The sequence below is a fragment of the Leopardus geoffroyi genome, chromosome A2 (genome assembly GCF_018350155.1).
Source record: "Leopardus geoffroyi isolate Oge1 chromosome A2, O.geoffroyi_Oge1_pat1.0, whole genome shotgun sequence".
Lineage (NCBI taxonomy): Eukaryota > Metazoa > Chordata > Mammalia > Carnivora > Felidae > Leopardus > Leopardus geoffroyi.
In genome coordinates, this window is record NC_059331.1 from 128870123 (window position 1) to 129014301 (window position 144179).

At 35.2% G+C, this 144179-nt stretch overlaps 1 long non-coding RNA gene and 1 pseudogene across 1 annotated transcript; one reads left to right on the forward strand and one right to left on the reverse strand.

Annotated features, from left to right (window-relative positions):
* The window catches only part of LOC123607274, a 6433-nt pseudogene extending 6196 nt beyond the window's left edge, over positions 1–237 (reverse strand).
* A 25639-nt stretch (positions 238–25876) lies between these two features.
* Positions 25877–80829, forward strand: LOC123607667. Its single transcript, XR_006716843.1, has 3 exons — positions 25877–25977; positions 74957–75061; positions 80786–80829. It is a non-coding gene; the product is annotated as an uncharacterized LOC123607667 (long non-coding RNA).
* The last annotated feature ends 63350 nt before the right edge of the window (positions 80830–144179 follow it).

Sequence of the window (144179 nt, forward strand, 5' to 3'; positions counted from 1 at the left end):
TAAAAGTAAAATAGGATTAATATGTTCTCAAAGTTATACAGAGTTAATACCTACATCGAAGAATTAGAAACCTAAATTCTAATCTTCAATCTCTTATTAATTAGTTGTGTAACTTTCACCAAGTCACATAACTTTCCTGGTCCTCAGTTTCTTACCTGTAAAGTGATTTTGTAGTGTTAAATGATTTCTTAAGCCTCTTCTAGTTCTGACTTTCTGTACAACCTGGTACTGTTCCATGGTCATAATTTAATGAGACACATTAACTTTTCTGGCCTCTAAGGAACAATTTCCTTAACACTCAAATATAGTGTTTCACCCTAGTTTCTGTCCTATATCTAAGTATGTTTTGCCCAAGGGAAAACAGGCTCAGAGTGCTGTGATGGTGGAGAACAGTTTCTCATTTCCATTGGTTTTATATAAAGGGGAGAAAATGGTGTCATAACTCCAGTGGATTTATTTCCTGCTAACTTTAAAAGCTACGAAATGCTTGAAAATATATCCTCAATGTCACTGATTAGAACGTCCTGTGGAGATAAATTAATTTTCTCTAAATGACATTTGAAAACTTGCTAAGGGCAAAGAACAGGAGAATATGGCTATCCGATGAGTCATTTCATAATTTCAGGATGAAGTTGACTACCTTGTATGATAAGTTTTTGTGGAGCAAACAGGACAAGGTGAGTTTTACCCAGCTATGAGCAAAGTACCTATTACTAATTTAGAAAAGGGAGGGATAACAGTCTGGAAAATTATAGGCACATTTAAATAACTAAATGTGCTATAAAGATATATGCCAAGATTTTGGTGACAAGACTTAGAAGAGTTATGGGTAAATTAATACACAGGGACCAAGTTGGATTTATGAGGCATGAAATAATTACAGACAGTATGAAGAAGAGTTTTATGTTAATGCAAATTGATAGTGATACTGAGACTCTGGTGTTTGCAAATTCTGTTAATATCCTGGAAGTGTGTAATAGAATGGAATAGAAATAGCTAAGCTAATATTAAATCATGTAAGTTTATAAGTCTTGTTTTTTTGAAGAAGATATCATTGTAGCAAAAAAGGTTGTATATTTATGGTGCTAAATACCCAACATAGAAAATGTAGATAATGGAATGCTACCTAATTGGAAAGACATAGGTATATGATTGAGGTAATGGTTCTTTTTTTTTTTTTCTTCTTCTTCTTCTTCTTCTTGTAGACTGGCTACATGTTGAAAGTCATTTTTAAGTAGCTCCTGCTTGTTTTACTCTTTTTCTTATTTTAACTTTTGTGATTAAAGAATGGCTTAAGTCACCAGTATGACACGTTTTAAATAATACATTCTCAGTCATGGGGATTTGAACTAATTTAGGAGTTGCAAATTTAAAATGCTGATGATAGTGTATTCTTACCAAGTCTACAGAATATTTGAGTGAGATGCATGTAATCCTTTTGACTGAAAATATTAACATTTAAAATTTCACAGAACTAAAAACAATGTTTCAAACATGTCCATTACCGGTAGAGTAGTAGTTTAGACACTCAGAAGAACTCTCCTGCAAAACAACTAAATCTTGCATTACAAACACATTGCTGAGTTTCAAGAAATAAAGGAAATCTTCAGGGCCCAAGCAAGCAAAGAACAAAGCTGTAAGTTGAAACCTTACCAGGAAGCAGTGAAGAATAAGTAACGGGAAAGCTGAGTTGGTCCAAGGTATAAATAAATACCCAGGCTAACCCTGTGATTAAATGCTGTTATGAGGATGTATCATAGTGTGCAGGAGCGTAACCAGGAGGGTTAAAGAAGCCCCAAGTAGGTACCAGAACCTGTTGGATAACAGCAGAAGCAAACAAATCCTTTTTTGTTTGAAGTATCATACTTTTAGGGCCTTATGATTCCCACAGAGTAAGGTCAAGAAAAGAAGGGGCGCCTGGGTGGCGCAGTCGGTTAAGCGTCCGACTTCAGCCAGGTCACGATCTCACGGTCCGTGAGTTCGAGCCCCGCGTCGGGCTCTGGGCTGATGGCTCGGAGCCTGGAGCCTGTTTCCGATTCTGTGTCTCCCTCTCTCTCTGCCCCTCCCCTGTTCATGCTCTGTCTCTCTCTGTCCCAAAAATAAATAAACGTTGAAAAAAAATTTTTTTAAAAAAAGAAATGCTTATAATCAGAGACCACAAAACACAAAAGGAAAGAAGACCCAAGGGTAAGTATCAGAGTAAAGAAGAAATACTTCAGATACTTTTTAAAAGTTTTTATTTTTAAAGGGCACTTAAGGGGTGGCTCAATTGAGTGTCTGACTCTTGATTTTGACTCAGGTGATTATCCCAGGGTCATGGGATTGAGCCCCATGTCAGGCTCTGTGGTGAGTGTGGAGTCTGCTTAGGATTCTTTCTCTCTCTTTCTCTCTTTCTCTCTCTCTCTCTCTCTCTTTCTCGGTGCCTGGGTGGCTCAGTCAGTTAAGCGTTCAACTTCAGCTCAGGTCATGATCTCACGGTTCATGGGTTCAAGCCCCACATCGGGCTCTGTGCTGACAGCCCAGAGTCTGGACCCTGCTTTGGATTCTGTGTCTCCCTCTCTCTCTGCCCCTTCGCCTGGTCATTCTCTCTCTCTCTCTCTCTCTCTCTCTCTCTCTCTCTCACACACACACACACACACACACACAAATAAACATTAAAAAAAAAGATTCTCTCCTTTTCTCCATCTACCCCTCTCCCCATTTGTGGTCTCTCTCTGTGTGTCTGTCTTTAAAATAAAAAAAAATTAACGTTTTTTTAAAGTATAATTGATATTCTTAAACAAGGAGAGAAAATGGAATTATATAAAATGCTCAGTTAAAACCACAAAAGGCAGAAAAACTGTGGAAGACAAAAGTAAGAAAATGGGCAAGAAGAAAAAAAAGTAACAAATATGGTATATATCAATCCACCTCTATCAATAATCATTTTAAACATCAATAGTCTATGCACCAATTAAAAACAGAGATAGTCATGCTGATCAAAGAATAGTATCCCAGTATATATTGTCTGTAAGAATCTCAATTTTATTAAAAGGACATCTTTGAATAATAATAGTAAAGGGATGCTGAAAGATATACCACACTAACACTGATCAAAAGAGTGAACATCTATATTAATTTCAGCCAGAACAGACTTCAGAGCAAGGAAAGGTATCAGTGATAAAGAGGGAATTGCATAATTATAAAGAAGTTAGTGCTCCAAGAAGACATGATGATCCTTAATAAATACATGTCTAATAATAGAACATCAAAATATGTGAAACAAAAACTGATAGAACTACATAGGGAAGTAGATGAATCTACTATTGTAATTGAAGACTTCAGTGCTCCTCCATCAGAAGTGGACAGATCCAGCCGCAGAAAATTAGTATGGACATAGTTGAACTCAACAGTGCCATCAGTTACCTGGATATAATTGACATCTATTGAGAATTCATCAAACAACAGCAGAATACACATTCTGTCCATGCTCACATGGGACATTTACCAAGATAGACTATGTTCTGGGCCATAGATCACGCCTTAAAAATTTTAAAGGGCTGAAAGTTCTAAGCTTCTAATCCTAGCTTAGTCTTTTAGTGACTGGCCCTCATTCAGGACTATTGCCTCACCAACCATTGCCTCATAAGAACAAAAGACACTCCTATCACCCAGGAAATTCCAATGGAATTTGTTGTATAATGCCACCTCTACATATATCCATTTTCCAAATGTGTGTATTATTGGTGAGATTTCTAGTCAGTTCCGTTTGTCTGACCTTGTGCTAGTATCATTCTAACTTATCATAGCCATTTAATTGTTAATGAGGTAAGTTCTTATCAATCCCCTACCTGTGCTTCTTCTCAGGAAGTATCCTATATATTCTGGAATCATTTTTTAGGCCTAGTTATTCTCACTCAACAATCTACTTTCAACCACATTGCCATCATCATTTGATATTACATTTGACAATTAACAAATACGTATTTGGCATCTACCATATGCATATACATGAGCTATGTTTGGGGGTGTAGCACTGCACTGTGTTGTTAAGGCTCCTAAACGACAGTAGCTTATGGACTTACTCTGGATTTCATTTGCCATGCTCAAAGCTAGCAAGCAAGCATGTTCTCTTTTAAAAGAATGTGAAATTCAAAGTTGAAGAAAATGTGACCATCCTCCCCCTGATTTTAAGAGATGCAAAATAAAACTAAAGCTAAGGAGTTCACGCCTAAGTATAACTGACTTCCAGCCAATTCCTAATACCTATTTAAAATCCGGCAGGTCTGCACATCTGTATACTTTACTCCACATTGGTGAAAGTCTGGAAAGTTGGTGAAAGTTTGTTAAAGTAAAATTAGAAAATCTAACCTTCAAAGTAAGTAGAGAAGGTGTTTCCTTGATGTGATGCCTGTGCTTGTAAGAAGGAGCTGGTCTTCTAAATATTCACTATTCTGAGTTCATGGCTACATTATAATCATTACAGAAATTAAATATTTAGGTACCAAGATTATCAACTGCTCTAATGCAGCTAGTACTTGCACTATTTGTGATGGTAGGGGGTATTTTAATTAAGAAAAGTCAGACTTCTGAGGATTAAATCATCTGTCACTTACCTTCCAAAATGGCAACTAGCCAACTGAGAACAAACTTCCCTAAATAAAAGGGATAAAAAACATGTCTAGGGAATTCTTCCTTCTGAAGCCAGGAAACAAATGGAAGACCGTGGGGGAGGCAGAGGAACAGCAGAAAGAAGTGACAAACCGGAAAGCTCACATTTTCACTTCACCTATCTCATTCCTGCTGTTTACGCTTAGGATGTGATTTTATGGAGTACTCTGTTCTCAAAGAATTTTACCAATCCAGACAACACTGGACCCAGAGAGAGTGCTGAAACCAGAGGCCACATAAAACTGGAAGAGTGCAGATGGGATGGCAGAAGCTTGTCAAGAGACAGAAGCTTGTTTAAAAAATGTTTTTAGAAGACAGTATGTTACCATATAGCAACAAAAGGTACTAAGTTCCAACTGAGCAAAGTATTGAAGAGCATAAAGTGCTATATAATTCTGTCTGTATTCAAAGCCAGTGAAATGAAGTCAGGGAAGTTATGGGAATTAATTTAAGTTGAAGTGGGGTAAGGCAGCAGTTTATATGATGGCAATTGCTGGTGCCTGTGCTAGAGCAACTTTTTGAAATCTCAAGTTTCTTTCCCATTTGTATGTAGGGATAGGCCCATCAGAAGACCTGGGTCCAAAAGCCCATTGCCTCACCAAACTCTACATATATTGTGGATGCATCATACTTTTCAAAACCCCTGAAGAGGAGAGAACAAAGGAGCAAAGAGAAGCCACTTTAGTACACTTCTGGTTGATAATAAATTTTGCTTTTAATGCTAAGTCTTGTTAGACTTACACAGAATGAATATCTATTAGATTTCTTTTTAAGATCCCTTCTCTAAGCTCCTAAGTATATACAAAAGGTCCTAGATGGAAATTTTTGTTCGACTAGTTCTAAAAAAATGTGGATTTCTTTCCTTTTGTTTTTTTTCCTTTTCTTTCCTTTTCTCTTCCTTCTTCCTCTCCTCCCTTTCCCTCCCCTCTCCTTTCCTCTCCTTCTGTCTTTTTTTTTTTTTTTTTTTTTTTTTTTTTTTTTTGCCTCTTTTATCTATCAGATTTAGAGCACAAGTGAATCACAAAAGGAGGCAAAGAACCCAGATGGGACAAATGATGCCTAGCAATAGGCCACATGTCCACATGTTTGAGTCTGTAATATGTTTTCACTCTCTCTTCTAAATTTTGAATATAATCCCAATTAAAAAATAAAAAAGCTTCACAGCTTGCATACCTGACTCCTCATTCTCTCTTCTATTTATTATTTCTAAATGGCTCATCTTTGAGGTGATTTTAAAGGGGTAGTGTTATAGAACTTACGTTTCCTTATTTATGGAAGAATTAATCAAGTGTGTTTAACATTATAAGTGCCTAGAAAGTCAACTTTGACCACTCTGATTACATTGTTAAGGTAATACTGAATTTCTTATTTAAATACTGTTATTATTTTCCACATGATTGTATCAAATAAAAGCAATTACTATTGCATTTTGACTACATTTATTGCCAAATAAATGAATGCCTTGAATTTTTAAGTCAGGTGCTCTGTTCATTGAACTGTTTACAGAACAGAATGGTAGTTAATGTATATGGCATTTCCCCAAACTAATTCCGTTTGCCACAGAACAATTAAAATATCCAGAACACAGCCTCACTTTTACTAATTCATCTGGTTTCTGTAATAAATTGTGTGTACTAGTGTTGGCTAAATTAATGAAAGTATGTTTTACTTGTGAAAAAATAATTCAGTACCATATGTTCATTATTTATATGATGGGTGTAAATTATTCAAAATGCTTCTCTTTATTATAAATTTTTTTAAAGTTTTCACATATTTCAGATAACTAGTATTTTTTTAAAAAACAGTTGTTCATATAATATTTTAGTGTATAGTTCAATGTATATAGCTGCTTTCATTCAGCCTTGAAAATAAGATTTTTTAAATGAATCACTTATTCTCAGAGAAATTTACGTTGTATACATAACTTCTGAGCTAAAATAATATGCAATTGCCACAAAAAGGCAAATTAATTACAGCATAAAAGGTCATTTTTAAGTTTTCTGACAGTGTAGAACATTAGAAGGACAAAAATCAATGGCACATTGTTCTATGCTGGAAAACATCTTGATTTAATCAAGACACTGTGTAGGCTTTTATGATTCAAAATAATTGTACTTTCTATGAAATCAGACATTCAGATTTGTAAGCTACTGTTTTAATAAGAAATGAATCAAAGATTAGAGAAACATTGCATTTACTTTCTTATTTTCTCTTACAAACAAATGTAACTTTCCAACACAAAGGCATTTCTTTCTATTTACTCTTTAAAGTTATATTTATACAATTGATGTATATTTTCAACATTAATGAAATAGCTCTCAAAATGTATAACCACATAGAAGTATAACAATTGTAAATTCAAGGATAACTTATCCTTGAAATTCAGGTTTTTATCATCTTTCATTGAATGGAAATTTGAAATGGTCTCTCTGGGGAATTATTTTGATTAGTACTCTCATCACCAATTCCCCCCAAATGCCCTTATTTAAAGATGAGTCATTGCCTTATTTCAAATGAGAAAAATACATTTTTTCTCTTTGCTTTTCTTTCTATCCTGAAAGCAAATGAATTTTAGGATTCAAAACATCATTGGCTAAACACTTTAACACTATTAACTGTGTGCTCATAAGTGAAAATCATGAGTAAATTTTGTAAGAGGTAATGTATTTTATACATGTATTATACTGAAAGACTATGGAAACTGGTGCCAATAAACATGAGTTTGAATTCTAATTTTCCCACATTCCAGCATTTTCAGAATAGCAAATCATTCTCTGCATCTTTTTTTTTAATCTGTAAGAAGACATTAATCTGATTTAAAAAATCATATTTTTGTGGGTGCTGGGGAGGCTCAGTCGGCCCTGTGTCGGGCTTTGAGCTGACACTGTGGGGCCTACTTAGGATTCTCTCTACCTCTCTCTCTCTACCCCTCCCCCACTTGTTCCCTGTGTCTCCCAAAATAAATAAATAAACTTAAAAAAATTAAAAACCATATTTTTGTAAGGAACAAGTAAAACTCTTTAGATGAACATATTAATGAACCATAAAATACCATAAATATCTCTGTTATTATGTAAAACCAAAGATAAAGCAGTCCTTGGGAATGTAAAAACAATATGGAGGTTCCTCAGAATATTAAAGATAGAGCTGTGTGATCCAGCAGTTCCACTCCTAGGCATATATCTGAAGGAAGTGAAGTCACTATTGTAAAGAAATGTCAGCAACCCCATTTTCACTGTAGCATTATTTGTAATAGCCAAAGTCTAAAAACAGGTTAACCTAAGTATCTACTGACGGATGGGTAAAAAAAAAAAATACAGTGCACGTGCGCGCGCGTGCATGCGCGCGCGCGTGCACACACACACACACAGGAATATTCTTTAGCCATAAGAAGAAAGATATTCTGCCATTTGCAATGCCATGATTGGATTTAGAAGGCATTATACTAAGTGAAATAAGTCAGAAAGAGTAAGAAAAATACTGTATCTCATTTGCAAGTAGAATCTGAAAAAAAATCCCATATTAGTAGAAACAGAACAGAGCACTGGTTGCTAGAAGTGGGGGACATGGGAGGGAGGCAAGATAAAGAAGGCCTGATTATTTAGACATTGGAAAAATTATTTTACTCTGAGAGCTAAATCATAAAATCAACATAGCGTACATAACTAAGCACAGTCATCAAAAATACAGAATGGCTAACAGACATGATAGGAATTAAAATAATATAATAGAACATTTCAAAAATAAAACATGGTTAAAAGCCAACTTATTCATACAGGGTGTTGGTAGCAAAAGACACTTAGGAAATTCAATTATCAACTCTACAAACTCTCATTTGACTCCAGCTTGATGGCTTACCATGACCTTTAAATTCAATTAGTATTTCATTAAAATTCATTCTACTTTCATTTAATATAGCATGGGAGGCCAGTTTTCTTCTTCAGATCTCCAGGGATTTGGGGAGAAAAGATCTATTTCAAATATTTGTCTACAATTCAGTTCTTACATCAAACTCCATTTTGTCTCCTGCTGAGCTATCATTCTTCTTTATCCCTTTCCCACAGAACCACCCAAATGAGAATGAGTGCATAACAATATAAAATTGTGACCAAGGTTCCAAGGGTGGTATGTGGGTAACATTTGTAGCACAGCACAGAACAATATAGAACTTGAAAGTCATTCAGCAGCCATATCTAATCACTGAGTAATTTCAAAATTCACCTCTCCTTGAAGAGCCTCACCTTTGTAGGTTTCTTATTCCCATTCATTCTGGTTGTCTCTCCCTAAATCAAAAATCTCCCCTCTCACTACAGTGGAGAACAATTCAGTACCCTCCAAATTAACTTCATGTCTTCTTTGCATAGTCAGAGTTTATTAGACTGATTATTAAACAAAGAACCAAGGAGCAGTTGTAGAATATCACACTTAACTGTGTTAGTTTCCTAGCACTGCCTTAACGAGGTACCAAAACTTAAAAGTCATGAGGCTTAAAACAACAGATATGTATTCTCAGTTCTGGAGGCTTGACGCTAAAAACTAAGATGCTGACAAGGTTTATTCCTCCCAAGGAATTTCTGAGGCAGAATTGTCCTTTGCACCTCTCCTGGCTTCTGATGGTTGCTAGCAATCCTTGGTGTTCCTTGGCTATGGATGTATCTATCACTCCAGTCTTTGCCTTAGTCTTCACAGTGGCTTTCTTCTCCGCTGTGTCTGTTTTTAAATTTCCCTCTTATAAGGACCTCAGTCATTGCATTCAAGCCAGCCTTAATCCATTATGACCCCACTTTAACTTGATTGTATCTATAAAGACTCGGTTTCAAAAGAAGGTCATCCTCACAGGTTTGGGAGTTTGGATTTCAATATTTTTTATTGAGAGACGCAATTAAATGCATAACGTGGAGCAAATGGCTTATGTAGGAAACTTAAAACCAGATTTTTCTCTATTGTCAACCAGCCCCAAGATTTGGCATAGCTGTTAGTCTTTAATAAGAAACATCCCACTTTGTTGGGTGCTCAATATTTTTGTGTTTTGTAGGGTGGCAAAATAAGTCACCCAAAAATATGGTATTTTTGTATAAGACTTATTTTGAGCAGAAAGCAGTTGAGAAGAAGCAGATACAAGAAAAAGCTGTCTGCTGTTCCCTATTTGCCTGAAAGCAGGACATAAATTTATAAAGGTGCCCTCTTCTCCTCTCTACCGGGAAGGACAAAAGTTAATCACTGGAGACAACTTAAGACTTTTATCAACTTAGCGACAGCACCAGAGGAATTTACATAATAAACTTTATTAACTAGCCTTGTCTGTCATTAATTTCCCATATATTTGCCTTCCCACAATTTGCCAGCCTTGGAAACCCTTTTTGTTTGTCCTGTCACTTCTCTAAAAACATATTGTTCCTTTGTTAAGATGCTACCTAAGTCCAAGTTCTAACCAAACCTCTGTTACTCACCTTGTGTACTCTTCATGTGTTATATGCGCAATGCATGTTAGTAAATACTTGTTTTTCTTTTGTTAGTCTGTCTTAGGCCCATCTAATTTATAGATCCCCAGCTGGAGAACCTAAGATGGTTAGAGAAAGAGATTTTTCTTCCCCTCTAACTCCTATAAATATATTTTAACTTTCTTATGGGATCAAATAAATTACTTGGGAATAGATTGATCCATTTCAGGTCTGTCTTTCAAGATTTGTTAGGTGGGAACACAGAATGCTCAATTTAGGACTAATTATTCCTCCACAACAGAGGCAAGGCTCTTCTGAGTACTCTACCCAATGCCTGAATCATGAGGTTTTCCAGTTGGCTCAGTGGGAATGGGCACTATTTCCAGTTCTATGTGAATTCCAGCACCTTTGCTTCTAGGCTTCTGGGTGGTTCTTTCCCTGACTTTGGGTAGTTTCCTCACAGACACGTATTGATCAGTGCTGAGAGGGCTCATCTGCAGGTTTGTAGATTTCTCTCTTTGGGCAGCTTTCTTTTCATCAGTGGTCTGCCCTGTGAACTCTACTTACTTTGCTCTACCAGTCTCTCACCTTTATCTTCTCAGATTAGGGGATCTGCTGAGCTCTGGTTGGGTCCTCCCCCACGTACTGCAATCTTGTGTGACTTTACATCCTCCTGTGTGTGAGCATTAGATTGCTTCCAATATCTTGCTGTAAACAGTGCTGCAGTGAATAACCTTGTGCTTATTTTCATATTGTTAGAGGTTAATTTAACAATAAGATTTCTAGAAGTGCAATTACTGAGTGAAAAAGTAAGTGTACATGAAGATTTTTTGTGTATTGCCAAAATATTTCCCTGGAAAGATTGTATTGCTATCCATTCCCATTAGCAACGAACCAGTGTGCCCGTTTCCCTAATCCCCATGAACCAAAAATATTGCCATGTTTTTAAATTGTTGTCAGTCTGATAGTTGAGAAATGGTATTTTAATATCATTTTCAGTATTGTTTCTCTAGTTATCATTGAGTTTGAACATCTTTTCATATGTTTGAGGACCATTTTTACGTCTTTTTTTGGTGAATTTTCTGTTGAAAATTGTGTGTGTATATGTATATTTTAACCTATTAACTACAAGAATTTACTACATTCCAGGTTCAGATAACTCAAAAACAACCTTAGTTTGACATATTTTGGAAAAGTTTTAAATCTTGAAGATTTAAAGAATCTTACAAAGATCCTATAAAGAAAATGAGGTCATAAACACCCATGCTTAATAAAATAAGGTACCATATTTAGTACTTTTGATATTGGCTAAGGCCATGAGTTCTGGGTTTGTGAGATTGAGCCCCACATCAAGTTCTGCTGATACCACAGAGTCTGCTTGGGATTCTCTCTTTTCCTCTCTCTTTGCCCCTCCCTGGATCATGTACACACTCTCGCTCTGTCTCAAAATAAATGACATTTAAAAAAAAAGTTACCATCTCCCATTTATAAATTCTCACTCTTTTGGTTATATATTTTGTTTGGTTTGAATGTGAATTTGATATACTGAGAAGTGAGAGTTCTATCAGCTATCAAAGTTGAGATATTTAGGCAGGGAATCTACAAAAAAGGAATTCAAAGGAAAATACTAAGTTAAAATATCAAATTAAGCATAATTAGTCTATAAATAGCAAGGCTCAATGAGGTCATATATAGCTTATAGATGGCCTTTAATCATCATTTGTTAATTCATTAATTAGTAGGGGACATTCCAGATAGAAAAAAGAAAAGGACTTAGAACCAAGACTTAGTTCTAAGGACTAAGAAACTTCAGAATTCAGAGGTTAGGTAGGGAAAGAGAAGGCCAAATAGAAAAGTAAGAAGTGATGGGCCAGAAAGAGCAATATTATGAGAGAGGAGAATTGTCAGAAAGCTAAGTGGGGAAGGCATTTCTAGAATTGAATCATAAACTATAGAATTCTTCTAAGATGTCAAATAAAACAAAGATATACTATAATACTTCCTAATGAGCATTGATTGCTTCATCTGCCTGCTTTAGGCACCAAAACTTCATGTGCAGTAGTTAGCTAGATCTAACAGTCTAAATTTGAATTTCTAACTAGAAGAGCTTTTCTAACCATTATATAACCTCAAATTACTGCTATAATATGAAAAGGTAAATAGATTGTCTGAAAAATCTTTCTCTACAACATCACTAATCAGACTTCAGAGCAGTAACTTCAGGGCAGTGGGAGATTTAATCTTCCATGAAATGCAGTGCTAAATAAAGAAACCTAGTGACCATTTGCAAATAGAGACATTCATCAAGTATAGATGGGATGAATGTCAGGAAGTTGAGCACTCGTTTGGTACATACACACTATATAATTAAAAAAGAAAATTAACTGCTACTGGAAATGTCATATTTGAGAAATGGTTTTAAAATTCTACAAAGTCAGATCTAGGAGAAGAAACAAAATGTTATTTTAAGTATTTTTAGAATGTATTATATGGAAATTTTTTTGAGAACTTGTATGTGTATGACAGAGAGTATGTTTTCATAGTCATATTTTTATACTGGAGTATTTAATTTATTCATATTCAGAAGTGTTAGATAATATAAGCCTAATGTCTCTGATAGCAATAGAAATTTGAAAGCAAATTTGAAAGAGTAGAGAAATTACTTTATTTGGACAGGTTCTTGATAATTCAGGGAGAATTATGGACTCAGCATTTCCAAAGCCAAGATTGCTCATAAATTATCTTTGTGTGTTTATTTTTTTGTTTATTTAGTACAACAAAACAACAAACCCCACAAACCTATGTTTTGGAGTAAGTTTAAAAAGTTCCATCACTTTTTGTTAATGAACCTACTATCTCTCTGCATAAATTGGCAAAATTTTTTATCAGATTGAATCCTGATTAAAAAAAAATACTGGAGGGGCGCCTGGGTGGCGCAGTCGGTTAAGCGTCTGACTTCAGCCAGGTCACGATCTCGCGGTCCGTGAGTTCGAGCCCCGCGTCAGGCTCTGGGCTGATGGCTCAGAGCCTGGAGCCTGTTTCCGATTCTGTGTCTCCCTCTTCTCTGCCCCTCCCCTGTTCATGCTCTGCCTCTCTCTGTCCCCCAAAAAATAAATAAACGTTGAAAAAAAAATTAAAAAAAAAATACTGGATACCTGGGTGGCTCAGTCGGTTAAGCCTCCCAACTCTTTGTCTCAGCTCAGGTCATAATTTCACAGTTCCTGGGATGAGTCCCACCAGGTCTGTTTCTGCTCTGACAATGTGGAGCCAGCTTGGAATTCTCTCTCTGAGTGCAAGTGCATTCTCTTCCACAAAATAACCTTAAGAAAAATTTTTTAAAAAAGTACTTCCTCTGCAAGAATTGAGCTTCAGTGGGCTAAATTTTTAAGATAGACATTAAAACTCCTTTTTCACTATAGAAAGTATATTAATAAAGAATTCAAATTTCATGTTTAATTATTATCCTAATAGTACAGTCTTGGAACAAATGAGGCCAAGTCTGTTAATAATTTAAAAATAAACTTTTTTAATGTTTATTTTTGAGAGAGAGAGAGGCAGAGTGTGAGCAGGGGAGGGGCAGAGAGAGAGGGAGACACATCATAATTTAAAATATGATTTAGAAAATTGGCGGTATAGTTTAGTTCTTATGGATGGTAAAACTTGAGTGATTATATTTGACCTTTTTAATCAAGTCAAGCTTTCAACTTTGTTTATTTTTTGTTAGTATCATTTTCATTAGTGACCTTTGCACTTGATTTAAGTTTAATTTTCTTCCAGTCTTATAAAACTTAATCGTAGATATGGAAACAAAAAGCTTAGTCAGTATTTTCCAATGTGTTTGCAATTATTTTTATCAATAGCAATAATCTGCAGTCTGTTTGTATGTTATTAGATACTGCCATGTTGTTTTTCAACTTTGTGTGTACTTCTATACATTATCAACAGTTTGTGAGAGTGATCTTTACTTTATATCTTTAACAAAAATTTGCATTGTTAAACTTTATTGTTTTTTTTAGTTTTCTAGGAAATACATACACACACATATTTTTCTATTGAGTTGCACATACTTTTCTTAATTGCTTATAAAAAGTATGTAATTTGGGTAGAAATAGTTTTTCTTTATGTTATACATATTTCTCATATTTGAGGGTCTATTGAGAAGTTCTTAATTTTAGTGTAATCAAATTTTTCAGCTTTTTAAATTATGTATACATTTTGGGGATTTCTTTGAGAGATATTTTACTATTTCTAGATAAATAAGATGTGACTGATTTTTTTTAAGGTTGTATTCTTCACATTTTTTATTTTCAAGAATGTGGAATAGAGTTTTGCATACAAAAAGGGTTATCGTTTAGTGGTTGTTTTCTCAGTTCATTGCATTGGTCAGAGGTTTTGTAATGTATAAAATATCCATTTCAAAACTTTGTGAGGTTAATTTTTTTTTTAATTTTTTTTTTCAACGTTTATTTATTTTTGGGACAGAGAGAGACAGAGCATGAACGGGAGAGGGGCAGAGAGAGAGGGAGACACAGAATCGGAAACAGGCTCCAGGCTCTGAGCCATCAGCCCAGAGCCTGACGCGGGGCTCGAACTCACGGACCGCGAGATCGTGACCTGGCTGAAGTCGGACGCCTAACCGACTGCGCCACCCAGGCACCCCATGTGAGGTTAATTTTTAATGAAGTTTCTATGTGTGTTTATTCTGTAATTATTGACAGTACAATTCTGTGTATGTTCATTAAATGGTGCCATATTGTTAGTAATTTGTAAGTGATGTGTTGAAATAACCCATTGTGATCATGGGTCCATCAATTTCTGTTTTCTACATATTAAGGTAAGATATTTAATTAAATGCATTTAAATTTAGAATTTTAATTTCTTTTCCTAAAATTGTGTTTCTTTGAGAGAGGGAGAGAGTGTGCAAGCAGGTGAGGGGCAAAGGGAGAGGGAGAGAGAGAATCCCAAGGGGACTCCATGCTCAGCACAGAGCCCAACATGGGGCTCAGTCTCATGAACCATGAGTTCATGACCTAAGCCAAAATCAAGTCAAAGAGTCAAACACTTATCCAACTGAGCCAAGTGCCCCAAGAATTTTAATATCTTCTAAGTCAATTAAAACTTTTATGTTTCTGTAGTCACCATTTTTATCTCTGATAATTCTTCTGACCTTAAAATCTCTTTTGTTTTATACTAATGACAGTTTGTCAGCATTTTATAGTTGCCATTTTTCTCTATGTGTTTCCAGACCATCCCTTGCAGTCTTTCTATGTTCTTATGTTTGGAATAATCATCTTATAATCAGAAAAAGTTGCAGTGGATTTTTAATCTAACTAAACAACCTCTGTCTTTCAGTTGAATTATTTTATTAGCATTTAAGATAATTGTGAATATATTTGAATATATTTCTACAGTCTTATTTTATATTTTTTGTCATCTTCCTTTTTTCTGTCTTTTTCTCCTTTCGTACTTACTTTTTCAACAATCATTTTTTTCCCATTTAGGTTTTCTCCTTTGTACTAGACACGAAATTTTTCATTCTATTTATATTCTTAACTAGCTATACTTGAAATCCAACTATGAATTTTATTATTTGTACAGTTAATCAGTGTCTAATTTCCTTCTGAAGAATTCAATGAACTTAGTATGTTTTCATTTTGACCACGTGTGCACACACAAACATCATCCCAGTTTACATGGACTTAATGACCAGCTATTTAGTTCTTTTAAGTTTATTTTTAATTTAAAAATATGTCTAATATATTTACTTAGTATTTCCATAACCAGTAAATAATATATATCTAACCCCATATTAATTTTCCTTTTTCTATACAACGTTCTTCTAAAGATAATTGAGTTTTAAGTTTCATTGTTAGCTCCATTTTTCATGGAAAGAAACCTTTGTGTAACCAGTTTTTACTGGTGTTGAGGACTCTTAGCTGTGATAATACCATAGGTCCTAGCCATGTGTGGTTTTAAAATTTAAATTAGGTAGAGCATGTGACCCTTGATCTCTGGGTTGTGAGTTTGAGCCCCACATGGGGCATAGAGCCTACTTAATAAAAGAAAAAGGGGAAAAAAGTGAATTAAACAAAATTAAACATTTAAATCCTTAACTGTGTTAGGCATAGTTTTTATTATTTATTTATTTTTTAAATTTACATCCAAGGTAGTTAGCATATAGTGCAATAATGAGTCCAGGAATGGATTCCAATGATTCAACACCTACATATAACACTGAGTGCTCATTCCAGCAAGTGTCCTCCTTAATGCCCCTTGCTGATTTAGCCCATGCCTCCACCCACAACCCTCCAGCAACCCTCAGTTTGTTCTCTATATTTAAGAGTATCTTATGTTTTGCCCCCTCCCTATTTTTATATTATTTTTGCTTCCCTTCCCTTATTTTCATCTTTTTTAAATCTTACATTCCACATATGAGTGATGTCATATGATATTTGTCTTTCTCTCACTAATTTCGCTTAGCAAAATACCCTCTAGTGCCATCCACATTGTTGCAAATGGCAAGATTTCATTCTTTTTGATTGCCGAGTAATACTTCATTGTATATATATATATATATATATATATATATACCACATCTTCTTTATCCATGCATCTGTCGACAGACATTTGGGCTTTTTCCATACTTTGGCTATTGTTGATAGCACTGCCATAAACATTGGGGTGCATGTGCCCCTTCAAAACAGCACACCTGTATCCTTTTAGATAAATACCAAGTATGCACTAGCCATATTTTAAGTGCTCAGTAGCCTTATATGGCTAGTGGCTATTGTATTGGTAGCACAGCTATAAAACACTTAAACATGGAAAGTCCTTTTGGATGGCACTGCTGGAAGGCCTGGGTGGGTCTCACTTCTCGTTATTCAAGAATAGCTTCTTTTTTTCCCAAATGGCCCTTTAACTAGAGCTTTGAGAGTTGAGCGTCTTAATTTTCAGTGCTCTAGTTTTCCGATTTGGATATTTGTCCCTTTCTTAGTATTTGCTGTTTTCAATTTGCTACCTCTATCTAAGTAGGTTCTTTGGGATTTCCCCTGATTTTTTACAAACTTAGACATACATCTTAAAAATGCTTATTGTAATTTATTCAGTATCTATGAGTTATCAGAGGGCAGCAAACCACTCTGATACTGGAATAAAAGACAAAATTAGCTTATTTTTATTATTTCTATGTATATTCATACATATTTTCTTTTTCTGTGAACTGTCCACTGTATTGCTCTTTACAAATTATCAATTAATTTCTGAATTTTTTATGGACTTGAAGGAACTCTGAAGGAAACAGCCCCTTTGGTACCAGATGTTTTTTGGTGATGTTGCTTTTTTTCTTGTTTTTGCTTTGTTTCTTTTTGATGTTTGGTTTTGACTCTGTAATAGTATATATTGCCAAAGAGGCTACTTCATTTTAATTTACATAACTTTTTATGGCTTCTCTTGTTTCATATGAAATTTAGGCAGGTCTTTTCCACACTGAAGATATACATTCTTTTTGTACTGTTGCAGTTTATTTTTAATATTTACATCTTGAACCCATCAGGAATTACTTCTCGTGTAACCTTGAGATGGTAGTTTTATATATCCTCAAGATGTATGAATTTTTGCAACACTATTCATTGAACAATGCATTGTTTTAACTGATAATAAAAAAATCGTAGAAGTTATGCAAAAGTCCTATGTGTGTGTGTGTGTGTATGTGTGTGTGTGCGTGCACATGTGTATGGTAATGAAGGTCTAATTTAGGGCTATTTATTTTCTCCTTCCTTATGGTTTGTCTAATATTGCATGAGTAACAGAATAATAGGATTTCCAGAAGTTTACAGTTGTTGATATTCCTTTGTTATTTTTAATGTCTGTGTAGAAACTTTAGAATTCACTTGTTTAAAAAATTACATTGTGGCTTTTATTGGTAACAGATAATGCTTTAAATATTAATTTAGAAAATTTAACATTTTTTTCTTACTGAGCGTTTCTAGCCAGGAACAGCATATTGCCTTTTAATTGATTCAAATTTTATTTTTATGTCCCACAAGAGAGTTTTAAAATTTACTTCATATGAATCTTGAACATTACTTATTAAATATATTTCTGTAGGTTTAATCCTTTCTTGTTTCTATTGTAACTGAAAGTTTTCAAACTGGTTTTGTTTTTGATAGAGGAAGGCAATTTAAATTTCAACCTCTAAGACAATGCCCTTATGTTTAAAAATATTTTCAGCTGATTTACTTAGTTTTCCAGGTACACAATATTGTTTTGGTAAATAATGATGATTTTACTTGTTTCTTACCTTATTTCTCTCTTTTGTCAAGTCATGTACACTCTTATATCAAAAACAGTGTTAGACAAGAGTGGTCGTAGTGTATATCCTTGCACTATTTATAAATTTAACAAGAACACTGATTTGCATGCAAAAATCTATCTCCACATTAAAACTATAAATTCTAGATTTATGTCTAAATACGTGTTTAAACTTACATCTATTATCTGTATTTTCTAATGTCTAATAAATATCCAGGATTTTAAACTCGTTATGTACTATTTAAATCAGATGTGGATGTAAAATTTTAATCAAATACCTTTTTACCATTTAAGAAGTGATGATAAATATTTTACATTTATATTGTTATACAAATTATATTAGTAGATTCCTTCTCTTTTTTTAAGTTTGTGTATTTATTTTGAGAGAAAGTGAGCAGGGAAAGGGCAGAGAGAGTGGAAGAGAGAGAATCCCAAGTAGACTGTGCTGTCAATGCAGAGCCAGATGTGGCACTCCCATCTCACGACTATGAGATCATGGCCTGAACCGAAGTCAAGAGTTGGATGCTTAACCAAGTGAGCAACGCAGGTGCCCAACAATATCAGTAGATTCCTTCAATATTTAAAATTTTCTTTTTAGAAATATTTTTTAACGTGTATTTCTTTTTTAGAGAGAGATAGAATGCTCGTGGGGGAGGGGTGGAGTGAGAGGGAGACACAGAATCCAAAGCAGGCTCCAGGCTCTGAGCTGTCAGCACAGAGCCTGACATGGGGTTCAAACCCATGAACCATGAGATCATGACCTGCGCCAAAGTTGGATGTTTGACTGAGCCACCTAGGTACCCCCTTCAATGTTGAACTATACTTGGGGGAGCCAGGGTGGCTCAGTCGGTTGAGCGTGTGACCTCAGCTCAGGTTATGATCTTGCCCTTCTGGAGTTCAAGCCCCACATTGGGCTCTGTGCTAACAGCTCAGAGCCTGGAGTCTGGTTTGGATTCTGTGTTTCCCTCTCTCTCTCTGCCCCTCCCCCACTCATGCTCTCTCTCTCTCTCTCTCTCTCTCTCTCTCAAAAATAAATAAAAATTTAAAAAAATTAAAAAAATACTGACTTATACCTGAATCCAGTAGACTCTAATTAATAAAATATTGTTCTTATTATTTATATTAATATGCATTAATATATGATTATACTCCTATATTCTGTCTGCTAATACTTAATTTATGATTTGTCCCAGTAGTGAAAATGTATTATTTTCTTTGTCTTTCACTTTTATTTAGATTTGCTAAAGATGCTCTTGAACAGTTTAAATAGTATAAATTTTATGTTGCTTAAATAATTGGTAGAATTCCATGAATTTTCTGAGGAATCTGTAATTAGTGCTTTATCTTGAATGGGTTTATGTGTCAGAGGTGTGGGAGGTGAGAGGTTGTTTGTTGACAAGTTTCTCTATTTCTTCTGTGGTAATCTGTATGTTTCAATTTATGCTATCTTAAGTGAGTTATCTTCTATTATTTTGTCTACATATGCAAATTAATTTTCATTGTTTATTTATAATTCTTTACTGTCATCTTTGAAAATTTACATCTTCTGGGGCGCCTGGGTGGCTCAGTCGGTTAAGCGGCCAACTTCGGCTCAGGTCATGATCTCGCAGTCCGTGAGTTCGAGCCCCACATCAGGCTCTGTGCTGACAGCTCGGGGCCTGGAGCCTGTTTCAGATACTGTGTCTTTTTCTCTCTGACCCTCCCCCATTCATGCTCTGTCTCTCTCTGTCTCAAAAATAAATAAACGTTTAAAAAAATTAAAAAAAAGAATTTACATCTTTGCATCTTTAACCTTTTTTAAAAGATTAAAGATTTATCTGGTTTATTCTTTATTTTAACTATGGATGCATTTCTCAGAAATTAAACTAAATTCAACTTTTTAGTTCAATATGGGCTATTTATTACTTTTTCAATATAGTCTCCCTTCTTTATTGCTCTTTAACTTTTTAGGTTAGATATTTATTGTATTTATTTTTTGCTTAGTAATGTAAATCATTAAACTATTCAATATTTCTCTAAAGACTACTTTACATGTGTTAAATAGACTATTGAATGTAATATTTCCATTAGTGCTCATTTCTAGGCAGTCTGTTTTGGTTTTAAACCAAAAACTATTTGAGAGATTTTTTTTTATACATATTTTAAAGTCTTGACAAGATTAAAAGAGTTCTCTGCTTTCTTTTTTTAGATTTATAATGTTTTGGATATTCAACTAATATATTCTGGTGTCTCATTTCATTCTGATAATAAACCTGAGAAGTAGACATTTTCCATATTTTGAACAATGCAAAGGGATCCTACAGTATTTAAGGAGTAGGATACGTCATGGAAAAATAAGACTGAAATCTAAAATTAAGCCTTGTCCAGATGTTGGGTATTTCTTTTTTCATGTACATATTAAAAGAATTAATGTCTTTATTTATTGAGTAAACTAAAGAATGTGATTAAATGAGACATAGGAGTCTGATGTACCACAAAAGTAGGATCAGTCACCCTTTTGGTGGGATGTGCAGCTTGAAAGCATTAAGCGATGTTAGTGGAAATGGTGGAATTTTGAGACAAGTTCAACAGGGCACCCTGCTGCAGTATTAGATAAAGATTTCAGATTTTCTGGCCCCAAGTCACAATGCCATCTTGCCATAAAACTGTGACACTTGCTAGTTACCATTTTTTAAAGTTTATTTATTAGAGAGAGAGAGAGAGAGAGAGAGAGAGCAAGCAAATGAGGGAGGGTCAAATAAAGAGATAGAGAGAGAAAATCTGAAGCAGGCTCCGTGTTGTTAGCTTAGAGCCCGAAGTAGGATTCGATCCCATGAACCATGAGATCATGACCTGCGCCCAAATCAAGAGTTGGAAGCTTAACTGACTGAGCCACCCAGGTGCCCCACCATTTTGTTTTTTATTTCCCTGGTTAAATGTCTTACAACATGATAGGATGGAATCTGAAAACTGGATACTAAATAATACTTTCACAATATGTTGTCTTAATGATCTACTGCAGATAAGTATCATTTAGGGATTCTCTTATTTACAGGATGAGTAATAAAAGCTCCAAAATTACAAATATAATTTCATTTGTAATGAGGAATCCCATCTCTCTTTTAAGCTTTGGCTATTTCCTTGAGAATGCACAGAAGAACTCTATGATACTTATCTTGCAAATCAAAACCTGAATCTCTAGCAAGCATTTTATAGTACTGTAGCTTAAATGCTGTGACTAGAAGGTTCTGTGGTATCTAATTTACACCTCCCTTTCCCCCAAGAGAAGGTGAAGACCTGAAAGTCAAGCTGTTCTTTTTGACCTAGAATGTAGGGAGAAAATCTAGACCTTCCTGATGGCAATCACCGTCACACAAAACTCTATTGTAATGCCCTGGAAACGTTGCAAATAATTCTGGTTGGGTGATAGGGCTTAGATATACTTGTGCTTCCATAGAACACCTCTAACCTTGGTCATATGTTACAATAAAAATAAGTCTGCTTCAGCAGAATATTCTGGCAATAACAACACAGATTGTCCCAGCAAGAGAAATGTGTTAATGATTTTATTTCATTTAAGTCAATAAGTGGCTTGTCTCTTAAATGACTATTAGCCCAGAACTAAGGTATCCTGCTTATAAAAATTTGGTTGACAAAGCTTGTCAGTGTCTGCAATTCCGTTTATTTTATGTACATATGAGAAAAAATGTAAAAACCCCATTTGAAACAGCATCTGTCCTCCTTTGAAAGCAGAGATCATCCAGTTTTTGTAGTGGATTTGTCTTTTTTAAGGCAGCAAAATTACCCTATTTGTTTTTACCACAACCTATAAATGTCAAATATTCTCAGTGAAAATGATAAACACATAATTTAACTGTCACATATATGCTCATAAAGCAGGAATGTGTTTTTGGTGAAACTTGGAGATGGGGTTTAACTTGGATTACACTATTGTAAAGTTATGAATATATATGGAATATGTATTTATTGATCTTCAAAACAGTATTATTTGTTATTTAATTATTAACATATTTTGGAAATAATCACTTATGCTCACTATTTCCTAGTAAAAGGCTTCTTTATTACTTTGAAATAAGTTACATATGTTTATTTGGGATTATGTTATTGGAAATAGGTCCACAGTCAAGCTTCATATAGTGTATGCCATGACACTGAATGTAAGCAATGACTTAAAATTAGATGTGCTACTTTACAGGGTGTGGAGTTGAGTCAGAGTACAATACTAATAGAAATCTAGTCCATAAAAAAACGCTATTAGAGGCTTGGGGATGATTGTATGGTTATTTATCTATAAACATTGGATTTTTGGAAATAAATGATGAATTTCTACTACTGCCATACATTCCCATATATTCCTATTTTCCAAAGTACTGATAGGTCATATATATTTATTTTTGATGTTAAATAGAGAATATCTGACATATATTAAGAATTTACTGATATTTGTAGACTTATTTCAATCTTTTCCTTTTTCAAAATGGCACACATCTCCTAAAATCCTTATGAATTGCTGACGTTATATGATTTTGTTGAATGGATTGGCTTACTCCTCTATAATAATGTAATCATATGAGGTGGGAAGAGGAAACTAAGTTAAACTAAACTTTGTACTTTTTCTAGTAGAGGAATAATTATAAATCTATAGAAAATCATAGTCATCCTGTCACCAGAGTACTAGCTGTTGTACACACATGAGTAAAACAGGCCATGAATGTAAAGGCACTGCCTACATCATTTTCTTGTTTTAAAACACTTCTTTCCAACCTATTCCCTGCAATTCAGAACCCAGACTAGAAATCAGTTAGTCATCCTTAACACCTCCTTCTCATGCACTCTCTCACATGTAGTCTATTAGCAGTGGTGTTGACTTCACTTCCTAAATATTCAGGACTCCATCATTTCTCCCTGCCACCATTCTACTCCTTGTGCGAGCTGACATCTCAGTTCTCTGCATCTCTTCAGTACAAGTGAAAAGTGCTACTTCCCAGGTCAGTCTGCTTCCACTTGTTCCCTTCTCAATTTATTTTCTATTATGTCCATGTCACTCTCATGTTTTCAACCCTCAGTTGTGATACGAATGTCAAGCTAAAGTCCATGTTAAAGCCTAAGAGCCTGAATGACCTCACCTATATCTAACTCCCCAACCTTAACTGCATCTTGCACTATTCTCTTGTCCTTTCTGTTCTCCCTTCTTACAATAATCCATAGTTACTGTCATGTAATTTTCTACCCAAGGGTCTCTGTATATGTTATCCTCATTGCCTGGAGCATAATTTCTTCCCTTCTCCTCCACTTCCTAACTGAAGAAGGAGTCTGAGACATTTCTCAGGGTCTCAGATCAAGCAATGCAGCCTTCCTTGACAAATATATTCTCTTGCAGTTTTCCTTCCTAGCACGTATGATAATAGCAATTTGGGTAATTATTTGGTTAATACCTATCTCTGTCACTAGACTATAGTTCTGTGAAGGCAAGGTGGTGTTAGTTATTGTTAACACAATAATATTATTATTTTATTATTTTTATTTAGTATAATGCTTGCTACCTTACTGAATATTTGCTGAATGAGGACTGTGAATAATGAGTGACAAAATTCAGTTTAAAAGACTAAAAACAATGAAAGAAAGGTAACTTTGGAGCTGGGATACCTGGGGAAGTAGGTCAACCTAAACAGAGTTTGAAATTGGGTCACATTCTTCTGGTGGCAGGTCCTACTCTAAATAATTATAAACCTAGTCTTACAATAATAATCAAAAATGAGTATCATTAGTTGAATATTTACTATGTTTCAGGAACTGCATTGGGTTCTTTATATAGTGCCTTAAAAGATTTGAGCCACGATTTTAAAAAGCATCTACATAATAAGGAGATGTCAAATGTTCCCAATTTCTGTGACATTTTTGTCTTTAGCAGGCAAAGATATCTGCTGAAAAGACATCAATTTGAATAAGTATGTGAGGATAATGTTTTGAGATGTAAACAGATGGAAGCTTCTTTTTTTGATATTTCCAACTATTCCATATGGCAGAAGGATTAGATTTTTTTTTTTTTTTTTTGATCAGTCAACGTCAGTTTTTTCTATCCGTGAGGTTAAAATTTCTGCCCTGTCTGGGATGAAAGAGAGAGGAGAATGAGAGAAAAGTCTAAAGATTAAAAGCTAATGTGTCTTAGAGTTCCCAGGAGAGAGATGATAGAACCCCTATGGCAACTAGATCAGAAGAAGCCTCATGCCACTGTTGTCTGATGGGGCCAAGAATGCAGCAAGATCCCAGAGTTTACCTTTTCCTGCGTGGTGTGGAAGCAGAAGAAATGTCTGTGTCATCCACGTAGTCCATGTAATGTTTCTGAGTCAGTAGACTCTACTCTCAAGACCTCCTCATCGTTGAGGTGTTGCTAGAATATCTATTCATTTGACCCTTTACCTTGTGCAAAAGAGAGCACATTTGCATTTAGCTTCCTTCTTGGAAATTGGTAAATTATTTTGACTACTTTATGGTTTTGTTTAAATAGAAACCTTATATCCTAGGGGAGGAAGAGAGGAAAGGAGAACGGTATTAGCCAGAGGGATCCAGAGAGATGACAACTTGAAAATCTCGAATGACTAATACTGCTGTTTAGTATCACAGGAATAAAGTGCTTTATATAGACATAAGGAGTCGATGAAACTACATTACTCATAAGGCAAAACACATTTTAAACAAAATTCCATAGGCCAAGAAAGCCAGTTTTCTTAAAAAGAACTAGATTTGCTGTAGCCTCTGGGCAAGACAGGAATTCTTATTGCCTGTGTAAGAGCAAGCACTTCCTACAGTCTTTTGAATTTTATGGGTATTTTCTCAGGTTTCAGAAAAAAAAAAAATATATATATATATATATATTTTAGAACATAGAAATAAAAGCTTCTTTAGAAGTACTTCCTCTTTTTTAGATAATAAATACATGAAGCATGCCTTTTTTTCAGGGATAGAGATTGGTTTGAAAGCCTTAATGCTCGCAAATCACATTATTGTCATTATATATTTTTGGGTGTTTTTTTTCCAAATAGGTCAATTTGTAGGTTCAAAGAGACTTTTCAAAATTTGTATCAGTAAAAGAAGAACATGATATGCTTCAGAAGTACTTTGCTATTTAGTTTTTCTTCTATTTTATCACCACCATCTTTGCTGGTTGCTATGCAATAAAAATTTGATTGCAATATGGAAAATTTAAAGAGTTTTTTTCAATAAGCAAAATCAAAGGTTTCTTTTTTATTATTTTGCTGAATTCTAGTGAGAAACCTATTTTAATATTCAAGATATTCTATTCTAGGATCAAAGGTCGAAATTTTTCTTGGAGTCCATGTAGTTTATATGTGGTTTTCTAAAAGTTATTTATCAATGCAGAATTTGTTCTATAGAGAGCAAAATGCTGTGTACATCGTATCAGAGTATATTTGATTTACCTGTTATTTGAACTATTATATTTTTCTTCTAGCTATAAAAAGAATGCTGACTGTCCAGTAGAAAGGTCAGCAGGCAATGAGGCAGCATGGTACCATTCAAGAAGCACCAGCCTAGGAGACAGAGGACAAGGGACAAGGTACTCCCTGACTGTTTTTAATGATCTTGTCTGTGCTGAATGCCCATTAGTTTTGAGCCAAAGAAAAATAATTATTTCTTTCACATACATAAATGTGTATAATTTTTTGTTTCCCTCTCCCAAATAGGAGAGAAATCTACTCCAAGTTAGCAAGATTAAGAGATTATTGTATGCATATGACCAATCAGCATGAGCATCAACCTACAGCCATTAATTGAGTTTATAATAATTACCAAGAAAGGCAGTGTGGTTTAATTGAGGAAATAACAGGCAAACCTGAGCTGATATTTTAGTTTTAGTACTTATTAGCCATGTAAACTTGATCAAATTCCTTAAATTTCTGGGCCTCATCTACAACATTAGGCTAACAATGTTTACCTTCCTGTGTTGTTATAATGATTAAATAAAATAATTGACATATGCAGTGTATATCACACAAAGTAATTACTCCATAAATGATTATTTTTATACTGGAAAAACTCCGACGTTTCACCATCACCAGTTGTAATGTGTTTCTTCTGATAAGCCTCATATACCTGCCACTTACTTTGTCCTCTTTGGACATTTGGTAAGGATTTGATGGTTCTTCAGCTCTCCACCAAAAAGATCTTTATACAAAGATCACTATACCTTATATCAGGTGGCCCTGCCATTCTGTCCAGCATTTAATTGGTCTGTAACCAGTTGACTGAGCAAACAGCTAGTAGCCTAGGGCTTAATGTAGGATATATCAAGAGCCCAAAGGGGCATTTATCTCCCTTCAGTGGGGAAATTTGAATGTGACATTCGCAGATATGTATCTTCTCTCCTGTTTCCTGTCTCCTGTCTTCTTTCCTGTCAAAATAAACCTGCATTACTCACATTATCTGAAGGTGTCTCTGTTCATTGCGTGCGAACCAAAAAATGATACATAACACAGTTCTCCCTCTCATTTCACCAGTAATATGACACCTAAGTGATACTTTCAGTGGTAAACATTTTTTCTTACTAAAGAACCGGGTATAAAAGACTATCATCCAGTTTATTTCCAAGGAATAGAACTCCATCCACCATTGAGACCCACTCCAGAAGCACAAGAACTAGAATATGCAGGTCAAACTGTTCACTGGTCTCAGTCCTTGATAAAATTACTATTTAAGTGTCTAATGCTTATTTCATTTAGTATCAAAGTAAATGGTAATTGGGGAGAAAGTGATGGATTAGTTTAGTTATGAAGTGTAATAGTTGCAAAATTAAGTACAATGCCACTAAGTAGAAATTTTAGGCATAATTACTTCCAAGGGAGATAAAATTTTCAAATAGCCACTTTGGAAGATTACTAATTCATGTTTATAAATTATATTAAAGATGAAAAGCATTATTTAAATGTTAGGGTATGATCTAATGTGCCTCAAAGAATTTAATTTATGTGCAAAATGACAATTACCAGATTCTAATTAAATAGTAAGAGAGAGTAATGGTCTAATGCTTTGATGATAGGCAGAGTCCTAATCATCTAGATTACTAGAATCTAGTTCTAAGTTTGTTGGTCTTAGGCAATCTCTATTTTTTCTGATGAAACTTAATGAAATTTTTCTTTTCACGGGAATTAAAAAAAAATAGAGAGTGCTTGGAGTTGGTCTGACATTTTAAATATCATTAATTGATTTTGATAGAACTAATCAATTGACTTCTTTAACTCTTAAAAAGTTAATTCTTGTTTTCTTTAGCTCTTAAGGAATAAGATGATGTAGATATATATACATGAATAATTATGATTTTTTTCCTCAGAGTAAAATTACTATAATCATTCATATATATAATTTATATTATATATTCATATGTATATATATAATTTATATTATATATATTCATATGTATGTATGAATATGAAAAATAATTTAAACTGGGATGTAAAAATTTTTGTATATTAAACCATTTCTTAATGATCTATAAAAAACTCTACAATGAATTTCATGTTTCCGTTTAGCTGAGGAATTAATATGATATTTCATAAATCTACCATCTAATAATTATGTGCATCATAGCCTTATTTAAGGGTCAACTTAGAACAAACTAGACCTGTATTTAAACTGAAGTCTTGATATTTTCTTACCCTGCATTCATGCTTATTGATTTTCAGTGTTCGTAGTCATCCAAAGTCTTCATCATTCATTCATCTATTATTCATTCATCAAGCTATTACTGAAACTCTTCTATGTGTTCTGGATGTTCTGCTAAATTTAGAGAACGTAAAGAAAGTTAGAGCTCATCTTCTCCTCTAAAAAATTTCTTCTCCAGGGAATGGGATAAATAAGTAGGTCAAGTACACCAATGCATCAAGTTGTAAAGATAGTATATATACTGGGAGACTAAATCAAATATGTACACAAATTGATGAAAGAACAGAGAAGTCTTCCTGTAGTTTGTTCTCTGAATGGAATATTAAAGTATAAGTAGCTATTAGCCAAGGAAAGCAAGGAAGGGATGTGGTGACCCCATTCCCTGAGATGGAGTTGATTGAACAAAGAAGGGAAGATACAATGTTAATTGTGCATGTCTATATATAGTGTGTGCTAAAAAGGGGACCACTAGGAGGGGAGCTTAGAAAGGAGGCAGGGGCCAGGTAAAGGTAAACCTTGCAGGCTAAGTGAAGGAACATGGATGTAATCAAATAAGTCAGGAGGGGCCAAGGTTTTTCCTGCTTAAGGAACAACTTGTTCCATATTTCTCTGTACAAAAGCATTCAGTACCCTGTATTGTATACCTTTGGCCCTTTGGCTCTCAAGAGAAGAGGATCTGTACAATATGGCTTGCCAGAAAGTATGTATACATCCCAATTAGGGCTCTCTACTTAAAGTTACTTCTCATATTTCCTTAAAGTACATCACAATTGGCTATGTAGTGCTATTAAACACTGTCTCTAGGATAAGTACATTCATACTTATATGTATGTAGTAACAGATTCAATGAGGTAATTAATGGCCAAGTCCAGTAGAATAGAAACTGTGAATTATCTATGTAAAGCAATAACATTTCTGTGTTTAAATAATTAGGCAGTATATAGTACATATAATATAGTATAAATAAATCTCAAGGCAGATTTTCACTGTGTGACTTCCTGACTCACCCTAAGGAATCAGAAAACGGTAGTTAACTTTTAGAATAATTTAACTACACAGGTCCTTTGGGTAAGAGGAAAATTCCAATAGTAATTAGCATCCTCATTATCTAGGATGCCTATACATTAAGTTAGGATATGAAGTTACTGGAAGAACCTAAAAGGAAATGGAAGCTTATTCCAAGTTATGTCTTATCTTCTGAGTTTTCTCACTCTTAATTGGGGAGGCATTGCCTTCTGTACAACATGAAGTTCCAATAAATCTTCAGGTAGAGTGTAAATAATGTATGTTAGCTCCATTTATGGGATAATATAAATGGCTAAATTTGTGTGAAAGTAAAGCAAGAAGCTTCATTGCATGACCTTTCAATTTTTGTCATGTTAAAATAGTCTTCAGGGAATCAATTCATTTCCATATCTGGAAAATGGAGGATATATGTCCCAGTTATTTCTTGTGGCAAGGTAATTTATTGAGATGTAAAATTGTGAGTATGAGGATGGGGCATACTATTTTTTCCAGTGTCCTTGAAGAACGCTTACCCTTCAATTCCAAAAAAAGTGTTTTTTCCTGTCTTATGAGCTCTTTCCAGTGGTAAGCATAGACTGCTACCTATGTTAGGATGACCATATATCGCTTTTTTCCTGGGTTCATATGAGGGCAACAGATGATGCCCATGCTCTGCCCATACCCCCTCAGATTTTTTTTCATGGAAGTGTGTCTTCTGTCCCAACAGTGGGCACTTCTGTCTTTTTGTGGGAAGGCTCCTCACAGATTCCTGTGACCCACTTTGGCAGCACACAGAGAACTGGAAGTATCTGGGAAGTTATTTATATTCATCTAGAGCTGCACTTACTGACTGATGGGTGCAGTGGTTTTAATATTCTAGCTCCCTTGTCCCCTGGCCCTCTTAAGTGTGACCCATACCTTTTCTCTCTCCAGAGATGTCTTAGGTAGGGTTGCCAAATGTAGCAAATAAAAATACAGGATGTCCAGGAAGAAATTGTTTTTACGTATGTCGCATGCAATATTCTGAACGTATGTATGCCAAAAAATTAATTTTTGTTCAACTTGAAATCCAGTGTAACTGGATGTGTTGTACTTGATCTGGGACCCTCACTTTTGTGGGACTTGACTGGAAATGGCATTCTTGCTTGGCTTCTCTCTTAGAGAGTTCTACCTCCGCACTCATCTACCATGTTTCCTTGGGAATATATCCTAAGAAATCACTTTAATACAAATCAGAATCTGCTGGGGAGCCTAATCTAAGACAACCAGCTTTATCTGTTGCCTTGCCATGATTATTAATCCTTTCTCAAAATGTTCTGGTTGGAATGACAAATTTTATGATCACTCAAGCTATTATAAAAACATAACTTACTGGGGACGTTGTACTGTGTTCTCAAGGAATATACAGAGACATGAAGTAGAGACTATGGGGTGGGAAATTGGAAACATCATAGAGAAAAGGCTTTTCAACCACAGGGCTTGATTTAAAGTTTGTGGTTTCCACAACAAGTGGGTATAGTGATTCAGACCCTTGAAATACCCTGGAGAGGTTAGAAGATATATTTGCTTATTTACTGTGACTAAAGGTGTCCTTATCAAAGTTCCCTGTGCCCAAATATATCATAGAAATAGCAGAACAATCAGACCATAGGGGCTATGCACGTTTGGATAATATTCCATATTAGCAAACAAGGACTACTGAAGCCTGAAGTTATGAAACACACCTGGGGCCTTCACATGGCCCTGAGCTGCGTATGCATCAGCCCTAATAATGGTGAAGATTAAATTCTCTATTAACCCCAAGTGATGAAAATAAGTCATATTTAATTTTTTTTAATTTTTACTTTTAAAAATTGAGGATAGTTTTTATTTTTTTAAATGTTTATTTTTATTTTGGGGGGTGCGTGTGTAAGCAGGGGAGGGGTACATCTAAGTTTGTGGCTACAAATTTCTAGCATGACATTTTCTAGAAGTGTATAGTAAAGCTAATAATTACTTACTACCTCTTTAAGTTTTAGTTATAACTTCGTAAGTACTCAAAATGGCCACCCAAAACGTTTTGTGTTTATTTGAATCTAATTTCTAGATTTATATACAAGATCATTTCAATATTAACTTTCAGTGATCTCAAATAATACCCATGAAAGTGAGACAAATATTTCATGAAGAGAATTGTACGGGTTAGCATGTGATGTCATTTGTAGGATTTCAAATTAAATATTACAATTAAATTGCAGTCACCGTGCTATCATGCATTCGTAAATCAAAATATCACATATAAATCTGAAGCTAGCTACTAGATTCACCTTTACTTAATGGATATAGAAGTTGTATGAATGGTATGGTATTAAACATATAAAACCAAAGAGTATATTTTCTATTATTTTAAAAAATGATCTGTGTTAATCAGTTTCTTTGGCTGAATTAGTATGGCATGACCTTAGCTTTGAAATGTACTTAATTTTCTATCGTCAGTACTTTCTCAATGAAGAAATAAAATTTAGAAATTGGAGGACATGATAAATAGCCTTTATTCTAAGGTCAGACGTAAGATACTCAAAGCTAATGGCGAACATCATTCTAAGCCACAGCAAATGAGCCCTACCAAGATAACAAACTGCTGATAATCAGCCTGGAAACCATCTTGAATGTCAGGGATATGCTCTTCATTTGCAGCATTTGATTGTTCATATAAATATTTAATGAAAATATTATTAGACTATTCAGCTGAGTGAAATAAACTGATGGCACAAGAAGCTAGAGACGCTTACTTAATATTCACTAAATGAGATGGCATAATAATTTATTTTGCATATTATAGAAGTCTTTGGAGAGGTTTTGTACTTTTAAACTTTTTAGCACTATTTAAAAGGCATCCTGACTGCCATAATTATGAGTTTTTAATGTATTTTTATGGTTAATGAAAATGTAGCACACATTTTATAGGGAGAAAGAAGACCATCATCCACATAATGGATGATGGAAATAAGGTACCTCTGATTCTGAAGGTTGACTTACCTTTAATATAGCTTCACTGAATCTTACCATAAATGTTAACTTTATACCACATAAAATTACACAGTGGGTTTCTCAAGAGTAGAACTTAAATGATTAAATGGATAAGGTAGAAAGCTTTTTAACTATCATGTGAGCTTTGAATTTTCAGGAAAATTGGAAGTCGCCTGTTCTGAATCATGTATATTTTAGAACACTGTTTTAGCGAGGCAATATGAAGAAATATTTGGCAAAACAAGTTTTAGAAAACTGTTATCAATCAGATCATATATTTACATATAACATTTCTCAAATTCTTTTTAAATGACGCATCTATTAGTTATTTTGAAAAAAAATATTACTTGAGGTTCATGTATATGTACACAGGATAATAAAATGGGTAGAAAAAGAAGACATGTGTTCTAAAAATATGTTCCTTGGAAAGTCAGGAACAAAAAGGTGATACCTACTTTTAAAAAGTTTGTAAAAAAAAAAAGGTAGCACTAGAGAATAAAGTGTATGCGTGTGTACATGAATGTGCTCACATGCTTAGGGTGTTTTCTCTCCAGTTTACCCACAAGTTATAGAAAGAATAAATCCTTTGCATTATTTCTTAAGTGTGAGACATAAAAAGCATTTGCCAAGCTTGCTTTTATTCTTGGTATTTGTAAGGAAACTAAGATAGTGAATACACATAAGCATTAAGAAAAAAATTCCTCAGAATACTGCTGAGTCGGGGTGCCTGGGCAGCTCAGTCAGTTAAGCATCTGACTCTTGATTTCAGCTTAGGACATGATCTCATGGTTCCTGAGATCCAGCCCTGCATTGGACTCTGCGCTGAGCATGGAGTCTGCTTTGGGATTTTATCCCTCCATTTCCCTCTGTCCCTCTGTCACTTGTACCCTCCCTCCCTCAAAAAAAAAAAAAAAAAAAAAAAAAAATACAGCTGAGTCAGCAATAAATGTTAAATAAATGTAACATTTATGTCCCTCAGACTTCAGCAGTTTATAGTATAAACAAGTCATCCAATCTGATGGGTATGAACAGAAATATACAAGCACATTTCAAAGAGCCATCCACAAATAATCAGCATACTGTGTGTATACTTTAGAATATCTTCTAGGACTGTGAAGAGTCAGCAGCAAATCCATTAAATAGAAGTAGTTTAAGAGAACTTGCCTATGAACTTCTCCTCTCCCACAAAGAGTTTATTGAAAAATGCAATTTGGGAAACATAATTCTAGGAAATTGTACCAATTAGCATTTTTGTAAGGTTAATTTTTAGATATAAGAACACCAACAAAATACATCTTTAAGGCAACCTCTTCTCATGCCATAGAGAAAACTATATCTTCTTTTTAAGTTTTTTTTTCAAATTCTAATTAGTTAAAATGAGTGTAATATTAGTTTCAGGTGTACAGTAGAGTGATTATGCACATCCATTAAACACCTGGTGCTCATCACAACACATGCCCTCCTTAATCCCCATCACCTCTTTAACCCATCCCCCACTAACCTCCCTCTGGTAGCCATCAGCTTGTTCTCTGTAGTTAGAGTCTGTTTCTTGGTTTGCATCTACCTTTTAAGAGTAGAGTTTTATAGGGGATTTTTTTGTTGTTTGCTTTTGTTTTACTACCTCTCTTCCTTTTATCTATTTAAAAATTACACTCAACTTTAGATTAATGGCAGCCTAGGAAATTAGACTTAAAGAGAAATTTATTAAAACTAAGCTTGGGGACACTTGGGTGGCTCAGTTGGTTTCATGTCCAACTCTTGATTTTGGCCCAGGTCATGATCGCAGGGTCATGGGATCAAGCCTTGCATCAAGCTCCACACTGAGCATGAGACCTACTTAAGATTCTCTCTCTCTCTCCCCCTCTCTCTTTCTCTTCTCTCTCCCCCTCTGACTCTCTCCCCTGCTCTCGTGCTCTCTCTCTTTTTAAAAACCAAATCAAACCAAACAGACAAAACTAAGCTTGAAGGCATTGCAGAGTTATCAAGGCAGTGAGGAATAATGAAGTCAAGATCTAGGAAAATAAAGAAATCCATTGAGTTGAGCCCCATATTTGGGGTGGCTGCTTTTTTCCAGATAAATTTCAAAAATACAAGCAGACTTTTTGTAACCTCAGAAGACTTGGGGACAAAAATTGGTTTTCAGAGAGCATCATGGAGGGAAGATACTGGTGAATGCCCATACACCCCAAGTAAGGGTGATGTGGAAGATATGGGCACTTAAAGAAATTTCAGTTTTGGACTTCCTCAATCCCAAATTAGATCAAAATGGTTTGGGTTGTTGTGCCCTTGCCCACTTGCTAGTAGCAAGCATAAGTCTTCTTTGTGTGAATATGATATTTTACTAGGCTTGAAATTATTTCTTTATTTTGTGAAATCAAAAGGAACTAGGCACATGAGGAGATGAAATGAGAGAGTAAAAAACAAAAAAAAAAAAAGAAAAAGAAGAGAAAGAAGAGGAAAAAGAAGGAAGAAGAAGAGAAGACAAGGGGAAGGAACAATAGACTCCAAGAAAAAGATCCCAAGGGAATCTGTTTGATGGAGTTCTCGGACACAAACTAATCACAATTATTTAAAAAAAAAAAAGATTTTAATTTTTTAGCAAGCTCTACACCAAGCGTGGGGCTCAAACTTACAACCCTGATATCAAGAGTTGCATGCTCTATCAACTGAGCCAGACAGATGCCCCTCTAATCGATATTCTTAATTCAAAGGAATAAAACACAAAATTATAACTTCAGCAGAGAATATATGAGAGATGTGTATGTGTGCATGTATATACATACATACAGAAAAATACATTAACTTAATTGCAACTATGGAACTGAAAAATAAAACAACTTAAAATTCAGGTCTAAATAGATTAGTGTAACTCCATAGTTGTTATGACTGAAGAGGGGATTAGTAAATTGGAAGAAGGATCAGAAGAACATAGGTAAAGAAAAGCCCAGAAGCAGAAGATGATGGATGGCACAGAAGAGAAAACTATTAACGTGGGGGCAGTAGTTGAGTACTCTATCACATATGCAAATAGAAACACAAAGGAGAGGAAGGAATAGACAAGAAAACGCTGCTTGTAAATGACACAGGAAAAAAAAATGTGTGTGTGTCTAGTAAACCTACCTAATCTTAAGAGTTTAAAGTGATTGAATATAAAATTAATTTCCTCCAACAAATAAAAGTACAGTTCTTATTGGTTTAAGCCTATGGTTAAGAAGGAAAGAACACTCCTATGATAGACAAAGAGAGATCTTTTACTATTATTTTATGAGGGAAGGATACTCTTTAAAACTACACCCAATGGTAACATTATAAGAAAGGTGAAATGGAGGACAACTTTAAGCATAGATTAAAAAATTATAAGCAAAATAAAAGCATATCAGATTCAGTAGTATATAAAAAAGATGATGTATCATGATCAACTTAGGTTTATTCCAGGAATGTACGGTTGGCTTGACCTTCAATAATCAGCCAGTTTTATTATTCATATTAACAAAATAAAAGCACAAATATATAACCACTAAATCAGTATGGAGAAGGTATTTGGTAAAATTAAACATATATTATGACTTAAAAAAAACTTCTAACAAATTATGAATAGAAGAAACATCCTTATTCTGATCATAGATAGGCACAGAAAACATAAAGGAGGTTTTGTGTTCAATAGTGAACTATTGAATGTTTTCTTTCAGAGATTAAGACTAAAACAAAGATTTCCTCTCTTAGTATGTCTAATAAGCATCATGCCTGAAGTCATAGCCAGTACAATAGGCAAGAAAAGAAAAAAAGATTAGAACATGGAAAAGGAAGGGAGAATACACATATACATTATTATAATTAATATGCAAATTGACAAAGGTGTTGGATACAATGTCAAAAGGTAGATATGAAATTATATATATGTATATATGGCCTTTGCAGTAACATTAAAATGTTTCAAATACATTGGAATAAATCCTGTGAAAATCTGCCACAGACAACACTAGAAATATTGTTAGATGGATTTAAAAAGACCTAAATAGGGGCGCCTGGGTGGCGCAGTCGGTTAAGCGTCCGACTTCAGCCAGGTCACGATCTCGCGGTCCGTGAGTTCGAGCCCCGTGTCGGGCTCTGGGCTGATGGCTCGGAGCCTGGAGCCTGTTTCTGATTCTGTGTCTCCCTCTCTCGCTGCCCCTCCCCCGTTCATGCTCTGTCTCTCTCTGTCCCAAAAATAAATAAACGTTGAAAAAAAAATTTTTTTTAAAAATAAAAAGACCTAAATAAACGGAAGCATATACCTGGTCCAAGGATGAAGAGATTTAATAATTTAAAGATATCAGTTCCCCCCCACCCACCCACAAATAGATTTTTATATTCAGTACTATCCCAATAAAAAAACTGGCAGATTTTTATGTGACTATTCGTAAGGTGATACTGATTTAGTAATACAAATGGTATTTCTAAGCCAAGACACTGCTGAAAAAAATAAAAGGTGATAGAACCTGTCCTATCATATAGCAACAATGACTATGAGAGTTGGTATTGGCTAAGATAAACAAGTACATCAGTAGAACAAAACTGACATATCAGAACAGCATTGTGTATCTATAAACCTTCATAGGGTGCAACAGTGACCTATGGGTGAGCAAAGATTGTTTCAACAAATGGGACAGTGTCAATTGGATATCTGTATAGAAAAAAAAGAACTTGACCTTTTTTTTCATGGCATATATAAAGTACCAATTGCTTGTACACTGCAGAATTTGGAAGGCAAAACATGAAATATTTTAGAAAACATGGAAGAACTTTATGACCTTGGGTAGAGAACTATTAATGTTTATTTATTTTGAAAGAGAGACAGCATGTGAGCAGGGGAGGGGCAGACACACACACACACACACAGAATCTGAAGCAGGCTCCAGGCTCCGAGCTGTCAGCACAGAGCCTGATGTGGGGCTCAAATTCACGAACTGGGAGATCATGACCTGAGTGGAAGTCCATGCTCAACTGACTGAGCCAACTAGGCACCCCAAAAGAAGTATTTTTAAACAGGATTCCTAAAAACATTAGCAATAAAAAAGATTATTAACAAATTAGACTACATTAAAATTGTGTTTCAAAAGTAACCATTAAGAGAGAAAACACAGAATGAATGAAAATATTTATAATCCATGTAATCTAGAAAAGACTCCTACCCAGAATATAGAAAAAGTACAAATCAATAGGAGAAAGAGAAAATCCAAAAGAAAATGGGATGAGGGGCGCCTGGGTGGCGCAGTCGGTTAAGCGTCCGACTTCAGCCAGGTCACGATCTCGCGGTCTGCGAGTTCGAGCCCCGCGTCGGGCTCTGGGCTGATGGCTCAGAGCCTGGAGCCTGTTTCCGATTCTGTGTCTCCCTCTCTCTCTGCCCCTCCCCCGTTCATGCTCTGTCTCTCTCTGTCCCAAAAAAATAAATAAACGTTGAAAAAAAAAATTTAAAAAAAAGAAAATGGGATGGAGACTTGAACAGGCACTTCACAAAACAGGATATCCAAATGACTAATACAAATACGAAAAGGTGTGTGACTTTATTAATCATTGTGGGAATGCAAATTAAAACAACTACCTTACTCCACTCACCACTCTCCTGAATGTCTGTAAAGGTTAACAGTACCATTTGCACAAGAGTTTGGTGCAACAGAGTCTCTCATACACTGCTGGTGAAGTAAAATTTAGCATCAACACTTTGGAAAACCATTTGCCATGATCTGGTAGCTTTCTATGATTTTAAAATTCTACTCTATTTCCATGTGGGTGTACATGTGCAGCAAGACTTAACAAATGTTCATAGAAGCATTATTTATAATTGCTAAAAACTGAAAGTAACATAAGTGGTCATCAAGAATGAGATAGGACAAAACATAAGAGACTCTTAAATATGGGCAACAAACTGAGGGTTGCTGAAGGCTTGTGGGAGGGAGGATGGGCTAAATGGTTAAGGGGCATTAAGGAATCTACTCCTGAAATCATTGTTGCACTATATGCTAACTAACTTGTATGTAAACTAAAAAAAATAAAATAATAAAAAAAGATTGAGTTGGGTAAATGATTATGATATAATTATCCAATGAAACCATCTATTGCACTGAAAATCAGCAAACTTCACATACCACATGGATGGAGCGTATAAACATAATGCTGACTAAAATATGCTAGACACAAAATAAAACATTTTGTATTTTGAGATTCAAGGGACCTATTTCAAAGGACAAAACACGTGCATATGTTTCAGATTAAAATGTTTTCCAAAATATATACTTCTCTTAATGTAACATATTTACCTATGAAATTATAAAACCTAGCAAAGTTCACTGCATATAACATATGCTATAGAAAGACTTGCCGACTGGATGAATCCTTAATTGTTTTAGTGAATGATTTCTGTTCTTCTAATTGAACGACCTGCTGTATTAACCAAAATTTATTCTTCCTGAGCACTTTTCCATTTTGGAATAGATGCAGTTAAACTGAAGGATATAGAAGAGGAAAGAATAAAACAAAGAATCTGTTACAAACTTGATGACATTATTGGTCTCTTGAAAGAGTTCATCATGTGCCCGGCTGGCTCACAGTCTTGATTTAGTTAGGGAAGAATAATTGTTTTTCTTAGACTACAATCATTAAATCAGAAAAGAAGAACACTCCAAAATATTATGTAGACACAAGTGCCAGTGCTAGATTTGATTGGATGTGTCTAGAAGATATCATCACAAACACTGATAATGGTTCAGTTCAACTGAACTTTGTCATTAAGCCTGATTCTCCCTCCTAAGGTGGAGAGAGGGATTACAATGATCAACCCAGACTTCTAGTCCAGATCAGTGTTTTATGGCAGTAAGAAATAAAATTTAAGAGACTGCCTTTCTTCATGACTTTAGGGAAGGTGAGTGGAGACGTTGGAAAAGCATTTCAGCCTTTTTCTCTCAAAGTCAAACTTTTTGGCTGGATATTACTCTATAGTGTTTCTCTGTCATACTAACCAGTGTATGGTCAAGGGTAAATCTCCTGGGGTAATGAGTCTATTGTTCTCTTGGTACAGAAAGAATTGAATTGAAAGTACTAAAGAAAATCAATATACTGAAATCCAGGTAAAGAACTCATAATTTGTTCTTCAGAAATGTCAAAGCTAAAACAGGATACTGAAACTTTCCCTTAAGCTTAAAAACAGTAATCCTGTAATATAGAATGTGATCTATGCGGATAAATGAACACATTTATTCCTTAAGAGAAAGCTGAGACTAGCATATAATGCAAATTTAATATTTAAACATCAATTTTGACCAAAAAAAGGGATTTTTTTAGTGAGGGTTCTTGTAATTAACTGTCATTCTGTGGAACTCGCTGATAAAATCCTAAATGTACAATGTCATGTTGTTCTCTATTTCCACTGAGGAAATAAATCTAACCTACAGCAGTATAAACTCAGTCACATATATTGAGGACTGTTTTGATAGCAAAGGTCATTGAATTCAAGAATGGACTATTTGGAAGAGAATTCATGGATTCTGCTACTGTGTAGTTATTGAATAATAAGACACCTGTCTAGCAAGCCTCTTATGCATTTCCAGCAGAAGCCAAAAGGATGAATCAGATACACTTTCAAGGACCTTTGCCATCCTATAATTCTACAAGACTGATGCAATATATTTTAAGAAGCATAATTCAAAGGTCAGAAGGCAGAGTCATATGTAGCATTGTTGTAAATACAAATCACTTCTGCAATATTTACAGATATTGATAAATGGTATATAGTTAGCTTTATCCTTTTTAAAAATTTTTTTATTATTATTATTTTTTTACATTTGAGAGAAAGAGGGAGAGAGGCAGAGAGAGACACAGACAGAATCTGAAGCAGGCTCCAGGCTCTGAGCTGTCAGCACAGAGCTCAATCTGAGTTTGAACCCGCAAGCTATGAGATCATGACCTGAACCGAAGTTGGATGCTTAACTGACTGAGCTACTCAGGTGCCCCAAGCTTTTTCCTTTCTTAACATTTCTCAATCTCTGATGAAGAATGTAAAATTCCCAATACATTGTTATACTCTATTATGTGAAACAATTTCCAGTATAGTAATGAAATAATTTTTGATACATTTTGTTTGGAATCAGAACATTTTTGAAATATCAAGAAATCCCACTTCTTTTGTAGACAATTATAAACCATACATTTTGGTATCCCCAATATTTAAGTTGATTTGTTTAAATGGTTTCCAGATCCTCAAGGTCTTTTTTTAAAAAATGTAATGAAAAGTGAACCGTCTAAAAAGGCTTTTGTGGTTACAATTAAATTAAATCATACTCTCCCATAGGCTTGGTATTATCCTAATTGTTACCCTAACATGGATGTGATTTCATCACCAGTCTTTCTGGTCCTAATTTATTAGCTGTACAATGAAAGAAATATTGAAGTCTGTATTTTGATGCATTATGTCACATTTTCCTTGGTTTTCAAATATCTGTGCTATTTGCCTTAAATTATACTTTTTTATGGCACATGGCATTTCTTTTCTATTTTCTTTGTGAACATCATGAAAAGAATACTAAGAATATGCAACATCAGAATATCAGTGTTTAGAATAAAACGTGAAACTAAGAAGTACTGATAATTTTACTTATGTAATAAACTCAAACTTGTCATTTTCTTTATTAATAAAAGTTTGAAAATCCCTAAATATCAAAAATAGAACATTTAGAACACTCAGGTGATGAGGTATTGATTGCACCAACAAAATCAGGAAGGACATGTTGAATGAAGAAATTCACACAGACAATATTCATTTATAAATGAAAACAGAGTTACCCCACAGTGCTTATTTTTACCTCTCTTATCCATTATGAATTTCACCATTATGTCACTGTATTTAGAGTGGAGGTCTTTTAGCATCATCCTCGCTCATCTTATGTGTCTATCTGTAATTTGAAGTAATTTCCAGTAGATGGCAATATGGGTACCAAATCCAAGAGGCCACTCATTTTATAACAGATATGCCCACTACACTAATGGATATTGTGGAAGATCAAGGAAAGTAGCATGAGTGTAGAACATAATGGAGAATACTATTTATTTTAAAATTAAACATGCGACTGAACTAACAAGAGCAGGTTGATATATAATGAGAGATTGGCAAGCAAGGATTTTAATGACAACAACAAAATACTCTGAAATCTATTTCTATATCAGGCACTACAATAAATTTGAATTTTCTCACTAGAATATATATTGGATCATAGCTGAAGCTTCACTGCATTTTACTGCATCCAATTTTATGGATTTAGGTCTTTCTTGTTGCCTGTTTATCCTGACTTCATACCTTTGATCCAGCCTGACCCTGTGAAACTTGCTGCCTTAGCAAAGAACAGTAACCAGTCACACTTGCATTAGCTGTTTTGGGTCAGCCTTGCTTTATACTCATACCACTACCCTTCTATTTCAGAGATCCTGGCCCAGCTGTATCCGCATTTTTCGTATCCTCTTCCAGTCTTTGGATTTGTACACTGGTTTTCTGTTTTTGGACTTAATACTAGTGTTCTCTTAGGATGCTGGCTGAGTAACATCGCTGTTCTCTCTTAGCTCCATGAGTGGGATACCCAGCTCCAATTCATTCTCTTGACCTGTCATTGGCCCCCTGGCAGGGTCTACTCAAGTCCCCAGATGAGGACTGTGTTCAGTGTTAGCTGCATAAAATATAGTACAACTAACAAATGACGTTTTTTATTTCTGGCAGAATTCTTAGACACTCTAGCTCCATAGGTGGTGGATTGAACACTCATTACATGAGCATACTCAAATGCAAATGTCTCACTGATATTTTGGAGGGCTGGGGAAATCTGCCAATGCATTGCTGTTACCACTTAAACATTTCTGATTTTAAATTCAGGAAAGTACCTGCAGACTAGAGAGCTGAGAAAAGAGATAGCTTTGTTTTTTCCAATGAAGCATTCCATTTTCCAGCTTTAATTAAAACAGATGTCTTATGTGAAGATTCTTTTATTTATGTAGAATGCACTGCTAAAATGTACGCTTTCACCCTCTGAAAAGCCTTCACTGACCAGGAAAATGAGGCCAGGATAACCCAACTTCATTTAAGTCCTTTGAAATTTCAAACATTGCAATTTCAAGTGCTCTTCACAGAGTCTTTCATGCTAAGCTCTATGGGTAGGTCTGCACAGCGCCAAACGAATTGCCAGGAGAGGTGAGAGAATGACAATTGACCAACCCTTGATTTTTATTCCTGAATCTGTCAAGACTACTCATTGGGAAGTGGATTAATGTTCACAGAAGCCTCTCAATATAAGTCTCAGAGGCTACAGGGCTAACACTGTGAATCCTCTTAGAAGGTTTGCAACATTTTTCTCTGAAAGCTCCTAAGGTTATATTTTCAAGGTTGGTGGTGTGTGAAGATTTACTTATTTTGTGAAACCTATTTTAAGGCTTCTTTCCCCTCTCATTATTGACAGATTGATGAGTTATTTATGCTATGAAGCATTCCTCTGCTTATATCCTAAGTAGAGTCTAGGGAAGGGCATCTCCTCTTTTGTTTGTGTTCCTTCTTTTACTAAAAGTCTCATTAGTTTCATTTCTTGTCAGTACTATTTCTTCCCACTCAGGTACCCAAGGTAAGAATTCATTTTCTTCTTTTTGGCTCCTATCATGCTAGGATGCCACCAATTATAATGCAAAAACTTTGAGAAGTAGGTTTCCCTATTATATTTCCTTTTGAAACGTGTAGTGTAGTATTCCACATAAAATGCATATCAGCAATTTTATTTCAGATATTGATTGATTGACCTCTCTTTTCAATATGAAGTGATGCAGCAGCCTTATGAAATGTTAGTGTTCATTTCCCATATTGCTTTTCTGACAGAACATGCATTATACAGGGTATTTCTTGCACTTTAATTGAAAACAGGTGTTATAGATCACCCTTAGAAGATTGTAAGTGCATAAATTCATACATGTTTGGTGAGAATTCTTCTTTGCTGGCTAAAGTTGGATAAAATGATTTCCATTTGTTTGGAGGAGGAAAAGAAAAAAAATCACTGCATGCATCATGATGTATGTTCAATAAAGCAAATATCAAGAACATCCTGTTTTGAATAAATATTTTTAATTGTGGTGTCAGGTATAAAAATTCAAGTTTCAGATTAAAAAAAATATTGTTTACCAAATTGTACTCAAAAAGACTTCCTCTCATAAGCATTTAAAATACCTGCATAAAGTTAAGCATATAATTGTAAATATTATCAACAATGATGCTAATACCCTTGGCAAAACTAATAGGAAGGAAGTTATATATCGCTTGTAGGAAGGCACACAATGACTTAAAGAATTCTCTGGAGATCATTTCTTTCTTTACAAAGGGAATACATGTTCATATGTAAAGTAAAGAAAATTGATGATTCTACTATCCTTGAATAAATCTGAATTGCTGATTTTAAGGTATCAAAGTTATCTTTTTTTTTCTGGGATTTTCACCTCAGGATTGGAAATTATTCAAATTCAAAACTTTATTCAATTTAAGCAGAAATGTAAAACTTCCCTTGATATCTAACAAAGGTGACTGACATTAAACATTAGATATTTTAGATATTCCAAGATAAAATATTCAGGTTTAACTTGAATAATTTAGAAGTTCTCAAACTAACTAGAGATGTGATTTATAGGCAGACCTGTAAAAATATATTTTGCAAGATACATGGTAACACTCTACTTTTTCAACAAACTCAATTCTATAGAATAAGCTTAGAACTGACAAGGAAAATGGCTGAAACTAAGTCCTAATGCTACCTTATTAGACTCCATTTTTACTCATTATATCAAAAAATATTTATTTTGTTTTTAAGACTGTAGTGGATGCTTTTTTCCTCCACTTCATTTTTTTTTTCTTTTTACTTACTTATTTATTTTATTATTTTATTTTTTAGAGAAGAGAGGCAAAACAAGCAGGGAAGAAGGGCAGAGTAGAGAGAGAAATTCCTAAGCAGACTACATGCTCAGTGCAGACCCTGACATGGGTTCAATTCCATGACCCTGGAATCATGACCTGACCTGAAATCAGGAGTCAGACACTGACCCAAATGAGCCACCTAGGCGCCCCTCCTACTCCAGGTTTTTGGACCAGCAAGATGAATGTTCGCAGCTGAAGGCTTAAATGCTTTCACTGGAGAATTTCCTTCAGCTAAATAAAAGGAAAGCTTCGTGGAAGGTTATATATCCCATCCCAAAACTGCCTACCTCCGTTGCCTGGGAGAGCCGTCGGTGGATGACTGACTGAAATGAGGATCACAAACCTGGCCCGCTTTGCCTCCGCAGAGAACATCTTTGTGATTTCGTTTATGTACCAGAGCATCTTGGGGAACCAGGCTGAAGTTAGCCTCTGCTCAAAACTGTATCCTTGCTTGACTTGTTCTTCTTCCCTGTTCCTGTCCTGCTTCCCTCATGCCCCTTCTCCTGAGAGCCCTCCTTTAATATGTCATACCTATTCCCAGAATTCCCAGAAAGTCACTCCTTCTAGGGAATCTGCTTTATGGAAAAGTTCCAAAATAATTAGAATCAGAAAATTAGAAAACTGTGGATGTCTAGATAGAGTCAACATTAAAAACAAAGACACGAAAGATGACAGCTTGAAGTTTTAAGAGTTTTGCATTTTACTTGAAATTGTATTTGAAAAATTAGACCATGATAAGTTATGTAGTAACCTTTAGGGCTACCGATATAAAAAGCCAATAGTGAAAGAATATATAATAGAAAATATTCAAATAACAGCAGCAAGAAAGCATAAATTCATGAACAAAGAATAGATGAGACAAGTAGAAAATAACAGGATGATAGATTAGATTCTAAACATATCAATAATTGCATTAAATGTACATAAATTAATACTGAAATTAAAATGAAAAATTGGATGATAAGGTAAATTCTGGTTCATAAGAATACAAAAATTATAAAAGCATATACCTATAAGATCATAGCCTTAAATGATTCAAGTAAAGATTAACAGAATTAAAAAAAAAGAAATGGAAACTTGATAGAAGAAATGGACAAAAATGTTAATGAGTGTATATGGGCCACAGTTAACAAAGTATGTACTTGATATGCACAGAGTGCTGTGTCCAATAATTTCAGAGTACTCATTCTGTTTTCTTACTGAAATTGAGAATAAGTATAGGCGACCTATTATTGGAAGTTTGAGAAGAGAGGAAGATATGAGATTACTATCTAGAAGAGTAGGCAAATGGTTAGATTAGGGAAACATCAGTTTCTAGGTAGTACTAGGGCCACTTGAATTTATGATATTTTAATCACATGAGCTATAAATTCATTTAATATTAATGTATGAGTTTCTCTGGAAATAGTCAAGAAATGGAGAATTTTTAAAGAATCTAAGATAGCATTATTTGTAAGATGTACCAATTGTATGTGCCACTAAGAAGAAAAAATGTGTGCCAACTAAATTATGCCATGATTCTTTCTGATTCCATGAATATTAAGAGATCTTGATTTAGAGATGTTAAGATATGGGGCAAAATTGCATGCTATTTATGATGAAGTACAGTATGAAGGAATCTAATACGTAAACAGTGTAGAGAGATATACCTGATTTGGGAGTCTGCTAATAAGAAGCAATTCTTAGAAAAGATATATGCCACAGGAAAGAGTCCAATATTATAGTGAGACTGAATTTGTCCAGTAGGAGACTGATCCAGGATGATCAGTTTTGGAGTGGAAGGGATATTTTAAATAGGCAGGCTAATGCACATAAGTTCAGAGTTTGAACTCCAAAGTTTGATTTCTGCCACTTATTATCTATGTGATTCTAAGCAAGCCATCCACCTCTGTGTTTCAGTTTCTCCCTCTGCGAGATTGAGAATATCAAATATTCTCAATATGTGTATCCTCATATATGTGTATATATATATACATACACATATGTATATATATACACACACACACACATGTATTTTAACACAAGTAAATAATTGGTAAAGGGTTTTATGACTGCCTCTCTCTCTCCAGTGCTGAGGTGAGAAAGAGAGCAAAATGTTCTGTTATGTGGTTATTGTAGAAGAAAGGATAAATGGTTAATATCCATCCACACCCATCCCCTCGTTCTTTTGCATGACTTCTTATTTGAATGGTTTCCTCACCATTTACTGATGCAAGACAGAAGACTGAGGACTACTTTTAGCATTTTTTCTCACCCCCCCCACTTTATAGTATCTATTCCAAAGCCCAATATATTTTCCATGAGTTTTGCTGCTCACCTGAAGTTTGACTGTTTCAGTTTTAGATCAAACTGTTACCATAATCCTTCACTCAGGCTTTTCCAAAACCTTCTACCTTGTTTGCTCACAGGTAGTCCTTTTCTTCCCTCCCTCATGACATGACTTCTCTAATCCCATTAATATCTTCCAGTGTTAGCATTGTGTATCGGATAAAATATCTTCAAGATTCTTTTCAATCTGTCGCGAATCTACCATTCAATACTGATAATTAGAGTCTAACGGAGAGAAAAAATAAAACTAAAAATTTTAGTAATTAAGAATTTGAAATAAAAAAATAATTTGAAATCATACTAAATTATCCATTGGTTAGACCAATTCTGTATGATTAAACTGGCAAAAGGAGACCAGTTTCAAATATGCAATAAATTATGTCAGTGATAAGATTATTGACTAGGATTAGTGAAATTATGCCTTGAAATTATCAGGAGCTTCAGGGATGTAGAAGCAGGAAATTAGGGAAAGGATGCAAGGAGGCCTTGGACAGTCAGAAAGTCTCTTGGGTGACCCCTGTCCATGGAAAGCACAGGAAAAGTTTTGGAACAGTTACAATCCAGGCCAGGTGTGTAGGAATACAGCAGTGAATTGATGTAGACTATGTGACAGAGGAAGCAAGTGAGGGTAGAACAAACAGACTCAAGTTCTATTGAGTTTTGAAGCTAGGGATGGGACAGGCTCTGGGCAGCCTGACTCAAACTCTGTTTTGAATGTACAGGTATCTCCTCAATGCCTCACCCCCATTTTGATCCCTATTCTGCCATTTTTAATATGATATGATTATACAGAAATATATTTTGAGGGCTTACATGTTATGTTACCTTTTCTTTATGTTACTGCAGATGATATTCATTAGCTGTTAACTTTCATATGCATCAGAATCACCAGAAAAACTAAAATGTCTGATTGAGTAGAGATGGATTAGGGCCCAAGAATCTCCATTGCTAACCTGGTCACAGGTGCTGCAGAGGCTGGTGTAGGGACCACATTTTTAGAACCACTGAGCTCTATGATCATGGTGGAAGGAGACAGAAAAATCCAAATTCACTGAACTCCCTTTGGGGAGGGTATGCTTTGCATTAAGAACAAATACCTGTTTGGGGGAAGGGGCATAAGACTCCAAAATGAATGCTGAATAAAATGCCTTCTAATCCCCTTCTGCTTTGCTGAGCTTTGGCATAAGTTAAGATATGCATGTCTGTGGAGAAGAACTGGGGCTGAATTTCATCTTCCAGCATTAAAAAGAGAAGAGGGATTAAAAGATCTCAAGAATAAATGGGAGGGAAAGGAGCCAGGAAGACTTTCATACAGAGAGGGGAGGGGGAAAGAAGCAAAAGTAAATCTCTACTAATGGTATTTTAAGGTGGAATTTAGGAAAAGGAAAATGTATAAGGGATTTTTAAGAAATTAGCTCTGGGTATGTAAGCCTGTGAATGATCAGAAATGCTTTGGGGCAGGAGAGCATTTTGCAGAAATAAAAAAAATACTACTGTCTGGACCCAGGAATCAGAGGATGAGTGGGGAGCTGATGACTGGTTAAAGTAGCCTTATAAAAATGGTTAACAATTGTAAAATATAAATCGTGCCTCAAGCTGGAATCATGATGATCTCTTTTCTCTGTTATATTTGAACTGTTGCAATGTATGCACAACTTTTCAAGTGAAGTAAAAACTCCAAAACTGTCAATTGATAGTAGAAAAGTAGAACAAGAAATCTCAAGAGCTTGGGGGCAGGCACATTAGGTAGGAATAAATATTCCTTCAAATGATGAAAAACAAACAAGTTCTAGCTCATTTAATCTCTCATATTTCTAGAGACACATTAAAATCAAGGTCATGATATCTAAGAATATTCCCTGTTGATAGCCATTAATTCCCAGATTTATTCATCTTTACTAAAATAATAAAGTACTGACCTGGCTAGTTAATTAGTCAAGGAAGATGAGAAATATTCTGTAAAAAAACTAAATAGTAAATAAGCCAAAAATATTTTTTCAGAAAAATTTCACCTCCTTTTCCCTAAATTAAAAGTATACACCTTTTTTTTTTTTTCAACGTTTATTTATTTTGGGGACAGAGAGAGACAGAGCATGAACGGGGGAGGGGCAGAGAGAGAGGGAGACACAGAATCGGAAACAGGCTCCAGGCTCTGAGCCATCAGCCCAGAGCCTGACGGGGGGCTCGAACTCACGGACCGCGAGATCGTGACCTGGCTGAAGTCGGACGCTTAACCGACTGCGCCACCCAGGCGCCCCAAAGTATATACCTTTTAAGAAAAATATTGGAGGGGTGCCTGGGTGGCTCGGTTGGGCGTCCGACTTCAGCCAGGTCATGATCTCACAGTTCTTGGGTTCGAGCCCCACATCGGGCTCTGTCCTGACAGTTCAGGACCTGGAGCCTGCTTTGAATTCTGAGTCTCCCTCTCTCTCTGCCCCTTCCCTACTCACACTCTGTCTCTCTCTCTCAAAAATAAATAAACATTAAAATAAATTTTTTTAATTGGAAACATAGAAATTACAAATTATAAAATATCCTATAATACAAGTACAGATATTTGGGGATATTATTTACCTGTACTCATTCTCATACATGTCATATACAAAAACACTTAAAATTCTCCATCTTCAAAACTATGTTCATATATCATTTCATATTTTTACTTTTTACTCTTGTGCTTTTGGTATTTTTTAAAATAAACAGTATATTCTTGCAATTTACTACTTTTATCCAAATCAAATAGAAATTTTCTCCTAATGGGGAGTTTAGTTTTTTTAATATGATAATATGTGGTATGTCTTTTTATGTATTACTTTTCATGCTGTTTTGATTATTTTCATTACATATAGAATTAAATATATATGAATATCTTTATTTTAAATTTATTTTAAATGATTTAATGTTTATGCAATAGGTTTAAAACAATACATGTGATTAGATTTATGCTTTTCCAGATTGTCATAGTCAAAAACAATTTTTTTAATGTTTATTTATTTTTGTGAGAGAGAAAGAGAGAGACAGAGTGTGAGCGGGGGAGGGGTAGAGAGCGAGGGAGACACAGAATCTGAAGCAAGCTCCAGACTCTGAGCTGTCAACACAGACCCCAACGCGGGGCTTGAACCTACAAACTGTGAGATCATGACCTGAGCCGAAGTTGGAGGCTTAACTGAGCCACCAAGTTGCCCCATCAAGAACAGTTTCATTATTTATGACTCCCTCTTAATGTAAAATGAAGAGATTAGCATAATACTCTCTTCCTTTCCAATTTCTCTCAGTGCAATAAGATTTGCATGTATATATATACTTGTATAATTATTATTATTTTTTATGTCATCCTTTAAGCATCAATATTAGTCTTTTCTTTTTGCAATTTTGTTACCGTACCGGTCACTGTTTTTTGTCATCATTCTGTTGCCTGGTGTAGTTTTTCACATATTGGTCCTCAGAAAACATATGTTGAATTAATGAGTAATCTAAACTTAATTTTAAATATATAGAATAGCTGTCACAGAGAGGATGATATGAGATAGAATCAGGACTTCTGCTATACTATGAATCTAACCTCCTCTATTTTAGTTCATATTTTCAATTAAAATACATTGCTGGTACAGGTAACAGATCATTTTTTATTTCATGTTCTGATTTTGCATATCCCAAAATCTCTTTAGATTATCTTTACACATTGATGGGAGCTTATGCAAATATAATGTAAACCAGGATTACATTACTTACCCTAAAAATGGTAGCTTATTTTTTTTTTAAGCATGGGTATTTATGATCTTACTTTCTTTATCATCAAGATTTAAAACTTTTCTATAATATGTCAAACTGAAGTTATTTTTTGAATTGCTTGAACCTATAATTTAGTAAATTCTTGTAGTCAGTAGGTGAGTTTAACATGCACAGAAACACACAAACACATGCAGAGACTATTTTTGAATATTTTTTGTTCTTCTATATTTTTTCTAGTTCATTTTTCAGAAATGTAGTCCATTCATGACAGAATTATATTCTCTCTATATTTACTTCTTATTCTCTGCTTTTGATATCCATCATGTCTTTCATAGCTATTGTATGTTAAGTATATTTTTGGTCTGTTTCCCAAATAGTAGACTTAAATTTGTGTTTGGTTGATTCTGTTCTTTCTTAACTCATGCAAGAATGTTTTCTGCATTCATCTGTAATTTAAAAAAAAAATATTTATTTATTTATTTTTAGAGAGAGAGAGAGAGAGAGAGCACAGGTATGATCAGGGGAAAGTCAGAAAGAGAGAAAGAGAGAGAATCCCAAAACGGTTCTGCACTGTCAGCACAGAGTCTGATGTTGAGGCTCGAACTCTATAACCGTGAGATCGGGACCTGAGCCAAAATCAGGAGTCAGATGATTAACCAACTGAGCTACGCAGTCACCTCATTCATCTGTAATTTTTAAGCATTTGTTGCTAATATATCCTAGTTACCTTTTCATTTAACTTTTAATACTTCATTTCTGTTGGACTGTGTTTTTTTTAATATATCTGGAAACTCAAAATGAATATAGTTTTACCTGTCCTATTGTTTATTATAGTAAATATTTGTATAGGCTTGCTTCGTTTCTGCCTATTTAAAAACAATTTTAATGTTTATTTTTGTGAAGGGGGGGAATAGTGGGGGAGAGGCAGAGAGAGAGCAAGACAGAATCAGAAGCAGACTCCAGGCTCTGAGCTGCCAGCACAGAGCCCAACGTGGGGCTCAAACTCACGAATGTGAGATCATGACCTGAGCCAGTCAGACACCTAACGGACTGAGCCACCCAGCTGCCCCATCTTTCTGCCTATTTTAAGAAGCTGGTCCCAGGCTTTTATGTTATGAAGTATTTTATAGGCCTCAGCATTATTTCTTTTTTCACTTTCCCCTACCCCCAGTTTATGTAGTCTTGAAGCAATAGAGATTTGCTCCGACTGGAGGTTGCTGACAGTGTGTCTATGTTCTGTATTTCCATAGATCATTAGTTCTAAAATTTTAGGTTAAATTATTTAGATCACTCTTGTGTAGGCTTTACTTTATTTTAGGTATTTATATAATACAGCTCTGTGCCATGAGATGAGAATTTTACATTTTTCATTCCTGGTTCCTGTCATAATTTAAAGCAACCTATAGGTCTTTTTTTTTTTTTTTTTTTTTTTTTTTTTTGCATGTAAACAGTGTTCTTTCTAGAATGCACAGCTTTCTGTGTTTATCTTGTTTTTGCTTCACTTTACATGACTTAACTAAGAAAAAAAATGCCTAATCACAGATCCCCTTCTATTTCAGCCTGTGTTGCCTTATGGAGAATTGTCTGACCTAATAATATAGAAGCACTGAGACCGAGAGGTAGAAGTGGTTTTACAGCCACACACAGAGGCTCCCATCAGGAGGAAGGCTGACCGAGGGAACTTCAGTGGCACTGGCACTAAGTCTTTCATGTGGAAGTGAGAAGTGGGTTGGGAGAAAGCTTCCTATTTTATTCTTTTTTAGTTGTTTTGTTATTTCAGAAATTCAGCTACTGGTAGATTTCTTACAGTGTCTAAATCTTATCCATTCATTTATTTAGAAATTCAGTAATCTCAGATAAAAGAATCAGCATGGTCAAATGCCCTGTTGTCCAAGGAATCGTAACACTTCAACACACAGCTAGATAGCTAGCTATGCTGCTGCGGTGCCCAAAGCAAGGAAGAATATGATGCAAAAAGAGTCTGAAGGATATAACAATACAAGGCGTTGTAACAGTTTAGCAGACATAAATATCAGATCTGTTTAAGAAATTTTGTTTTTCTCTTAAGAACAATAGTAAGCCATTAATTCCCAGTGAGTTTCCAATGGGTAACTTATAGTAAAATGCAAATTATTTTCTTTTGTGTATCAAGTTCTGTGTGATAATAGCCTTAGCCTACCTGCCTGGTGCCATGCATGCCATTTCTTCTCTCACCTGCTTTAGTGACACTGCTGTCATTTTTGTTTTTCGAAGGTGCCCAGTTTAAACTCACCTTAGGGGTTTTGTACCAATCGTTCCATCTATTAGGAGTTCTTTTTATGTTGGTTTTCATGTGTCTGATTATTTTTACCATTCATTTAGAGAGCTATTCCCTGACTCCCTACCTCTCTTTTATTTATTTTTTTCATGTTTATTTATTTTTGAGAGAGAGCGAGAGCAAGCATGAGTGGGGGGGGGGGGGTAGGCAGAGAGAGAGGGAGACACAGGCCTGAAGCAGGCTCCAAACTCTGAGCTGTCAGCACAGAGCCCGATGCGGGGCTCAAACCCATAAACTGTGAGATAGTGACCTGAGCCAAAGTCGATGCCTAACTGACTGAACCACCAAGGCACCCCTCCCTACCTCTCTCGTTAGTTATCCTTTCACATTTGTTGCTATTTGATATTTTTTCTTGTTTTCTTTACATGTTTATTATCTATCATTCTTACTAGCTTAAGCTCCATTAGAAGAGACATCTTATTAACTTTACATCTAAAGCATCTAGAAAAGGGGCGCCTGGGTGGGCTCGGTCGGTTGGGCGGCCGACATCGGCTCAGGTCATGATCTCACAGCTCGTGAGTTTGAGCCCCGCGTCGGGCTCTCTGCTGACTGCTCAGAGCCTGGAGCCTGTTTCAGATTCTGTGTCTCCCTCTCTCTCTGCCCCTCCCCTGTTCATGCTTTGTCTCTCTCTGTCTCAAAAATAAATAAACTTTAAAAAAAAATTTTTTTTTAAAATAAAGGATCTAGAGAAAAAAAAAGGACAAACTAAGCCCAAAGGTAGAAGAAGGGAGGAAATAAAGATCAGAAGAGAAATAAATGAGATAAGGACTAAAAGGAAAATAGAAAAGATCAGTGAAACTAAGAGCTGTTTTTTGGAAAAGATAAACAAAATAGACAACCCTTTCACTAGTCTCACCAAGAAAAAAAGAGGGGGGCTAACATAAGCAACATTGGAAATGAAATAAAAGACATTACAACCAATGCCACACACATAGAAAGGATCGTGAGACTACTGTAAAGAATTATATGCCAAAAACTGGGCGATCTACAAGAAGAAGATCAATTCCTGGAAACATACAAACTGCCAAGACTGAATAATGAAGAAATAGAAACCCTGAACAGACCAATTAGTAAGGGCATTACAAATGACTAATAATGAGATTTCATCGGTAGTCAAAAACCTCCCAACAAACAAAAGTCCAGGACCAGGTGACTCCATTGGTGAATTCTACCAAATGATTAAAAAAGAATTGATACCAGTCCTTCTCAGACTCTTTCAAAAACAGGGGGAAACATTTCCAAATCCATTTAATGAGGCCAACATTGCCCTGATACCAAAATCGGGCAAAGACACTACCAGAAAAGATTACAGGCCAACATTCCTGATGAACACAGATGCAAAAATCTTCAACAAAATCTAAGCAAACCAAATTCAGCAGCACATTAAAAGGATAATACACCATGGTCAAGTGGTATTTATTCCAGGGGTTCAAGGATGGGTGAACATCTTCAAACAATGTAGGATACCACATTAAGAAACTAAAAGATAAAATTCATATTATCATCTCAACAGATATAGAAAAATCATTCCACCAAATATAATATGCATTGATGATAAAAAGTCTCAACAAACTGAGGGAAGAGCAGAGGGAACAATACCTCAACATTATAAAGGCCAAATATGACAGACCCAAAGCTAACATCATTCTCAATGGTGAAAGCCAAAAGACTTTCCTCTAAGATCAGGAATTAAAAGATACTCACTCTTACCACTTTTACTCAACAAAGTACTAGAAGTTCTAGCTAGTGTACTAGGCAAGAAAAAGAAATACAAAGCATCCAAACTGGAAAGGAAAAGTAAAACTTTTTTAGTGTTTATTTTTGAGAGAGAGAGAGAGAGAGAGAATGAGTGGGGGAAAGGTAGAGAGAGAGGGAGACACTGAATCTGAAGTGGGCTCCAGGCTCCGTGCTGTCAGCACAGAGCCCAACATGGGGTTCAAACTTACGAACTGTGAGATCATGACCTGAGCCGAAGCTGGACACTTAACCAACTGAGCCACCCAGACACCCTGAAGTAAAACTGTTTCTATTTGCAGATGACATATTATATTTGGGAAATCCTAGCAACTCTACCAAAACGTCTGTTAGAACTAATAAGTTAATTCAGTAAAGTTGGAAGATACAAAATCCATATTAAAAAATCAGTTACATCTCTATACACTAATAAACCATTAGAGAAATTAAGGAAACAATTATATTTGCAATTGCATTAAAAAATTAAGACATCTGTGAATAAGTTTAACCAGTGAGGTAAAAGAGCTGTACATTAAAAACTATAAGACATTGATGAAGAAAATTGAAGATAAATAAATGCAATTCCTATCTAAATTCCAATGACGTTTGTCCAAAAACTAGGAAAAACCTTATAATAATTTGTATGGAACCATAAGAGATCCTGAATAGCCAAATAAATCTTGAAAAAGAATACAGCTGGAGGCATCACACTTTCTGATTTCAAACTGTGTTGCTAATCTGTTGTAACCAGACAGTATTGTATTGGCATAGAAAGTCTCCTACATTGGGGTGCCTGGGTGGTACAGTCATTTAAGCATCCAACTTCGGCTCAGGTCGTGATCTCACAGTCTGTGAGTTCAAGCCCCACATTGGGCTCTGTGCTGGCAGCTCAGAGCCTGGAACCTGCTTTGGATTCTGTGTCTCCCTCTCAATCTGCCCCTCCCCTGCTCACACTCTGTCTCTCTCTCACTCTCTTAAAAATAAAAAAAAAAAAAAAAACATTAAATTTTTTTAAAAGTCTCTGACATCATTAGAACAGAATAGAGAGTCCAGAGATACACTAGTGCATATATGGACATTAATTTGCAAGAAAGGAGCTGAGAATGTGTGATGGGGAAAGGATAGTCTGTTGAATAAAAGGTGTTGGGAAAACAGAATAGGCATATACAAAAGAATGAAAATGGACCCCTATCTTACACCATACAGAAAAATCAACTTGAAATGAATTAAAGATTTAAATATAAAATCTTAAGCCATAAAAGTCTCAGAAGAAAACAGGCAGTAAGCTCTTTGACATTGGTCTTGATGATAATCTTTTGGACTTGACACCAAGGCCAAGATGACAATAAAAATAAACAAGTGGGACTACATCAAACTGAAATGCTTCTGTACAGCAAAGGAAACCATCAAAACAAAAAATGAAAAGGCAGCCCGTGGAATGGAGAAAACATTTTCATATATCTGATAAGGGGTTAATATCCAAAATATATAAAGAGCTCACACAGCTCAATAGCCAAAAAACTCAAACAGTCTGATGAAAATATGGGCAGAGTGTCTGAATAGACATTGTTCTAAAGAAGAAATGTAGATGGCCAATAGGTACATGAAAAGGTAGTCAACATCACCAGTCATTAGGGAAATGCAAATAAAAACCACAATGAGATATCACCTCACACTTGTTAGAATGCTAGTATCAAAAAGTGTTGTCCAGGATGTGGAGGAAAGGGAACCTTTGTGCACTGGTGTAACTATATTGTCATAGCGATTATGGAAAACAATATGGAGGTTCCACAAAATACTAAAAACCAGTACTACTGTGTGATCCGGCAACTCCACTTCTAGGTATTTATCTGTAAGAAATGAAAACACTGACTCAAAAACATATATGTACTCCCATGTTCATTGCGGCATTATTTATAGTAACCAAGAATGAAAACAACCTAAGTGTCCATCAACTGATGGACAAAGAAAATGTGGTATATACATATGATGAAATATTATTTCCATAAAAAGCCAGAGAAAGAAGGAAATCTTGCCCTTTGCAACAACACAGATGAAACTTGAGGGTATTATACTAATTGAAATAAATCAGACGGAACAAGACAAATTACATAAAAATCTCACTTATATGTGGAATCTAAAACAGAACAAAACTCCAAGCTTATAGATACAGAGAAAAGAATGATGGAGGGCGCCTGGGTGGCGCAGTCGGTTAAAAACGTCCGACTTCAGCCAGGTCACGATCTCGCGGTCCGTGAGTTCGAGCCCCGCGTCGGGCTCTGGGCTGATGGCTCAGAGCCTGGAGCCTGTTTCCGATTCTGTGTCTCCCTCTCTCTCTGCCCCTCCCCCGTTCATGCTCTGTCTCTCTCTGTCCCAAAAATAAATAAACGTTGAAAAAAAATTTTTTTTAAAAAATAAAAAAGAAAAGAATGATGGTTGCCAGAGGTAGGGCTTGGGGGTGGGCAAAATGGTTGAAGTTGATCAAAGGGTATAAGTTTTAGTTATGAAATAAATAAGTCCTGGGTATGTAATTAGTAAAGTATGTTGATTGTGGTTAACAATATTGTATTACATATTTGAAAGCTGCTAAGAGAGTATTTCTTAAAATTTCTCATCACAAGAAAAAATTTTAACTGAATAGTGATTAATGTTAACTATTTTTATGGTAGTGAACATTTTGCAATATGTACAATCATTATGCTTTACACCTGAAACTAATGTAATGTGATATGTCAATGATATCTCAATAAAAAAAATTTAAAGGAAGACCAAACCCAAGAATATCACAAAACTGAAATGACTGTCTTAAATTTCCACTGTAAGTGTTGAAATACAAAGGCTTTCAAAATGATGAGTGAAATAGACTAAATAAAATACCTTACCTTGCTAGAGTGAAAAATTGAACATTTCATCATAAACATTTGCTTCTTGGCATAGTAACCATTGTTTTCACCAGAAAATCTCTAGAGAAAAGCTGTCTTACTCTGATGATGTTTGTTGAACTGTAAATTCCTCAGAGGAAGAAATAAATCTTACTCACCTTGATTTATCACATTGTCCAACATTAAGTAAGATCTCTAATATAGGTTTCTTTGAAAAGCATTAAGTTGAATTGAACTGAGAGGTGTTATACAACAGTGAAGTATATATTAAAATTTTATTTTAAATATAGGTTCTTTTTCATGAAAGTCAAATATGTGTGTGTTTGGGGTGGGAAAGGGCTTGAGGCAGTGCTAAGAGGATGTCTTATACAGATTGGCAAACCCTAAAAGGAAGAGACATTGATATATGATTTTGTGGATAAAGGCTTACTGAACACCGGGAACTTGTAGGCCCGAGAGGGGTGAGAGACTGCTTGGGAAACATTGGCATGCAAATCCTGGAGTTTCACTATGTGAATAATGCCATTATGTCTTTGTGTAATAACAAGGTTGACCCTTGGGTGGTGTCTAGAAACTTGGATTTTGGTTGGATTCCCAACCCCTAATGAGAAGAATGATTCACTGTTCCTAAACTATATGTGTAAACTATGTGGTTTATGCTGAACACCTCCTTTCCTCCCAGGAGACTGGAATTTTAATATGTGCTGGGTAGAGGGTACCTATGTGACTGGCTGCCACTGAAAACTGTTTGTCCGTAGTCTCTTATGAGCTTCCCCAATAGACAATATTTTACACAAGTGGTCACACATTTTTGCAGGGGGTATTAAGCATGACCTACATAATTGCTGTGGGACAGGACTCTTGAAATCTTGCACCTGGTTTCCTCTGGGTTTCCCTCCATGTTCCCTTTCTCTTTGTCAGTTTTGTTGTTTATCATTTTGCTGTAATAAATCATAGCTATGAGATGATTTTATATGCTGAGTTCTGTGAGTCTTCCTAGAAAAGCATGAGCCTAGTGTTCATAGCCTTGGGAGCTCCCAACACAAGTGCACAAGAAGTACTTTATGGTTGTTTTACTTCTTATCTGTTTGACTGGTAGTGAAATTGAATGTGTGTTCAAATTTTGGAGATTTCAATATTTTTTTTATTTTCAAATTACCTGTTTATTTTGTTTCCACAGATAGTTGTCCCAAACAGTATTTATTAAATTATCCTTATTTCCCACCATCTTGAAAATCTACTACTGTATATTAAACTGTAAATACATTTGAATTTATTTCAGAACTAAAGTTCATTCATATTGACTTACTTGTCTAGTATTATGCCAATACCACAGTATTTCATTATTGTGCATATTTTTTATATTAGTAGGTAGCTGTCAAGAATTTTGCAAGAATTTGAACGCCTCCTTGATTTTTTACATTTTAATCAATTGTTATTGATTAAACATAACTTAAAAAGTTTATTTTAAAACATTTAGTGGAATAGACCTAATGCTTTTACATTATTATTGATAATGGAGTTGAGGGAGATGAGCATAGTAAATAAAAACATAGGCTATTGAGTTAAATGCCATCACTAACAACACTGCATGTAGAGGAAATACTCGTTTTGTAGAAGGGATGAAGAACATGCTTCCAGTGTAATAAAGAAGCTTATTTACCAATGAAGTCAGGGACAATAATTCATTTGTAATTGATAATAAGTTTTAAATACTGGATAAAGTTGGAAGTACAAAAATTGTGCGTGTAGTGTTGTACACACTCATAAATTACTTAATAAATAGACAAGTTTTTTTTTCTTTGATTATAGCTAAGGTGATTAGAATTTTTTATTGTTTTGCTTTCATAAATCCTATCTAAAATACATTATATGTGATTTTCAAATTTGTTTTTCTTTAAAGGAATAAAAATGAAGGCTATGTGATATAAATTATATGCAGAATCTTTCTAGGTCATTATTTTTTTGTCTTACACTTCTCTCAACCATAACTTAACAGCACATTATTTTTAGCAGTTCTTTTATTGATGCTTTCAAAGCAAATCAAAACATGGTTTAACTAGGAACAACAACAACAAAAAAAACTCCCTGTTTTACACTCGTAGTTAATATAATACAAAATTATATCAGAGAATTATTTTTTTTAATGTTTATTTTTGAGAGAGCACAAGCAGGGGAGGGGCAGAGACAGGGGGACAGAAGATCTGCACTGACATCAGGGAGTCCAGTGTGAGGCTTGAACTCAAGAACTGTGAGATCATGACCTGAGCCGAAGTTGGATGCTCAACTGACTGAGCTACCCAGGTGCCCCACATTAGAGAATTCTAATAACAAGAATATGACATAAGTTTGTTTGAGAACAAATGTAACTGACTTCAGGAAAATGATGAGAGAAGCAACGTTCTGAAGGACTGGCCACAGACATACATCAGTATGTTTCATGGAAAGAATGGGAGCTGTCAGTTAGTCTAGAGATTTGATTTAGTGGAGAATGACTAAAAAAATTCTACCATGTCAGTAAGTGACTTGGACTTTAAAAATTAGAGTTGCTGAAATAAGTAGGACTGATGTTAAATTATGGTCAGATCACTTACTAATAAATTTGAATATTCGAGGAATGAGGAAAATAAGATAAATGGAACATGTGGATAGAAAAAAATATATATAAAAAAGGAATAAAAATAAGAAAAAAGATTTATTCATGCAATTAATGTATACTGAATATATAGCACATGTTTGCAATGGCAGACGTTAGAGGTAATGTGAACAGAGAGACAAGACTTCTGCCTTCACGAAGGTTGTTGGTGAATGGAATGAAAGTGGTAGATAGAAATGAATAAAAATAATAAATTTTCAAATAATATGTTATATTACAGAAATAATATATAAAAAGCATAATATTCAATGCATTAACTTGAAAAGCAATTAATATTTTAGTGTCTTTACACATTCTTATTTATTATTTTAATAGAAAACAAAATGCCCTTGTAAGATTAGCTCATAATTTTATTAATTATCTCTAACAAGCATCAATTTGGTAAACATTATGGAAAAATGACAATGTCTTAGTATATTATATCTTTATGTCATTAATTGTAATCTTCATTAATTTCCAATTTGCAGGTTTTGGATGCTTTTATGAAACTACTCTGATATCTTGGGGTTTTACATTGCTTTACTATATGCAAATGCTGCATGAAGAAAGATATTTTAATATGTTTTTTCTCCAAAGAGATTACATTATACTGGGCTTTTAAAAATATATTAATATCTACTAATCTGTTTGTATTGATAATTTCTGCTATAGCTTTAATTTGTTCAAAAGTAATTTTATTTTATTTTTTATTTTTTTTTTTCAACGTTTATTTATTTTTTTTGGGACAGAGAGAGACAGAGCATGAACGGGGGAGGGGCAGAGAGAGGGAGACACAGAATCGGAAACAGGCTCCAGGCTCTGAGCCATCAGCCCAGAGCCTGACGCGGGGCTCGAACTCACGGACCGCGAGATCGTGACCTGGCTGAAGTCGGACGCTTAACCGACTGCGCCACCCAGGCGCCCCCTCAAAAGTAATTTTAAATGCAGTGATACCTTACTGGATGTTAATAAAAACCCAGAAGGTATTCATATACATGTTTGCAAAGGGGATGAAAATGGCAAAAATTATTTTCACTAGGCAGCTTAAAATTTTAACTTAAACATGTATAAAATATATATACATATATATACATATATATATACATATATACATATATACATATATACATATATATATAATAGTATATAATTGGAAGTGCTTTATATATCTGATCCACTAGTGCTGTGAAATATGTCCCTAGTACATGCTTATCTGTGTAATTGGATAATAAATGTATTGATCACCCTTTATAAGAGAATTGAGTGTTTAAAATATAAAAGTGTCTATAGAGTATTTGCAAAACAAAATCTGTATTTAAAATGAGCACTAATAAAACTGACCCATTGGTTGTTTGGAGTTTCTTTGGGAATCTTTAATTTTTTTTTCACTTGGCCCTTTGTAAATATAAGAAACAACTAGCCAGCAATCTTTTAATTTTTTTAATGTTTATTTTTGATAGACAGGAAAACACAAGCAGGGGAGAAGAAGAAAGGGAGACACAGAATCTGAAGCAGGCTCCAGGCTCTGAGCTGTCAGCACAGCTGACAGACGTGAGATCGTGACCTGAGCCAAAGTTGGACACCAAACTGACTGAGCCACCCAGGCACCCCTAGCCAGCAATCTTTTTTTGTTTTTTAATTTTTTTAATGTTTATTTGTTTTTGAGAGAGAGAGACAGAGCACGAGCGGTGGAGGAACAGAGAGAGAGGGAGACACAGAATCCGAAACAGGCTCCACGCTCTGAGCTGTCAGCACAAAGCCCCACAGGGCGGGGCTCGAACTCACAAACCATGAGATCATGACCTGAGCTGAAGCCAGACGCTCAGCCAACTGAGCCACCCAGGCGCCCTAGCAATCTTTTAAATTGGATTTCCAAATATGTATCATGAGCCCTCTTTATTAAAAAAAAAAAAAAAATTAACTGTAAATGTTAAATTTTGTAGACTAGAGAAAAGATGAATTAATTAACCAGCATTTATTTACTGGGTTAGATTAGCTTGAAATAGACTTTGAAGTATGGCTTATAAATCATTTTGCAACAGAATGAATTAAGCATCTGAATATAAACAGGGTCCATGTAGTACATTATTTAAACAAAGAAAAAAGTGGTGTGCTAACAAAACAAAAACTTCCTCAAGTAGGAAACTATCATGTTTACCTTCTGTTGTTTTTTATGATTTGTTTTTCTCCTTGATTAAAAAAATCTGTGTAAATTACACAGTATTTGATTATACATACTTATAAGACAGCAGATTCAAGAAAATAACAATTAGAAATCTCTTTAATGCTATTTTGTAATCTGAAATCTCTTTCAAGTGGTAACTACTTTTAACAATTTAATACAGGTTTGTAGTATGTTTTGAGACTTTTGTTGGGGAGCTTGGGCAGCTCGGGCAGCTCAGTCAGTTAAGCGTCTGACCCTTGATTTCCATCTGCTCAGGTCATGATCTCACAATTGTGAGATGGAGACCCGTATCAGTCTCTATGCTAAGCATGCAGCCTGCCTAAGATTCTCTCTCTCTCCCTCTGCCCCTCTCCCTGCTCACGCATACGCACTCTCTCTGTCTCTCTAAAAATAAATAAACATTTAAAGAAAGGACTGTTTTGTTGTTGTTATAACTCTATAGGATTTTTCTTTAGGTTAATGAATTTTGTTCAACGTCTGTCCATGGGTAGAACAAAAGTTCTTCAGTATTCATCTTGCTTTCTAAAATGAGCCAAAAAGGAAACCAACATTTAGGGCTAAACACTTTCCCTCAGGGCATACAGATTGAAAAAGTAGACATGAAAAGTTAAAGTGACTCACCCAAGACCATACTTAAAGGAAGTAGAAAATGTTGGATTCAAACCTAGATAATCTGGCTACAGAGCCAGTGTCATTAACCACCATGATTACTGTTTCCATGGAAGAAACTGCATATGCTTTCACTGTTTTCTGCTGAAGGATTCACTTGAGAATATAACTTTATGCTGTACATTTCTGTATCTGTAGTTCTATTTTGATTCTTTTTTTTTTTTTTTAATTTTTTTTTTCAACGTTTATTTATTTTTGGGACAGAGAGAGACAGAGCATGAATGGGGGAGGGACAGAGAGAGAGGGAGACACAGAATCGGAAACAGGCTCCAGGCTCTGAGCCATCAGCCCAGAGCCCGACGCGGGGCTCGAACTCACGGACCGCGAGATCGTGACCTGGCTGAAGTCGGACGCTTAACCGACTGCGCCACCCAGGCGCCCCTTCTATTTTGATTCTAATTACTACATGGTAACCCATGGTACTGAGGTACCATGGTTTATTTAGCAATTCTTTCTTTAATGGACTTTGGGATGATACCTAGTTTCAACCATAAGCCAGGAACCAGTGAATATCATTGCACACACATCTTTGCTTAGAAATGTTGAGAAGTGCCAGTTTAAAAGTTATGAAAACATTAAGTTTTGATCGTTTTTACCAAATGGACCACCAAATATATGCATCAAATGGTACTATTATAATAATGTATGAAAATACCAAATTTCTTATGCATTGTTCAAGATAATTTACTTTTTTTCCCTCTAATCTGATCAGTTAAAAGTTGCATCTCAGATGAAAATTTTTTATTACCCAGTTTACTTGTAAGGTTAAGGATAAATTTTGAGGATTTTTTATATTGGCAATTTGTATTTCTTCTGGATATTGTTTTTTTCTAATTGAAACACTTTCCATTGGTAGTTATTTTTTCCTGATTAGTTTATAGGACTTTCTCATATATTAAGGAGGTTGATTCTGTGTTATACAATGTAAACATTTAATGTAGCTATGTCATTTATGATATCTGTTTATGATGCTTTTGGTTATATAAAACCTTTAAATTTTATGTAGTTACATCCATCATTAGATTAGTTTTCCTAGAAGGCCTGTGTAAACTTAATGTAAACATTTCTAAACTGGAGAACTGCATTCTTTGGAGCATTTCTGGGAAGGCCATTGCTAGGTGGCACTTAGAAGAATTTTGGAAGGGAGGAAGAACTACTTGAAAGTTCCTAAGATTAGAGCTTTAACAAGCCTAATTTGTCAGAATTTCACTGCATTGTTTATTTCACATCTACCGGTGAAAGAGCTCACTTAGGATTCTAATAACAGGCAAGTAGGGAAGAACTGTACAAAATGAAGACAACAGGTTCCTAATGGAGAACTCCTGTATGGGAAAGAATTAAAGAGTGAGGGAACAAAGCAGATAAGTAGTTTTAAAAGTTTGAAAGTTTGAAACTGATTAAAGTATCTACTTGCATTTGTTGCTAAGGCAGCTGAGCCTTTAAGGGCTAAGTGTAAAAATTAATACTCTAAAACATTATTTATGTGCAGGGTGAAGGAAGATGAGGACCACACATACCTCTGATAATACCATCCTGTATTAAGTACTATAAATGTGTGTTTTGGTATCTGTCAGCAGAAGTCTCTGCTCACTGTTCTTTTCAAAATGTACTAAGCTGTTATTGCACCTTTTCACTTCCAGATACATTTTAAGATGGTTTGACAAGTTTTGTAAATGTCCTTTAGGAATTTATAGAGTAGTTGAAGGAGAAATGACATTTTTACAATGGTGAGTTCTCTCTTACAGGAGAATGTTCTCTCTCAGTTCATTGAGGTCTTCTTATATGACTTTTAGGAAAGCTTTATAGCTTTTCTTTTCCATTTAGACATGACAATTCTTTAATTTTTTGTTTGTGTATATGTTTGTGGGTTTTTAATATTTTTTATACTTTTTATATTTCTTTTCATTACATTTTCTTATGATACAAATGGTACATAGGTAAAAAAATGATTTATGTATGTTAATTTTTATGTAATTTGGCTACTTATTTAACTCTTTTATGTATAAAAATAAGGAATTTTCTGATATTTTCACTGTACATAATTGACATGTTTGAAGACAATTACAATTTTTTTATTAAGATAAAATTGGTATATACCATTATATTAGTTTCAGGTGTACAACATAGCTATTTGAATTTTGTATACACCAGAATAAGTCTGGTTACCAACGATTACCATACAGTTGGCCCCCCTTCACCTACTTTTCTCACCACCCAAATCTTTCCCTCAGATAATCACCAATCTGTTCTCTGTATCTATGACTTTTGTTCTGTTTGTTTTGTCTTTTAGATTTCATATATAAGTGAAATCAGTATGGTTTTTGACTTACTTCACTTAGCATATTTTGTAGCCAGTAGCCATATTTCCTTTTTTATGGGTGAGTAATATTCCATTGCATAGTATTTGTATCTGTCTATACCACATCTTTTTTTAATTTAAATTTTAGTTAACATACATTGAAATATTGGTTTCAGTAGTAGAATTAAGTGATTCATCACTTACATACAACACCCAGTGCTCATCATGACAAGTGTTGTTATTAATACCCATCACCCGTCTAGCCCATCTCCCACCCACCTCCCTCCATTAACCCTCAATTTGCCCTCTGTTATTCAGAGTCTCTTGTGGTTTGTTTCCCCTCTTTTCTCTTTTCCCCCTTCCCATATGCTCATACATCTTTTTTTTAATGTTTATATTTATTTTGGGAGAGATAGAGTACAAGTGGGGGAGGGGCAGACAGAGGGGGAGAGAGGGAGAGGGAGATAGAGAGACAGAGACAGAGAGAATCCTAAGCAGACTCCCTACTGTCAGTGCAGAGCCTAACACGGGGCTCAATGTCATGACATATCAGGTCATGACCTGAGCCAGAATCAAGAGTCAATTGCTCAACTGACTGAGCCACCCAGGCACCCCTACGTCTTCTTTTTTTTAAGTTTTTACGTAAACTCCAGTTAGTTAACATACAGTGTAACAGTAGTTTCAGGTATACAATGTAGTGATTCAGCAATTCTATACATTACTCAGTGCTCATCATAACTGTACTCTTAATCCCCTTTTACCTATTTCACCCATCCCCCAACCCACCTCCCCTCTGGTAATCATCAGTTCATTCTCTATAGTTAAGAGTTTGTTTCATGGTTTGTCTCTTTTTTTCTTTTTTTCCCTTTGCTCATTTGTTTCTTAAATTCCACATATGAGTGAAATATGTATACAACATCTCTTTATCCATGTATCCACTTATGGGCACTCAGGTTGTTTCTGTATCTTGGCCATTATAAAGGATGCTGCAGTGAACATAGGGGTTCATGTGTCTTTTCAAACTGTATTTTTAAGTTTTTTTAGGTAAGTAGCCAGAATTAGAATAGCTGGATCATATAGTAGGTCTATTTTTAATTTTTTGAGTAACATCTGTACTGTTATCATAGTGGTTGCACCAGTTTGCATTCCCAGTAGTGTACAGGGGTTTCCAGTAATTGCAGTCTTGAATTCTGCACCCCAGGATTCTATCTTAACTAATAAAGTTATCTTTTAATTCCATATTACTAATTCCAAAATTATATAAAGTATTAAATTATAATTCTTAATGCATAATATTACATTGACATATTTTTTTTATTTTCTCCAATGCTCTTATTTGATTGGTTGAAATGCCTGGTAAGCTGATGCTGGTGGTTAGGGCATGGTTCAGATTCTTTAAACATCCTTTCCATGTTCCTCTTCACAAGGCAGATTGAATGTCCTCATGATATAGTGGTGGCCAGATTCCCCCAGATTAAGTGATTCAAGATTAAGGCAGAAGCCAGGATGGCCCCTTGATCTAGCACTGGAGATCATATACTGCCACTTAATCTACATTCAATTTGTTAGATAAATCTGCCCACCTTTAAGGGGAAATAGATTAGACTCCATCTGTTGGAGAGAAGTGTCAGAAGATCTGTGGGCATATTTTCAAACCAGTAAAATACATCCTACACAGTATGTATACTGTTGCACTCATTTTTTTTATGAATGGTATCATAGTTTATGTATTCTTCTGCTATTTTTTTAAATTCATGTTGTGCGAGCTATCCATACACCTATCCATCTATTCACCCATCCATCTCTTGTTCTAGTATTTTTGCTTACATTTCTACATAAATACACTTTATTAATATATTTTAATATTTAGTACCATGTTGATGAAATTAAATTTAAGAATTTTAGTTTTTGACTGCAAACATTGGGGCTATCAATGCTCATATAGTTCTCTTATGCAAATGTGTGAGACTTCTAATGGGGAATATATCTAGAAGAGACATTTCTGAGTAATTGTTTTATAATTTAATTTTTATAGATGGTCAAATTACCCTCCACAACAGCATATTAGAGGTCTCTTTGCTTTATATTCTTACCACATTTGATATCCCTTATTTTTTTTAATGTTTATTTCTGAGGCAAAGAGAGACAGAGCATGAGCAGGGGAGGAGCAGAGAGAGAGGGAGACACAGAATCCAAAACAGGCTCCAGGCTCTGAGCTGTTAGCACAGAGCCTGACATGGGGCTCATACTCACAAGCCACACTCAATGAGCGAGCCGCGAGATCATGACCTGAGTCAAAGTCAGACGCTCAACCGACTGAGCCACCCTTATTTTTAAAATTTGTCAGTGTTAGTGTGAAAAGTATCTCGCTATAGCTTTGATTTGAACATCTCTGGTTACTAATCTTACTGAACATAGTTCAAATGTTAATTTACCAGTTTGGATGTTCTTTTCTGAAAATGGACTGTTACTTTTTTTTCTTTTGCCCATTTTTTTTTCCTGTGAGTTTCTTACTTTTGTGTTTATTTGAGGATATTATTTCTGCTTTGTTGTATGAACACTTTTTCCTCATAGAATCAAAACTGACACTTTCAGTTCTGAAAACATGAGAACATATATCTCATAATAAAAGAGAAAGAAGCAAGCAAACAAAGAAAAACATTTTTCGCTTATGATTAAACAAAACAAAACAAAGGAAAACAAAATTAGAATCAATCTATCTTGTTCTGGCCCCAAGATAAATTAAACCTTTAACATAGTCCCTAACTTACTGACTCCCTAATAAAACCAAATTTATTGTTCACTTTTGCAGTGTTGTTATTTGAAGATATATCCCAATCTTTCGTGTTTAGGGTAATCATGAAAAAATTTATATTTTGGTTGCCTTTGCATACTACACTGTTGAATACAGTTACAGTTTAATAGATTATAATTTCCTTTAGATATTCTATCTACATAATTATATCATCTATGAATAATCTTTATTTTTCAAAAGTGTTTTATTTTTCATGACATCATGTTTAACATTGAAGTATGATGAGAGTGGATATTGCTGTCTCATTCTCAGTTTTAGGAGAAAAGATTTTTTTTTTTAATTCTTTTTTTCCAACGTTTATTTATTTTTGGGACAGAGAGAGACAGAGCATGAACGGGGGAGGGGCAGAGAGAGAGGGAGACACAGAATCGGAAACAGGCTCCAGGCTCTGAGCCATCAGCCCAGAGCCTGAGGTGGGGCTCGAACTCCTGGACCGCGAGATCGTGACCTGGCTGAAGTTAGACGCTTGACCGACTGCACCACCCAGGCGCCCCTAGGAGAAAAGATTTCAACATCTAACTCTTAAGCATGATTTTGCTGCCTGCTTTTAGAATTGCTATTGTAATTCTAGTTGGCTGAGAAATTTTCATTCACAAGTAATGTGTTTTTTTTTGTATTTGTATATGATCATAGAATTTATTTGTTCTATTAATATTTAAATTATGCTGTCTTATTTCCTTCATCAGTGTCTTATAGTTTTCCTCATATAGGTCTTGTCTGTATTTTGCTATATTTATACTTAAGTGTTTTATTCTTTTGTGGTGCTAATGTAAATGGTATTGCACTTATTCTGCTTTTTAGCAAACTTTAAAAACTTTTGGAAGAGTTTTAGATCCACAGAAAAATTGTAAAGATATTCCAGAAAGTTCCCATATGCTCTACACAATAGTCTCCTCCAGTGTTATTATCCTGTATCAGAATGGTATATGTGAAATAATCAATGAAACATTATTGATACATTATTAGCTAAACAGGTACCGTACTTAGGTTTCTGTAGGCTTTGTCAATTTTTTCTGTTACTGGATATTGTAATACATTTGGTCACCATATCTCTTTAGCCCCCTCTTAGCTGTGACAGTTTTTCAGAATTTTCGTGTTTTTTAAGACCTTTACATATGAAGAGGTACTGGTCAGTTAATTTGTAGAGTGTTCCTCGAGAGGTATTTGCCAGATGTTTTCCCCATAGTTGGACTTCAGTTGTATGTTTTGGGGAGAAAGCCCAGAAAGGAAAATTGCCATTCTCATTGTATCGTATCAATGATGCATACTATCAGTATGGCTTATTACTGATGGTAGTAACCTTGAGGTTGATATAGTGTTTGTTAGGTGTTTCCATTGTGAAGTTACATTCCATTTCCATACTGTTCTGTTTGGAAGGAAGTCACTATGAACAGCCCTTACATAATGAGTGGCAAGTGACCAGCTCCTTCAGAGCAGAGTATTAACAAAAAATTATTTAGAGGTTTTCCACATGGGAAATTTGTCTTTTCACCCACATCTATTTAATCATTCATATCATTGTCAGACACACCTATGTTATACCATAGGCTACAACTCAACCCTGCTTTATTTAATTTTTTTCAAATTGTTCCACCTTTAGCTATTGGTAGATCTTTCAGTTGGCCCCTATGTCCCTTTGACAAATCCTCATCCCATCATTGTGTACATACTGTTTTGGGGTAAGGATGTATATCCATACTTTCTAGGACTTTAATAAGATGCTCCAAGCTCATTTTGTATATTTCCTGCTCCAGTCCTAGAATCAGCCATTTTTCCAACAAGTACTGGTTTTAACTTAGTTTTTAATTTTTTTTAAGTTTTTATTTCGTGAGATAGCACAAATGGGGAAGGGGCAGAGAGAGAGAGAGGGAGAGAGAATCCTAAGCAGATTCCACACCACCAGCATAGAGCCTGATGCGGGGCTCAAGCTCACAAACTGCAAGATCATGACCCGAGCCAAAGCCAGATGCTTAACCAACTGAGCCACTCAGGTGCCCCAGTACTGGTGTCTTTTATTTGAGAATGGCATTAGAAATGAAGATCTATGCAGGGGATGTGCTCTTGCTTCTGATGCCTCTTAGCTGACAGCACAAGCAAATATATGCATGGATACTAACCCCTGAATACTAACACATTCCTATAAATATTTCTATATGTAACTATCTGTATCTGTATTAAGCTAAATCACAAGTTCCTTTTGATGTCTCCAACTCTTAATCTTTTATCACATGTAACATTTCTTTGCTTATCTGTAACTGCTCACTGCAACATTGAGAAACCTGGCTCTCATATATACCATCCATTTGTTTAATTATAATTATAGTATTAACATATGGTGGTTTTAGACTTGTTAACCTATACCCTTAGGAAAACGAATTTATCAACTAGAGTACAATGCTATGCAAAGTTTCATTGTGTTAAGTCTTACAGACTCCACATATTCCAAAGTTACTCAGACTAGCACCTTTTCTTCCCACCCCTTTAGTGAGATGTTTTCATGCATTTATAATACACTTATGTGGTTTTTATATATGTTGTTCATTTCTCTGCCAAAATTCTTCTATCTTGTGTATTTATATCTTGACCACATTAGTCATACTTTTGTTTTTAAACATAATCTGCTTTATGCTTCTCCTATGGTTCTTCTGTTATTTTCTGTTGTTGTTTTTATTGATTTTTATTCAAATTGTGTCTCATTTTATACCTAGTAGTTTTTTTTTGTTTGTTTGTAAGTAAAACTTTGCATGAGAAATGTTTTCAAAATCATTTGAGCTCTTGATAATGCTTTCTCCAGAGAGGACTGACTTTTTCTTCTGGCAGGCAGATGACAAATCTAATTAATACAATCAGCCCTTGAAATGATCACAGCTGGTCTTTACTCTCTGGTTTATTTTCAGTTCAGCTTTAATTATATTTTGTAGCCCTTTAGGTTCCCAAACCTCGGTTATTTACAAGAATTTCCCATCATTGGCAGGTCTTCATTTGCACTCCCCCACCTCAAACGGATGAAGCTATGGAAAGTTCTGCTCTCCATCATAGCTTTTGATAACACTAGTCAACATGATGGAAAAACAGTACCCAATGTCATTTTTACCTTACTCCTAGTTTCTCTAAAATATTGGCTTAAATATTCATCTTTCTTGTTTTTTAATTTGTTTTAATGCTTATTTATTTGTGAGAGAGAGAGAGACAGAGTGTGAGCGGGGGAGGGGTAGAGAGAGAGGGAGACACAGAGTCTGAAGCAGGCTCCAGGCCCTGAGCTGTCAGCACAGAGCCTGACGCAGGGCTTGAACTCACGAGCCATGAGATCATGACCTGAGCCAAAGTCAGACGCTTAACCGACTGAGCCACCCAGGTGCCCCAAATATTCATCTTTCTTAAATAACTCTTAGATGGATTCAATGTGGTGACTTTTAAAAAATAATTTGTTAGTTGTTTTTAGTTGTGTAGCATAAGATTATTACGTATGACTTGTCCCATTACTCCTGGAATAGAAAGCACTTACTGCCCAGTCCTTCCTATATCCTCGCCCACCCCCTGCCAGCCCAGAATCTGTTAAAAGCGAAACAACAGGCCCAAAATGGAATATTTTACTCTAGGCCCCACATCACCAATCCAAGACTTAATTGGTATGGACTCTTATGGAAATGGAATCTTAAACAGTCAATCAGGAATTGCCTGATCAGTACTGGTTAGGTAATCTGCCTAATAGATCCCTGTCATTCCTAAAGGAAAGTAACTTTGCAATAATCAAGCTGTATAAATCGAATGACTTTTATAGGCAGATGGGAGAAGGAATAAGGAAGTTACAGTAAGCAAAAAAGTGGTTATTTGTAATACCCCTTGCCCCATAAAAATGAGAAAATCTGAGATTCAGTAGTTGGTAAATGCCATCAGGGAGAAGTTAGCTTCATTTTTCTCCTTACAGCTCCAGTCTTCCCTAGACTTTGGCCAAAAACCTCTAACTTTCCATTTCTTCAATGCTTAGAAAATGATTTTTTCTTATACCTTTACTGGTAGCCATATTATATTAATGTAAACAAAAATGCTTTTTAAATCTTATCTCTTATTGGGGCGCCTGGGTGGCTCAGTTGGTTGAGCGTCTGACTTCAGCTCAGGTCATAATCTTGTGGTTCGTGAGTTTGAGCCCCACATCAGGCTCTGTGCTGGCAGCTCGGAGCCTGGGGCCTGCTTCAGATTATGTGTCTCTCTCCCTCTCTGCCCCTCCCCTGCTCACACTCTGTCTCTCTCTCAAAAATGAATAAATGTTAAAAAAATAAATAAATCTTATCTCTTATTATATTATTTTCCCCCGTTTCTTCTTACTATGGAAAAAGTTTTAAATTTGACTGCTATTTCACAGTAGCTTTTTTAAAATTATTATTTCAAATCTGTTATTCTCTGATTCCATTTTATTTTTAACTTCTCCAATTGGTTTTTCCTTAGTTAAATGGTTCCTAATAAGGCCTTCTTTAGCAAGTTGTATAGATGCAGTTTCTTCTTGAATATTACTAAGAATAAAATTACAAATATTCTAAAATGTATATTTTTTTTTATTCTGTTTCATAAATAATTTTAGAGAGTTTGTAAAAACATCCATTTTTATTTAGTTGGAGTATGTTTTGTGAGGCTTTAAAATTTTTTTAAGATACTTTTATTCTTTTACAGTTGAAAGTTGAGATAATTTCTAATTGCTTATATTCTGTCCAACTGCCTATTTTAACATGTTCGAATAGTTCAGTCCTAACAATATAGAAACACAGAAACTTGTTGGGAAAAGTAGAAGCCAGTGTTAGGTTGGCTTCTGTGTCAGTGAATTTTGTATTTTGCATTTTATGTGGTAATAAGGGATCAGCATTTCTATCCCTGCCAAATAATAAGCTTGTTCAAGCACTACTACAGAATCTAAATTTAGTGTGTCTGCCTTTGTCTGGTGTGCTTCCCAGAGGTGACTGAGGGGGACATTTATATTGTAGATGCCCCATAATCTGTTTCTGATTCCAGCCTTTATTAATTAGTAGGGTCTCTAAATAAAGCTTTCCCAGGCATCCTCCAATTTATTTACATGTGGTATGTTTCTTCGTATTATCAGGGAGATAGATAGGGTATCTCCTTTCTTCCACCTGGTTATGTCCATGCTCTAAGTTAATCAAAGTTCTTATTTTGTGGATATCACTCTAATGTTCTTTGGAATTTATTAAAATGTAATTTTGATGATAAAGCGTTTTTTGTTTTGTTTTTATTTTTGTTATTTTATTTTGTTTTTAGATGTAGAGCCAATGAAATTAGGTAAGTGTGCTCAAGGGAATTTTCAAGGCTGATCTCTGTTTTTGATGTTAATAGGTTCTAATGAAACTGCTATTTACTATAAATAGGATTATGGAAATGGACTTAGCATGTGTGGTTCATTTTACATATCTGGAGTATAGTATACTGTAGAACAGACAAGTTGTGAGAATAAAGTAGAGTTTGACTTATAGAGCTCTTAGCACAATTCCTGGAACATACTGTGTTTCATCAAATCTAAGAGGACATTGATTTAAAGATTTTTGATTATTTAATTTATAGTGGGAAGAAGAGTAATTACACTATGACTCAATAGTCTGTAATCACTTAGAGATTTCACTTTATACTTACTGCAAGAACTCTTTCAAACATATGTATACACATATAGGGACACCAGGGTGACTCAGTCAGTTAAGCATCATACTCTTGACTTCAGCTTAGGCCATGGTCTCATGGTTCATGAGTTCGAGCGCCATGTCAGGCTCTGTGGTGACAGTGCAGACCCTGCTTGGGATTCTCTGTCTCCCACTCTCTCTGCCCTTCCCTCTCTCTCTGGCTCTCTCTGTCTCTATCTCTCTCTCTCTCTCTCAAAATACATAAATAAACATTAAAAAATAATATATATATACACATATATAAATCACACAGCATTGTTTGCATACATTAAAAGAAAATGCAAGCAAAATAAATAAAGGCATTTCTAAAACTTTTAAACATTGGCTCTTCTTAATATCTTTGCAGTTCAGAATTTCATCTTCTGTTCTACCTACATTGTGATAGAAACATTGCTGAAAAGAGTGTCCAACTATTGGATCAGTGTGTTTGTTTTTCTAGCCAGTGACTTAATTTTTCCAATTTGAGTGCTAGATATAAAATAAAATAGTTTTATCAGAAGTTGTATCAATAGAATTATAAGTCTGGCTAATATTCTTTCTTTAAATTGATTCCTAAGTGATATCTGATTCAACTGTTAAGTAAGCAGATATTCACTCAGGCAGGTATAATTGACTAATGTGTCACAACTGCCAGGTGGCTGAGAGGGAAAGATTTAATAGTCAACCCAAATACGGAGATAGGACAGTTTGGGGAAAATATGCATTATTATTTGAAAACAGAAATCATTTGAAGGACAACAGTATGTGCTTAAGAAAAAAGGTAGGCAGATAGTAGCTGTTTTGTTGTGGAAGTATGGAAAGAGCCCAGATGTCCATCAACAGATGAATGGATAAAGAAGATGTGGTGTATATATATACAATGGAGTATTACTTGGCAATCAAAAAGAATGAAATCTTGCCATTTGCAACAACGTGGATAGAACTCGAGTGTATTATGCTAAGTTAAATTAGTCAGAGAAAGACAAATATCATATGAATTCACTCACAGGAGGAATTTAAGATGCAAAACAGATGAACATAAGGGAAGGGAAGGGAAGCAGAAATAATAACAAAATAATAAAAAAAACAGAGAGGGGGATAAAACATAAGAGACTCTTAAATATAGAGAACAAACTGAGGGTTGCTGGAGGGGTTGTGGGTGGGGACATGGGCTAAAAGGGCAAAGGGCATTAAGGAGGACACTTGTTGGGATGAGCACTGGGTGTTATATGTAGGGGTTGAATCATTGGAATCTACTCCTGAAATCATTATTGCACTATATGCTAACTAACTTGGATGTAAATTTAAAAAAAAAAGTGTTTTCTTGTGGTCTTCTCTCACACTATATACTTGAGACTTTTTATTCTTAAATACCTATTAACAAGGTTGTGTATTGAAAGCCCAGGGCTTTGCACATAGAGTCTTTTAATAGATACTAGGCTCTGTCCTTTGCTCCTGCGCTGCTGATACCCTCCCTGAATGCCTTGACTGCGTGTCACAACCATCCCTAGCCTGTTGTGCCCCAGCTACCATAACCCACTGTCTGGACTCCACCTGCAAATGGATTCTATTTTGATAAGTATGTTGTGAACCATGGAATATGATATGAAAATATTAATAATGTATTTTTTCTTTATTTTTCTAGGAATTTTGCCTTTATTGCTGCAAGATATTGGAAATTCATTCAAGGTTTTGGCTTTTTATGAATCTGAATTTGTGGCACCAGATCTAACTAGAGGATTTAATAAAGGTGAGTATCATGTACAAAAGTTATTTTTCCTATCTGCTTCATGAGCAGTATTACATATTTAGTACTCATTTTACCAAAACTGGGAGACATGTTTCTGTTGGCCCATATGTTTCCTCTACTCTTAATTGTCCAGAATACAATCTGAGCTATTTAAATTAACTTTCAAAGCCCTTGGTAATCTGGCTGTATATTGATTCTCCAACTCTGTCTCCGTATGCTCTCTTCCAAAAACTTCTGCTTAAGTCAGATTGATCTCGTCATGGTCTTTTGAACACACCATGAGCATTTCTGTCTTCCTATCTTTACTGTTCAAACATCCCTCCAGCTAAAATAAATTTTGTTATTTTTTTCCCCATAAGTGTTTCCTTTATTACAACATTCTCTCCTGTTATTGTAAAACTCATATTTTCCTTATTTAATTCATTCAACAAATACTTCTTGAATACTTATTATTACCAGGCAAGTGGATAAGACAAAAAAAGCCTCCCTCATTATAGAACGATAAAGGGTATAGGAATTAATTAAGTAAGAAAAATAATCTTAAAATATATTTTTAGATATTGATCATGATACTAAGGGAAATTAGTTTGATCAAAATAGTTTTCATAGACCTTATCAATAACTATCAATTCCAGTCTATGGCACATTTAGATACTGTGCATTAGATTGTTATTTTATCCATGTGTATATAGCTTGCCTGCATAATTAAAGCATAAAATTAAAAGCCTGAATTCATATCTGCAATAGAATTAGCAGTGCAGAAAGAAACAAGAAAGCAATTCTAACTTTGCTTCTTTTTCCCATAAGATAATTTGCAATTGCCAGGTATGTAAACACATTTAAAGCCTCACAATAACACAGATTATTCTTATTGATAGATTGACTCTTGTGTTCCCCTTACCCTGCTTTTCAGCAGAGAGGTAGGCATTCTTATATTCACTTTGAGGATGGGTAAGAGAATTGACTTGGAGGAGAAGTGAGGCTCATCTCTTGCCAGAGAAGTGACCAACCACTCAGTCTCAGGGAGCAGAAGGGTAGAGGGTAGATTTCTGTGTCTCCAGTATCCTCCAGGGCCAAGGCCCTCACTGCTTGGAAGATTCTTAGCATTGCAACCACAGTCCAGAAGGTCCAGCTAGCCACAGAATCTGATCAGAATATTTAAGCTGAAGTGGCCAAATTCTATCAGGTGGTGACAAACTACTTCTGGCCCCAATAATGATGAAACAGGGAGAACGAACCCTCACATCTATGATGATAAGCACTAAGAAGGTAGTGTAAAATGGTGTTGAATATTAGATTAGAGTGTAGATTGTTTCAGCTCTTATTGTTAAAACCAAAGATGTTGATAACGGCTTTCCATAAGTTTTGTAACTATCTAATGCTCTTGCCATATGCAAAGTATACATTAACTGACAATTCTATAGATGTCAAACTTTTAGAAAAATATTTATATGCCTTTGTAAAACTTTACAATTTCTTCTCCATGCTTATAGAAATAAAAATTTGGCAGTGATTTCAACACATAAGATATTAAAATTTACCTTTTCTCTTGCATTTTTTTTCTTGCCTCCTCAACCCCGGAGTGCTGGTGCCACATGTCTCTTGCATTTCAAATGACATCTGTAAATAACTTTTTATGAAATCTGTAGGAAAGTTTTTATGTCTTTTCCACTTGGCTACTGGCACCTACAGCGTTCCCATCTGAATTTGGAGATCTATAGTATCTAGTTATCTGTCTCCACAGGACATGATATTGGGTTCCCTTGGAATTAGAGATAAGCCATCTCTCCAAATGTGTCCTTCTGATAGTTGAAGAGCCCACACTAGTTTGTCTATACACCTGTGAAAACCTCAAATCTCGCACTCTTTGGAGGTTAATCAGACGTGCCTTTTGGCAAATTACTTTCTTTTTCCTTTCTTATTCATGAGGTCACCATTTCTCTCTTTCTGTTTCTCAAAAGGCATTATATGTTCAACTTCAACAGATGTATTTCTTTCAAAATGCTTTATTGTGAGTTATATACATCTGAGAAAACAGATGTATGAACAAAATAATGCAAACGAAAGTTTATACCAAACCTCACTATTGAGTGCTGAATGGTTCCAATCACCTGGAAAAAATCAAAGGTACTAGCTTTGGTAATTACCAAGAATTGTTAATCACATATCTTATTTTTCTTTTCCTCTCTATTCTGTCTCATGTTCTATTTCTGTCAATTCAGACTTAGGGATTTTGGCTCTGGACGCCAGCCCATTTTTCCCATTGGAAGTTTTTCAGAAATCCTATGGGTAAGAGAGCATCTGGCTTATGATATTTATAAGTGTCTGAGCTCTCTAATATGCCTAGTTACTGTGGAGACTAAGAGCAAATGGGAACCTGAGCTGAAAACAAACCCGGCAGAGGCTGAACTGAAATGCAGGCTTCTGTAGAGAAAGCATACAAAGTTATTCCACGGTCCTTTCCAACTCAAGTTTTGAACCAGTTATGTTCAGTGTTCTTTGTTTGTAAAGACGGCAGTTTAAAAACAATCACAATATTTATCAGTACCGAAGATAGACATCAGATAACCCCATTTGGCTTAGCGTAATGTGCAATGAAAGCTTTGTGATGTTTGAATCCATTCATTCTGTGTGTGATTGTATATATACTTCTTTCCACTCATTACTATTTTAAAATGTTAATTTATTCATTCTGGGTAAATATTACATATTTCTACCTCAGTTTACTCATTACTGTAACAAAATGTACCTCATATATTTTATGCCACATTATTTGTCAGTTAAACTCATTTATCATGGACGAGTTTTCCTAACCTGAAAAATAAAGGCACAAATGAAGCTACCCTGTTTGCCCTGCCCACTTCCTGCTGTACATTTGCCTAAGGCTTTGTTAGTGCTTACCATTTCCTGTTTTATTTTCATTGTTTGAAAGAGATGCTGTGCTTTCCCCTAATACTTGATGTCTAAGGATATCCCCAGCTTTAACAGTACAAAAAAATTTATCTGTGCATCCTCTCTCTTCAAAGGGGTGTTACTCTTTGTTGCAGATGAATCAAATAAAGGGCACTTGGGTGTCGTGGTAGGTTGAGCCTCGGACTTTAGACTTGGCTCAGGTCCTGATCTCAGGGTTGGTGAGTTCAAGCCCCACATCAGTCTCACTGCTGTCAGCCTGTAAGCGCAGAGCCCTCTTCAGATCCTCTGCACCCCTTCTCTGCCCTTCCCCTTCTTGCACTCTCCCAAAAATATAAGTATTTTTTAAAAAATGAAGAAGGAACAATGTATTTAAGTTAAAACTAATTTTCCAACATTTAAATATTCTTTTATACATAAAAAAATATCTGTGATGTCAACAAGTTATGAGTCTTTACACAAATACCTTTATCCTAATTGTAAACTTCTCTTTTTGTAGAAGTGTTTAAAACAATTTTAGTTGCGGAAAACAGGATGTTGCTCAAGACAGGTACTAAAATAGAAAACAGTAGAATTGGAAAGACTTGACATATGAACTCAATTTCTCCATGTCTAAAGTTTGTTCTTTGGGGATGTTCATTGGAGGTGCTGTGATACTGTAGAAAGAATGAAACAGAGATTAAGAATCCTGGGTGCTAATTCTGGCTCCACCATTTAGTAACTGGGTGTATTTTCAAAAAGGAACACTAATTTCTGCCCAACCAGGCTGACAGGGTCCTTGTAAGGATCAAATATGTATGAGAGTACTTTATACACAGAATAGTATCTAAGTCTAATCTATTAATATTTATTGTTGTATTCCTGATTTGCAAAGTAGACTTATTTATAGCAGATATACAATGAATTGTTTTTAATTAAATATTTTTAAATTACAAAATGATGCATGCTCCTTTGAAGAAGAAAAACAATGAAAGAATATGTAAGTACAAAATTGATAACTATCTTATAAACTCCTTTCTTTTTTTAAATTTTTAAAAAATTTTAATGTTGATTTCTTTTGAGAGAGAGACAGTGTGAGTGGGGGAGGGGCAGAGGGAGAGACAGAATCCAAAGCAGGCTCCAGGCTCTGAGCTGTGAGCACAGAGCCTAACTCTGGGCTCAAACCCATGAAAGTGAGATCATGACCTGAGCGGAAGTCGGACGCTCAACCAACTGAGCCACCCAGGCACCCCTATAAACTCCTTTCTTAACTCTCAGATACAACTAAGATTAAAAGCCCAGTATATAACCTTCCACAACTGTTCATACTCAAGTATGCGCATGTGCGTGCGTGTGTGTGTGTGTGTGTGTGTGTGTGCGCGCGCACCTATATATAACTTTTGCTTTTCTATTTGGTAATTATTTTTGTTTTTCCCCATTATTCTTATCCTAATGCATATCCTTAAGTTTCTAAGTTAGTTCTTTCATTCATTTGTTTACTTAAAAGTCTACCAGTTTGTAGAGTTTAAGTGTGATCTCTGCACATGAAAGAAGGAAGAGCTGACATGTTGTTTGAAATCACTTTATGATTTTTACATGATGAATGTAACATAACCTAGCAAATTATTCCTTTATTGATGTACATTAATGTTGTGTCCAAGTTTTGCCACTATAAATAATTCTGAATAACCTTAACTTCTAAAGCAAGTCCTCAATTTCTATTGGAAAGATTCATAAAGGTGGGTCAAAAATATGTATTTTTAACAATAAAAGATAATATCAGATCACTTGCTGATTTCCTATTCATATGAGCCATGAATTTAGAGGGCCACTATTTTTGTTTAGCTAATTTTATAGATCTTAAAAAACACATCATTTTTATTGCATCAATTTTCTTCTTTTTTTTACTACTAATTATGTTGTTTATTTTTATTGTTGTCCAATTTAGAAAAAAATTATTGTTTATTATTGTCCATTTTTAGAAAGTAATAACTGTGGTAACATCAGTAATCTTTTGTTAAATATTATTGTGTGTTTGAAAAATCTTTCAAGCCTTAGTTAATATTATGCACAAAAGCTCAATTCCAACCAAAGAAATTGTCTATATCAGTGCTGTCCAATAGAACTTTCTGCTATGATGGAAAGTTTCTGTATCTGCACTGACCAGTATGGTAGCCATGAACCACATGTGACTCTTGGGCACTTGAAATGGAGCTAATGTGATTGAGGAACTACAGACTTAATTTTATTTCATTTTTAATTCATTTATGTTTAAATTTAAATAGCCACATGTAGATAGTGGCTCTTTCAATGGAGAGGGTAGGCTAAAGTACTTTCACGTGTTTAAAATTGATTCTGCGGGCAGGGAGAGTAAGTGTGATTTTTCAACTTAACAGTTAAAAATATAGTGAAATGGTTATTTTTGTGTGAACAATGTGTACGTGCTACTTAAGAACTGGTGGGAGAGTGACTCAACACCATTAGTCATCTTGATCTATTTTGGCAGGTCAACTCAATCAACTCTTGCAATCAGACTTAGCATTTAGATGCTTATCAGTCAAAAATGGTACGTGGTTCTGCTCTACTGCACTTTAATTGGTCAAGTATGAGGAAATAGCTTTGTAATATTGATTCATGCTTCTGTTTTGTTACTCTTATGTATTAATATGTATTATAAGCTTTGCATTATTAATTTGAGAATATGTATGTTTTTGTGATGGGTTGTAATATAACAATTTTCTTTCCTATTTTTTAGGACAAAATAACATTTTCTTTAATTTTAATTTTTAAATTTTTAATGTTTTTTTTTAAATTTTATTTATTTTTTTATTTTAGAGCAAGAGAGACAGCGCAAGCAGGGAAGAGGGACAGAGGAAGAGAGAGAGTCTTAAGCAGTCTCCACATTCAGCGTGGAGCTGACGCTGGGCTTGATCCCATGACCCTGGGATCATAACCTGAGCTGAAATCAAGAGTTGGACGCTTAATCGACTGAGCCACTCAGGTGACCCGACGTTTTTTCTCACCTGAATTCTGCCTCATGTGACTTTTCAACACTGGAATCTTTAAAAGGTAAGTTTTACAAAAGTAAAGTATTCAACTACTCTTTCTGAATTGTTAATTTCCTACAATCAGCACTTGAAATGAGTTTCTCTCCCCACCCTCCCTTTCTGACTTGATTTCTGACTCACCTAATCATGAGATTTCAAAGTAACTACTTAGAAGGAGGCTTGTTATTGTCTCCTGTTATTTCTTTGCAGAAAGGAAAGTCAAGAAAAGTTCTGTCTTCTGTTACTGGCACAAATCTGGATTTAGTAGAGCCATCCCAATTTCTAAACCCTACCAGTTTAATATGCAAATATCAATGGCTTGAGTAGTAGAGAATGTAATCCTATTATAGTCTCAAATTTATCTGAGTCCTTAGAAATCCTGATTAGCCTTGGTAATCACCTGGCTCCTTTCTTGGATATTATTAATACCTCTGGTGGTTTCACATTTTTCCATGTCAGAAAATATGATTTTGGCTACAGCTGCTTGTGTCAGAGAAGTACCATACATAGAGTTTGAATTTTAATAATAAAATATCTAGACAGATATTTTGTTTCATAGTCACTAATTAAGAATCATATATCCATTTGAAAAGTGAACCCACCCTGAAACCTAATTGTTTGCAATATTTGATCTATTCTATTTCATTTACCATCCAAACCACTCTATAATATAAGCATAAATCTATTCCTGTTTTGACCTCAATTTTGCATATAGATTTTCGTGTTATATGAACTTTCCAAGTGCTCATATCCATTTAATATTTTATATGGTGAACTGGGATCTCGAGTACATATATATACCCAACCAAGATTATACCTCCATGCCATAAAGTATGAAAACTATGAGTTTGGAGGCATACCTCCCTACGGTTGGCTAACATTCTCCCAACTTAGGCTACATTCTTTCATCTGTAAAAATCCACCTAATTTTACTTATTTAATACCAATTGTTACTGTTACAAGCATTAAATAAAATGTATTGCCTGCCAGTGGTTATTGCATTTCTATCAATATACCTAACATTGGATAGCTGCCTATAAATTATACTTTTGTTTGTTTTTCCTTTCTTGTCAATTTTACTCTGCCCCAATGTAGTCATACTATCTATAGTTGATTCATAAAATCATATAAAAAATATGCAGTAAGCCCAAGCGGGGTGGGGGGAGCTTTTCAGATCAAATTTAACTGAATTTGAGTCTCAATTATATCAAAAGCCTACAATATAACAATAGACAGCAAAACCAGAAATGTGAATCTTCTTAAGTAGGAAGTTTAAATAAAACTAAAGTACATCTGATAGTTTGCAAACATTAAATACAAAGGGGAGCTTTAGTGATATTTCAACATGGCTAACTTAGGATGTCTTAAGAATAATATAAATTCCTATGAAATATTTTTTTAAGAAAGCTTAGAAATTCCAAATCAGGAGAATGAGGAAAAGGTACAATTATTAAAAAGCTATTTGAATGTAACATTTTGCTGATAAAGTATTGTGTAAGATTAAGGATAACTGTATACACATTTGCATTCCTCCTGTTGAACATTAGGTATTACTTGCCCTTCTACCTAATGGAGTGTGGCAGCAATGACACTATGCCACGTCTGAGCTTAGCATTTAGCAGGACAGGGGCACCTTCCTCCTAGGTCTCTTGGAGTCCTAGGATGACATGTAATAAGTTCAGCGACTCTGTAAAAAGACACGCATGAAGAGGCTGTGAGGCTACATAGAGAAAGTGACCCAGTTGAGAGCAACTTTCCTACCATCCACCTACCAGTTGAATTCCACGGAACGGCCCCTGTAAATGCCATGCAGAGCAGAAGGATCTCCCGTTTGAGCCTGACTCATGCCTGACCTGCCAAATCATGGATTATAATAATGTGGGGTTTTTTTTAGAACACCAAGTTGTAGGGTAGCTACTTATTCTATAACAGATAACCAAAAAATGTAGGGGTGAGAAAAAGAAGAGCTCCTTGCCAGTTGCAGTTACATACACAACTGTTTCATTGGTTTTACATATATTAACTATGAATATAGTAATCCTGAAATAATTTATCCAAACCTGTTTATTTTAGTAGATTAACTGACCCTTAGTGTTGTTAATGTGTGGATAATCTTTGCAATAATTATTGGTCTTTACTATTTTAATTTATAGAACTAACCTCTTATAAAAATTATGAAATGATGCAGGAAATTCGATATTTAGGGAGGCAGTGTATTGTATTTATAGAAGAAAATACTAAGTTCTCTTTCAAAAAAAACCTGAGATAAGATATTTACTCTTCCACTCATTAACTTGGAGATTTTGATGGAGTCACTGCCTTTGTGGGTCTTAAATTCTTCCTCTGTAAAATTAAATCATTAGATTGCTTATCCTTAGGTAGCTTCCAGCTGTGTTTGAAAAATCTTTAAGTTCCAGGGCACCTGGGTGGCTCAGTTGGTTAGATGTCTGACTCTTGATTTCGGCCAAGGTCACGATCTCACAGTTCATTGGATCAAGCCCCTATGTTGGTCTCTGGCTGACAGCATGATGCCGTCTTGGATTCTCTCTCTCTCTCTCTCTCTCTCTCTCTCTCTCTCTCTCTCTCTCTTTCTCTCTCTCTCTCTCTCTCTCTCTCTCTCTTCTCTCTCCCCTCCCTTGCTCATGCTTGCTCTCTCTCTCTTTCAAAATAAATAAATAAACATAAAAAAAATAAAAATCTCTAAGTCTCTATTCTATCATTGTTTTATATTTTTTAAATGTATTTATTTTGAGAGAAAGTGAGAGATAACAAGTGGGGGAGGGGCAGAGAGAGAGAGAGAGAGAGAGAGAGAATCCCAAGCAGGCTCTGCGCTCGCTCCAGTGCTCAGCCCTCTGCAGGCTCGATCCCATGACCATGAGATCATGACTTGAGCTGAAATCAAGAGTCAGACACTTAACTGACTGAGCCACCCAGGCGCCCCTGTTTTGTATTCTTTCAGGAGATGGTCAATCAGATGCATCCACAAAAGGTGACAAAAGAGGGGTATAAGAAAACAAAGTTTAATATACTCACAGGTTCTAGAGTAACAGAGTCATGAGGGGCCCATGAGGGGAGTGCCAAGGGAGCACGGTCAAACAGGCAGGTGGGGAGCAGAGAGAGAGCACAAGGACCCATGGGAAAATTGGGGTCAGTGTGGAGGACACAAGCAAAAAGCATGAGGGGATATCACTTGAATGACACTAGGTCACAGAGAGGGGAACATAAGAAGGAGAACTTGTGGCAGGGGCCACCTCATCATACTGGGTGCACCTGGTCACCTAGATGGGGTGCTCACAGTATATTTGGGGAGATGTTGAGGCAGTGGGAAAATAAGAAGTTTTAAAACTTACAATACAAGTTATTAGGTTGTGCTATAGTCAACATTTGTGTCCTCCTGAAAGTCATATGTTAAAATCCTGATGCCCAATATGATGGTATTAACAGATGGGGTCTTTGTGAGGTACATGGGTCATAAGGGTGGAGCCCTCATAATTGGGATGTATTTTTATAAAAGAGACTTCACACAGCGCCCTAGCCCCTTCCATCATGTGAGGATGCAAGAAGCCTTCCAGCTGGAAGAGAGCTTTTATCCAACCATGCTAGCTGGCCCGCTGGTCTCAGACCTCCAGCTTCTAGAACTGTGGGAAATAAATCTCTGTTGTTTATAAGCTCCCTAGTCTGGTATTTTTTTATAGCAGCCCAAACAGACTAAGACAGTTTGCAAATATTTTAACATGTCACAGCAGAATTTATGGTACCGAACCTAGGAGGTTTGAGAGCAGATGACTTCCTTCCCCAACACCAAGTAGTACAATATCTTCAATACTCTTGGCTCTCCTAAATATTTCAGCATTCTAAACTAACCCTTGATGATTTCCCAGTGAAAACTACTTTTGTACAGGAAGGAGTTAGTACATACTGCTTGATTCTCGTGTGTTGGCTTGTCAGGTAACACTTGTAGTTTAGAGAATGCTTACTTATATATTATTTATCAAGGAAGCTCTATTTTCTTATGCCTCCTGTGAGCAATTCAGTATATAAATAATTTGTATTTTCCCATTAGCTTGATGCCTCCTTTGCCATTTCCATACTTTGAAGTTACTTGTGATAGGTTTAAATAATAAAATAATACTAGAGATAATTTAAAATATATTGTTAGCTACAGGAGTTTTCTAACTTAATTGGTTTCCCTCAGCATGTGAGTTTTAGGGAGAGAATTATTACTGCATGTGGGTTTTACCTTTAGATTCATGTGGATTGGGTACATTGTGGGTTTCACAGTAGCACTTTCTGTCTTCTTGCCTTCATTTAAGGTGACACTTTGATCAAAGGTGGCAAAGCATGAAATTATGGCCAGCTGTAAAAATGTCACATGCTATTTCAAAATCCTCCTGCAGTTGGGAGAATTTCCTGATTATCTGGACCCGCCATGGGAATTAAAATTCAGTGTGCCTGACATTACAGCATGTTTTAACAAGAGCACAATTATATTCCTACCCTGTTCCAATATAGAGTTGCCTCGTCAGAATTGTTAGACAAGTCCACAGAGGATTGGAACTGTCACCAAGCATCAGCTCACACAGGAGAATAAAATAAAGTCAATGGTTTCTGCCTTTATGAAAATCACTAATTGTATTTTATTTAAAAATATGTGCTCCCATGCCTGGAGCGAGCCCTGAGAATGTAAGAGAATCAATCTATTTTCAAATTTTATGGCAAAATACTTTATATGATAAGAGCAGTTAGCTATTTCTTCCTCTATAAAAAAAAAAAATCTAGGACATATGCAGCAACTGTCACAATCATAAAAAATAAGACATTTTGAAAATATGTCTGTAAAATTACCAGCTTTATTTTTATGGAGAAAGGAAAAATGTCTTTTGTGGGCTTCAATTTTATTGAAAAATATTGATCGAGCACCTACTTCACACAGGCTATTTACTAGGCTCTGGGGTACAAGAAATGCATAAATACATTTTCTACCTTTGTGAAATTCGCAGGCTAGGAGAGGAGACAGAAATTCAAATAAAATTAATTCCTAAGTCAGAAGGAAAAAAAGATGTGAAAATAAATAATTGCAACCTATTGATGATAAGGCTGTCTCATAAGATGGGTTCAAAGACAGTGCTCACGCCCAACAGGAACAGCAGAAAAGTTAAGTCTGCAAAAATTAGTAATCATTTCTAAGAATGTCCTTGTTATAGGAAGGTGAAAGGTATACTATTTACCTGTTTGTAGTAATTTATGAATGTATGTCTTTCATCTAAATTCAAGAATCACTTAAATTCATGAAACTTGTGTGACATTGTCAACAACAATAAAAAGTATTTTTTTTAACTCTAGCTTTAATATTTGGTGTTTGAACCTAAGGCAAATAAAATGTAAGAATTCTCATGTAACCAGTAGACATAAAGTAACAGGAAGGCTAAAGACGAGGAAACAGTGAGTTTTGTTGAGGTGTCTTGACAGTTCCATGGTAGAAAGGTAGAGGTATGTATGCATGAGAGGTATCTGAGCTTCTATTCTACTGTTTCTGTGAGAGCATTTCTGTTTCCATTTATTTCTGTTCAAGTTTCATTCCTCTTTTTTTTCTGCATGATTTTTAATTATCTTTTTTCTTCCACTGAATTTTTTTCTATTTTTTTAAAGTGAACATTAGATTATTCATTTAAGACCTTTCTTCTTTCCCAGAATAAGCATTTAAAACTATGTATTTCCCTCCAAGAACTGAATATCTACACTCATAAATTTTCACATGTTGTGTTTTTTATTTTCATTCAATAAAAATATTTTTTTATTTCCTTTATAGTTTCTTCTTCGATGGCATGTGCTATTTATTGTAAGTATTTGGGAGTTTCCCAACCTTTTGCTCTTCCTTCTAATTCAAAATTTTTAAATACTTTGATCCTTTAAAATTATTGACTTTTGATTTCTGGTCTAGCCTAAGATTTTTTCTGAAAATTCATGCATGCATGAACGGAATGTATATTCTTTTCTTGTATGGTAGAATAGCCTATAAATATGAGTTAGATCAACTAAGCTGTTAGTGTTGGTCAGAGCATGTATAATCTTAGTACTTTTCTACCTAACTTTAAAAACAATCTATTTTTTATAGAGAGGTATTGACAATCTGTACCTATGATTTTTAAGTTGCCTACTTATTCTTTCATTTTGCTTAGAGTTGCTCCATTGTCCATTGTGGCTCAGTTATTAGGTTCATACATGTTAATGGCTTTATATTTTCCTGATATATTAATCTTTTGGTCATCATGAAATGTCCCTCTTTGTCTCTAGCAATATCTTTTGTTTTATAGTATGTTCTGTCTGCTGTTAATATGTTTATTACAACTCTTTTGTAGTTACCTTTTGCACGATGCAACTTTTCCCCATCCTTTTGATATCAATCTATCTGTATTTATGAATCTATAATGTGGATCTGTAGATAGGCTATAATTGAATATCATCCTTGGTTCAGTGTAACAATCTCTATCTTTTGATTAGAGTTTTCATCTATCCACATTTCATCTATCCACAATGGATATCCACAATATCAATATCCATTGATATTACTGACATGATTGCATTAACCTCTGCCATTTTGCTATTTGTTTTATATACGTGTCTTTTTTGTTTTTTTTCTTTCCTAGCTTGTTTTGTGATTATTGCAAATTTTTATCGTACCATTTTAATTCCTCTGTTGTTTTCAACATTTTTCTTTTTCTATTTATTTTCTTAGTGATTATGCTAGAATTAGAATATGAATCTTAAGTTATTGTAATCAATATCAGGTTAATACTTAGTTAATTCTGGACATCAATAGCAACTTTCCGCCAGTATGGTTACATTTTTATTCCTTCTTTGGTACTATTATTTTCTTGTATATTTCATTTATGCATGTAATAAATTCAAAAATATAGTTTTACACTTACTGGCTTTTTCTTTTTTTCTTTTTTTCAATATATGAAGTTTATTGTCAAATTGGTTTCCATACAACACCCAGTGCTCATCCCAAAAGGTGCCCTGCTCAATACCCATCACCCACCCTCCCCTCCCTCCCACCCCCCATGAACCCTCAGTTTGTTCTCAGTTTTTAAGAGTCTCTTATGCTTTGGCTCTCTTCCACTCTAACCTCTTTTTTTTTTTTTTCCTTCCCCTCCCCCATGGGTTTCTGTTAAGTTTCTCAGGATCCACATAAGAGTGAAACCATATGGTATCTGTCTTTCTCTGTATGGCTTATTTCACTTAGCATCACACATTGTTCCATCCACATTGCTACAAAGGGCATATTTCATTCTTTCTCATTGCCACGTAGTACTCCATTGTGTATATTAACCACAATTTCTTTATCCATTCATCAGTTGATGGACATTTAGGCTCTTTCCATAATTTGGCTATTGTTGAGAGTGCTGCTATGAACATTGGGGTACAAGTGACCCTATGCATCTGTACTCCTGTATCTCTTGGGTAAATTCCTAGCAGTGCTATTGCTGGGTCATAGGGTAGGTCTATTTTTAATTTTCTGAGGAACCTCCACACTGTTTTCCAGAGTGGCTGCATCAATTTGCATTCCCACCAACAGTGCAAAAGGGTTCCCGTTTCTCCACATCCTCTCCAGCATCTATAGTCTCCTGATTTGTTCATTTTGGCCACTCTGACTGGCGTGAGGTGATATCTGAGTGTGGTTTTGATTTGTATTTCCCTGATGAGGAGCGACATTGAGCATCTTTTCAAGTGCCTGTTGTCCATCCAGATGTCTTCTTTAGAGAAGTGTCTATTCATGTTTTCTGCCCATTTCTTCACTGGATTATTTGTTTTTCGGGTGTGGAGTTTGGTGAGCTCTTTATAGATTTTGGATACTAGCCCTTTGTCCGATATGTCATTTGCAAATATCTTTTCCCATTCCATTGGTTGCCTTTTAGTTTTGTTGGTTGTTTCCTTTGCTGTGCAGAAGCTTTTTATCGTCATAAGGTCCCAGTAGTTCATTTTTGCTTTTAATTCCCTTGCCTTTGGGGATGTGTCGAGTAAGAGATTGCTATGGCTGAGGTCAGAGAGGTCTTTTCCTGCTTTCTCCTCTAGGGTTTTGATGGTTTCCTGTCTCACATTCAGGTCCTTTATCCATTTTGAGTTTTATTTTTGTGAATGGTATGAGAAAGTGGTCTAGTTTCAACCTTCTGCATGTTGCTGTCCAGTTCTCCCAGCACCATTTGTTAAACAGACTGTCTTTTTTCCATTGGATATTCTTTCCTGCTTTGTCATAGCTTAGTTGGCCATACGTTTGTGGGTCTAGTTCTGGGGTTTCTATTCTATTCCATTGGTCTATGTGTCTGTTTTTGTGCCAATACCATGCTGTCTTGATGATTACAGCCTTGTAGTAGAGGCTAAAGTCTGGGATTGTGATGCCTCCTGCTTTGGTCTTCTTCAAAATTACTTTGGCTATTTGGGGCCTTTTGTGGTTCCATATGAATTTTAGGATTGCTTGCTCTAGTTTCGAGAAGAATGCTAGTGCAATTTGATTGGAATTGCATTGAATGTGTAGATAGCTTTGGGTAGTATTGACATTTTGACAATATTTATTCTTCCAATCCATGAGCAGGGAATGTTTTTCCATTTCTTTATATCTTCTTCAATTTCCTTCATAAGCTTTCTATAGTTTTCAGCATACAGATCTTTTACATCTTTGGTTAGATTTATTCCTAGGTATTTTATGCTTCATGGTGCAATTGTGAATGGGATCAGTTTCTTTATTTGTCTTTCTGTTGTTTTATTATTAGTGTATAAGAATGCAACTTATTTCTGTATATTGATTTTGTATCCTGCAACTTTGCTGAGTTCATGTATCAGTTCTAGCAGACTTCTGGTGGAGTCTATCAGATTTTCCATGTATAATATCATGTCATCTGCAAAAAGTGAAAGCTTAACTTCATCTTTGCCAATTTTGATGCTTACTGGCTTTTTCAATAATATTGTATTTAACTATTTAAGGGAAGAGAGAAAATATATTTGTAGTCATTTATATTTATACACATTTTCATCATTTATATTGCTCTTTAATTTTTTTTTTTTGTAGATTTGAGTTACTGTCTGATGTCATGTACTTTAAAAATGAAACACTTCTTTTAGTATATTTTAAAGCATATCTGTTAGCAATAAATTTACTTAATCTTTGTTGATTTGTGAGTGTTCTATTGTTTTTCTTTTTTGATGGTAGTTTTTTAGGTATACATTCTGGATTGACGGTTTTTTAATTTTTCTTTCAGCGCTTTAAGAAGGCATCTCATAGCTTTCCTGGATTTCATTGTTTCTGATGAGAAGTTACCCATTAATCATACTATTGTTTCCTTGTGCAAGATTAGTCATTTTTCTCTTGCTTCTTTCACAACTTTTAGTCTTTGCCTTTTTTGCAGTTTGATATGTCCATATGTAGATATATCTTCGTCCTGTGTGAAATGTTTTGAGCTTGTTGGCTGTGTAATGTTTGTCATTAAATTTTTGAAGTTTTAGGCCACTATTGTTAAAATAGTTTTCTCTCCTTTACTTCTGGTACTCCTATTACATGTAAGTTGGTATGTTTCATGTTATTCCACTGATTTTTTGAACTCTTTTTCCTTTCTGTCTTCAGATGGGATAAATGAAATTGATCCATCTTTGAATGTGATGATTCTTTCTTCTGCCATCTAAAATATGCTGTTGGGCCAGCCTATTTTTATTTTGGTTATAGTACTTTTCAACTTTAGAATATCCATTTGGTTCCTTTTAAATAGTTTCTGTTTCCTTATTGAGACTCCCTATATATTGTTTATTGACCACATGTATTTCTGTAATCTTTAAACATGGCTTATTTTAATTCATGAATATGTTTGTAATTTCTGCTTGCTTTAAGGTCTTTGTTATTGTCAACATCTGTACCCACTCAGGGATAGTTTTTATGGACTGCTTTGTTTCCTTTTTTTCTTTTCTTTCTTTCTTTATTTTACGAGAGAGAGTGGTGGGCGGGGGGGGGGGGTGCGCAGAGAGAGAAGGAGAGAGAGAATCCCAAGCAAGCTCTGCACTGTCAACACAGAATCTGATGTGGGGCGTGAACTACCTAACCATGAGATCATGACCTGAACTGAAATCAAGAGTCAGACGCTTAATGGACTAAGCCACCCAGATGCCCCATTAACTGCTTTGTTTCTTGAGTGTAGGTCACATGTTCTGTTTCTCTGTTATGTTTCATAGTCTATGGTTGAAAACTGGCATGTTAGATAATATATTGTACCTACTGTGGATTCTGTAGTAGCTGATGTCTCTGCTCAGTTTTTGTTTTTTTTTTTTGTTTATTTTTTTCTCTGGTTTTTTAGCCTGATTTCCTGAGGCTCCTGCATCCACATACCCCAGTGATCAGCCAGTGATGGGTTACAGGTTGTGTGCAAACACTGGGAGCCTATATGATTTCCACCCTCTGCAGATAGATCTGTGTTTATTTAGGGAGCATGTAAAGTTCAGACAGCTTCAAGTCTCCTTTGACATTTGCTTGCCTCTGTGTCCTCTTGGATCACCCCTGCATGTACATGCAGGCTGCCAGTCAGCCAGGGATGAATGCAGTTTGTCTTACTCTTCCAATGCTCTTGCATTCCTTTAGTTTCCTTGTAAAATATATGGTAGGTCTGTTGATAGCCCCAAATGAGACTGTAATCCAAGGATGGCAGAACTGAAAGCTTTCCCCATTCATTTTTATTGAGTTTGCTACTTTGCTGATATGCCTCTCAGCTCGTGCTTTTGCCTTGGCTGCAGGTTATGACAGCACTTCGCAGGCAGTGAAGCCCCTACTTTTCATGGTCAACACCACACTAACCAAGCTGGGGATGGGTATGAAAACAGGGCCAGGCAAAAAAGCCACTGACTCCCATGTATCTTATCCAATATTCTGGCAACTTTTGATGAATAAGACTCTTTCACTTATTGTTTGTCTTTAGTAGTTTCCAGGGCTATTTTTTGCATATTTTGCCCAATTTTATAGGTTTTTTTTGGGGGGGGAGGGAGGGGGAGGATTTTCCAGTCTTTTCATTCTGTCATATACTTTTTTAAAAATGAGCATTGAGTAGAAACTGATATAATTATTTACAATTTACTATAAGGTTACTATGATTAATACAGTATAAATCTAGAATAGACATAATTAGGTCTATAAGTAAAAGTTCATAAAAGAGTCTAAATAAATATGGAGAAATATATGACAATGTGTTGTTTAAAATGATGTGGAAAAGGTAGTTTAATAGTTTTTACTTGGTAGTGGTATAACTGGCTATCCATATGGAAGAAACAAAGGGAAATCATTGTCTACCAATTATTAATTACATCATAAAATAATAAATTTCAGTAAATCTAAGATTTAAATTTTAATAATTTGTAAATAATAATATTAGAAAATTCAGTACATGGGGAGCAACTTGAGATTTTTCTTAAGCAAGACTAGAAGCACAGAGGCGTCAAATGAAAACAAAATGTTTGAGGGAAAAAAAAGAAAACATCATTCATAGAGTAAGAAGCCAAATGATAACTCTAAGGAAAAAAAATTGTAGTAAATAAAGAGACAAAATTTGGCACTAATAAAATGTAGCCAAAGTCATAAAGTTGGTGAGGAAAAATACAATAGAGAAAAGAGGTAAAAGAGATTGTGGTAGACAGTGAGACATTGCCAATGAGATCTCTTTTCAAGAGAGAATCTTCCCCAAGGAGATCCCTTAGGTAACAACCTGTAGCTGAAGATGCCTTCTGGATCTGTCTTTGCTATCTTGCACCTCCTCACAGCCCCCAGCAATGATGAAACAGTGATGTTGTAAGGACTCACCATTTCTGCCCATTACAGGAGCAATATTTGTATCATCCCTCTCCACCAGGCTGGCAGTCTTCCTCAGAGCTGCTCTTCCTAAAAAAAATTCTTCTTCCATCTACTTTCACAGTCTCCCAGGGCTATTTTGGCCTGAAAGCTCCCTCTCTCTTTTATTTATACTCTCTCTCTCTTTTATTTTTCATATGAATAACTCCCAGGAAATCTTATTTCTTTCGAACTTTTCACATTCCCTTCCGCTATTCCTAAAATAAACTTTTAAGAACTTTGAACTTGGGGCGCCTGGGTGGCGCAGTCGGTTAAGCGTCGGACTTCAGCCAGGTCACGATCTCGCGGTCCGTGAGTTCGAGCCCCGCGTCAGGCTCTGGGCTGATGGCTCAGAGCCTGGAGCCTGTTTACGATTCTGTGTCTCCTTCTCTCTCTGCCCCTCCCCCGTTCATGCTCTGTCTCTCTCTGTCACACAAAAAAATAAATAAATAAATAAACGTTAAAAAAAAAAAAAAGAACTTTGAACTTGAAACTCAGAATGATGATCACAAAAAGGGCGCTTCAGAGACTCACCTAATACAGTGAGTTATTATCACAACTAAGTGAGTTTGTCATTGAAAGAGATCTGGGAGAGCAGGTCCTTGTGCAGTCAATAAACTGATCTTATGAATTAAGATTTGGGAGCCATTCTGTAGTTTTGATTAAAAGAACTTCAGTTTCTCTTCCCTAAAAATAAAATAAAATAAAAATCACTCAGTCAGTTACAAAATACAACATATTGATAAACGTGAAAGAAACAAAAGTCACAAAGGGCTGAATATAAAAAATCGTTCCATGAACAAGCCATGTGATTTTTGTTGCATAGTGTTTGCCTGTTTAGTTTCCTCTGCACAGTTACTCCCTATTTTTCTCTTTGTTAGTTATTGCTGAAATGTCCATAATCAGGCACATGTCACTAGATCAGCGGTCACTGTCAAGTACTGTCATACACCTTTACTTATTACACAAGATCACCATTTGTAATTAATTTATTCAATTTGTAATATCCTAACATTTTGCTTTCCTACCAGATTCTAAATTTTATAACAAGAGAGACTGCCTTGAGAGTTCATTGATGTAATTTCATTACCTAATGCAGGAACTTGCACTAGTAGAATCTCTATAATATTTAGTAAATAATGGCATAGATACATACATAGAATTCAAATACCATAACACCTTACATCTTCCATTTCTTACAGTTTCCAAAGCACTTTCAGCACTAAAGCCATTTAAACTTCACAATTACTGTATATAAGATGAGCATACAGGGGCGCCTGGGTGGCGCAGTCGGTTAAGCGTCCGACTTCAGCCAGGTCACCATCTCGCGGTCCGTGAGTTCGAGCCCTGCGTCAGGCTCTGGGCTGATGGCTTAGAGCCTGGAGCCTGTTTCCGATTCTGTGTCTCCCTCTCTCTCTGCCCCTCCCCCGTTCATGCTCTGTCTCTCTCTGTCCCCCCCAAAAAATAAATAAACGTTGAAAAAAAATTTTTAAGATGAGCATACATATTTCCATTTTATAGAGGAGCAAATTGTGCCTCATAAAAACAGGCACAAACTGATGGTAGAAAGGGAGAAAACAGGTTTTGTTAATTAACATCATCCTTAATTCTCTAGCCTGGCTACTCAAAGAATCACACTCAGATTTACAATATTTATGTCATCTGGGATATTAGGAATGCAAAATCCCAGACAGGTTCCCCCCCAAACCCCCTAAATCATAATCAATATTTTAACAAGTTTTCCAGGTGGTATGTGTGCATATTAAGCTTTCAGAAGGATGTTTCAAGACTTTGGGATCCTTTTGATGAGTGAGGTGAAGAATGTAGGGGTGGGGATAGAGTCAAGTTTCTCTGTTTATGTGTGAGAGAGAAGTGACAGGATGAGACAAGAGTTAGGGGAAGTTAGCCATGTAAAGGGAGAACAGACTGGCTTCAAAACAGAAATTTGAAAATTGAAAAGATGTCTAGTTGGGTTTTCTTAATTGAAAATTTCAGTGTCATATGATGTTAGTGTTCTCTCCATCTCAGCTATGCAAACTTCAGTAAAATATGTATTGCTGTTACTTCTGGGGAATACCAAAACTACAGTGAGGGCATTTTTTATTTGATTGGTGTTTGTTGGTCACTCTGTGACCAGGTGCTGTTTTGTCCATTATGTTATTCACAGAGCAGTAGGTTCCTTGAAAAGGAGGTAGAGAGGACAAGTGAAATAATACACATAAAAGTGCTTTAAGCAGTGCAAAGATGCTAAGTAAAAGCACATGAATTATCACAATCATGAAGGAAAGTGCTCATTTGTGTTTTTATGGAATTTTCTCTATAAGAATATAAATAGAAGAATTTAAGTTTGTGGACACTCTCTAATTGAATAGCTATTTTTTCAGTGTCAGCTATTATGGAGTAAGACAAGAACATAAGACCAAACAAAACCACTTAAGACAAAAATAAACTGCAGCAAGATAAGAAATAATTTACTTGTGAGTTTAATAGGTATAGACTGTGTTCTTTGATGCATTTATATATAATATTTTACAGGCAAGGAATCGAGTATTCAATTAGATTCAAAAAGTATTATGAGTCCTACACTATGGCGAGATAAAGATTTGTGTAGGATATAGTGTCTTACCTCAAAAGTCAAAGATCTGGGATGCTGCAGACTCGGTGGGTATTACTCCTTTAAAGAAATTGTTCTGGGATGCTCTTTACTTAGTTTAATGTAAATATCTTTTCTTTTATATATAGGTGATCCACTTCCCAAACACAGATTCTGTTTTGTTTTGTTTTGGTTTGGTTAAGTTTATTTATTTACTTTGAGAAAGAGAGAGAGCACAGGCAGCGGAGGGGGTGAGAGAAGGAGAGACAGAATCCCAAGCAGGGATCCCAAATGGAATCCCAATGTGGGGCTTGAACTTATGAACTGTGAGATTATGACCTGAGCTGAGATCAAGAGTCAGACCCTTAACCGCATGAGCCACCCAGGTGCCCCTCAAATACAGATTCTTGGTGTATTAGTTAAAAGAGTCTTTTATTTTTTTAAAGACAGAATCCCAATAATTAATTTTTTTTTCAACGTTTTATTTATTTTTAGGACAGAGAGAGACAGAGCATGAACGGGGGAGGGCCAGAGAGAGAGGGAGACACAGAATCGGAAACAGGCTCCAGGCTCTGAGCCATCAGCCCAGAGCCTGACGCGGGGCTCGAACTCACGGATCGCGAGATCGTGACCTGGCTGAAGTCGGACGCTTAACCGACTGCGCCACCCAGGCGCCCCCAGAATCCCAATAATTAAAGAAAAAATATTAGTGGCTTATAATTGAAAATTATAAGATCAGAGGTGCTTTTAAGCAAAGCAGGAGCCTGGCATGGAAACAATGCCGTCAAAAGTATATCTCTCCTTTTTTTCCTCTCATTTTTGTTTCTGCTTTCTGTGTTTTCTTTTATTCTCATGCAGGCTTTCACTATGTGGCAGCAATTGTCTAGCATGTTTTTAGTGTCCAGGAGCTTCAGGAGGAGAAACACTTTCTCCTCACATCCTTTCTAGTTCTGAAGTTGATGCTAACCACTCTGCTTGAGTTCTGTGCCCACTCTTGCACCAAGCACAGAATGCAAGTGCATGCATTGTTGTTGGCCCTCTCAAGCCAGGTGGGCTAGAAACTATCTAACTGACAACTCCTGCTGATGGGGGCCAGTACTGTTAGAAAAGCAAACTAGTAATCTCTGGCTCAGGTGGTTAAGTGCTAAGCGTCCAATCTTGATTTCGGCTCATGATCTCACTGGTTCATGGGATCGAGCCCCACATCGGTCTCCACAGTGAGTGTGGAGTCTGCGTGGGATTCTCTCTCTCTCTCCCTCTCCCTTTCCCTTTGTCTCTCTCTCTCTCTCTCTCTCCCTCTCTTCCCACACTTGTTCTCTCTCTCTCTCTCAAAATAAAAAAATAAACATTAAAAAAAATAAATGAATAAATAATAGAAGAAAGGAGAAAGATAATTGACACGTGAAGGGCAGCATTTTCCAGCCCCAAATATACATTTTGGCATAAGGATTACATGTGGCTAATTATTTTCGAAATGCTACAGACATAGGAAAAGCTCTAAAAACCCAGAGTGGAAGTTACCCTTTTGTAAGACACATTTACATTTATAAGGGAAATCTCCATTTGTGTGTCTAACTTTCTGTACTAGGAACAGGATGATGACTACATCTCTAGGAACTCTCATCCTTGGAGAAGGCATGGACTTAAATCTACATCACAACCATAACCTCATTTACTGTGCCTTTCCTGGTAACTTTATGTACCTAGCCCCCCACCCCAACATCTTTTATCTTTATCTGGAAATGGTATTTAAGGAGGTGACTTGGACCATTTTTAAGAGTTGCTTTGTTTTTCTGGGTATCTCCCATGTATAAGGGAGGTATACATGTTATTAAACTTCTGTTTGTTATTCTCTTGTTAATCTGTCTTTAGTTGCAGGGGGTCTCAGCCAAGAACCCAGAGAAGCAGAGAAACAAGTTTTTTTTTTCTCCTCTACATGAACAGGATAACAAGTACTTAGGGGCCATTTCTGTATTTTGGAACACTTTTTATAGTATCCTCTTTTTATTTGGTAAGAGATACAAAATTCTAATTCACCTTGAGATAGCAGTGTCTGTAAATGAACATGCACATGATGTTTTTCTTGAAAAGTAAAACATGCTTTATGAGGAGTGAGTTTGGCACCAAGGTTTCAAAGAATTAGCTCTGGAGAAACTCAAGTTCTGTTCAGCAGAAATTTTGTTCTTGGTTGAGATTAATTTTGTATTTTCCCTTATTGAAAGCAATGGCAGAAAACCAATGAAACCACAAAGTAATCTTAAGCCTTAATAATGTCAAAACCAAGCCCAGTACCTGAATGTCCTCCTTTATCCTTCTCAACGAAAAGTTGCTAAACTGCACTTTGCTGAATTTGAAGTCATCACATGACAGTTTAATCAACTCTTTCCTTTCCTTTGCCAAGAAGCCATCTGGCAGTGTGTCTTTTTCATTGAAAATGTGTCCCTGATCCAATTTTCATTTGTTATCCTGTCAAGAAAGCATTCGTTCCAATGGGGGACCAAATTTGAGCACTGTTCTTTTCTGTAAGCACGAAGGATGAATTTTCATTTTATTTTCAATGAGTAAAGTTTCTTAAGGTTGTGGCATGATTGGCAATTCTCTTTTGCTGCTTTTGTATGTTCTGCTGATGTTGCTTTCTTGTTGCTTTTGTTTTGTCATGAACATTCAAAGCCAAGCTTTTTAATTCTAGTATACTGGCATCCCTTTCTTTCATTATGGTGTGTGAACAACTCAGTTAAGTAGAATCAGCTTCACAGACATAATTCATCCACAAAGAAACAACGACATTAAAGATAAAAGAAACATGTACCTCAGCATAAACTTTCAAGATGAGAATCAGTACTTTGGAAATACTTATTTTAAAAACCAGATAATAAATTTTTTTGCAATGTCTTACTCTCTTTTCTTGCTCCCCTCCAGCTTAATTGAGGTATAATTGACAAATTAGAAGTATATATATTTAAGGTGTACAACAGGACATTTTGACATATGTATACATTGATAAATGACTGCAGCAATCAAGCTAATTAACGTTTAAATCATCTCACATACTTGCCGAGTGTGCATATGTGTGGTGAGAACATTTAAAATCTACTCTCAGCAAATTTCAAGTATACAATACAGAATTGTTAACTGTAGTCATCGTGCTGTACAATAGATCTCCAGAACTTACTCATCTGACAAAATTGGAACTTCGTACCTTATGACTGACATCTTCTCATGTCCCCCAACTCTCAGCACCTGGTAAATACCAATTCTACTCTGTACTTTATGGTTTGACTTTTTTAAACTATACATGTAGGTGAGACCATACAGTATTTGTCTTTCTGTGATTGGCGCTTATTTCATTTAGCTTAATAATCTCAAAGTTCATCAATGTTGTTGCAAATGATATAATTTTATTCTTTTTAAAAGGCAAAATAATATTCCATTATATACAATATGTATGCATATATATATATATATATATATATATATTCCAGAAATAGATACATATTTCTGTAATTCTTTTTGTCCACTCATCTGCAGTGGATACTTGGATCATTCCCATAGCTTGACTTTTTTCAGTAGTGCTGTTGTGAATGTAGGAGTGCAAATATCTCTTTAAGATCCTAATTTCATTTCCTTTGGATATATACTCAGAAGTGGATTTTATAAGATTATGTGCCTTCTCTCAATCCCATAAAGCCAGTCTAGGTGCTGAGAACCTCACATTTAGTTTCCCTTGGTCACTGCCCTGAAGTGTTCAAGGTTATGTATGTGCCTTCCCCAAGTCCAGTAGAGTCGAACAGCTATTTGCAAATGCTTGTGTATAATCTATAGAGATTTGCAAATGCCTTCTGCTGGGGTGTTGACTAGAGCGGGGAGGGGCACACAGAGTACTGGGGGTACCTGTGGGCTACGTGTACAGAGATCTGCAGGTGATACGACCTACTAGGTTCATGGGAAGTCCTCTTGGTAGAGTCCATTTAAGCATTTAGTAAAACCCAAAACTCTGTTGAGTTTTGCACCCCAGCTGCTGTGAGCTGCCACCCCTCTTCCCTGCTCCTAGCTACTCCTAGACTGTTCAACCTGCTGATGTCCTCAGTTTTCTGGGTGGGGCAATAAGGAGGTGAGTCTCTTGGGCAGTGTCCCATATGGCTGGGAAGCTGGGCACTCACTGCACTCTCACTTTCCCTGTGGGACAAATCTCAGGCTGATGGAGTCTCTTCACACCTTTCCCCCTTTCTCTTCTTGGAGGAGAAATGAGGTGTGTAAAGTGAAATTGTTCTCCTTATCCACTTCAGTGCATCTATTCTCAGATATTTTGATTCAACAGAGTGAAAAGGCCTTGTTGCTGGACTCCCCACCTATCAAAATGGTGCTCTCATCAGTGGGTGGTTGTCAAAATCACTGTTTCTGTGAAGAATGAGCGCTGAAAATTTTTGCTGACATCACTCTCCTAATTTCTTTCCTTTACACTGCACTGTCCACAACCATGGCCTAGCTAAAGTTGCTTCCTTTCTTCAGAACAAATTGGAGATCTTTCATGATTATCTTTGATATGACAGGTATCTTTATGATATTCTGAGTTAGGTGATATGAAATAAAGTGAATAAATTCAACAAAATGTATAAAATTCTTGACCACTTGTTTAAGTATAAGAAGATAGGCTACCAGAGAAAAGGGCCAAAGCCATTATAACAAAATACAAAGCAAGAAAGCAGAACATTTCGAATATTATTTTAAAAGTTTGTAGTATGCTGCATGAAAAAAGCTAACACTCACCAAATGTAATTAGCTTGCCTGATTTTTTTTTCTTCTATAGACCCACAGACTTCTTGTTTTTCACAGACAATGGCCTCCTCTGATGAGTAGCCTTTGTTGACCTCTTTGTTTTTCCTTTGTATGTATCTCGGTTGTAACATTTACCCCATAGACTTGCTATTATACACGTTCCTGTGTCCTTATAAGATATGAACTCCCATGGTGTAAAGTCTGTTCCTCACTGTCTCTTTGTGACACTGTCTAGCGTTTTGTGAATAGGATAAGGTATACAATATGTGAATGGAAAGATGAATAAATTAATGGAAGACACTTTCTCAGAAACTTCCAAAGGAAAAAAAAAAAAACCTCTATAGTCATTTATAGGATGAAGAGGAAGAAAGTAATTTAATCCAAAATCTGAGAAAATGTCTACTCTTATGAACAGCCTGTGGGATCTATGGTGTTTGTTAGTAAAGAAGTACAAGTGTCATAAATACAAGCCATCAATTGTGTAAAGAAAAATGTGTAGGAATTTGAGAAATGGCACTCTACATTTGGCTCACTATAGAGAATGAAAATTTAGTAAATAAGATGGACATAACAACAAAATCTGGAATTTAAAATGTTTTGAGCAGTGTTTAACAGTTTTTAGATAAACAAGATACCCTGAAGAGAAGAGGAGACAAACTAAAGACTGAAATTAAAAGAAATATGAGGCTCCATATATAGAACATTAAACTAAGCCTTCAGAAGAAATAGTAGCTAAATCATTTCAAACCCAGAAAAAAAGGAATGTTCACTGATGCTAATGAGTAAGAAAAACCTGTTAGAGGTTTTCGGAGAAAAGACACGTATTTTTGATAAAAATTTGTATATAAATTATAATTGACTTAAAGCTAAGACCAGCAATTTAATTTAGGGGGGAGTAACCCTCAGCTGATTGTAAAGTAATACATTAGGTTTCAACAATTTGATTTCAGAAATCCCTTTAAGAAAAAAAAACTGGAATATGAACAGAAGAAAAGCTAGGTTGGTGGTAGAAGATGTAGAAATTATATAAACAACAGAAAATTTCACATCATTATAACATTTAAGTATCTAATAATTAAAACAAACCAACTAGAAAGCAATATTATGGGGAAGTTATCCTACCATCATTGGAAAAACATTTCTCAGTGAAAGGATAATCATCTTTGTAATTGTAAGGAAGGAATTTCTACCCTGGTGCCATATTTAATTGATGATCTCTTTGATCTCTCTTACTTTTAAGATAGCATTTTGAGTAGGAAGGATTAATGGATCTTTGCAAAATATTTTATTGCTACAAAATATAAAAGAGTCGACACTGTTCACCTGGCCACCCAAGTTAAAACTTGGAAGCCTTCATATCACATCAACCTAACCTCTTTCTAAATATTGTTAGTTTCACCATTTTTTGAAATATGCCCTTTTCTTTTCATCTATTACTCTTATTACTGTAGTAAACTTCTCTTTCTATCTTAGTGATCTCCTTGCCTCTCAGGTCCTCATTCTCCTCACTGTTCAATAATCACTTTTGTAGATAATGTATATATCAGCTCATTTCTTTCATCTACTCAAAAAATATTCAAGTAAAGGCTAAATTTTATTTGGGTTGGTTTTGTATTAAGATGATGATACAACCATACCACCTACAAATAACTAAGTCATATTTTGTCACAGTCATTCTCTTCCTCATAAGTTCCTTAAATGAGATTTATGAAAGAGGAAAAATAGCAAATAACAAGAAGGTACTGCTTTCTGTCCTGGACTTCTGCCTGAGACCCTAGGACAGGAGTCCCTAGATTTGAACTTGTGGTTTGACCAAGATGTCTTTAACATTCCCCTCAGCTTGACTAAACTTTTTTTCTTCCTTTTTTAAGGGGAGAAAGAAAGCATGGGTTGGGGAGAGTGGCAGAGAAAATCCTAAGCAGGCTCCACATTCAGTGCAGAGCCTGATGCACGGCTTGATCCCATGACCCCTCAGGACTTGACCTAAGCCAAAATCCAAGAGTCTGATCATCTGAGCCACCCAGGAGCCCCCACCTGACTAAACTTTAGACGTGTTTCTTCCTTACTATAAGCCACTGACCTCCCTGCTTTGAAGAGCATTTGAAAATTTATAAATGCAAATTTTTTCTCCTCCTGTTTGAAACATATATAAATCTCTTTAAAAACCTCTTTCTAGTTTTAAGACTTAGGGAATTCCAGGAGTGAACCTGGGAGCCATCCCATTGAAATGTAATCATCAAAAAAGATAATGTCCCTATGTGCCAGCCTGTGTGGGAGGGTAGGAGTCTAACTGCAGTGGGCCCTGGCTCCAAATTGTAAAACTACCTCCTATGATGAAAGAGAAAGTTTATTTTCCCTTTGGGTAAGCTCAGTTAGCAAAATTAGAGTCTTAGATGCCCTAAAACCTAAGTCTTAAAAACTGCCCAGCCCCTTCTTTTAAGGGGAGTTCAGTTCAATCTCCTCTGTTTCAATAGTCTTTACTAAAATCTTCCTTCCCTTTTTAACTTTGGTGCAATTTTATACTTTCATAGGCTTTGCCTATGGAGGAAAGAACATTTTTTCTCCTCTAAGGTCAGATTTTCAAATCTTAACATCAGCCATCTGTTGAGCCCCAAACATGGGCATGTTTAATGAATGATAAGGTAGAGGATGAATAAAATGGCAGCCTGCTATTAACCAGTTCTTCCTGGGTCAGTTTGCCATGGGAACAAGGAGTAGAAGAGCATCAGAAGCAACACGGTGGCTGGGCTGGACTGGATAAGGTATGGGTGCCTGAGGGAGCCACAACATATGTCTGCTAAAATACACACCAATAAATGGAGCTTAATCAGTGTCCTGGAATAGGACCTTATCTAATTATTATTACTTCTTATCATTTAAAGCAGAAGCCAAGGCAAGAGAACTAGTTTGGGAATAAGAAAGGTAAATACCTTCAAAAGTTTCCCGTTTGATTGTATAATAAAGTCCAACCTCAGACTGGAAGCTAACTTAAGAGTTTCCATTCCTATGTGGTGCAGTGATGAATTGAGTTGTTTGGTAGATATTTACTTGTCTCTATCTCATTCTTGAGATTTGTGTGCACTCTCCTGCAATGCATGAGCTTGGCCATGTGTCTTTCTCTGGCCAAAAGTGTACGAGCAGATTTGAAGCAAACAAAGGTTTTAAATGTGCCTGCATAGTTTGTCTTGTTCTATTGCACCAATATCATTCCCCATGAAAAGAATATGCCCCAGGTGGCCACTAGTAAATAGAGGATGGGAGAAACATAGAACAGATCCTATTCCAATCCATGGTTTACAGACAGACCCTGATGCTCAGAAGGCTGAAGGAAGTGCCTCCTAGCCCAGCCAAGGCTAGGTCAGCTGAACCTGTGTACAAGACATAGTTTCTTACTTTTTCAGCCACTGAGAATCTGAAATTGTTTCTTACATAGTGAAAATACATGTGGCAGTATACTGTATTATAATTATTATCTGTCTCTGTCTCCTGAATTAAACCATGTAAATTAGAAGGCAAGGACTCTGTCTTTTTCATTTTTACATCTAAAAGCCCAGTCCATAGTAGATATTCAGTTACTGAGTCAAATACACAACTTTGATTTAACTAGCTAGCTACTCTAAAATGTTAATCAGATTATTCCCATCCAGTACATAATTTACTACTTTTTGAAAACATATTATAGATTTTATTTTTTGCAGTATGCCTCAAACATTTTTTAGAAGTGGGTGGAACACAAATTTAAAATTCTAGCTATCTAATTTAAAATCCTTTGAAATTAGGTGAATATTTTAGCTATGAATACTTGCCGCTGTTGAAATCCAAGAAATGCAATGGAAAATGTGTCTCATGGACTTTTACCTTTATTTGTCAATCACTGATTCATCCAGCCATTCAGCAAAGTAACATTTTTTCACTTTCTACTTTTGTGATGCCATTAAAATAAGTAGAACCTGGAATATGGTATGAAACAGTAACAGAGGAAATCAAGAGCCAAGGACAGAATGGATATAAAAACTAAAAACATGAATGAATGTATGCGTAGATTAGTAGTACAAGTTTTCTTTGACACTAATCATGAAACCAACTTATTTGGCATCACTAAACTTAGGTAAGATTTTTTTTTATTGCCACAAAGTTCTTTGGTAAAAATGAGCCAGATAAATCTTAACTACTAGAGATGTTCCAAGTTCCAAGTTTTACAAAGGATTAAAAACAAGAATTCCTAACATGCATGGAGCCCTAATTAACTATTTAGCATTCTTTTTTGTCTGTTTTTTTTCATCACTTACCACTCTATCGCAAATTGCCCATTTCTAATTTGTCTCTCACAAGGATGTGAAGTGAGGATAAGTGTGCTTATCAAAGCACAACATATGTAGGAAGCTGTTACAAAAGTCCAAGTGAGAGAAAGTGAGAGCTAGAAACTGGATAGTAGCTGTGTATCTAAAAGGATAGTAGTATAATTCACATTAATTATTATGGGCTTGCAAACCAAACAAACAGATAACAAACCTCAGGTTTTAATCCTGGGTGACAGATAGACTTTTATGCCATTACCCAAAAGTGGACAATCAGAAAGAGGAGCTAATTTGGAAAGAAAGATATTTTCATACATGTGAGTCAATGATGCACAATATGCTTTTCATTATTCACTTATTATTATTTATCCAGATGGGACTACTTAGTTTAATTACGAATACTGTTTCCTATCAAACTGGCACATGTATAGAGGAATTATGGCATGGATTAGGCTTTAATTTCTTCCTCCCATCCAAACTCCAATTTGGTTTATTAGACTTTAATAATGTGGAGAAGGAAGAGAATGAAGGAGGAGCAAAAGGAGGAGGAGAAGAAGATAAGGAGAAAGAAAGAAAAGAATCCCCCACCCTCCCCATTTTGGTTTTCTGTTTGCCAACCTTTATTTATATACATTATGAATATTCAGTTTAGAAAGTATCACATTTCCTTGTGTTCTTGTTAACTTTTATGTATTTGACTACTTCACAAAACAAGGTCAAAAGAGGTTAATGATTGATCTTTGATGTAATAAAAATTGGAAAATATTTGCTCCGTGTATTGAACTTGTGACATTGCCTCACATGTCACTCTCTTCCATTTTTCAAATCATTCATAAGTGTAATAATGGAAAGCTGTTCTAATTTTTTCTGGCCAGAGACATAACTAGATGCCTATTTTTCCCAATAAAGTGTTTATGTATGCATACTAATTCAGCTATTTGTCATAAGAATGAGAACACCTTAAGGAAAACATTTTTTTTCAGTGGAATTTTAACCTGAACTGAATTTGATGTCAAATCATTACACATACATTGTTTCATACTCCCACATATTTTAGCCCATGAGTTATAAGAAGTCATGATTCCACATCAAGCAATCATTTCTGTATTCAGCAGTTTTTAAGCAGAAGTGTAATACAAGGAAAAAATGGAGAGACAAAAGACTACTGCAAATTGCTATCTACTGAGTCTTGATATTCACTTGTATATATTTTTCTTTACCTATCGGATATAAAAGACATTATGAATTCTATGATCAAGAGAATTCTAGCAACTGTTAGTATTTGAGAAAAGTTTGAAATCTATTCCTGTCTTCCTCAGTTAATGGTTTATCAAAAATACAGATATTTTCTCCTTCTGCTTTGAGAATCTAATACATTTCTCCTTTCTCTTGATGTGTGTTCTCAATACCCATTCAAGAGTCACTGCGTTAATTAGCCATAATTACTGATAGGATTGTATCAGTCCCACAAACATGGTGGTATTAAAACCTTCTGATAATATGTAACCCCATTTACAAATGAACTTAGATAATGTGCCAAATATTATACAACTTAACTATTTACAGGGATATGAAAGAACTCATTGTGGGTAATCCTCAACCTAATATAATTTTGAAATGTTGATGATACTTATGACAAAGTAGAGTGGTAGGTATAATAATCAATCTATTAGAGAGTGATCAACATTCCTTCTACTTCTTCCCTGGGTATTGGTGAATGGGCAGAAATAGTTTTCTTTTTCTTTTTCATCGGCTATGGAGATTACAGAGAAGAAGATGGGACTATCCAGAAGTCATTTTAAAGTACCCAGGGATGCAAGAATTTCTTATGTCAGTGAATCCTAAAATAATATATTCTCTCCTTCCCATAATGCTTATGTCCTTCCAAGGTGAAGCAGAAACTTTTAGACATGCAAGTGAGCAACTGATGTTACACGGTGCCATGGTAGGAATGTGCCCATTTCAGAGAGATATGGTAATCTGAGAAAGACAAGTTTCCTCAAGATGTATTTTAGGGTCAATGGAAATAATACTTTTAATTCAAGTTGTAGGTACAAGAGATAATAGATCAAAACAAACCACTTGTTGGTAATGAGACAAGCATGCCTGATACTACTCATTAGACACTTAATGAAAAATGTGTTAATCAGAAAGGGAGTAGTTATTTGAATATTATAAAAAAAAGAAACAAACACAAAACACAAACTTGTAGTAGCAAACTCTAGTGGTAATATTCAAGAGAGGGTGCTTTACCTGACATAGTTCTCAACTGTTAGTCACCTAACCCAGAGAATCCTGTCTATAAAATGGATATATGATAATGTTGTAGACCAAAGTCATGAAAGGTTGCTTCTTCCATTCAAGGACCACCAGTCAACCTTCAATTCATGATTTGGCTTCCTGTATAAATCTACCTATAGGGAGAAAATGTAAAGATTAAGGGATGAACTGTCCCCTTTATAGTGAATAAGTCAACATTCTGGTTTTTACAAAGAAATCTCATTATCTTGGTTGAAGGTAATTTGTTAAAGGGAACTGGTTTCTGAGGAGATTGGTGCATTCAGTGTCTTTTAACATATAGATTGCAGGGTCTTCAAAGTTGACCATTAGGTCCTATAGCAAAGGGAATTCACTAAGTCAGTAAAGGGCCCCGTGAGGCCTCTTGGGAGTTAACCTCTAGGCCTCAATCCCTGAAGAAATAATATTGTTCAGTGACTGAGAGAAAAATAATTATATGTGTTTTCACCTTTCATGTTTATTCAATTAACTAAGATTTATTGTGTGCCAATTATGTGCCAAATATGTAATTTTGATCCATATTTAAATCCCGTTGAGATACTTTATAATCTGGCCATATTTTACCTACTTTCATTTTTTCATAGCCTGTTGATGTAGCAATTGGTTTTATGTGACTCAGTGAAATTGTCAATACGTTGATGTAGTTTTCTGATTAAAACCTAAAGCTCTGTTGCATTTGATAATGTTAACATCAGTATGCTTTAATTTTTCTTCATATTTCCCATTTACACTTATAGTTAAATCTACTCTTCAATACATTGTTTTGCTTCTCTGTTTGTGATTTATGGTGCTGAAGTCTTTACTGCATTGAAAAAAGAGATAGCATCCATTAAAATATTGTATTTTATGTGGAACAATGGGAATATTAAAAATGGTTGATTTTCATGAGATCTGAAAACTCAAAATTATACTAATCAAAATTATACAACATAATTTTGTGTTGTGATGATAATTACATTATCTCTCAATGTACCATTTGGCCTCTTGCTTTGAAATAGATAACATAGTTAGATATGGAAATAATGAATCTGACTAACTGGTATCTACCAACATATGCTTCTAGTCTTTGATACCCTTTATTGTTTCCGAAATAAGTATTACAGTTTTATGGGATGAGATTTAGTAGTAAAGTAATTCTTCACACTCAGCCTTCTTCAAAACCACTGCACAACTGGTGTTTAAAATTAATAGAATTAAAGTTGTATACTAGAGAGTGAATGGACTCAGATGTAAGAGGCCTTTCTTAATAGCATCCAGCTGTGTGATAAGAAGTACTTCAATTAAAAACAAGTTCAACATTAAACATACAATTACCTCTGTTTTGGATTCCTCAATGATATTAATTTTGTGAAGATGTTCTTACATATTTTCTATAGAATACATTTAAAGTGAGGTGTTTCAAAACCAAGAAATATATTAATTCTTAATCATGGGTGGGTTTATAAAGGGAACGTAGGTAATCAATGAGAAAAGGGAACGTAGGTAATCAATGAGAAACCACTGCTCAGAGTCCAAATATTTAGGTAGCAAACAGCCTGAACAGTGAAAAATTTCAGCCTAATCTTCATTCATTAATCTTATGTATTCTAATAATTATTTAATCTTCATTTATTAATCTTCATGTACAGAAATAAGATCCCTGATGTCTTTGACCCAAATAAAATATATGCAGTTTTCTATGACAACACTCATTTTTATTTTTATAATCCATTAATTTAATGTAATTATATCATAATGAGCTTAGGACTTAGCTAATTCATCATCAAAGCAATTAGTTCATTATGCAAATAAATTGTATGTGTCTACTGAGAGTAACTTCTGTGCTTTCATGATGGCAATTCAAAAATTTACCAACCTTACTACCCAGTCTCTCTGCCCTGTTTCCCTGACAGGCTGCTTAGAATGGAGATTAGAAGCTTTGGCTCTGGAGTTTAGAAAACCAGGGTTTGTATCCTGGTACCATATACCCATTGATTTTTCTGAACATCAGCAAGTGATTTGTCCTCTTCACCCTCAGTTTTCTCCTCTGTTAAATGGAAGCAATGATAGTACTACAACTTACATTGTAACTGCAAAGATGTAATAAGAATCCTGGGCAACATCAGAGAAAGGGGAACCCTCTTACACTGTTTGTGGGAATGCAAACTTGTGTAGCCACTCTGGAAAACAGTATGGAGTTTCATCAAAAAGTTAAAAATAGAACTACCCTACCATTCAGCAATTGCACTACTAGGTATTTATCAAAAGATGCAAAAATACTGATTTGAAGGGATACATGCACCCTGATGTTTATAGCAGCATTACCAACAGTAACAAAATTATGGAAAGAGTCCATCGCCTGATGAATGGATAAAGAAGTAGTGAGATATCTTATCTATCCAGTGTGTGTGTGTGTATGTATGTGTGTATATATATGTGTGTGTGTGTATGTATATATATACATATATGTATATGTATATGTATACGTATGTATATGTATATGTATATGTATATGTATATGAATATTATTCAGCCATGAAAAAGAATGAAATCTTGCCATTTGCAATGATGTGCCTACAGCTAGAGTGTATTATGCTAAGCGAAATAAGTCAGACAAAGACAGATACCATATGATTTCACTAATATGTGGTATTTAAGCAACAAAACAGATGAATATAGGGGAAAAAAGAGAGAGAGAAACAATAAAATAGACTCTTAATTAAAGAGAACAAACCAAGGGTTGTTGGAGGGGGCATGTGCAGGGGAGATGGTGTAAATGGGTGATAGGTATTAAGAAGGGCACTTCTTGTGATGAGCACTGGGTGTTATATGTAAGTGATGAATCACTAAAGTCTACTCTTGACACTAATATTACACTATATGTTAATTAACTAGAATTTAAATAAAAACTTTAAAAGAAAGAATCTTGGGCAACATATTTAGGACAGTGCATTAGCACACATTAGTTTTCTTAAAGCAGACTAATAGGACCTATCATTTATAATTCTCTTCTAAAAACTCTGGGTATTCAATAGACTAAACAAAATGGATAAAACCAACAAGCTAGGATAAGAACAGAATACAGAAAATAAGGAACTTCCTTCCATAAGACATCTGAGAAAAGCTAATGACATAATTGGGCAACTAATTTGACTTTAAGTTTCCTGGTTACTAAAGCAATGTTCTGATAAAAAAAAAAAATTGTGAATGAATTGTTAGTAGTGATCTTAGTCTAGAATAGCATTTATCAAAGTATTTTCTAAATTTATATTGGATTAGTAATCTTGTGTAATCTGGGATAATTGTTGAGATATAATTACATAACACTAACAGATACCACAGATAGCAGTCAGGTTCATGAATCCTTCCATGGGGTCCAAAACATGATATTTTGAAGTTCACATCTGTACTAAAAGTTGGGTCATCAATGTGTTATCATTCTAATTTTTCAAGGTGTAAAATGGAAAGTCTTTTTTTTTTTCTAAAGAATTTGTATATGTTGTAGTTGGACTTTCTATAAAAATAGCAGTTAGGTTTTGTATTGTAAAAACAAAATACAGTGTTGATGTTAATCGTTCTTTCACTTTTTTATTGAGTGGAATCATTTCGGTGATTGTAGCTTTGGGGGGCAGTAGACTTGCTATTTATCACTCACATTCTGGTACTGCATTCAAATCTGTTACTATTAATTTTATATCAAATTTACATTTTTATTGTTTCCAGAGTGCATTTATTTTTGAATATTTATTACTTAAGAAGTTTTGGCACTTCTAAAACAACAGCTTCCTCAGCACAATAAGTTGCTATTTTATTACTAATGATGGATTGCATTTACATACACTAATTCTGTGTGATTACTCTGTAAACTTCTTGGTAATTTTCAGAAGGTTAGGCAGGTGTTTTGGAAATGTTACGTCTCCTCATGGAACTTATCTTCTACCATACCTTTAAGCTTACAGTTTATTCAGTAGTGTTTAGGTTTCTGTTTACTTGAGTCAGTTTAAAACAACTAATTAATCTTTATAAAATTGTATTGGTTTTGGCAAATTACTTTTGATTTGACCTTTGTTTAAAAGCTCTGTTTCATTTAAGACATAGCTGACCATCCTCTTCATCTTACATCTCCACATAGTAAATAGCCATGGATTGATCTGGTCCTAAAAATCTAGAAAATCCACTCAACATCATATGAATGAGTAGGGCATTAAGTGAAAATGATTTTAAAGTAGTTATTGCACTTTATTTTATATATATATATATTTTAGTCTATATATATATTTTATATATATTATATATATATTTATATATATTTTATATATATGTATATATATGTTTTTTTTTTAATTTGGAGATTATCTTTCATGTTTCAAATGTAAGATCTTCCTAGGATCTCTTTTCAAATTTCAAGTCCTTTCCATGCCCTATAATATTCTACATAATCTTACCCTTGGCTACTACTCTTGCCTCATTTTCTTCCTTTTTCCCTTTCTTTCTGTGCTCTTCAATTATACTGACTTCCTTCCTACTCCTCAGACATGCTTCTCCTCACAGGGCCTCTGATGCTTTTTCTAGAAGTCTTCCCAAATAGCATGACTTACTTTTAGCACATCTTTTAGATCTGAGCCAAAATGCTACCTTCTGAGAGAGGCCTTCCTTGACCATCTATTAAAATTGCACCTCTTTTTATTCTCCTTTCCATTGCTTTCCTTATTTTTCCTTATAGCACTTATCATTACTTGAAATTTCAAAGTCTATTTACTTATCTGTTTATCATCTCTTGTGCCCAATGAGTATAAGTACCAAGTGATGTGAATCTTATCTATTTGTACTCCAGTGTATCTCCAGAATATAGAAGAGTGCCTGGTGGACACCAGATACATGTTATTAAATTAACAAATGAATTAATTCCTTCATATACTCTCATATACCTTGTCAGATGAGGGAAAAATGACAGCATAGTTTAAATCAAGTAGGTTGATGTATTTTTCAACCTACATAAAATATCACTATTTTAAAAATGAGTATCATTTTATAAAATTTCTCTTTGTAACTAGTGCATTTATTAACAATAACGATGTTATTCAAAATTGGGAGTTACCACGATTCTTTTATTATTATTGAAATATGTGTGAAAGGAAACAACCTCATAATTTAGGAAAGGTTAAGACACTCTCAGATTTTACAAGACTCCTAAGTGAGTTTCCTTCTCTTTTTATTGTGTGCATAGAATAAATATATATAGGTCCATTCTCATCATAAGTTAGTTTATCCACCAATTTAATTACATACCAACATTTTATCCACAGACGATGGGTGTTTAAATTCTTATCCCCTGACCATATTTTCTTTTATTTTCAGGATTATATTTTACTCCTATAGCCAGTTTCTTAATAGTTGCAAATCTTACACAAATTCTGTCTAAATCCCCCATGCTCCTGTAAGATTAAGCAATATCTGTCTTGATCACGTGTCTGTGTGTCTGAATATATATGACATAGAGTTAATAAAAAGCTGATGACTAATTTATTTTTAGAGTCTAAAATATATTTAACTTGATGGATGCCTGTAAACCTGCCTATGAATCAGATGGCAGCATAATCTTAATATTGGCAAAAGTGAAAAGCAAAATTATGGTTTTATGCTAATACTATGTATTTGATGGCTGCTCAAGGATATAACTATTGTAAGATTAATCTGAAGAAGGCAGAAGCCAGTCCCTTTTAATCAAAGATTCTGAACACAAAAATCCTTCTTTTCTGTTAGTAGAGAAAATAGCAGAATCCTTCTAAACTGTGGAAGGCAAACTTTGAAGTTTTATTTGAAACAAGGCAATGACTGGTAGCGTAGAAAAGTGGGAATTTTTCTTCTCTGGACAGTTTTAAATTTATTCTTTAAAACATGCAGTGTAAATATAAATTGTTTAAAGTGGACAATAATGTAGATCCTTTAATTTAATATGTATGTTATCATTTCTCAAATGGAAGGTACTGGAATACATATTTTAATCTTGGCCTAATCTTGATACCAGAAAGTAGAAAATGTTGTATGTGAATTATTTTTATGCATCCAATATAAGCTCTTTTGGGGGAGATATAGGGAACCAGACAAAAATCTTAATTCAAAGAGTAATTACCAAAGTGTCTTGCAAAGAAAAGATACCATAATATCTAGAAATTGTCCATAGAATGTATAAAAGAGGATTCTACTTTTCTATTGGATATTGTTTAATTAAACATCAGACAGTAATCAGAAGTAATCAGAAGTTCGAACACTGACACTTTTTATGTTCTATGATATTGGACGCTGCGATTAAGAGCTCCAAGATTTAACTTGATTAAAAAATTTTGAAGTCTCAACTAGCTTTAGTCTCCTAAGAAAAAGACCTAAAATTGGGGCGCCTGGGTGGCGCAGTCGGTTAAGCGTCCGACTTCAGCCAGGTCACGATCTCATGGTCTGTGAGTTCGAGCCCCGCGTCGGGCTCTGGGCTGATGGCTCAGAGCCTGGAGCCTGTTTCTGACTCTGTGTCTCCCTCTCTCTCTGCCCCTCCCCCGTTCATGCTCTGTCTCTCTCTGTCCCAAAAATAAAAATAAACGTTGAAAAAGACCTAAAATAGAATAAACTTGTAATTTAGGCCATACATCTTCATTTCAGGTATTTTTCCTTACTCCTTGGTCCTTCTCCCCGACGTTGTAGATACTCAAAGTCAGATCAGAACTCCATCACAGCTCTGCTGTCTGCTGGATAATAAACAGAGTGATGTTTGTTTAGATGCTAATCGTCATGTATTATCTATTCAGATACATTTTAAAATATTTTGTTATTAGATAATTTAATGCTTTAATACAGTGATCATCAAACTGTGTCATTGGAGTTTAGTAAGTCCTATCACAGATTACATAGTTGTGATAGATTTTTATCAACTTCCATATGTGTTATTTCCTAAAACTGCTCTAGTTAAGAACACCCAGGATGGGGATGTCTTGACCATTCTCTTTTTCTGTCTTCCCTTTCAAATTCTCTTTTCTCCCATTTTACCAAAACAAACAAACAAACAAACAAAAAAAAAAAAAAAAAAAAAAACAAAAAAAAAACCCACATCTATCTTTAATATTATTGCAGTGCATTTCCCAGAATTGTATAAAATTCCATAGTTACACAACAGAAAGATAACTCAAAATATTTATGTTAACTGAGCCTTTTATACCAAGGTAGCAAGAAGCCAGGTTAAGGTTTTATGTCTTTCCTTATCTATTACATAATCCCTAAAGACACCACTGTACTTCATGGAGTGCATAAAATTTAGAAGTTGTATGGCAGATGGTGACAGATTTGGAGGTACATAAAATATAGATCTTTTAGTTTTGTCAGTTCATGGGTATTTCCTATCACAGCCAGTTAGTCATATTTTACATTATTCTCCATTTAAATAGACCATTAAATCTGTTATGTGCTTTGAAAGACCTCCTACAAATATGGTTGTTGAAGGGATTTTCAAAACTTTGATATTTTATCTCCAAAGATGAGGATGCTGCAGTACTGAGTCCCTAAAGTAGCTTTATTAAGATACTCACATTTTAGGGGCGCCTGGGTGGCGCAGTCGGTTAAGCGTCCGACTTCAGCCAGGTCACGATCTCATGGTCCGTGAGTTCGAGCCCCGCGTCGGGCTCTGGGCTGATGGCTCAGAGCCTGGAGCCTGTTTCCGATTCTGTGTCTCCCTCTCTCTCTGCCCCTCCCCCGTTCATGCTCTGTCTCTCTCTGTCCCAAAAATAAATAAACGTTGATAAAGTGGCAAATATGATTAAATATAGGACCTTAAACTTGGATCTTTATGATGTGCAGTTAGAAATGAGATTGTGGATGGGGTGTCTGGGGGCTCAGTTGGTTAAACTTCCAACTCTTGACTTCGGCTTAGGTCATGATCTCACAGTTCATGGTTTAAGACCCGTGTCCGCCTCTGCACTAACAATGCACAGCCTGCGTGGGATTCTCTCCCTCTCCCTCTCTCTTTGCCCCATCCACCACTCACAATCTCTCTCTCTCTCTCTCTCTCTCTCTCTCAAAATAAATGAATAAACTTAAAAAAATAAAAGAAAGAAATGAGATGGTGGAAAAGTGAATACTTTTAACATGTATGATTGAAAAAGGAAGTGAAACTTTTTCTGAGAGGAAGTATAATTTGATTCTTTAAGAATTGGCCTTTACCATAATGTGATATATCAGACATTTTTTTCACTTTTACAACCAAGTTTGGAGTCCATTAACTTCTTTTACAGAGCTAGGGTGTATGGGTATTGGGAATAGAAAAAGCAGGTAACCCAGTCTTATTTATTTGTGAACACACTAATAACAGATCTTGTTGCACACTAATTAAACATGTGTTGTTAGCAGGAGAACCCTTAAGTATGGAATGCTTTGAGCAGAATATTCCTGGTTGTTTAGGATTCCTTATGACAAACAAGCCAGTAACCCCTGTATTTATGTGACAAAGCTCTCTGGAAAAATGGCACATCAACTATATGAACTGTCTATGTATAAAATGGAAATGTTGCATGAACCAAATGGGTTATTTTCTTATGTAAGGAGAGTGACCATAAACCTCACCTATAAACCTCATACATTAATCTGTTCCAGAGAACGTCAGATCCAGGAGTCTGGGGAGTTGCTCCAGTGGTTCAGAATCTCCCTGGCTTTTTGTATGGGAACCGTTCTTGAAATTATGAGAAAGCCTGATACTGGATAAGACCCGTGATTCAAGTAAGCCTAATTTGACAATCCAATTCTCTGTATTATCTCAACTGGTTTCTAATTCTTTGTTTAACAGTATGGAGAAAAGGTATAACCAATTTATTAGCTCACTGACAATTAAAAATATTTTTTCATGGAAAGTAATTTTTGACATGCAACTGAGAAGGTGTTGACAGTAATTGAATGACAATACTGTAAGACTGTGTCTTCTGTTTTCAATGACTTATTTTTATGAGCTGTGTTCCTCAGCAGGCACATGTATGCAAATAAAGACACTATGTCAACTTTAGATATGGAAATGTCACAGGCAATGAGACTCTATACTTACTCCTTAGGTACATGTTGCACATACAAACAGACAAACAAAAACTGGTACACATTCAAGTAGGCAGTTACTGTTTTTGTTTGTTTCTTCTTGGAAGTTGCCCCTGTTGGGAGTCTAGCGTTCATTTCTCAAAAGACTTTGAAATTAGCTTCTATAGGGGCACCTGAGTGTCTCAGTCAGTTAAACATCCGACTTCGGCTCATGTCATGATCTCGTGATTCATGAGTTTGAGCCCTGTGTCGGGCTCTGTGCTGACAGCTTGGAGCCTGGAGCTGCTTCAGATTGTGTGTCTCCCTCTCTCTCTGCCCCTCTCCCACTTGTGCTCTGTCTCTGTCTGTCTGTCTCTCTGTCTCTCTGTCTCTCTCTCTCAAATATAAATAAAACATTAAAAAAAACAAGGAATTAGTCTCTCTAAACCTAAGTTTAAACCTGTCCTGTAAAACTGTATAACTTTCCTTAGTACAAAATAGACTTTCACTGACACAATTGTCTTATCAAATGTTTACTCTTACTTTTAAAAATAATAAGCCCATTTTCAAACTTTAGCAAATAAAAAAATATGCAAGAACCAAAAACCATCTCTTCTCTCTTTAACCAAATATACACACTGCTAGAATTCAGATGTATTTCTTTTTATTTTCTTTGTTGTTATCATTTATAAAATGTTAGTGAATATCCTTTTTAAAATTTGGAATCATAGGCCTTTATTCAGTTCTTTCACTTAAATTTAAGTCATTAACATTTTCTTGTGTTAGTAAATCTACTTTGAATACGTGACTTTAATGGGTGAATAATATACTACCAAAAATAAACTAAATGTATTTCAATATTCTGTGACTAATAATGCTATCCTGATCATTTTTAATAAAAATTGTTGCCTAAATCTCTGATTTATAAGAAGATATATGAAATAGCATCTCTGGATCAGGAAGTTTGTATTGATTACTACAGTGGCAAGTAACAAAAATGCCCATCTCTGAACATCCTCCACGTCAGTTGGTATCATTTGAAAAGTATTTTCCACGTTGATGGGTGAAGAATTTTAATCTGCCTTTCTGATTATTTAGGGTTGAATGTTTTTTCATTTTTTTGGTATATGAAACTTTTTCTCCCATTAATAGTTAAGGAATATAATCTTGATGACTAAAGGTGTTCTCCATTTTATCCATTTTTCCATGATATCCCCAATAATTAAAAATATAAAACTCTCTTTTTATGGTTATTTTAATAGACAGGGTTCAAGACCAGTCACTTCAGAATATACACAAAGAACCTGCTCCCTATAAATGAGTTTTTTCAAGAAAACGTCATTTTCCATTGCATGGGAGAGGACTAATCGCTCCTACTTGGGTGCATCAAGATATAAGGGGCCATTGTAGCAGACATGAATTTTGACTTGCCCTGAAAAATAATGTAGTTTTCTCACAGTTCTATCTCTAACTGTTCTGTTTCAAAAATATATAACAAACAATTTATATACAACTAGGAGGAGATACAGAACATTGGAAAAATAAAAAGCTTATCATTTCCCTAAGTGCAGAGGACCTTATTGGTCCCGGAATTTTATCATCCAATGCAGTACATATGAAAAATTCCGAAGTGCATTTGTAGTGGAAGCTAAAAATCACACCTAAGGGCTGCTGATGTAGTATTATCTGTTGTTGGATTATTTTTAGTTCTGCTAGCTGCGATCATGCATTTCTATATTATTTGCATTCGCATCCCCCTCTTTTGTAAAAATTAGCAATTCTCCTTCACAGTTAGCTGTGGAGCCAATTTGATGACATTGACATTAATTTCCTTCAGAGGTTAGGCTATTATTCACAATGAAACATTATTGTAAACTGCACTTAGCAAAAGGAGGTCTTTTAAAATCAAAATTTGAACTACAAATGTCTGAGGTTTTATATTCTTAGCTTGACTGAAATGTTGATATCATTCAAAAGTTTACAGATAAAGTTTATTAAAGCAGTATAGAACCATTTATAAATATATTTTATCTGATAAACCAATGTTTAAACCAGTGTTTCAGGGCATTAAACACTAGCAGAGAACCTTTTGTTATTGATATTTTTTAATATAATTTATTGTCAAGTTGGCTGATATACATTTGTATACAATGTGCTCTTGGTTTTGGGGATAGATTCCTGTGATTCATTGCTTACATACAACACTCAGTGGTCATCCCAACAAGTGCCCTCCTCAATGCCCATCACCCATTTTCCCCTCTCCAGCCCCCTCCCATTAACCCTCAATTTATTCTCTGTATATAAGAGTCTCTTATGGTTTGCCTCCCTCCCTCTTCCCTTCCCTTCCCCATGGTCTTATGTTAAGTCTCTCATGTTCCACATATGAGTGAACATATCTGTCTTTCTCTGACTGACTTATTGCACTTAGCATAATACCCTCCGGGTCCATCCATGTTGCTGCAAATGTCAGGATTTCATTCTTTCTCATTGCCAAGTAGTATTCCATTGCATATATAAACCACATCTTCTTTATCCATTCATCAGTTGATGGACATTTAGGCTCTTTCCATAATTTAGCTATTGTTGAAAGCACTGCTATAAACATTGGGGTACATGTGCCCCTATGAATCAGCACTCTTGTTTCCTTTGGAATAATTCCTAGTAGTGCTATTGCTGGGTCGTAGGGTAGTTCTATCTTTAATTTTTTGAGGAACCTCCACATTGTTTTCCAGAGCAGCTGCACCAGTTTTCATTCCCACCAACAGTTTGCATTCCCACCAAGAAGGTTCCCATTTCTCCACATCCTCACCAGCATCTGTTGTTTCCTAAATTGCTAATTTTAGCCTCTCTGACTGGTGTGAGGTGGTATCTCAATGTGGTTTTGATTTGCATTTCCCTGATGACGAGTGATGTTGAGCATCTTTTCATGTGTCTGTTGGCCATCTGGATATCTTCTTTGGAAAAGTGTTTATTCATGTCTTCTGTCCACTTCTTCAGTGTATTATTTGTTTTTTGGTTGTTGAGATTTTTCTTAACTACCATGGCAAACAAAGATGGTAGGCAAAGTTAAGTCAATATGAGGATGCTCACTGTCTAATTTGAAAGAAAGCCTCCTAGGGTAATAAGATAAGTCTACAATTGATCAGAATGGAGCCTGATTATCTCAAAAGTGACTCAGAAAAGGTGAGTATGCAAATACCCATACAATTTTTTTTGAAGAACTTCGAACACTATAAACTCACTTCTACACAGGTATTTTCAGATAAGTTCTCAAGTGTGGAAGTATTTCTCACTCTGTGGGCTTAGAATTGAACAGAATCAAACTCATGTTGAACTAGTGAGTATATTCATTTGACCCAGTCACCTGCTTTCATGAACACAATGATGAGTGAATGGAATAACTGGCAGGTCTCTATTTTTCTTGACTGTGCCAGCTGATTAATAAACTTCAATTAAGTCATTGTTGTATTTCACATTTATGTGTTCCACGGCCATACATTCTTACAAAAATAGATCATTTAGAGGACTACTAGGCTTTGTGTGGTACGAATAGTTCAATATGAAAATTGGAACCATTGGAGGAAACACAATAACTATGTACATATATAGGTTTTATTTTAGTCTATTCCAATTATTCCCAAACAGGGTGATTTTAACCTCCAAGGGACACTTGGAAAAGTCTGTACACATTTTTGATTTCCACAGCTGGGGGAGTGCCACTGACATCCAGTGAGTGGAGATGCACCTCTCCTCTTTAGAACACCTTTCTCTTCACTGTCCTATGAATTTGACTTGCTCACTTATACCCTTGTACTTTAGTTAGATCTTTTGCATTAATTAGGCAGTGTTTTCCATTTTTATTTGAGAAGCTAAATCTACCTGGGCTTCAAGGGCTGTAACAGTAATCACTCCCTTCTCCATTAGGGGCTCTCTGACTCTTCAGGCTGTCATCCTTGGTCTGCATTTCTGTGTAAAACTTCATATCAAAGGAAAAATTGCACCAGACAATGCTAAATAGGCAAGGAAGACTTTATTTAAGACTATTGCAATAAGAGACACTAAACTCAATTCCACTGAAGTGAAAGGAAAAAGAATTTTTAAGTACTGCGTGAGCTAGTGGAAAAATACTGGAGGCATTGGACATAGGAGACAGAGATGGGAAGGTGGGGTTTAGAATGTCATTGCTGAGCTTGCAAATGTTTTTATCTGTGATTAGATTATCAGTGCTAGCTAATAATCTACCCTTGCTCAGAGACTAGAGGAAAGGAGTTCTCTTTCCTCCAATGTTTACATTTTAAAGAGATGTTTCCCAGGTTCCTGACAAGGACATTTCCTGGGTTGTAAAACTGTCAAAAAGCTGGGAGAAGATTTACATCTATTTCAAAGGGGCAGAGAAAGACTTCACAATTATAAGTTTTATAAAGTAAATGCTCTAAGAAAAGGGAAGTCAGAGGCCTATAGTCAGGAATAAACCTGTCTAAGCTATAGTCAGGCTGAGGGGAATATTAATGCCATCCAGGTCAGTTGTTATGGAGTTTGTTAATTACTTCTTTAAAGAGTTACCCATTTCTTCCAGTTATGTGAAGTCTTCCATAAAGAGTATTTCATTCAAGGGGTGCCTGGGTGGGTCAGTCGGTTAAGTGTCCAACTTTGGCTCAGGTCATGACCCTGTGGTTCGTGGGTTCGAGCCCCACGTCGGGCTTTGTGCTGATAGCTCAGAGGCTGGACCCTGCTTCAGATTCTGTGTCTCTCTTTCCCTGCGTTCCCCCCCCCCCCCCACACACACACCACTTGTTCTCTGCCTCTCTCTATCAAAAATAAATAAACATTGAAAAAAGATTCTTTCATTCTTTTTTAATCTAAGCAGGGTTGGTTGTTGTTGTTTTCTGTGTGTGCTCAATGTGTAGAGTAAAACACACAGAGATGGTGGTTATGGTTATGTCTACCTTGGCACTAATAATATTATTGAAATAGGCTGAAATTCCCAGGTCAAATCCTTAGCTATATAAGACCTTAGTTTTTAATTCAAAACTTTATGATGAAAAGAAAATGATTAAGTATAACATTATAGACTGTAAACTATAGCATAAGGACTTTATACATGTTGTACCATATGAGTTAACAGTCATAACTATAAGCATTAAATTATAGTCTAGTTCATGAATGAAATTGTTGACTTTGAATCAAACATGTATGGTCCCAGACTAATCACTTACTAACTCATGAACTCTAACAGAGCTTCAGTTTGTCAACTATAAAAGGAGTCTAGTACACCTACTTCATAGATTACCTTAAAAATGAAGGGAAATTATATGAGCTATTTTTGCTCTCTTTACATCTTCTCCTTGAGTCTACTCTCCTGATCAAATATAATTTAAATAATGATGGCATTCAAATCTCCTGTCCAGAAGAGCCTCCTGAGCTCAGGACCCACATACAAACTGTCTACTGATTTCTCACTTAGCTTTCAAATGTAACCTCACACCTGACATATCCAGAACATGAAGAAGCACCATTATCTACACAGCTGCTCAAGACAGAACTATAGAAGGCCATATTTTCTCTTTCCATCCCATGGGGAACTGTGACTAATCAATTCATATATTTTCAGTTTTACCTCCTAGCCATTTCTCAAACTTGTTCACTTTCTTCCAACTCAACTGTTATCTCCTACTCCATGCTATTGTTTGTTCTTAATGATGAAAATTTCTTCATGTTTTTTTTTTCTGGCTCCATCCTGACCTTTCTATAATCTAGTTCCTACCAGATATTTCTAAAGCATAATTCTGATTACTTTAGCTGCCTGCTAATTACCAGAGTTTGGTATATAGTAGGCACTCAAAAGTTGGTGACTAATATTGTTATGACTACTACTGCTACTACTAACTATTGTTATTATTACTATTATATAATTTTTCAAATCTCCATATCCTGGGATTAATGAAAAATCCTTACCCGTGTAAAATGGTGAAATAATATTTTTTTCTAATTTATTCTTCAATTTTCATTTAGCTTTCTCTAAATTCTACTTATTTTTCTGTGTATACCTCTCTGTTATTTTTTCCTTACTAGCTTGTGCTGGGTGTTGTACAGAGTATTTTGGATCATTGGATCATTGGCCCTCTTTTGATTTTTCTTTGGTTTAAAAGCATTTGTAAGGTTTAAGGGGAACTTTTTCAAGTAGAGAATGGCCAAGATATCTGGCAGTGAGCTAACTGGAATATTAAAATTAAAATAACCTAACTATGGTCCTACTGGAATCATTTCCTAAACAAAGAAATTTAACCAGGCCAGCTGAGTTAGAAATACCTGTTCTCGACTAATGTGACTATACTGTGATTTACTGAATGTGCTGTACTATATAAAAATTTTAAAGCAGAGATTGTGCTTTAAAATATTTTGTGTTTTCTATAGCTTCTAAAACCATGCTATGTATGTGGGAGATAATAAATATTTAATTGATGATGGATTGTTATTCAGGGACTTGAAGTAATTAAAGTGTATCCAGAGAGGACTTAACTCATATTTTAAAGAAAGTAACTTGAGTACTTGTAAGTAATCTAATTTGCTTGTTATACATTCTGATCAGAAGCTTTTGGATAGAACCTTTCTCTTTATCCATTATACTCCCACTTACTGTCAAGTACAAACTCTTTTCTAACACATATTATTCTGTCTTGCCATTATCTGTTTACATGTCTCCTCTACTCTTTGGATGCACAGAAAGTGTCTTATTCATATTTTTCCCTTCTCCTTGGTCTTCCAAGGAACTCAAATGTTTGTTGAATTAATGAACTAATTAGTGTATGATTTTTTTTTAAGGCTGAATCAGTGCAGAGGGGAATAAATATATTTCATTGGAAACTTTCAGGATGATGGAAACTTTACCCCTCAAGAAAGAGGGCAGTAGTATCACAAATTAATATTGGTCTGTTAAACCCAAAGTCTTGATAGCCTGATGTGTTTTGTTTATAATAATATATGAATGTTTTTAGAGGAGGTATTTTTCTGGAAGCAGCAATCAGTATCTCTCAGCCTTCGTATAACACAAGTTCAATAAAACCTAGGTGTATTAAATACTCTTGAATATAATTTCTTTAAATGCTATGGCTCTGTGATTGGGATGTTATTAGGGAGTTACAGAGCTTACGGCATGAATTATTAATAACTGAGTGCAGGGGAGTACAAGAGGAGAAAACCATGAATCCAAAAAACATAGCTTTTTACCATAGGAAAGCTCATGGTGCTTGGAAAGTAGACACAAGAGGGCAAGGGAGGGGTTTTGGCTCAGTAACAGCACTTACAAACTCTCTGTTCACTCCCCCAATAGTTCAGCTTTTCACAGTGCAGCCTAGAGAGAGAGACTCTTTGAAACTAAATGGAATTGTGTACTCAAATTACAGCATACACCGTAGGGAAAAACATAGAGATTCATGGCAGGAAGAAAAGACATACTAGGCAATGGTCATGTGGAAAAATAATTTAAGTTTCTGAGATTTGAAGAGAAGGTGAGATATTTCTAAGGCCATGTAGAATCATATTAACCCAAATTACATCTTCTGAATACCTATTATGAGCTATATGTTGTGCTAAAAGCCCTCATATGTGTTTCCATATTAATCTAACTCTGATAGAATCCTAGATATTAGATTTGGGAAGAAGCGTAATACCATATCAAGACTAATCTTTCATGTCTTCAACTGGTTCTGGAAAAATTATTTTACATGAACAATTCTTCTAGGATTAAGGAGAGTCTACTTCTGTTGGCCTTCCTACTCAACCCTAGTTGAGTGAGAGGTGATGCACACTTAAAATCAGAGCAGTTCCAGAAAAGAACAGAGAGGGATATTGGTAAAACAAGTAGCATGTTAGTCTTTTGCATTAACTTCCTTGATGTGCATTTGTAAAACTATTATCCTCAGACTTTTGTAGTAAGAGACAAGGACTGAAATAATTAAATTGTAAGATTTTCCATAAACAAACAAACAAACAAACAAACAAACAAATAAATGTAAGATTTTCCTCAAAACTAACAACATAACAACTGATTTAACACTGCTATATCCCCTGGTCCAGAATCAAAGCAATAATAGACATTATTCCTAGAAGGGGAAACTGAATCACAAAATTTGTCTCTTTGTCAATATCAGATTGGACCAGAGGGGCTAGGATGAACCTACTAGATGGTTTAGAGGACAGATGAATGACTCTCAGCAGAGGCACAATGGTTTAATGTCAGCACCAGTGGTTATAGTGGTCCATGTGCAAAGGGCAAAAGAAGACAATCAGACGAGCGAGAAGAATGGCACACACCTTAAAAGAAAATCAGAAACTAGAGTTACTGTGTAGTTCTTTGGTATCAAGCTTGCCATGCTTAAGTGCCAGTTTATTTGAAGCCCAAACTCTCCTCCCGGGTTCCCTGAGATTCTCTTCAAACAAACAAACAAAACCAAAAAACCCTGCCCTACCCTTGTTTGAATGGCATTTCTTTTTCCTTCAACCCAAAAAGACCCTGGCTAAAACAAGCTCGTTATCTCAAAAAAAAAATCTTTCAATCTCATATCAGAATATTAACACATCAGTTTATCAAGTATCTAATGTTTAAAAAGCTTCAGTAACAGTCAGAGGGTTGTTATTCTCTTCATTTTTGTGTCTGAAAACATAGATCTGGGTCCAGTTGTACTGATCAATGTAGTTATTTGCTAAGAGTCTTTCATTACTAAACTTCTGAGGTTTTGATTGTTAAATCTTTGTTATAAGCAAACTTTATTTAATCTGTAACTGATCAGTATTGATTTACATTTTGACTTTGGGGATGTGCTATTTTATACTTTGTCTGAACTTCAAGTTCAGAAGCCTGAACCATTTTGATCAGTGTACTGCACCTAGAATTTGTGATTGTTTTGAGGATATTTTTCCCAATTTAGTTATTCAAGCTCTCTACTTATTTTCCTGAGATGTCTTTATTTAATATTTGACATATCAGAAACCATGTATCTGAATTTGTTTCTTTCAACATTTGGATAGGTCATTTCCTCTTGATGGCTTGTTCTCATGCCGAATATGTAGTTTTCTTTTTTGAATATGAAGCTAATATAACTCTGGATAATCTGTAAAGGATTTGGTATATCTGAATTAAAATTTAGATTTTTTTTGCATAAGCCATTTACCTTTTCTGCTAAGTTGACATGAGTTATATCTTTGTATTAAGAAAAGATTCTCTTGATATTTGAGATATGAGTAGTGCACTGATGAGAGACTTTTTCTGAGCCATTAAAAATGTCAGTGTAAGAGGATGTCAAAACTGGAATTTCAACTTAGGCATCAAGAAGCAGTAGTAGTCACTGAAGGCACCAGGTCAGTATTACAAAAGGAATGAAAAAAGATTTGGATCCAAGATTCTCAGGAAACCCTCAGGCAAAGGCATAAAAAAAAAGGTATTAGATTTGGAGAAGGCAAAAGATTTCTTAAGAGAGTGTGTGTGTGAGTGTTCTGTGTGTGTAAAAGAACTGTTGTCATGCTTTGAATGAAGATTGAAATATTGATTAATATCTTACACTGAACACTTCTAACCTCTAGATTGAGACCATGTTTTATAACTTGAGATAAATCTTGAACAATTTATTACTCTAGATTCAGCCCAAAAGTCATAGAGCACACATTTTCATCCAGTGAAAGGAAAAATAAGCTGCCCTGGTGAATAAAATTTAAAAATAAAATTATGTTTTGTTTACATCCATAGGGTATACTTTTTCAACAAAATGGCTACATCAATGTTTATTTAGATAAAATATGCTGTTGGAGAGTTATCTCTTGTGTTTCATGTATCAGGTGATCAGGAAAGGTCATTAAAAATAAAACAAAAGACAGAACAGATGAACATAAGGGAAGGGAAGCAAAAATAATATAAAAACAGGGAGGGGGACAAAACATAACAGACTTTTAAATATGGAGAACAAGAAGAGGGTTACTGGAGGGGTTGTGGGAGGGGGGGATGGGCTAAATGGGGAAGGGGCATTAAGGAATCTACTCCTGAAATCATTTTTGCACTACATGCTACTAATTTGGATATAAATTTAAAAATTAAAATTAAAAAAAAATAATAAAAAATAAAAATTCCTTAAACTATAAAAAAACATTAACAAAATTTAGATTGGTCTGTAGCAGATAATCACTCTTGCTGTAAACCACATTTTATCAGAATGTCTTATTTTGTGATTGATAGAATAATAAGAGATGTATTCCTTAAATATCAGTAATTTTTTTCAAATGACTTGTTCCTTTTTGAAAGCATAGTTGAGTGGAACAGGGTATATAAATGCAATATATTGGACTCTTGAAGCAAAGGAATTCAGGTTGGGGTTGAGATTTTTGAAGACAGCACAAGAAATAAGAAAAAAGCAGTATCTTAAAATTTAACTCCATTAGAATCTAATGATACAAGTTTTGAATTAACCCTGACAACAGTATAATCGTTTTAAATGACATTTGGTTGCAGTGAGGAGGAACCAAAACCTTACTGGAGACTAAGAATTAGTTGGCTGGAATTTTTAAAAGAAAGCACAACAAATGAAGACGGTGGCCTTTTTAGATGCTCCAAGGAGGCCCAAAGTAGGAAAGTTAAGTATATTTCTGTGAGGAACTGAAGAAAATAGAACTCCAATAATTCCAGTACATGAAAAAAGAAAATGCTAAAGAAAGGACAGAGATGAGGCACCTGGGTGGCTCAGTGGGTTAAGCGTCTGACTTCAACTCAGGTCATGATCTCACAGTCCGTGAGTTTGAGCCCCGCGTCAGGCTCTGTGCTGACAGCTCAGAGCCTGGAGCCTGCTTCTGATTCTGTGCCTCCCTCTCTCTGCCCCTCCCCTGCTCATGCTCTGTCTCTCTCTGTCTCTAAAATAAATAAAAACATTAAAAAAAATCTTAAAGAAAGGACAGGGAGTACCAGTAGGTTCTGGGGAGTTATGAAGAGAAGCCAGTGAGGGTAGATGAGTTTGTCATTATAGTTAAGCCCAGTTAGTCGACAGAATAAGAGACAGAAGGAGAGAGCAGCTGCCACCACTAGAAAAGAATGTCCTAGTGCTAAGAGACAATTATCGAGACACTGTTTTCATTTCACTGAATATACCATTCTCTCAAAAAGCCATTTTAACAGCCCATGGTTGATTTTATATGGGTCAGAATTGATATAACTAAATTGACGGAAGAAATAGACAATAATAAAAATAGTGCCCTTTTATCAAGTTTGCCATCATTAAAACATCTTCATGCAGTATAATGCCATAGTTGACAACAGGGATCTGAGAAGCTGTGGATAAATGGAGAACCGCCTTAGTAATAAAATGTAAGTGAGCTATTGACATCTGCATACCATTTATTTGAGAAATAGAGTCACATAAATTCAGGACAATTAACGTTTTATATTTCACTTTTGGGTTTCATAGCCTGACTATGTGGCACTGGATTCATAGAGCACCCCCACCCCGCCTTCTCCTCCTCCTTTCTGTTGATGGCCACTTTTCAATCATTTCGCTTCCTGTCAATAGGTCCATCACAGTGTGGGAGGAGAATGACAGAGAGGCTGTAAAGCCAGAACCAGTTTGTATTTGTAATTGCTAATAGTACTGTTAAGAACTTACATGGAAACAGATTCAAAATACTAACTAAAATTACATTAGGGTATCATTTGTGGCTTTTAATCATCCATGCAATTTTTGTCTGTCATTACCACATATAATTGAGAAATGGCCACTCGTGAGAAGACAATGAAAGCAAAAATTCTTATCCCTTACAAACAATAGAAACAAAACATGTTAGCTAAGACTGTACCAGTTTTCGTTTGTAGAAATATCCCCTTTCTATTACATTAATGGATATTTAAATGTAAAGAAACCCAATTATTTCTGGAAAGCAGGATAAAATTTATTGCATTCCTTCCATAGGCATACAATATTTTTGAACATTATGCAGGTGAACTTGTGAAGTCATTTTCCATGAATCCACAATTGTAAAATTAATTTATTTTATTTTGTTATAAAAAGGGACAGTCCTACAACTGAAAATATAGAATTTTCCCTTTATAATAGCATCCTTTTCAATTTTACTTCCTAGAGATAACCAACCACTGTTAACAATTTAATATGTAACTTGCCAAAATATTTTCCATGAACATATAACATGTAATCATCCTACTTATGGGTAACCTGTTCATCAAAGAGTCATAATTCATTTGATAAAACATAATGTGGCTTTAATCTTATGGCTTCTGTTTTCATAAACAATGTGTTTACATCACCCTGTGTCCAGTACCTCTTCCTTTAAATTTCTGACTACTTTTACTTATTAAAGTTTAAATCAGCATTCAGTACATATTAAGATTCTAATATCACATTTAATAGTTTTCCTTTCTCTAGCTTTCCTCACTTGTATTTTTCTTTCTTGTTTTGTTTTTGTTTTGTTTTGTTTTGTTTTTTGGGTTCTTTGGGGGGGTTTGTTTTGTTTTGTTTTGTTTTGGTGAGGGGAACAGGGAGAGGGGAAGAGAGGTTGTAGGACTTAAAATTGGAAGGAAAAGAGACCATGGCCTGCTCTTTCACTCCTGGTCCTGACCCCCTGCCCTGGGTCTAGACCCTCTAGGAAAGGAATGGGGTATGGGAAAAATAGAGATCAGGGTTTTTACTATGAACGGGAACTCACCACCAGTAATAGGTTGGTTTGCCCTGTTTCCTTCAGGTTTTCTCTTTTACTGGTGGCCTCCACTTGTTTGTAATTTATGAGTTCACTATACGTCTGATATCTTGAGATGGATTTTAGCTTCACTCACCATTGTAGATGTCATCTACAAATACCTGAGAGAGAAAAACCTATGCTTTTGACCCTGACATCTGTATCCTCTGTACAGGGCATGACTTCCCTGGGCATGAACAGCTCTTACCCCTACTCCAGGCTTCATGCTTCTTTGTGAGACCTTTTTTATTCTCCGGGAAGCACAGAGATTGATCATGGGAGCCTGTTGTCCTCATCTCAGGGATACTATCCCAAAGATCATTTTCAGCCTCTCTGTGGCTACTTCCAACAACCTCTACCTTCAGAAACCTCACGCAAAATGTAGTCTCCAGCCTCAAAATTCATAGTGACTTCCAAACTCAAGAAACTTCTGTTTGCACAGATAGTTTTACCACCATGTTTTGCTGTTTTGGCCACAAAAGAGAGGCCTGAGTTTTAGCAGTTGAGCAAGCACGCAGCAAGAAGGAAGAGAGGTGCTTGTCTCATAGAAAGGCACTCTCCATGTTTACCAGTCAGTTTCTCAGAGCTATCCTTGCATTTGGCGTTGAGTGAAGTCGATAGCAGGTGCAGCAGGTTCAGGGGAAGAGTTTTGAGTGGAGATAACATTTTCAGAATTATTTTTCTCTTTCCTCTTTGTAAGCCTAAGAGAAGGATCTGGATCTAACCATCATTTGGGGTTCACTAGGAAGTGAGCCACCTAGCACAATGGTCCGCAGATGTACACACTGATACACACATACACATGCATTCATGAAGTACAATAGACATTCACTGTACACCCACCTTGTTGTGCAAATTGGTATTGTTTAACATTTTATCAGTATTTCCTTCTCTGTAAATAAAGTGCCACACATTCTGTTAATAGAATGAACCTGAGCCATCTCCTGGTCAGGATATTTAATTGCTGGTGACAGATCCTCCAGGGGTGTCCCCTCTGCCTCAGTGACTGGCAGATTTGAAATAACAGCTGCTCCATCAGGCAATGCCCTGAAGCAAGGAGATATGGAGACTTGAGGCATTAGTGAGAAACAAACCTATGTGTTAAAAAACACTAAGGTTTGGGGATGTTCATTATTACACCATAGCGTTTCCTATTCAGACACAATAAAAGCTGCAGTTATTTATTATGTCATTACATTTAATGCGTGCCATTTATTTCATTTCATTGACTCTTGCACTGTTTCAATGAATATCACTCTACATTTATCTTTGTACTTATGAATTACTGGACCAAATATTTAAGCTGTGTTGCAAAGTGTTAAATTTGTCTCTAAAAGACATGATTTATACACTCACCAACAATATTTCAGGATACTTACCCCGAATATTATGAATCTCTTTACTAGGCAAAGAAGTATCTCATTTTAATTCATATTCTCTGGATTATTAGTAAGATTTAGTTCATTGGGAATACTTTGGTAAATTTTTCTTTGAAACCATTTTCTTTTTTTCTATTAGATTGTTTTTCTTTTCCTATTTAGAATATTATAGAAATTATTTGAAATTATTTGAAAGTAAGGTCCTTGACCCTTTGTCTTTAAATAATTTTTAATACTTTCTCCACTGTAGATCATTGGAAATTTTTCAGGAATATTTTATTATATAAAACGACAATTTTCATAATGTCATAGCCATCATTCATTTCATCATACATGTTATGTCATGTTTCAGAAGGCACTTTGTGAAGGTTTTTTATATTTTTCTTCATATGTCAGAAGCTCAACACTGACTGCTCATTAGAATTATTAGGGGGGATTTCCTTTTTCTTTTGTTTTAATTTTAGTTAGTTAACATGCAGTGCAACATTGGTTTCATGAGTAGAATTCAGTGATTCATCACTTACATATAATACCCAGTGTTCATCACAACAAATGCCCTCCTTAATATCGATCACCCATCTAGCCCATCCCCAACTCACCTCCCTGCATCAACCCTCAGTTTGTTTTCTATCATTAAGAGTCTGTTTTATTGTTTGCCTCTCTTTTTTTTCCCCACAATGTTCATCCGTTTTGTTTCTTAAATTCCACATATGAATGAAATCATATGATATTTGTCTTTCTGTAATTATTTCGCTTAGCATGATACATTCTAGTTCCATCCACATCTTTGCAAATGGTAAGATTTCCTTCTTTTTGAGGGATGAGTAATATTCCATGTCTTCTCTATCCATTCATCAGCCAGTGGACATTTGGGCTCTGTCCATAGTTTGGCTGTTGTTGATAATGCTGCTATAAACATTGGAGTGCATGTAACCATTTAAATCTGTATTTTTATATTCCTTGGGTAAATACCTAATAGTTCATTGCTGGATCATAGTGTACTTCTATTTCTAATTTTTTGAGGAATCTCCCTACTGTTCTCCAGAGTGGCTGCACCAGTCAGTTTGCATTCCCACCAGCAATGAAAGAGGGTTCCCCTTTTCCCCACATCCTCACCAACACCCATTGTTTCTTGTGTTGTTGATTTTAACCATTCTGACAGGTATGAGGTGGTTTCTCATTGTGGTTTTGATTTGTATTTCCCTGGTGATGAGTGATATTGGGCATCTTTTCATATGTCTATTAGCCATCTGGATGTCTTCTTTAGAAAAGTATATATTCCTGTCCTCTGCCCATCTCTGAACTAGGTTGTTTGTTTTTTGGGTGTTGAGTTTGATAAATTCTTTGTAGATTTTGGATACTAACCCTTTATTGGATATGTTGTTTGCATGTATCTTCTCCCATTCCATAGGCTGCCTTTTAGTTTTGTTGATTGCTTCCTTCACTGTGCAGAAACTATATTGATGAATTCCTAATAGTTTATGTTTGCTTTTGTTTCCCTTGCTTTCAACAACGTGTGTAGTAAGAAGTTGCTGCAGCCAAGGTCAGAGAGGTTGCTGCCTGTGTTCTCCTCTAGGATTTTGAAGGTTTCCTGTCTCACATTTAGGTCTTTCATCTGTTTTGAATTTATTTTTGTGTATAGTGTAAGAGGTGGTCCAATTTCATTCTTATGATTGTTGCTGTCCAGTTTTCTCAGCACCATTTGTTGAAGAGACTGTTTTTTTTTTCTTTTTTCCATTGGATATTCTTTCCTGCTTTGTTGAAGGTGAGTTTACCATATAGCTGTGGGTCAATTTCTGGATTTTACATTGTATTTCATTGATCTATATGTCTTGTTTTTGTGCCAGTACCATACAGTCTTGATGATTATAGCTTTGTAATATAGCTTGAAATCCGGAATCATGATGCCTACAGTTGTGTTTTTCCTTTTCAGAATTACTTTGTCTATTCAGGATATTTTGTGGTTCCATACAAATTTTAGGATTGTTTGTTCTAGCTCTGTGAAAAATTCTGGTAGTATTTTGATAAGGATTGCATTAAATGTGTAGATTGCTTTGGGTAGGATAGGTATTTTAGCAATGTTTGTTCTTCCAATCCATGAGTACGGAATGCTTTTCCATTTCATTGTGTTCTCTGCAATTTCTTTCATAAGTGCCTTATAGTTTTCAGAGTATAGATCTTTTACCTCTTTAGTTAGGTTTATTCCTGGGTATCTTATTGTTTTTGGTACAATTGCAAATGGGTTGATTCTTTGATTTCTTTTTCTGCTGCTTTGTTATTGGTGTATAGAAATGCAACAGATTTCTGCACATTGATTTTATATCCTGTGACTTTGCTGAAATCATGTATTAGTTTTAGCATTTTTTTGGTGGAATCTTTGGGAATTTCTACATAGAGTATTATGTCATCTGCAAATAATGAAAGTTTGACTTATTTCTTGCCAATTTGCATGCCCTTTATTTCTTTTTGTTGTCTGATTGCTGAAGCTAAAACTTCCAGTATTATGTTAAATAGTAATATTCAGGTACCTGGGTGGCTCAGGTTAAGCATCCAATTCTTGATTTCAGCTCATGTCATGATCTGAAAGTGGTGAGATCAAACTCTGTATTGGACTTCAGGCTGAGTGTGGAGCCTGCTTTAGATTCTCTTTATTTCCCTCTCCCTTTACCCCTCCCTGACACCCTACTCAAGTGAGCATGTTCTCTCTCTCTCTCTCAAAAAAAAAAAATAATAAGTATGGTGACAGTGGACATCCTTGTCTTGTTACTGACCCTAGCAGAAAGGCTCTCATTTTTTCCCTACTGAGGATGGTATTAGCTGTGGTTCTTTCATATATGGCCTTTATTTATTATTTTTTAATGTTTATTTTTGAGAAGAGAGAGAGAGAGAGAGACACAAAGCACAAGTAGAGGAGGGACAAAGAAACAGGGAGACATAGAATCCAAAGCAAGTTCCAGGCTCTGAGTTGTCAGTACAGGGCCCGACGTGGGGCTCAAACCCGCGGACCATGAGATCATGACCTGAGCCGATGTTGGTTGCCCAACCAACTGAGCCACACAGGCACCACATATGTGGCCTTTATGATGTTGAGATATGTCCCATCTATCCCCACTTTGTTGAGTGTTATCAAGAAAGGATGCTATGTTTTGTCAAATGCTTTTTCTGCATCTATTGACAGGATCATGTGTTTTTTTTTAATTTTTTTTTTAGTGTTTATTTATTTTTGAGACAGAGAGAGACAGAGCATGAACAGGGGAGGGCCAGAGAGAGAGGGAGACACAGAATCTGAAATAGGCTCCAGGCTCCGAGCTGTCAGCACAGAGCCCAATGCAGGGCTTGAACTCACGGACTGCGAGATCATGACCTGAGCCGAAGTTGGATGCTTAACCGACTGAGCCACCCAGGCGCCCCCAGGATCATATGGTTTTTATCCTTTTTTTTTAAATTAATAAATGTGGTATATCACATTGATTGATTGATGGATATTGAACCAGCCCTGCAGCCTAGGAATAGATCCCACTTGATCATGGTGAATAATTCTTTTTATGTATTGTTGAATTCAATTTGCTAGTATCGTGTTGAGAATTTTTGCATCCAGATTCATTAGAGATATTGGCCCGTAATTCTCTTTTTTTAGTAGGGTCTTTGTCTGGTTTTAGAATCAAGACAATGGTGGTGTCACAAAATGAGTTTCGAAGTTTTCCTTCCATTTTTATTTTTTTGGAACAGTTTGAGAATAGGTATTAACTCTTCTTTAAATGTCCAGTAGCATTCCCTTGGGAAGTCATCTGGCCCAGGATTCTTGTTTGTTGGAACATTTTTGATTACTGATTCAGTTTTTTGCTGGTTATCAGGCTGTTCAAATTTTTTGTTTCTTCCTGTTTAATTTTGATAGTTTGTAAGTTTCTGGGAATTTGTCCATTTCTTCCAGATTGCTCAGTTTGTTGGCATATAATTTTTCATAGTATAATCTTTTATAATTGTTTGCATTTCTGTGATGTTGGTTGTGATCTCTCCTGTTTCATTCGTGATTCTATCTATTTGGATCCTTTCTCTCTCTCTCTCTCTCTCTCTCTCTCTCTCTCTCTCTCTCTCTCTCTTTCTGTCTCTCTTTTCTTCTTCTTCTTCTTCTTCTTCTTCTTCTTCTTCTGGATAAATCTGGCTAGGAGTTATCATTCTTTCAAAGAACTAGCTCTTAACTTCATTGATCTGTTCTGTTTTTGTTTGTTTCTTTATCATTTATTTCTGTTCTAATCTTTATTACTTCCCTTCTTCTGCTGGCTTTAGGCTTTATTTGCTCTTCCTTTTCTAACTCCTTTAGGTGTAATGTTGGAGTATGTATTTGGGACCTTTCTTGCTTCTTGAGATAGGCCTGAATTGCAATATACTTTCCTCTTAGGACTGCCTTTGCTGTATCCGAAAGGGTTTGGGCTGTCATATTTTCATTTTCATTTAGTTCTTGTATTTTTTTTATTTCTTCTTTAATTTCCTGGTTAATCCATTCATTATTTAACAAGGTGTTCTTTAACATCCCTGTATTTGAGGGCTTTCCAAATTTTTTCTTGTGGTTGACTTCAAGTTTCATAGTGTTGTGATATGAAAATATGCATGGTATGATCTCCATCTTTTTGTACTTGTTGAGGGCTGATTTGTGACCCAGTGTGTGATCTACTCCAGAGAATGTTCCATGTGCATTTGAGAAGAATGTATATTCTGTTGCTTTAGGATGAAATGGTCTGAATACATCTGTTAAGTCCATCCAATCCAGTGTACCATTCAAAGCCATTGTTTCCTTATTGATATTCTGCTTAGGTGATCTCTCCATTGTTGTAAGTGGGGTATTAAAGTCCTCTACTATTGTTGTATTATTATCAGTGAGTTTCTTTATGTTTGTTATAGGTCGATTTATATATTTGGTTGTTTCCAAGTTGGGAGCATAAATATTTACAATTGTTATATCTCCTTGATGGGTAGACCCCTTAATTATGATAAAATGCCTTTCTTCACCTCTTGTTACAGTCTTTGTTTTATTTTAATTTATTTTTATTTTTTATTTTTTTACACTCTTTGTTTTAAAATCTAGTTTGCCTGATGTAAGGGTGTCTACTATGGCTTTCTTTATGTCCATTAGCATGACAGATGGTTCTCTATCCCTTCACATTCAATCAGCAGGTGTCTTTAGGTTTAAAATGGGTCTCTTATAGGCAGCAGACAGATATATCTTGGTTTTTATCCATTCTGATACCCTTTGTCTTTCAACTGGGACGTTTAGTCCATTCACATTCAGAGTAATTATGGAAAGTTATGAATTTAGTGCCATTGTGTTACCCGTAGAATTGGTGTTTCCGGTGATGTTTTCCAGTCCTTTATAGTCTTTATTGGTTTGGTCTTTTTTTTTTTTTTTTTTCTCTCCACTCAAAGAGTCCCCTTTAAAATTTCTTGCAAGGCTGGTTTAGTGGTCATGAACTCCTTTAGCTTTTGTTTGTATGGGATACTCTTTATCTCTCCTTCTATTCTGAATGATAGCCTTGCTGGATAAAGAATTACTGGTTCCATATTTTTCCCATTCAGCCTGTTGAACATTTCCTGTCACTCCCTTCTGGCCTGCCAAGATTCAGTGGACAGTCTACTGCTAACCTTCTGTGTCTATCCTTGTAAGTTAAGGACGTTTTGTCCCTAGCTGCTTTCAGAATTCTCTCTTTCTCTTTCTAGTTTGCAAGTTTCACTATATGTCATGGTGTTGACTGTTTTTGTTGATTTTGAGATTTCTCTGTGTCTCTTGGCTTGAATGCCTGTTTCCTTCCCCAGATTGGGAAGTTCTCAGCTAAAATTTGTTCAAATGAAATTTCTGCCCCCTTTTTTCCACTCTTCTTCTTCTGGGACTCCAATGATATGGATATTGTTCAGTTTTATGAAATTGCTGAGTTCCCTAAGTCTACATTTGTGATCTAATATTTTTCTTTCCCTCTTCTTTTCAGCTTCATTATTTTCCATAATTTTACTTTCTCTACCACCCATGCTCTCCTCTGCTTCTTATATCTTCATTGTGGCCATATCAAATCAATTTTGCATCTCAGTTATAGCATTTTTGATTTTAGCCTGACTACTTTTTTGGTATTTTGTCTCTGCAGCAAATATTTCTTCTATGCTTTTTTTCAAACCCAGCTAGTAGTCTTATGACTGTTATTCTAAATTCTTGTTCAGATATATTGCCTATATCTGTTTTAAGCAAGTCCCTGGCTCTGATTTCTTCTGGACTTTCCTTTTGGGGAGAATTCCTCCATCTTATGATTTTGGCTAAGCTTCTGTCTTTCTGCATGTTTTGAAAGCTTGCTATATTTCCTGCACCTGAGAGTAATGCTATATTAAAAAAGTATCATACTCTGTCCAAGGCCTGGCACTTAAGTGTTTCTGTTGTATGCTGTGTTGCGTTTTGTCTGCTCTATCCCACTGGCCAGTCCTCTGCAGAGCTCCTCCTTGCTTGCAATGGGAAGTGTTTGGAACTTTGCTATCATAACTCCTTCAGGAGAGATTTTATAAACATTGATATTCTAGTCCCATTCCCAGATATCCTGATTTAATTAGTCTAAGAAGGTCTAGGTATCTGCATTTTAAAAGTGCCACCATACCACTTTCCCCAGGGCACTGCTGGGTCACAGAGTGGGCCTTTTCCAGTGACAAATTCTCTTCTTTGTGAAGGGAAAATGGGATAGGCCCTTTTCCATTGAGTAATAGACTGGCAGCCTGGATGTAAGAGGTGCTTTAGGGGTGTTCTGTGCAGACCAGCTGCCCAGCGCATTTTTCCAGTTATGTTTTCCAGTCCTTTATAAGACTGATGAAGTGTTTCCATTGTGATGAAAGAAGAAACACCATCTTGTGGGAAGCTTGCAGGTGCATCCCCCACCATGGGGGCTACTCACATTTCAGCTCAGCTCTGTAGTTGTCCAGGCAACCCAGAGTGAGGTGACAAGACCATTTTCAAACATTTCTGCTCAGGTTACAAGAACCTGGATTGAAAAAAAAAAAAAGTGAAGGCAGAATTAGAAACAGATATTAATGTAGACAGGATCCTACTAAGCAAGAATATGTATTACTAAGACTTAATAGTCGTAAGATTTTAAAATATGATAATGGTTTTGTTGCTGTTATTAGAAAGAAAACCTATGCAAAGATATCAATGTTTAAAATGTAGAGAGGGGCACCTGAGTGGTTCAGTCAGTTAAGTGTCTCAGTTTCAGCTCAGGTCGTGTGTTGTATATGCAAGGGTTTACTACCCAGAAGTAAAAAAGAATGATATACAGACATATATTCCAAAATGTATAAATTGCAAAAGAGTTATGCCAGGTGAAAGAATCAAAAAACATAATTCTGTATAAAATATGATTACATTCATATGAAGTTCTAGAAAAGGCAAAGTCACAGTGGCAGAAAGCAGATCAGTCATTACCAGAAGTCAGAGCTGGAGGGAGGGAATTATTGTAACATGACATGTGGGGAATTTTTGGGTAATGGAACTGCTCTATGTCATGATTATGGTAGTGGTTGCATCACAGTGTGTCAGAAGGTTTAATTGTACAATTAAAATCTGTGAATTTTTATATATATAAATTGTACCTCAATAATACAATTGTTCAAATTAAAAAAATAAATTTTCATTTCTACAATTATGAATGAAATTAAAGATTAATCATATTTATTAGCATTTCATATTTGAAAAAAATTTTTTTAATATTTATTTTTGAGAGAGCGAGAGACAGGGCATGAGCAGAGGAGGGGCAGAGAGAGAGAGGGAGACACAGAATCTGAAGCAGGCTCCAGGCTCCAAGCTGTGAGCACAAAGCCCGATGCAGGGCTCAAACCATGAAGGGTGAGATCATGACCTGAGCCAAAGTCAGATGCTTAACCAACTGAGACACCAAGGTGCCCCTAGCATTTCATATTTTTTAATGAATTACTTTGTCATCTCTTTTGTCTATTTGGATGCTGTTCTTAATGATTTAAAAGAGTGAAATTAAAAATTATTTAAGTAATTTGTTTTCCTGTTCAGCCAATATAGGCTATACCTCTGAAAGACATTTCTTATGAAATGAGTATGTGGTCAAATATATTACTTTGATTCATTATTCTCTTGCTTCTATTCTTAATATTTTTATTCTGATTCTTTTATAATGTCTATCTTTTAAACTTATCTCTGTGGCTGTCAGATTTAGAAAATAAAAATATATAAGACACTGCTAAATTAAATCTTAAGATAAAAAGCTGATGATTTTTAGTGTATATTGCATAGGATGTATATTACAACTTTTGTTGATTACCAGAAATTCTAATTAAATTATATGTACTGTACTTTATCAGACAAATCTATTTCATTTTGGAATTATTTGAGAAATTTGGTCATAATGATTTCTTCCAAAAATATTTAACCAAATGTGCCACCGATACAATTTTTAATAATAACCCTACTGATTTAAATTCCACCTTCGTCAAAAAACAGCAACAATGTCTTTTATAGCTATATTTTTGGCTCTGTATTTTATTATTCTTATTTTAAAATAAATACTTTTAAGTTTTAAAATATCTCAAACATTATTAAAGTTGGAACAGCTTTGATTATATGCATTAATATGAAAAAATAATATCAATATTGAATTGCATACAAAAGGATGTTGGTATCTTTACCTTTATTCAATCTCCTTTATAATTCTTATTAAAATTTTATTTATTCTTTTGTTCTGCCAATCAATGCTCATCTTAAGTTTATTCCAATGTTTGTGTGTGTTTACAATTTTCAATGTAATAGTAGTATTACAAGTATGTAAAAAAGCTCTTTCTATGAAGTTGAAAACTTAAAAAAATTTTTTTTAATGTTTATTTTTTTAGGGAAAGAGAGAGAGAGACAGAGCACAAGCAGGGGAGGGACAGAGAGAGAGAAAGAGAGACGGAGACACAGAATCTGAAGCAGGATCCAGGCTCTGAGCTGTCAGCACAGAGCATGATGCAGGGCTCGAACCTATGAACCATGAGATCATGACCTAAGCTGAAGTCAGATGCTTAACCAAATGAGTCACCCAGGTGCCTCTGTGGAGTTGAAAATTTAAAGTGCCCATGAATAAAATTCTATGGAATTAGTCTTATTTATAACAATTCAAATTTGATAGCTTTAGAATTTTATTTTATAGACCATTTTTTCTCATGGGAATATGATGCTCCAATTTTTTTTTAGAATTCCACACAGTATTTTCTTATATTATTATCCATTTTATGTTCAATTTATATGTACTCATTTTTCTTTGATTTTTAAAAATTATTTGTCTATTGTTTTACTTAACAAAAAACATAGCCTTGGAGTTACTTATTCATTTTATTTTTATAATTCCTTATTTTCTATGATTAACTTGATTGCTCATCATGTTTCCCAAAAGCTTTGTTTCAGAGTTTCTGATTTTCATACTCTACAGAAATTCTGTTTAAGTTCAACCATATCATCACTTATTGTAAATGCTTAATGACACTATAAATAACTTTATCCTTTCATTGGAAGGTGAAAATTTAGAGATATAATAATTACGTCACCTTTAATTATTTAACTTAATTTATCTATGTCATTAATTTTTCTGCTTAACTATTAAACACTGGGGAAGGTGTATTAAATTTTTTTAATGTTTTCTGTGAGTTAAATGACTCATTTTACACATGTAAATTACATATAATATAGTTTATCATAACTTTTGTTTCTCAAGTAATAAAACCTCCACTTAGTAGATTTACTTCAGAGTGTATTTTGATTTGCATTTATATTTTGATTTCTGCTTTTCCTTATAAGTCTTTGGCGATGTATATTTTATTCTATATTTACTTAATTCTTTTGGTCTTTGTGGAAATGGTGTTTGTTAAATTTTGGTGTTGTATGTTTTATTGAGGCATTTAAATAATTTAAATTTATTGCCAGAACTCATGATAATAATTGGTTTATTTTCTACTCATTTCAACTCAAGGAACTCTACCAGCTCCTTGAGGCTTAGAATTGTGGTACTTGTCTGTACATCCTAAAAAACTTATATAATAGTCCTGATTCAGGGGCACCTGGCTGGCTCAGATGGTAGAGCACACAACTCTTGATCTCAGGGTTTTCAGTTCAAGCCCACATTTGGCAAACAGCTTACTTAAAACACACAAAATCCTGGGGCACCTGGGTGGCTCATTTGGTTTAGCATCCAATTGTTGGTTTCAGCTTAGGTCATGATCTCATGGTTTGTGAGTTTGAGCCCTGCATTGGGCTCTGTGCTGATGGCGCAGAGCCTGCTTGGGATTCTTTTCCCTTCCCTCTCTGCTTCTTCCTGAATTGTGCTTGCTCTCTCTCTCTCTCTCAAAATAAACTTAAAAAAATATATAAATAGAAATAGAAATAGAAATAGAAATAGAAATAGAAATAGAAATAGAAAATCCTGGTCCATAGACCATATTAAAATTCTCAAATGAATGAGTGGCCTTCTATGTCTTCATTTTCTGTTTTTTTAATTTAGACTATGATCCCAGTTTAAGTGTCAAAATATTCCATTTTAGTCCTCAAAACTTCCAATTTCACATGGTTTTTAATAGGAATTAGTTCATAAAATAGATCATTAAACACATTTCTAGTTGTGTATAAATGCTTAAATTAGTAATGCCAGCATTTTAGAGTGTTTTATAGACTAGTATAGAAAATTTACTTTTAGAAGTATAAGCTTTAAATTTTTCTAAAATCATTGACCAAATCACTGGAAAAGGTGTTTATTTGGTAAAATAATAAGATTAGTTACTATTTATCCAAAAATGATCTTACTGAGCTGCTGAAATGTAATAAATTCTGTTAGAAATCAACACTCTGGAAGTTTAGACACATAATGGACAAGTTATTTTAACATTCATTTAAAATTTAATCCTTAAACTAAAATTATTTTCACAGTTAATTATAAGGTTACACACAGAGTTATTCTGAAGAAGTGTATTAAATGTTACTTTTCTAGGCACTTGATTAAAAGAGCAGTAGGAGTTAAAGAAATATGAACTGCAGGACATTTTTCAATCAATGCAATGTCTGGAAATAGACCAACATATTGCCTTGAAGATAGAACTTAGTGTGTTTTATTATTTTCTACAAGTTACTCTGCATCTAAAACTGACATTTTTATATGTAAAATGAGAATATTATACATACTAATTATTATTTCAATTAGTTTTGAGCTGAGAATGAAATTACAAATGCAAAAAAAATTTAACATTTTTCTTGGATTTAGTAAATATTGTTACCAGGATTAAAGTCCAGGTCAGTCATCAAAACCTCAGGAAAGAAGGGAGAAATCATGAGTATTCCCACTCACACACACTCAAATGTACTCAATGAACTGGCAAAAGAGCTCATGAAGAAACAACGGTCCCCACCAACAGGTCCTTGTGATTCTAATACTCTCTTTAGATTCTCCTAATAGTGGGATCCTCATGACTCTGATTTCCGATATTTAGGGCTAATTCTTACCTTTACTTTTCAGGTTTGGCCATGAATAAAAATGTCTCCTTTTTTTTTCCACTTAGATTAGAAAAAACAGAGAGAAATTATAAAAAATTTTGAAAAAAGACTTTACTGAGGAAATCATACAAAAAAAAAGGGATCTAACAAAAGGATTGTGAAACAAAATATTAATCTACAATGCTTTCTAAATTCTAATGAGAAAAGAATTAATGTTTGTAGATCTGAGTTCCATCCATTACCCTTATATAATCTGTCCCATGGTCTTTGCCAAGAAAATTTTATTTTCATATGTGTGAGTAATCATTCCTATTCATCTCATTTTCACCCTACATACTCTCCCAGAGTGGGCTAATGTATGAGTTAATTACGCTGCTGACTACTGCTGACCCTTGAACAACATGGGGATTAGGGGTACTGACCCCTAGAATAATTGAAAATTTGCAGATAACTTGATTTCTCAAAAACTTAACTACTGATATTCTACTTTTGACCAGAGCCTTACAAATATCATAAACAGTCGATTAATACATGCTTTGTTTTTTATGTATTACATACCATGCTTTTGCAATAAAGAGAACAGATAATGTTACAAAAATCATAAGGGAGAACAAATACATTTATAGTACTGTATTTATTAACAATTCATGTAAAGTGGATCGCATCATTCAAATCCATGTGTTCAGGGATCAACTGTATTTTCAAGATGTCATGGGCCATAGTATGTTATTCCTTAACTCATGTTCAGAAGCTTTTATTAACCATCTTACAAATCCCACAGCAGAATCTTTGACATATTATTGTATAAATTAATGCATAAGTGATGTATTAGTGATGTGTAAAAGTATTACTAGTGAATTATGTTTATCTAGAATGAGCAATATTTTGTACTCTGTGCAAATATATTACTATATTATCTTACCCTTTCTACTGATTACAGTTTGTATCCTTTCTAAATCTATGTCAAATTCTAAAGTTATTATTTTACATGCGGGCCTTAGTAACAGATAATTCATGATTTATATTGAGGATGTTTTAATATAACAACACATCCTCTTCCACCATCCAATTTCCACAAAATAATGGAAACATAATGAACATTTGAGAAAAGTGTCCCAGTAATAAAAATGAAAAATGTTTTCTTTCATATGCCATCCCAGGTAAAATTTCCTCTCAGGAAAATAAATGATAATTTCAAAGCAGAGCTAGAAATATAAAATTAATAATTTCAATAAACAAAATGAAGGTAATGAATCAGAAGTAATAAACATATTTTCCTAGTCATACCTCAAGGAATGGTTAGTAGAATGAATATTGTATAATTTATTGTGCATCATAACGTGGAAGAAGTTTTAAAAGTGTTTTAAATGAAATGATGGTAGTAATTTGAAGGAGATAAAGAGAAGTATTTTATAATGAAAGTGGAATGTTTTCCTTTATCATTATTTGCATGAAATTAAAATACTGTGAAAACATTATCAAATTAATATGCAATTACTTTGAAAATCCTTCACACCTGAGCTTTTATGGATTTACAGACTATGCTTCATTATTATCATCATCTCTGTTCTTTGTTTAAACCTTTTTAAGAACTAAGACCAAGTGTTTTTTTTTTTTACAGAGTTTTGCAAAACTTTTCTCCTCAATTCCTCTGTAGCACAGTGTATTAAAATGGATGAGCTTCAAAAGACCTCTTAGTACTCGTTACTTAATGTAGCTCCACTGACAGCCCTCACTGTTTTTCCACAGGATAAGAGTGTAAACTGTTTATTCTGAGCCTATCTTATTTTTCATGTGTAAAGTTGGAGACAAAGCAGATTTTCCAGCTTCTGTTGTAATTAGTCTATGAAAGTAATACAAAGCAGCAGCATGTTGGTTGTTACCATGCTAAAATCATTCCTGTGGGGTATTTTGAGAAGGCACAGCTGTTACAGAAAAGAAACTGCAAAAAAAGAAAAAAAGAGTTAATGTAAATCTTTTGAGGGGAGGTAGATGAAGAGTGTTTTCCCCACTATTGAAGAGAGGCAGCTTCAAATATGGACAGAGAAGCGGCTGCAGTTTAAAATTAGGATAATGGGAAACTTTTTATTCTTTATTCTCAAGGTAGTTTTTAAAAAGGCTCAAATTATCTTTCTATAATATGTTAAAATAGCAGTAAGCTATTTTAATTTTAGTTTGGCAATCAATGTGAATTTCTATATGACGTGTTGATTTTTGACGTCTTTTTTTTTACAATATTAATGAGCCTGATTAACTCTAATAGGGAAATCTTATGTAAATCTAATAAATTATATACCCTTCTAAAAATAATTGAGCTTCATTTAATTAATTCATTTATTCTTATTATTTGAAAATGCCACCATGACCTAAAGTAAATGCCACACAATCACATTTTCTTTTTTAAAAACAACTCTTCTCCTTTTATTCATATATTGCTTAAAGCTCATAAAAGTACCAAGGAAAACAAATGAGTAAGCTTTATTCTCTACCTAGACTCAGGATACTGGTGAAATAGTCGGTATCTTCCCTAACACTTTGTTAAAATTGTTTCAGAAATGCAGTGAAATTGGTAGTTATTCTGTTCAAATAGTATGTGATGCTTTTTATTTTATTCACTTCCCTGTTATTACAGCATACCATCTAATAACTTCCTAAGAAACTGTATGTGTTAGGTAGATTATTGGGGTCTATGTATTTATTTAGTTTTTTTTTTTCATTTTATTTTGATGTTCTA